Source organism: Hyla sarda, chromosome 6, assembly GCF_029499605.1.
Source record: "Hyla sarda isolate aHylSar1 chromosome 6, aHylSar1.hap1, whole genome shotgun sequence".
NCBI classification, from domain to species: domain Eukaryota; kingdom Metazoa; phylum Chordata; class Amphibia; order Anura; family Hylidae; genus Hyla; species Hyla sarda.
The window spans coordinates 245,266,733-245,371,155 of NC_079194.1; the positions used below are offsets into that span (position 1 = coordinate 245,266,733).

General features: G+C 44.3%; 2 protein-coding genes across 10 annotated transcripts; both read left to right on the plus strand.

The window, feature by feature from the left end:
- The first annotated feature begins 1,919 nt into the window (after positions 1 to 1,919).
- Positions 1,920 to 70,321, plus strand: ANO9 (anoctamin 9). 8 transcript variants are annotated; one of them, XM_056528444.1, is made up of 25 exons: positions 1,920 to 1,988; positions 22,670 to 22,729; positions 27,400 to 27,513; positions 32,479 to 32,615; positions 37,044 to 37,093; positions 37,768 to 37,826; positions 42,134 to 42,219; positions 44,666 to 44,800; positions 49,583 to 49,679; positions 50,582 to 50,642; positions 52,831 to 52,913; positions 53,794 to 53,898; positions 54,005 to 54,169; positions 55,890 to 55,926; positions 58,161 to 58,272; positions 61,641 to 61,698; positions 61,773 to 61,870; positions 62,729 to 62,883; positions 62,973 to 63,125; positions 64,265 to 64,409; positions 65,594 to 65,701; positions 67,327 to 67,417; positions 68,596 to 68,708; positions 69,954 to 70,031; positions 70,186 to 70,316. In XM_056528444.1, the coding sequence occupies exons 1-25, from the start codon at positions 1,926 to 1,928 to the stop codon at positions 70,211 to 70,213; spliced, it is 2,391 nt and encodes a 796-aa protein (XP_056384419.1). In that variant the 5' UTR covers positions 1,920 to 1,925; the 3' UTR covers positions 70,214 to 70,316. The 8 variants fall into 8 exon arrangements, with proteins under 8 accessions (XP_056384419.1, XP_056384421.1, XP_056384422.1 ...); XM_056528447.1 differs by lacking the exon at positions 1,920 to 1,988 and adding an exon at positions 5,178 to 5,295; XM_056528448.1 differs by lacking the exon at positions 1,920 to 1,988 and adding an exon at positions 5,196 to 5,299.
- A 14,164-nt stretch (positions 70,322 to 84,485) lies between these two features.
- TSSC4 (tumor suppressing subtransferable candidate 4) lies at positions 84,486 to 92,173 on the plus strand. 2 transcript variants are annotated; one of them, XM_056526877.1, is made up of 3 exons: positions 84,486 to 84,637; positions 88,065 to 88,137; positions 89,794 to 92,173. In XM_056526877.1, exon 3 carries the CDS (start codon positions 89,869 to 89,871, stop codon positions 90,772 to 90,774), a length of 906 nt encoding a protein of 301 aa, XP_056382852.1. In that variant the 5' UTR covers positions 84,486 to 84,637; positions 88,065 to 88,137; positions 89,794 to 89,868; the 3' UTR covers positions 90,775 to 92,173. The 2 variants fall into 2 exon arrangements, with proteins under 2 accessions (XP_056382852.1, XP_056382851.1); XM_056526876.1 differs by having other exon boundaries at positions 84,497 to 84,660.
- The last annotated feature ends 12,250 nt before the right edge of the window (positions 92,174 to 104,423 follow it).

The following is a 104,423-nucleotide window of genomic DNA, read 5'->3' on the forward strand; positions in this document are numbered from 1 at the left end:
TAGTGGTGTATTAGTTTTAGTGGTGTATTTGTTTTAGTGGTGTATTTGTTTTAGTGGTGTATTTGTTTTAGTGGTGTATTAGTTTTAGTGGTGTATTAGTTTTAGTGGTGTATTAGTTTTAGTGGTGTATTTGTTTTAGTGGTGTATTTGTTTTAGTGGTGTATTAGTTTTAGTGGTGTATTAGTTTTAGTGGTGTATTAGTTTTAGTGGTGTATTTGTTTTAGTGGTGTATTAGTTTTAGTGGTGTATTAGTTTTAGTGGTGTATTAGTTTTAATGGTGTATTTGTTTTAGTGGTGTATTAGTTTTAGTGGTGTATTTGTTTTAGTGGTGTATTAGTTTTAGTGGTGTATAAGTTTTTAGTGGTGTATAAGTTTTAGTGGTGTATTTGTTTTAGTGGTGTATTAGTTTTAGTGGTGTATTAGTTTTAGTGGTGTATTTGTTTTAGTGGTGTGCTCCAAAGATGAATGATTGTTGGTGAATGCCTGGTAAGTGCAACTGTGACCCAAGTCGCTGCGTTGATGGGTGTAACAAGGTCTACTGTTTCCTGTATTACATCTCATTACAAGCACTGGCAAAACATTTGCTGACAGATGTAGCTGTGGTCAAAAGCCAAAGCCTGACACAAGAAACAGAAAGGAACTTTCATCTAATTGCAGCCAAAAAACCCAAAATGATGGACCCTCAATAATGGACATGCACAGCTGAATGCACTTTTAGGGGCGCTCTGTAGTAATTTTAGGGGCCATAGTTTTGGTGGAGGCGGTAGAGTACTATTCGACAAAGTGCTCTTCTAATATTGAGTTCCATTGAACTCAATAAATAAAAGGCTAGAAATTCTAATTCAACATAAATGTTTCACAGCAATATAAGTTTTTTGGCTCAAAAAACTTCTTGTTTTAAAACGTTTTTCTGCACTCTTTTGAATTGTTTTCATCCAAGTAACGGCTTGTTTGTGAAGTGTATATTGGCATTTGTTGAAGCAAAAAGAATTGCTGAAAAACATGCAAAAAAAAAACTGCACAAAATATCGAGCATATTACAGAAATAAAGTTAGTCTGTATTTTCACTATCAAACAGGCACAAAGCCTTAAAGGGGTACTCCGCCCCTAGATATCTTATCCCCTATCCAAAGGATAGGGGATGAGATGTCTGATCGCGGGGGTCCCGCCACTGGGGACCCCCCTCCCCGTGATCTTGGCTGTGGCACCCCGAACATCTGGTGCACAGAGCGAACTTCGATCCATGCCGGATGACTGGTGATGCTCGTGAAGTCACGGTCACGCCAAGTTCGTGACGTCACGGCCTTGCCCCATCAATGCAAGTCTATAGACTTCCCATAGACTTGCATTGGGGTGCTGCAGCCGAGATCGCGGGGGAGGGGATAGGGGATAAGAGGTGCACAATGGCATTTGTTGCCGCTCCCAGAAGAAAGCCGCAGGGGAGATCTGTTGATGGCACTGTCTAAATATACACAGTCGGAAAGTCTATACATGGTAACTGCCCCGGTATGGACAGGTACATCATCAGGGCTTTGATTGGTTGCTATAGGCAATGTGAGAAATTTAAGCTGACCTCTGGTTGCTATGAGCAACAAAGAGATTCTTCCTATGAGACAAATTTTATAAATCTTTCCCATAAAGAGGGGCATTTCCCTTTTATGCTAAATATCTGTCAAGAGGCTGTACTACTGCTCTGGGGTAGATTAGGAGGAGGAAAGGGAGGAGGTCCCTGCATTTTTGCTTGGGGAAGCTCCAGTGATGGTGTCCATAGATGGACAATGATGTCATTATCCATTCAACAGATATGGCTGCCATTCTTTAGCATCTGTCGCTCACAGCCTAATATAGGATCTGTAAATGGATGCACCTCAATAGGTGTTTTATCTCACAGAGAACAAAAGGACACTCTTGGAATCTATCTTACCATGGACTCCTATGAAAACATGAGTGTGTCAGGAGCTTTAACAATGTACAAACTAAACATAGAGGTAAGGATGCAGGAGTATGGTGGTTAGCATTAACCCCGGAGGGGATAAATGGTTGACCATGGTGGAGTGGGGGTGTTCCCAGGACTACAGGCCGTTTCACACGTCGGGATCTTGACCTGATGATGCGCTAAACAGGTGAAACTGACATAGTCCAGTATCCCCACCCTCACTTTGCACCTGTATGTCTCTCCCACGCCTAAAACCCATATCAATAAAGCATGGATATTATAGCAACGAAGGGTGAGTGCATTTATTAATTTTTTTAAATGTATTTATTTATTTGTTCTGGTAAATTTCATCTGATGGTTTGTTTGATTGATTTGGTTGAAATCGCTCTATTTCATCAACTTCAGTCTAATGTGTACGGGTGCCTAGAGGACAGACCATGCATACCCAGCTTACAGAGTCAATCCTGCCTACAATATTTAAAAGATCCTTGTGGTGTATCTTGTATGAATCACAAATCCATCAACCCGTACCACCTCACATACACAGTTGCAAGTAGCAATGGATACGTTCACATCTGACGGCCTTAGTAAAGGAGAGGCTTCTGGGTAGTTGGGCTATCTCTTTGAGTGATATATAAAAGTCTTCAGGACAATAGCTGTAAATAAAGCCTTGCCCATATCTAGGGCACATCTAGTATATGTCATCACATCTGTTGTTACTTTATCTAAGTAATGAACTGGTGCCAAGAGAAACTCCATAATCAGAAGCAAATATAGACGTATATATGAAGACTATTAGAGTCTTACTAAAGATACATACAGACACTATGCACTGCTGTACCGATTCTGTGCCAGTGCTTTTGGGCCCATAGGTGGGTGTGCATGGGATAGAGCTACTGCCGATTTTTTTTTTTTCCATGTGGAATTGCGCACTATAGTGGTTTTGGCTATCATGAGACCTAAATAAATCTCCTGCACATGGTGCAAATTTTTTCTGTGCAAAACTTGACTTGTGGTGGAGATTTTTAAATTCACAGCATGGCAATTTCTAGTGCAGATTGTTTATGGATTCATAGCAAATTTTTCCAATTGACTTCAAGAGGAAAAGATTTAGTTTGTTTTCCGGATGGGAAAGAGGAATACAGAAGAAGTTATGTGGAAGAGATCTGAAGGGATCTGTGGAAATTTTCAGTGAGTAAACAGACATGTAGTATGGGTTTGTAAACTCACAGGATATCCATTGTTGTGGAATTGGCGCACATTTGTTAAAGATTTAGCCTGTTTAATTCAATAGGAAAGTCAAAATCTGCAACAAAACCCAATTGTTGTGAATTTTGATGCAGATTACCCACAGATAACCAAAACATCAAAGGAGTACTGGCGTGTAGGAAAATGTATCCCCCAATCCACAGGATAGGGGATAAGTGTGCGATTGTGGGGATCCTGCTGCTGGAACCCTTTGCAATCTCCTTCATGGTGCTCTGGCTCTCCTTGCGCATGGAACGGGGGTCGGCACGCACCCTCCATTTATCTCTATAGGGAAGCTAGAGTGCTGTATCGTGTATCTTCAGCTCTCCCATAGAGATGGATGGAGGGTGCACGCCGACCCATGCTCTGTGCGCAAGGAGAGCTGGAGTCAGCCCCCCGCCCAGCCCCAGCCCCCGATAACACACTTATTCCCTATCCTTTGGAGAGGGGTACATTTTCCTGCATTACCCCTTTAAGTTAAAAAAAAAAACTATACTCTTCTCCCCTGTCGCTCCCACATGTGACCACTGCAGCCAATCTGGGAGAAGGGGAGCAGAGTTTTTCCTCAGAAAAAAAAGCAGCAACAAAATCTAAATAATTCTAAAACTAAAATCTAAATAATGTGAATTTTGTGTTGTAGCTTTCCCCACAAATTCTTGTGGAATGTGTACATACAATACCGCTACATGTGGACGTACCTTAACCTGTGAGAAAATCCACAAGCTTCCATATTGCTGTGGATTACATGCAGATCAACTTTTGCTGAATTTTTAATTATTTTTTTTTTTCCTTCTCACTAAAGATGTAGGAAATCCACAGCAACAAATATGTACCAAAATCCAAAAGATTTGATGCGAACTTTAAGCACAGATTTTTGGGTTTCTGTGGAAGTTTTCCACCAAAATTCCAAATCATGTCCATTTACCATTTAAATTGTAATAGGAATGTGTTGACAGCAATGCCATTCCCCATTTTACTATATGTTAGTAACCAGATCTCTCTAAACATGAATTTGGAGGGAACCTATTTAGTCATAAATTTTTTGGGGGTATTAAGAGGCAATCAGTGGCGATCAGGGGTCAAATTCTGGGAGAAAAGTGTGCAAACTCACCTAAGATTATTGCTAACTGGAATGATGTTCCTGCTGTGGGGAAAGTGCAGGAATGCCATTCCCATGTGTTCCTGCAGGACTCGGGCCTTGTTTAAATCCAATGATTGGAGGATCTGTGGAGATAAAAAGACAAGACTGACGGACGGTGCCTCGTGTATTACGCTGGGGTCAGAGAGTGGTGAGTAGGGGGCCACCCTGCAGAGCTTATAGATGGCTGCTCACCTTGTGACAGTAGTAAATACACATGTAACCCACAATGAAGTTGGAATACTGATGATACGCGCCGCTGCTGAGCCAAAGGGTTGCAGTAGAAGACAAGATCGTCCTGGAGTGGAGTCGTAGAAGCAAGGCAGGAAAAACCCCTTGAAGTCGGCGCTGCTGACTCTTGTAGGAAGGATAAGACAAAGCCAGAGGTAGTGGAAAAGTCCTCAACAGGACATTTTATTTAAAGAAAATGAAAAATGGACAGGATTACGCGTTTTGGGAGGATCCCTCCCTTCCTCCGATCAGGGTGAGATGGAAACAGAATAGACAGGTTTATATAGCCCCAAAATGGGCACCAAAAACAAAGGGGAGGAGTATACAGTGAACAGTTAAAATCAAGGTACAGTGTACAAAACAGTAATGTGACATAATACACACTGTAGGCATATATAAATGCACATATTTATTAGGACTTATCACAGAAACAATGCAAGGTTCATAAGTAGGTGCGGTTTGCAACTGCTGCAGAACTGCAGTGGGCCGAAAGTGACCCACCACGGTGTGTGAACTCATGTAAACAGGAGTTCCGTGTGTGGAGCGCAACCTACTGTGTGTATGCGCCGCGACGGGCTGGTTACTAGGCTTGTTGGCCATGTGTTCGGCGCTCAGCCAATCAGACGGCAAACAAGCGCAGTGCTCGTTTGTTAGTGCGAGCTGTTGTGACAGCTATTAGATCGCAATGATGGCGAAACTGGGGCGCAGTAGAAAAGGGGTACATCAGCGAAAGTAGCGATCAGTAGGTCCATAATGGGTATATAAGATGTATAAGGTGTATAGGTGATATGGCCGGGGAGAATGTCCGGGAAATGGATATTTATAGAAACGGCTTGAATGTGAGTTATAGATGACATGGGGGCAGTATATAGGGTCCCAAGCTGGACACATGCTGTATGACATAAATACATATAGCATGGCATATGGGATTTGATATATGACATAGTGGGTGACAGTATAAGATATATGACATATTTCATCTGATATGGCATAGTGGGTGTCAGTAGAAACAGCCCAATAGTATGTGGCTGTTTGTATGGCAATGATGGAGATACTGGGTGTGCGTAAAATATAGGTTATAGCAAAAAATGAGTGGCCCAAAAGACTATGTATCACATTATGTGGAAAAACCTATAGGACGTGTAGTCATATAGGGGAGCGTTGGATATCAGCTAACGTACAGGGACTGCTATATGTATAGTATAAAACAGTGGGTATAAAATTTAACGTAATAAAGAGTGATACATGAATAATAAATAATAAGTGATAATATAAAATACATAACCGTGTAAATGATATATGAGGTAGGGTATAAATAAAATGTAAAATTAAAATACCTTGAGGTGAGGCAAAATATAGAGATACACAGGGAACAGACCAAGACAGTCGGTACATAGGGGTTATTCCTGGAGTAAAAATGTAGAACCGTCATATAGGGGAACCCAGGGTCGGGTTGAGGGTATAATGTGTGGACACTTATATTAAAGGTCATAAAAGGGCGTGAGTAAAAGACGTATAAAATATATGCATAAAAGTAATGTGTAAAAATATATATAAAATATATAAAGAATGTATAAATATAACTAATACAATAATATAATTACAAGAAATAGAAATGCATACAACATGATAGGTTGCCAATGGAGAGACATGTGGGCTGTGTGAATTTTCTTTGGATATTATTTCTATAGGGTTAATGGAAATTACATGAAAGTTTCGGTTATGTGTCTGGGGACGCTGTGTAGGAGGAAACCATTGGTGGTATTATTTCTATGTTTTGTGATCCTCTCTCGTAGGCCCCTAATGGTCCCACCCGCATATTGTACACCGCATTGACATTCAAGTAAATAGATAACGTACTGGGAGGAACAGTTTCACAGCGTTTTGATGGATGAGGTTTCTCCTGTGGTTTTGGATGTGAATGTTCTGGCCCAGTGTTTTAGATTGGCACAACACTTACAGCGAACATGCCCACATCTATACGAACCAGTAGTAGAGAGGAAACTCACGGGTTGTGAGTTTTTAGTCTGCTGGGGGCTACGATATTGCGCAGTGTCTTGCCTCTCCTGTATGTAACGCCAGGTTTTTGAGGGAGTGTATCTGGTAAAAAGGGGTCGCTCATTAGAATCGGCCAGTGTTTATGTAGGACCTCTTTAATGAGTTTGTGCTCCCTGGTAAAGGTTGTAATGAAGTTAATGGACCAATCTTGTTTAATTTCCGTAGTATCTTGTACTTTGGTCAAACACTCATGTTGCGATAAATTACTTGCCCTTTTAAAAGAAGAGTCCACAATGGCCTTAGGATATTTTTTCACCTTAAACCTTCTTTTTAAAATGTTACTTTGTTCTATAAAATCACTAGTATTAGAACAATTGCGCCTAATACGTTTGAATTGTCCACAGGGGACATTTAAAAGCCATTTTTTGTAATGTGAGCTGGTAAAATCAAGGTAGCTATTACTAGCTATTAGAATCAAGTAGCTATTACTGTCAACTTTTAAAAAAAGGTTTTTGTGTTAAGGCATCTTTGGCCATTGTGGAAAACAACATCTAAAAATTCAGCATTGTCATTAAAAACACTGTGCGTAAAATGAAGCCCCCAGGTGTTGTTGTTAAGGGGTCAAGTTCTGGGAGAAAGGTGTGCAAACTCCCCTAAGATTATTGCTGACTGGAATGATGTTCCTGCTGTGGGGAAAGTGCAGGAATGCCATTCCCATGTGTTCCTGCAGGACTCGGGTCTTGTTGAAATCCAATGATTGGAGGAGAGTCTAAAGACCTCAATACACACCTTAGAGGGTCATCCAGTCCCACGGAAATCTGGTAATGGTTATAGAGGCCTCCTGACTCTTCTGACAGCAGACGACGGGGGAGCTAGTTCTAACGCACACGACAAAGCTTTTGGTCCACGCCTTTCTACAATGTGTAGTTATTATTGAGTTTTTTACATTCAGCCCCAATTTTTGGATGAGCAATGGAACAGGGAGCCCCGAGAGCTTGCAATCTATCAATTAATTGAGGAGTTCTACTGTATTTATATCTGTAATAGGAATAGGTTTTAATGAATTTCTACAGAAAAATGTGTGTGTGTTGGGGATGAGGGGGTTGAGAATGGGCCGATAGATGTTACAAATTCCAAACTTCATTATAGAAGAACAGGTAGCTGAGAACAAATACCTAACCCCAGCAGGGAAGTCAGCCTCTAGGGTGACAGTCAGGTGATAGAGGGCTACCAATCACCGCACACAGCACGCGCACCATTAACCCTTGCCTTGCTGGGCACAAGGCCTCTTTTACCCTACTGCTCCCAATACAGCGTACAGCCCTCATCTTCCCTCTATAAAGTGTGGTGGTGTAGTGGCTGCAAAGAATCCTGGTGTGTGATTGAGGTGGGATACACGGCCCTTGCCCAGCGCACAGACATGAGCCTCTCACCTTTATCCCTCCCTCAGGCCACCTATTCTCTGGGGTAGTCACCTCACCAGAGCACACAAACCTGCAGCACCAGAACCTTAACCCTGACCCCCTCATTCTCTTTAGGATGAGTGTGTGTGTGGGAGGGGAAGGGGGACATCACCTCTGTTCCAAATCCCACACCAGTGGCTGGAGATTCCAATTTTGCCTAACACACACACCCTACCGCCAGTGCCCCTAGGCAGCTGCTTTATGGTAGCGCTGCCCTGTGGTTACTAGATATAGGTTGATAGAACAGTGATCCAGGGATTTATTCTGATTGTCATACTAGGGTCGGTAAAAAAAGTTGCCTTCCTCTGGATCAACAAAGTATAGGAACACTAGGGATATAGGTTGACTGTCACGATGCCGGCTGGCAGGTAGTGGATCCTCTGTGCCAGAGAGGGATTGGCGTGGACCGTGCTAGTGGATCGGTTCTAAGTCACTACTGGTTTTCACCAGAGCCCGCCGCAAAGCGGGATGGTCTTGCTGCGGCGGTAGTGACCAGGTCGTATCCACTAGCAACGGCTCAACCTCTCTGACTGCTGAAGATAGGCGCGGTACAAGGGAGTAGACAGAAGCAAGGTCGGACGTAGCAGAAGGTCGGGGCAGGCAGCAAGGATCGTAGTCGGGGGCAACGGCAGGAGGTCTGGAACACAGGCTAGGAACACACAAGGAAACGCTTTCACTGGCACAATGGCAACAAGATCCGGCGAGGGAGTGAAGGGGAAGTGAGGTATAAATAGGGAGTGCACAGGTGAACACACTAATTGGAACCACTGCGCCAATCAGCGGCGCAGTGGCCCTTTAAATCGCAGAGACCCGGCGCGCGCGCGCCCTAGGGAGCGCCGGGACAGGACAGACGGAGAGCGAGTCAGGTACGGGAGCCGGGATGCGCATCGCGAGCGGGTGCTACCCGCATCGCGAATCGCATCCCGGCTGGAGACGGTATCGCAGCGCACCGGGTCAGTGGAGCTGCCCGGAGCGCTGCGGTAGCGAGAGAGAAGCGAGCGCTCCGGGGAGGAGCGGGGACCCGGAGCGCTCGGCGTAACAGTACCCCCCCCCCTTGGGTCTCCCCCTCTTCTTAGAGCCTGAGAACCTGAGGAGCAGACTTTTGTCTAGGATATTGTCCTCAGGTTCCCAGGATCTCTCTTCAGGTCCACAGCCCTCCCAATCCACCAAAAAGAACCTTTTTCCTCTGACCGTCTTGGAGGCCAGTATCTCTTTCACTGAGAAGACGTCAGAAGAACCGGAGACAGGAGTGGGAGAAACTAATTTGGGAGAGAAACGGTTGATGATGAGTGGTTTAAGAAGAGAGACATGAAAGGCATTAGGAATACGGAGAGAAGGAGGAAGAAGAAGTTTGTAAGAGACAGAATTAATTTGGCACAAGACTTTGAAAGGACCAAGATAGCGTGGACCCAGTTTGTAACTGGGGACACGAAAGCGGACATATTTAGCGGAGAGCCATACCTTGTCTCCGGGAGCAAAAATGGGGGGAGCTCTTCTTTTCTTATCGGCAAACTTTTTCATGCGAGATGAAGCCTGTAAAAGAGAATCTTGGGTCTCTTTCCATATGGTGGAAAGATCACGAGTCACTTCATCTACAGCGGGCAAACCAGAGGGCAAGGGAGTAGGGAGGGGGGGAAGAAGGTGACGGCCGTACACCACGAAAAATGGGGATTTGGAGGAAGATTCAGAGACTCTAAAGTTATACGAGAATTCGGCCCATGGTAGAAGATCTGCCCAATCATCCTGGCGGGAGGAAACAAAATGTCGTAAATAATCACCCAAGACCTGGTTAATTCTTTCTACTTGTCCATTGGATTGAGGATGATATGCAGAAGAAAAGTTTAATTTAATCTTGAGTTGTTTACAGAGAGCCCTCCAGAATTTTGACACGAATTGGACGCCTCTATCCGAGACTATCTGTGTGGGCAACCCGTGAAGACGAAAAATGTGTACAAAAAATTGTTTAGCCAACTGAGGCGCTGAAGGAAGACCAGGAAGAGGGATGAAATGTGCCATCTTGGAGAATCGATCAACGACCACCCAAACAACAGTGTTGCCACGGGATGGGGGTAGGTCTGTAATAAAATCCATACCAATCAGAGACCAAGGCTGTTCGGGGACAGGCAGAGGATGAAGAAAACCAGCGGGCTTCTGGCGAGGAGTCTTATCCCGGGCACAGACAGTGCAGGCTCGCACAAAGTCCACGACATTCGTCTCCAGAGTCGGCCACCAATAGAAGCGAGAGATGAGTTGCACAGATTTCTTGATGCCTGCATGACCTGCGAGATGGGAGGAGTGACCCCATTTGAGGATTCCGAGGCGTTGGCGTGGAGAGACGAAGGTCTTTCCTGGAGGAGTTTGCCTGATGGAGGCTGGAGAAGTGGAAATCAGGCAGTCAGGAGGAATGATGTGTTGCGGAGAGAGTTCAACTTCCGAGGCATCCGAGGAACGAGAGAGAGCATCGGCCCTAATGTTCTTATCGGCAAGCCGAAAGTGAATTTCAAAATTAAATCGGGCAAAGAACAGAGACCACCTGGCCTGGCGAGGATTCAGCCGTTGGGCAGACTGGAGATAGGAGAGGTTCTTGTGATCGGTGTAAATAATAACTGGAAATCTTGATCCCTCCAGCAGATGCCTCCATTCCTCAAGTGCTAATTTAATGGCTAGAAACTCTCGATCCCCGATGGAGTAGTTCCTCTCCGCCGGAGAGAAGGTCCTAGAAAAAAACCCACAAGTAACAGCATGCCCGGAAGAATTTTTTTGTAGAAGGACCGCTCCAGCTCCTACAGAGGAGGCATCAACCTCCAATAGGAAGGGTTTAGATGGGTCAGGTCTGGAGAGCACGGGAGCCGAAGAAAAGGCAGACTTGAGCCGTTTAAAGGCGTCTTCCGCTTGAGGAGGCCAAGACTTGGGATTGGCATTTTTTTTGGTTAAAGCCACGATAGGGGCCACAACGGTAGAAAAATGTGGAATAAATTGCCTGTAATAATTGGCGAACCCCAAAAAACGTTGGATAGCACGGAGTCCGGAGGGGCGTGGCCAATCTAAGACGGCAGAGAGTTTGTCTGGATCCATTTGTAGTCCCTGGCCAGAGACCAAGTATCCTAGGAAAGGAAGAGATTGGCATTCAAACAGACATTTCTCTATCTTGGCATAAAGTTGATTGTCACGAAGTCTCTGAAGAACCATACGGACATGCTGGCGGTGTTCTTCTAGATTGGCAGAAAAAATCAGGATATCGTCCAGATATACAACAACACAGGGGTATAAGAGATCACGAAAAATTTCATTAACAAAGTCTTGGAAGACGGCAGGGGCGTTGCACAGGCCAAAGGGCATGACCAGATACTCAAAGTGTCCATCTCTAGTGTTAAATGCCGTTTTCCATTCATCCCCCTCTCTGATGCGGATGAGATTATAAGCACCTCTTAAGTCCAGTTTGGTAAAGATGTGGGCACCTTGGAGGCGATCAAAGAGTTCAGAGATGAGGGGTAGGGGGTAGCGGTTCTTTACCGTGATTTTATTAAGACCGCGGTAGTCAATGCAAGGACGTAGAGAGCCATCTTTTTTGGACACAAAGAAAAATCCGGCTCCCGCAGGAGAGGAGGATTTACGGATAAAGCCTTTTTTTTTTATTTTCCTGGATGTACTCCGACATAGCAAGAGTCTCTGGGGCGGACAGAGGATAGATTCTGCCCCGGGGTGGAGTAGTGCCCGGGAGGAGGTCAATAGGACAATCATAAGGCCTGTGAGGAGGTAGAGTCTCAGCTTGTTTTTTGCAAAAAACATCCGCAAAGTCCATATAGGCCTTAGGGAGACCGGTTACAGGGGGAACCACAGAGTCACGGCAAGGGGTACTGGGAACCGGTTTTAGGCAGTCCTTGAAACAAGAGGGCCCCCAACTCTTGATCTCCCCAGTGGACCAATCCAGGGTTGGGGAATGGAGTTGAAGCCAGGGTAGTCCAAGGAGGATTTCGGAAGTGCAATTGGGGAGGACCAAAAATTCAATCTTCTCGTGATGAGGTCCGATGCACATTAGAAGGGGCTCCGTGCGGAAACGTATGGTACAGTCCAATCTTTCATTGTTTACACAATTGATGTAGAGGAGTCTGGCGAGACTGGTCACTGGGATGTTGAACCTGTTGACGAGAGAGGCCAAAATAAAATTCCCTGCAGATCCGGAATCCAAGAAGGCCATAGTAGAGAAGGAGAAGGCAGAGGCAGATATCCGCACAGGCACAGTAAGACGTGGAGAAGCAGAGTAGACATCAAGGACTGTCTCACCTTTGTGCGAAGTCAGCGTACGTCTTTCCAGGCGGGGAGGACGGATAGGACAATCCTTCAGGAAGTGTTCGGTACTGGCACAGTACAGGCAGAGATTCTCCATGCGGCGTCGTGTCCTCTCTTGAGGTGTCAGGCGAGACCGGTCGACCTGCATAGCCTCCACGGCGGGAGGCACAGGAACGGATTGCAGGGGACCAGAGGAGAGAGGAGCCGGGGAGAAAAAACGCCTTGTGCGAACAAAGTCCATATCCTGGCGGAGCTCCTGACGCCTTTCGGAAAAACGCATGTCAATGCGAGTGGCAAGATGGATGAGTTCACGTAGGTTAGCAGGGATTTCTCGTGCGGCCAGAACATCTTTAATGTTGCTGGATAGGCCTTTTTTAAAGGTCGCGCAGAGGGCCTCATTATTCCAGGATAATTCTGAAGCAAGAGTACGGAATTGTACGGCGTACTCGCCAACGGAAGAATTACCCTGGACCAGGTTCAACAGGGCAGTCTCAGCAGAAGAGGCTCGGGCAGGTTCCTCAAAGACACTTCGAATTTCCGAGAAGAAGGAGTGTATAGAGGCAGTGACGGGGTCATTGCGGTCCCAGAGCGGTGTGGCCCATGACAGAGCTTTTCCAGACAGAAGGCTGACTACGAAAGCCACCTTAGACCTTTCAGTGGGAAACTGGTCCGACATCATCTCCAAGTGCAGGGAACATTGGGAAAGAAAGCCACGGCAGAATTTAGAGTCCCCATCAAATTTATCCGGCAAGGATAGTCGTAGACCAGAAGCGGCCACTCGCTGCGGAGGAGGTGCAGGAGCTGGCGGAGGAGATGATTGCTGAAGCTGTGGTAGTAGCTGCTGTAGCATCACGGTCAGTTGAGACAGCTGTTGGCCTTGTTGCGCTATCTGTTGTGACTGCTGGGCGACCACCGTGGTGAGGTCGGCGACAACTGGCAGAGGAACTTCAGCGGGATCCATGGCCGGATCTACTGTCACGATGCCGGCTGGCAGGTAGTGGATCCTCTGTGCCAGAGAGGGATTGGCGTGGACCGTGCTAGTGGATCGGTTCTAAGTCACTACTGGTTTTCACCAGAGCCCGCCGCAAAGCGGGATGGTCTTGCTGCGGCGGTAGTGACCAGGTCGTATCCACTAGCAACGGCTCAACCTCTCTGACTGCTGAAGATAGGCGCGGTACAAGGGAGTAGACAGAAGCAAGGTCGGACGTAGCAGAAGGTCGGGGCAGGCAGCAAGGATCGTAGTCGGGGGCAACGGCAGGAGGTCTGGAACACAGGCTAGGAACACACAAGGAAACGCTTTCACTGGCACAATGGCAACAAGATCCGGCGAGGGAGTGAAGGGGAAGTGAGGTATAAATAGGGAGTGCACAGGTGAACACACTAATTGGAACCACTGCGCCAATCAGCGGCGCAGTGGCCCTTTAAATCGCAGAGACCCGGCACGCGCGCGCCCTAGGGAGCGGGGCCGCGCGCGCCGGGACAGGACAGACGGAGAGCGAGTCAGGTACGGGAGCCGGGATGCGCATCGCGAGCGGGCGCTACCCGCATCGCGAATCGCATCCCGGCTGGAGACGGTATCGCAGCGCACCGGGTCAGTGGAGCTGCCCGGAGCGCTGCGGTAGCGAGAGAGAAGCGAGCGCTCCGGGGAGGAGCGGGGACCCGGAGCGCTCGGCGTAACATTGACCTTGATGGACTCTTGTCTTATTTCAACCTTTTGAACTATGTTACTATCTTTCTAAAAAGGAAAAATAAATAAAAATAAAAATAAAATCCTGAGAACAATTGCGAATTCATAGGATAGCGCTTGCCTGATGACATGATGTATTGTATCATTGCACAGAATATCACACCTTCCTATATGTCCTTTCTTCCACTACTTGCAGGCTTGCTGTCTTCTTATACCATGTTGGCTTAATATTATCCAGGGCACATTTCCTGTGTATTATAACTGCAGTTAATTATTCTTAATTAAAGACGATCATAATGACTTATGTCACATAAAAGACCTTAAATTAAAAATGTGCTTAGAAAACAGGACTTGTGAAGTGGTTTCTTCCAGTCACAGCTCCACAACATTAACCAATGATGACCACATCTGTATGTCGGGTATATTTGGGCTCATGCATATGTCTGTACAATGAATCTGTATACTATAAATTGTATACACATCTGTGTGCCTCCAAATTTACATGTGGATTCCATGAGAAAAAAACAACTGCCTAGGTCTTATTATGAAGATTGTTTCTCTAAAAGGAGGTGATAAATGTTGTTAAACTGGCCATATGCATAAAATAGTTGTTCAAGGAGAAATTGGGGGCAACTGCTTATCTACCAGAGAACAAAAGGATTGGGTAGGTAAAACTCAGTATGCCTGACCATTCTCTGCCTGACCTCCATACACATTAGATTGTAAGCCAGTCCTACTGAAATTGGTGAATTTGGCCAACACATGTTAGAGGCCACTCCCTGAGGAAGTATTATGAAACATGTTGGACAATAAAACAGAGGAGTTCATGGGGCCGGGGGGGGGGGGGTGGGGTGGTTCTGTCTGAATCCAGTACTTTGGTATTCTCTACATAATAAACATTATATATATATATATATATATATATATATATATATATATATATATATTTATTTGAAGAAAAGTCGTTGGCACTCCAGTGTGGTGAAAAAAGGTGAACTATTCACTCCCAAGTGAAGCTATGTTCCGTCAACCTCATGCTGCCATTTTCAAGCAAAGAATAATTCCCAACAGTGGATATTTAAGGTCACGCAGGTCCGCCCCTTCAATTAACATATCAAATGAAAACGTTTGCAAAGTATGAAGATAGTGTACAAAATAGTGATCAAGGAATAGTGATCGGTACAGTAATGCATATTCAATCGAGTCAGGCATTTCTGATCATGTTCAGTATATACACATACAATTGTGCAATACAGTGATACAGTGATACAGTGTACAGGTGTATCGTATATTGCGTCCAGATAGTGGGCGGGGAGACGTGTCCCTCACCAGGCAGTCGGCATTATAGATCACAACGAGGGACCGCTGGACACTGGATGCCGGAAGTTACGTCCTAAGCGCGGTCACGTGTATGCTCATATGATCGGTAACTAGGAGACCAGGAACGCTGTTACTCGCACATGCTCAGAAGTCCGACTGAGGCCCAGAAAGTCATTTTGGAACAGGTAATCCATTCTAGGGTCAGTGCAGCAATCCCCCAGCAGGTTTAAAGCACAATGCTGACCTGGGGCGCCATGTAAACACTCCGCACCCAGGCCACATATATTAGGACAATCCTTCCCGACCAATTTAATGGCCAAGTCCGGACACAATTTAATGGCTACAGTGCATACCCGCTTCTGGAGAAGTACTTCACATTAATACTGAGAGCCATGTAGTCAGGAGTGTAACAGGAACAATTCTTGCGTTCTGGTCAACAGATGATGTACAAATTATGTGCAATAATAAAGATTTTGCATGGTGAAAAATCCATCCGAATCTGCCTGCTTGTGAGTGCGTCATTCCATCCACATGCCCACTGCTGCAGAAAAAAGAACAGAAAGAAAATATAATTAAAACCAGTTCATACAGAACGGAATGTAGCAGTTAGGTCATGTTCATTCTAATGTGCATTACAGATTTCATGTGTGACAGTAAAGTCTACATTTAACCCTACAGGTTTCAATGAATTGAGTGCATGTATCCACCAGAGTTCTTTGCGCCTGTGGGGACATGTTCTAATAAGTTCAATTTAAGGTCTTTCTCTGAATGTCCATGGTCCCAAAAATGCTTGGGAACAGGTAAATCCAGTTTTTTCTTACGGATGGTGAACCGGTGTTGTGTGATTCTAACCTTTGCCTCCAGTGTCATCTCACCCACATATAGTAGATGGCAAGGGCAATGGAGGACATAAATAACAGAATCTGTTGTACAGGTAAGATATTGTTTGATTTCATATATCTCACCTGTACCAGGGTGTATAGAAGTGTTGCCTTTTTGCATGTATGCACAATTTACACAGGACCTGCTGGGAAAGGACCCCTTGCTAGATGTGGACAGATATTTTTGAGTGGATTTCGTAAGCTTTTACAAGTTAGTAGGACGCCTGTAGGCCATAATGGGAGGATTTTTCCATTCAGGTATATTGATACACCCATCTCTTTGGCTATGCCAATATTTCCTGATTGTATCAGATACCTTCTTAGAGGCACCAGAAAATGTGGACACAAAAGCCATCCTATCTTGGGATTTCCTAGGTGTATGAGTATCGAGCAGGGTATTCTATCCATACCCATGACTTTACATTTACTGTCAACCACCAGTTTATGTGGATAACCCCTATCAAGAACATTTTTTGTCATAGAGTCCAGAGCAGGCTTGGCACCAATCGTCTGGCTCATGGGCAACGAGCGTACTTGGCTGTGGGGATGATAGCTATCAAAGCGTAGAAAAGAATTAGTCAGTGGGGTTGACAAAAATGTCTGAATCTAAACGATTGCCCTTGTTACTGATTTTGGTATCCAAAGTTCTGGATAAAGTAGATGCAAATTGTAGCCCAGATGGTAAACTGCTGAGAAAAGACAGAAAAGAGGATAATTCTGTCTCTGTCCCAGTCCATAACATGAAGATATCATCTATGTATCATATGAGCATACACGTGACCGTGCTTAGGACTAGAGATGAGCGAACTTACAGTAAATCTGATTCGTCACCAACTTCTCGGCTCGGCAGTTGATGACTTATCCTGCATAAATTAGTTCAGCTTTCAGGTGCTCCCGTGGGCTGGAAAAGGTGGATACAGTCCTAGGAGACTCTTTCCTAGGACTGTATCCACCTTTTCCAGCCCACCGGAGCACCGGAAAGCTGAACTAATTTACGCAGGATAAGTCATCAACTGCCGAGCCGAGAAGTTCATGACGAATCGAATTTACTGTAAGTTCGCTCATCTCTACTTAGGACGTAACTTCCAGCATACAATCCCTAACTCAGATGTTGACAGCGTCCAGCAGTCCCTCGTCATGATCTATAATGCCGACTGGTGAGTGACACCGTCTCCCCGCCCACTATCTGGATACAATATACGATACACCTGTACACTGTATCACTGTATAGCACAATTGTATGTGTATGTATATACTGAGCACGATCGGAATGTACACGATCTGTATACTTTGCAAACGTTGTTTTCATTTGATATGTTAATTAAAGGGGCGGTCCTGCGTGACCTTAAATATCCACTGTTGTGAATTATTCTTTGCTTGAAAATGGTATCGTGAGGTTGCCGAAATGTATCTTCACTCGGGAGTGAATAAAAGATTACGGTACCTTATTTCACCACATTGGAGTGCCACCGACTTTTCTTCAAATATATTCCTTGGATCCCTGACCAGGATCAACGGCAGCAGGCACCCACTCACTTTATTTGGGACTGCTACCATCTCTACTACTAAAATATATATATATATATATATATATATATATATATATATATATATATATATATTATATTGCTCAAAAACATAAAGGGAACACTTAAACAACACAATGTAACTCCAAGTCAATCACACTTCTGTGAAATCACACTGTCCACTCAGGAAGCAACACTGATTGACAATCAATTTCACATGCTGTTGTGCAAATGGAACAGACAACAGGTGGAAATTATAGGCAATTAGCAATACACCCCCAATAAAGGAGTGGTTCTGCATGTGGTGACTACAGACCACTTCTCAGTTCCTATGCTTCCTGGCTGATGTTTTGGTCACTTTTGCTGCTGGTGGTGCTTTCACTCTAGTGGTAGTATGAGACGGAGTCTACAACCCACACAGGTAGTGCAGCTCATCCAGGATGGTACATCAATGCGAGTTGTGGCAAGAAGGTTTGCTGTGTATGTCAGCGTAGTCTCCAGAGCATGGAGGCACTACCAGGAGACAGGCCAGTACATCAGGAGACGTGGAGGAGGCCGTAGGAGGGCAACAACCCAGCAGCAGGCCCGCTACCTCCGCCTTTGTGCAAGGAGGAACAGGAGCACTGCCAGAGTCCTGCAAAATGACCTCCAGAAGGCCACAAATGTGCATGTGTCCACGGTCAGAATGGTCAGAAACGGACTCCATGAGTCCACAGGTGGGGGTTGTGCTTACAGCCCAACACTGTGCAGGACGTTTGGCATTTGCCAGAGAACACCAAGATTGGCAAATTCACAGATGCTCTTCACAGATGACAGATGTGACAGAGTCTGGAGACGCCATGGACAACATTCTGCTGCCTGCAACATCCTCCAGCATGACCAGTTTGGGGGTGGGTCAGTAATGATGTGGGGTGGCATTTCTTTGGGGGTCCGCACAGCCCTCCATGTGCTTGCCAGAGGTAGCCTGACTGCCATTAGGTACCGAGAGGAGATCCTCAGACCCCTTGTGAGACCATATGCTGGTGCCGTTGGCCCTGGGTTCCTCCTAATGTAAGACAATGCTAGACCTCATGTGGCTGGAGTGTGTCAGCAGTTCCTGCAAGAGGAAGGCATTGATGCTATGGACTGGCCTGCCCGTTCCCCAGAACTGAATCCGATTGAGCACATCTGTGACATCATGTCTCGCTCAATCCACCAACGCCACTTTGCACCACAGACTGTCCAGGAGTTGGTGGATGCTTTAGTCCAGGTCTGGGAGGACATCCCTCAGGAGACCGCCACCTCATCAGGAGCATGCCCAGGCATTGTAGGGAGGTCATAGAGGCACATGGAGGCCACACACACTACTGAGCCTCATTGTGACTTGTTTTAAGGGCATTACATCAAAGTTGGATCAGCCTGTAGTGCGGTTTTCCACTTTGATTTTGAGTGTGACTCCATACCCAGACCTCCATGGGTTGATAAAATTGATTTCCATTGATAATTTTGTGTGATTTTGTTGTCAGCGCATTCAAGTATGTAAAGACGAAATTATTTCATACGATCAGTTCATTCATTCGGATCTAGGATGTGTTATCTTAGTGTTCCCTTTATTTTTTTGAGCACTGTATATATCAGCAAGTGCAAAAGCAGCACAACCCAAAGCTATGCAGGAAGCCAAGGGTGCAATCAGATAAAAAGCCAGTCCCAGCTGCAGACTGTAAAGTGAAATCCAAATACAAGAACCAGCAGCACTCCGTTCAGTAGTGATAGCAAACTGTGCTTTTTCTTGACCCAAGATGCAAATGCAAAATCATAGGATGTTGCAGAATCTTGTAATACTTTTTTTTTTAAATTGGACTAACAGTATTTTGTAGAGAAGCTTTCGGGATTCCTCCCTTTATCGCATTTCTGAGCACACAAGAAGAAAACACACAGGTTCCATCTCACTAAATATGTAGGGGTTAAAACAACAGATGTGGATAATTCACACTAAGTTGGGCCATAAGTTGTATAGCTATAGACGATAGACTACATAGATGAGGATGAGAAGGGACATGTCAAAGTTTTCTTTTTTTTTAAAAGACAGGTACACTTTAAGTGTCATCAGAAAATGACCTATTGTTTAAATCAAGGTTTTATATGGTGGAACATACTGCCAGCCTAATGTGGGGGGAACTATACTGCCAGCCTAATGTGGGGGGAACTATACTGCCAGCCTAATGTGGGGGAACTATGCTGCCTACCTAGTGTGGGGAACTATGCTGCCTACCTAGTGTGGGGGAACTAAGCTGCGTACTTAAAGGGGTACTCCACTGCCCCAGTGTTTGGAACATTTTGTTCCGAACTCTTGGTGCGGGCTGCAGGGGTTGTGACATTACAGCCATGCCCCTTGTGATGTCACAACACGCCCCCTCAATGCAAGTCTATGGGAGGGGGCGTGTCACGATACTCTGATAGTGCCCCTCCAGAGACTAGACTCTGGATTCACCCGTGGCTGGAAGTTGTAGTTTTGCAACAGCTGGAGGCACACTGGTTGGGAAATACTGGTCTATCTTCTGAAATAATCCTGAAATCTTGTAGTTTAAATTTTTGACCACTAGGCCTAAATTTAAGCTGAGACTTCCTGTTCTATGATAAGGAGGAGACACCAGCAGATAAAGAGGACAGTAGACCTCTGCACAGGTCACAGAGCATGCCTACAATTCTGCACCATACAAAGAATAGGGTCTGGAGATAATCATCCTGCCTCTCTCCTGTGCCACATAGCTTTCCGTAAAGCATATCACTGAGGCTAGATTTCCACTTGTGTGTGTGTTTTTTTTTTTTTTCAAAATACACCCAAAAAAGCCACGAATGGCAGCATTTTTTTTTTTTGCAATGGCCAGATCTTAGCTGAAAGTCAATAGGGATATCTGAATCTTTGGTGTTTTTCTGTGTTTTTGGGCTCAGTGGAAGTATTCCAAAATTGCAGCATGTTGAGACTATAGCGTTTTGTTGGTTAAATTCTTGGGAGAAAAAATAATGCAATGGAGTTTTATTCTTGGGTTAGCATTGGCGATTTTTCTGGCATTTTTTCCCCCGTTTCCTAAATAGAAATCCTTGAGTCGCATAATGAACCACAATAGACTTCAAGGTGACTCAAGAAAGGATATTTGCATATAGTGTGCACTGCAATAAAGCTATATTTTTTTTTCCGGGTGTTTAATAGAGCAGGTATATCAAAAAAATCTGTATACACCCCATACAGCATCATGCCAGTAGTTTAAAGGGGTACTCCGGTGATTTTTTATTATTATTTTTTAATCAACTGGTGCCAAAACATTAAACAGATTTGTAAATTACTTCTATTTAAAAATCGTAACCCTTCCAGTACTTATCAGCTGCTGTATACTACAGAGGAAGTTCATTTCTTTTTGAGTTTATTTTCAGTCTGACCACACTGCTCTCTGCTGACACCTCTGTCCATGTCAGGAACTGTCCAGAGCAGGAGAGGTTTGCTATGGGGATTTTCTCCTGCTCTGGACAGTTCCTGAGACAGACAGAGGTGTCAGCAGGGAGCACTGTGGTCAGACAGAAAAGAAACTCAAAAATAAAAGAACTTCCTCTGTAGTATACAGCAGCTGATAAGTACTAGCAGTCATTTACAAATTTAACATTTTGGCACTAATTGATAAAAAAAAAAGGTTTTTCACTGGAGTACCCCTTTAAACATAAAGAAATGCTGGTGACAGGTTTCCTTTAAACTAGATTATTAAAATGATATCAAAAACCTGTGCTGAGGAAAAGTTGCTGAGTTTCCCATAGCAACCAATCCGATCGCTTCTTTCAGTTTTCAAAGGCCTCTTAAACAAAAGAAGTGATCTGATTGGTTGCTATGGGCAACTGGTCAACGTTTCCTCTGCACAGGTTTTAATAAATCTCTCCCTATGTAACTACTGTATACTGAATGTAAGATTTTACTGAAATATATTACATTCATACAGGATTGTATCAAGAACTAATGCTTCTATAGAAAAATATTCAATGTTTGTGTTTAAATAAGAAAATACAGTGGTCCCTCAAGTTACAATATTCATTGGTTCTGAGACGACCATTGTATGTTGAAACCATCGTATGTTGAGACCAGAACTCTATGGAAACCTGGTAATTGGTTCTAAAGGCACCAAAATGACATCCAAAAATAGGAAAAAGTGAGGATTAAAGATAAATAAGTAGATAACTAATATAGATAAAGCAAATCCTTACATATAAAAGTAAGAAAGATCTGCTGGGAGCTGTAAATCAGTGTCTATGTCAGTGTTTCCCAAGCGGGGAGCCTCCAGCTGTTGCAAAACTACAACTCCCAGCATGCCCGGACAGCCAAAGGCTGTCCGGGCATGCTGGGAGTTGTAGTTTTGCAACAGCTGGGGGCTCCCTGTTTGGGAAAAACTGGTCTATGTAGAGGACAGGAGCTTCTTCCAGGTCCTGTACAGAACACGCAATGTCCTAAAAAAGTAACATGGAGCCGCCCTCACCTGGTGTCCAAAGGAGCAGCTAACCCTGGTACAGGTAAAGTGTACAGAACATGTAATCCCTCCCTGTACTGTAGGGGGCGCTACCAGACACCAGTCAGTGCATACACTTCAGTAATACAGGTAAAGAGTAGTACAGAACATGTAATCCCTCCCTGTACTGTAGGGGGCGCTACCAGACACCAGTCAGTGCATACACTTCAGTAATACAGGGGTTTTACCTGTAAATTGCCCATTCTGATTGGTCAGTACCTCCAGCCATTGACGCGTTTCACAGATCTGGACTGTCTGTACATTGTATGTTGAGTCTGGTTTCAAGTTACAATGGTCCAGAAAAGACCATTGTATGTTGAAACTATTGTATGTTGAGGCCATTGTAAGTTGAGGGATCACTGTAGTTTTTACTATTTAGTGTACAAATTGTATTCCTATACTAAATGTAACGATTGTTTCCCCAGGAACCCGTGAGAACGCCGTGGCAGGAGCATTTGCTACATTTGGATCCAATGATCTTCGCAGTGAGTATAATGAGTTTAATATTTTGTTTCCATTTCCTTTTTGGACAATTCATGTTTTTTTTAATTCAGACTATACTTTGTATCATCTAAAAAAAATGATTGGAATTGAAAAAAATAGAAGTAGGTACACAATATGAGTTCTCCCCTATATAACACTGGATGTGTATGTGGCGTACACCTATCCGTGCAGATCTCCTCCTGGTATAGTGTGATGTCCTAGTACAGGACATGGTCCTGTACTACACTTAGGCCATGTCAGGTTGGGTCCCTTAGTGACCTGGGGGCTCTCCTGCAGTGTCTCCCCTGCTGTTACAATATTGTAATAGAATTGTAGTCAGTGTATTAATGTATAGTTAGTATAAAGGACCTGTGAGATGTCATCTAAAGGACCGGTGAGATGTCACATGTCATGTTTATGTTATCACATGTTACCCAGAGGACACCACCTTAACACATGACCTGCAGCTTGACCAATGGGCTTTGGCTCAGCCCCCTCTATATAAGGGGGTGGCCATTACAATTCTCTCTCTTCCATCACTTTACTGAGCCCAGCAAACACCAGAGATCTCAGGTCTAGTGTCCAGTACCTGGAAGGCCTCATATCTACAGTCATTCCAGTAAGTGAAGTCTATGTCTGCTGTCACTATCTACAGTCATTCCAGTAAGTGAAGTCTATGTCTGCTGTCACTATCTACAGTCATTCCAGTAAGTGAAGTCTATGTCTGCTGTCACTATCTACAGTCATTCCAGTAAGTGAAGTCTATGTCTGCTGTCACTATCTACAGTCATTCTAGTAAGTGAAGTCTATGTCTGCTGTCACTATCTACAGTCATTCCAGTAAGTCAAGTCTATGTCTGCTGTCACTATCTACAGTCATTCCAGTAAGTCAAGTCTATGTCTGCTGTCACTATCTACAGTCCAGTCTAGCCTCAAGTCAATTATCTAAAGTCTATTACAGGTAATAGAAAGCTGCGAGGTCCTTCTGTGTTCCTGGCCACCTCTCTGGGATTCTGGCCTAGCTGTGAAGATAGGTGTTATTATCTGACCTCTGTTAAACCATAACTTGGTTGTGGACTCTCATTTTCACTGCCTAGCTATTGGAAGAGTGGAGATACCGTTTGGGTGGTTCCAGTACCCAAAAACCACTCTGGCGTCACGAACCTTAGGGGTTCATAACACCTTGCCCCTGGGGTTAATACCATCTTGCCCCATCCACCTACACCACTACATCCCGTTGTCCCGCTATCACCGTGGGTCACCACAATAGGACACCTACCTACGTGGCAGCTGGCAGAAGTATATCTTATACTCAGACCTCCACACACTTCTGGGCTACTTCCCAGCAGGTGGCATTTGGTAACATTTTAAAAGTAGGCCTCCACTCAATAAAAGGCAAAGTAGTTTTGACGAAATCTCCAACCCCTGCCCCCTCAGCACAGCTAGGTCTCTAACAGGAGGATACAACATGGCACCAAGGAGCCAAGTTAATAAGACACATACAGTAAATAATGTAAACAATATTGGGGAGATTTATCAAAACCTGTGCAGAGGAAGAGTGGTGCAGTTGCCCATAGCAACCAATCAGATTGCTTCTTTCATTTTCCACAGGCCTCTAAAGAGGAAAATGAAAGAAGCAATCTGATTGGTTGCTATGGGCAACTGCACCACTCTTCCTCTACACAGGTTTTGATAAATCTCCCCTATATGATTTAGATGGCTCTTTTCAGCTAGGTGAAACTATTCTAATCCATATCAATGAAGAATTACTACAGACTGTTCTGCTAAGTGTGTTCTCGGGTCCTACTGTATAGCCGTGGAGACCCTAAACCTTCAGTGCCTTTTATTTATATTTCAGTGCAGTTAAATATTATTTAGTGGTTCTAGTGGTGAACCCATGATGAGCAGTGCCGGGTTTCCTCCAGACATGATTCTTAGAATTGAGGCCAGAAAGTCCATTCTTGGTTTCCTCGGACCAGAGAATCTTGTTTCTCACAGTCTGAGTCCTTTAGGTGCTTTTTTGCAAACCCCAGGAGGCTTTTATTTGGCTTCTACTGAGGAGAAGCTTCTTTCTGGCCACTCTGCCATAAGTTTCTTCCATTTGCACACAAGATCTGTTGAGCTCAGCCAGAGTGAGTATTGGATTCTTGGTCAGCTCTTTTACCAAGGCCCTTTTCCCCCGAAATTTGGTGTAGTAGCCAGCTCTAGGAAGAGTTCTGGTTGTCCCAAACTTATTCCATTGAAGAATTATGGAGGCCACTGTGAACATTTAACACAGCAGAAATGTTTTTAACCCATCTCCAGATCTCTAGCACCACACAATCCAATGTCTGAGCTCTACAGGCAGTTCTTTCCACCTCATGGCTTCAGCGCATTTAGGAGCTTTAGGGTATGTTCACAGGGGCAGATTACCTGCGGGTGTCCTGCTGCAGGGTTGAGCTGCAGTGAATTTTCCATGGTCAGCATGGCTTTGTCAAAAGGGGACGTGACATTGGTAAAAGGGGTGTGGCCTAAATGCAACACTACGCACCAAAAAATGTGCAAATTATTAGTTGGGTATAAACTTAGTCTAGACAGTCTAAGAATGCGACAAAGTTATCAACCAGCACGATACTCCTTGATAAATTTGGGGAATTCTTAAAACATTACAGTCTGTCAATCAGACATGTCAAAGGTTGTTGGTTGCACGGGGTCCCACTTCTGAAACCCGCTGCCATTATGAGTTAATAGCCAGGGAAGACGGTTGCATTGCGCTCTGCTCCCTGGCCGGTCGGGAGATCTCTGTATAGAAATCTATGCAAAGGAAATGTACGGATATCTTGGCCGGCTGGGGAGCGGAGTGCAGTGTCACCTGGCTAATAACTCAAGATCGCAGCAGGTCTCAGGAGTGAGACCCGATGCACCCAACAGCTTTTGATGTGTCTGAACATGTCTAAAGTTGTTTTCAATGACCGTACCACTGTCAGCTGAACTTAAAGTTAAAAATAAATACTGTGCCACACCTGACTATACGTTGGTCTGGTCCTGTTGCTCAGATCCATTAAAGGGGTACTCCGCCCTAGACATCTTATCCCCTATCTAAAGGATAGGGGATAAGATATCTGATCGTGGGGGTCCTGCCTCTGAGGACCCCCATGATCTCCTCTGCTGCACCCTGTGTTTGTTTAGAGCGTTGGGTGCAGCAACGGGGGCTCCTGATGTCACGGCCATGCCCCCTCAATGCAAGTCTATGGGAGGGGGCGTGACGACAGTCACGCCCCCTCCCATAGACTTGCATTGAGGGGGCATGGCCGTGACATCATTAGTAGGGCGTGACCGTCACGAGTCTCCACCCCGCATCGTAAGTCAGATACCTGGGGTGCCGCACCCGCGATTGTGGAGATCCCAAACGGCAGGACCCCCGCGATCAGACATCTTATCCCCTATCCTTTGGATAGGCAGCGGTCAAGTCCTGGAAAAAAAAGCGTGGGAACTCTTACACATATGGGTTGGTCCTGCAGGACTCCTGCTAATGGGAAAAGTGTTCCTGCTGTGGAAAAAGTGCAGGAACTTGGTTCCCATGCGTTCCTGCAGGACTTGAGCCCTGTGGATAAGGGATAAGATGTCTAGGGGCGGAGTACCCCTTTAAGTAGAATAAAGATGAGCAGCAAAAGCCGACACAAACTGCGGTCAGGAGTAGCAATTTTCTGGATGAAGGTGCCCACGTTTTCTCATTCCAAGCAGCCCCTCTAAATCTAAAGGAAGTCATGTTTTAAAGGGGTACTCCGCCCCTAGACATCTTATCCCCTATCCAAAGGATAGTGGATAAGAGGTCAGATCGCCGGGGTCCCGCTGCTGGGGACCCCTGGGATCTACCATGCAGCACCCACCTGTAGCGGCTTCCGGAACCGCTGGATGTCCTCAGGCTGAGTCCATCTCGACCACGGGGACGCAAGACCGTGACGTCACGACTCCGCCCCTGTGTGATGTCACACCCCGCCCCAGCTGTCACGCCCCCTCCCATAGACTTGCATTGAGGGGCGGGGTGTGATGTCACACGGGGGTGGAGTCGTTACGTCACGGTCTTGCGTCCCCGTGGTCGAGATGGACTCAGCCTGAGGACCTCCAGCGGTTCCGGAAGCCGCTACAGGTGGGTACTGCATGGTAGATCCCAGGGGTCCCCAGCAGCAGGACCCCGGCGATCTGACATCTTATCCCCTATCCTTTGGATAGGGGATAAGATGTCTAGGGGTGGAGTACCCCTTTAAATCAATGCCACACAGGGATGAGGTCATCCACGGTGATCAGTATGGGCAATGCCACTATTTTCCCATTACACTCTTTTCTTACAACTGACCCTCCTGACATAAGAATGGAGCTGTCTGCTAGAAAAATAGTTTGGCTTCCATCTAGGTTATGGTCATGTATAACCGATAACATGCTGCACTAATGTACGCATTGACTTCAATTGGCCAGGTCTGATAGTATGTATCCGTACAAAAGGCATATGAATCGTCATCAGGAGTCATTATTAGGTCCTTTCTAGAAGAATTGTGTTGATTTATGTCATTTTAGAGAAAATACAAAACAAAAATATTTGACGCCAATGTATGTACAAGGCAACTCCTCTCATATCCGGCGTGTACACAGTAGGAAGTAGATAGAGAAGTTAATCTGGTTCTGATTCTTGTTAGGAGGTGAAATGGGACTTTGTGCTGGTGTGTGAGAGCAAATCTCTTGACAGCGAGGCTGAGGAGAAGAGGCGGCAGTACATGTCTGAACTGGAACTGAAGCGCTTCAAGATAAAGGTAAAGCATTTCTCAAGATTCCTAACAGCAACACAAACTGATCTGTCAACATATAGCCGGACAATGGCGGAGCAAGTTTATTTCGTGTTTATATATATATATATATAGGGATTCTGCAACCTACAGTTGTGAACCTACAACTCCCATCATGCCCTGCCAACTGTTGGCTGTCAGGTTTTTTTTTGCCAGTGTCCTGCTCCCGTACCCTGCAGTGATCGTCTACCTGGACTGTCCGTATTATTTCTGCTTTATAACTTGTAACTGCTGTATGTTAATGTTAAAGAAAACACACACTGACAACCATTAACCTTTTGCTGGACAACTGGGGGGTCGGCCACAGCGTTTATTTTGGTAAAACCTCTCAAATAGCCATTTGAGTCCAAAAGTTCTGAGTCTAAAATTCGGAGGTAAGCGATATGCCGGCCACCCTCTTCGACGGGCAAATCACTCTCCCCTCCATAAATCCTAATTTCCATTTCTCCGCCACGCTGTGACTTATCCTAAAAGAAAAGAACGTCAGTACCAAAGCACCCAAGTACACAGATACTCCAACTTTACCACAACCACCAAGACACCACCACACCCCAGTGGCATTGCCACCAAACAACCGAACCAAACAATGCCCAAATGTCACGGGTTTTACTTTTATTCTCCTATATCCAAAAAACCTGGCTCCGCCCGACTACCATATCTCCTTCCCATACAGCTGGGCATATACTTTATTAATTAACCCCTAACAGCCCGTGTCGCCGCATCCTAAGCGGCGCGGCGACATTCAAAACTGCAGTGTGAACTGTCGTCTATGGAAGCACCCGTGCTCAAAGTGTTAAACTGCAGCTCAGCGAATCGCTGGCCGCAACAATGTCCCGCCTCGCCCAATGATTCTGCCTAAGTTTCATTTTTTATATCCCATACAATGGCCATTATTAGAAAGAACCCTCCAGCCAGAGTTCTTCTTTGAGGGTAGGTTCACACATAGAGGATCTGTTGCATATTTTGCCGTTACCCATTGAAGTCAATGGGTAGCAAAATGAGTAGAATAAAATATGCAGCAGATCCTGTAGGTGTTAATATATACCCTAAAGTGAAGTTCTTGGAGTATATAATCAACAAAACCTGCTTTCTAGGTGCAAAGTAGAAACAGAACTATTGCTACTGTACATGGAGACCATCAACAAACAGGCTTTGTCTTGCAAACTGATCTTATCATGGCTTGTGAAAAGATCCAAGGCAGCCCAAGCCTATGGCCATACACATTATTGACTGTGTAGCCTTGGGTGAGACTGGTCGACTACTTAACTGTATGGGGTCTCCCATGTCATCCTAGTGGGCAGGAGCCAGAGAAGAGACAGATCAGGCAGCTGGATTTCCACCCCCATATTCTTTTGTTCATGGGGGAGATAAGCTACTGACAATGGTCTATAGCAGCCACTTACTCCCCTCCCCCTATTCACAATGCATGCACGCTTATCTGAGACAACTGTGCATGTATATGGAGGGAGGATGGGGTAGCAGGAGAGATGGCTGGAAACTTATTTGGCCAACAGCTGTCTGAAGTGTAGGGCCAATTAAGTTAGCTATTATACCCAGAGGAAGTAAAAAGCAAGTGCTCATGGAATCAGTTAAAGGGGTACTCCGGTGAAAAACATATATATTTTTTTTTAAATAAACTGGGGCAGAAAGTTAATCAGTATTAACTTAATTTGTAAATTAAAAAATCTTAATCCTTACAGTACTTATCAGCTGCTGTATGCTCCACAGAAAGTTCTTTTCTTTTGAATTTCCTTCTAGTCTGACCACACTGCTCTCTGATGACACCTCTGTCCATGTCAGGAACTGTCCTGAGGTTTGCTATGGGAATTTGCTCCTGCTCTGGACAGTTCCTGGCACGGACAGAGGTGTCAGCAGAGAGCACTGTAGTCAGATATAAAGGAAATTCAAAAAGAACAGAACTTCATCTGTAGTATACAGCGGCTGATAAATCCTGGAAGGATTAGGATTTTTTAAATGGAAGTAATTTACAAATCTGTTTAACTTTCTAGCACCAGTTGATTTAAAAAAAAAAAAAAAGAAGAAAATAAACATTTTTTGCACTGAGGTACTGTTAAATATAAAGGGAACGCAAAATTATAACCCGGTCTGACCATGGAAAAAGTGAGCTCATCGTTTGTATAAAAAAACACATACATTTATTGTCATCTTCTTGACATCATAGCAGACAGTACATAAAACAAGAAATCTTCATGTACAGGTAGTCCTTAGCATGAGTAAATATATATATATATATATATATATATATATATATATATATACATATATATGTAGGAGGGTTATGTAGGCATGTCCATAAATCTTCTCTCACCAGCTGGGATATCTCCCTAAGTACTTCATCCAGCATGGTGGATCCATCTTGAAATGTCCTTATAAGATGGCCGCCTCTGTTAGCTTCCTCTAGCTGCCATCCTCTTGTGCTGGAGGGCTGTACAGGACTTCCTGGAGACCTTCGTCCGTTCCTCCCTCTATTCGTGTCAATCCGGACTGTCTCTGGAGCAACGTATGCTCAAATGATGGGTGTGTCCATCACGACTGAAGGTGTGTCCTTTATAAATGTGGGCGTGTTTATCCTAATTGATCATGTGTCTACTATCCATAAATATACAAATATGGTTTATTAAAAGTATATATCTCCTCCTAATGGGTTGGCTGACTATATATTTCAGGTAGAAGACAGACATGGTCGCACATCTACAATCTTGCACAATGATCTAATTGCTTCTCAGCATAATTTCAAAAACGAACAGGTTGTTAGTATATACGTTTTGATCAAAAAGTACAAAGCCCACTCGCCACTTGGCGAGTGGGCTTTGTACTTTTTGATCAAAACGTATATACTAACAACCTGTTCGTTTTTGAAATTATGCTGAGAAGCAATTAGATCATTGTGCAAGATTGTAGATGTGCGACCATGTCTGTCTTCTACCTGAATTGACTATATATTTCCCTTGTGGGTGTCATGGCTATATTGTTATCTGATTGGATACTACCAATCATCCACATCTGAAGTCTCAACATGACTATTCTCCTGCTACATATATACTGAAATAGTATATAGTGTGTCATCTTGTCTATCTATAGATATGATATCCTTTGACAACTGGTGAGCACGTGGTATGTACTTAAAGCGGTTAGCCAGAAAAAAAACTGTTATATATATCAACTGGCTCCAGAAAGTTAAACAGATTTGTAAATTACTTCTATTAAAAAATCTAAATCCTTTCAGTACTTATGAGCTGCTGAAGTTGAGTTGTTCTTTTCGGTCAAAATGCTCTCTGATGACACCTGTCTCAGGAACTGTCCAGAGTAGAAACAAATCCTCATAGCAAACCTCTTCTACTCTGTGCAGTTCCCGAGACAAGCAGAGATGTCAGCAGAGAGCACTGTTGCCAGACAGAAAAGAACAACTCAACTTCAGCAGCTGATAATTATTGGAAGGATTAAGATTTTTTAATAGAAGTAATTTACAAATCTGTTTAACTTTCTGGAGCCAGTTGATATAATATATATAAAAAAAATTATTTCCTGGAAAACCCCTCTAATAACCTTGGTTATTATATGATATTGAAAAATGACAAACTTTTACCTTTTAAGGGTTTTTTCGAGGATTAAAAAAATAGCTATTTTGTTCCAAAAACAGCACCACACCTGTCCTCAGCAGCTCAGTTCAATTGAAGTAAATAGAGCCAACTTTTAATACCAAACAAAACCTGAGGACCAGTGTGGCGCTGTTCTTGGAACCAATCAGCTCAGTGTTTCTATTCTTGGATTTTGTGTAACAGGCTAGCCAAATCCTTCAGTTGGGAAATCACTATATGGGATCTCTTACCTGCTTAAAGGACAACTGCAGTGCAATATACACTTATCCACTATCTACAAGATAGGGGATAAGTGTTTGATTGCGGGGGGGGGGGTCCGACCGATGGGACCCCCCTCGATCTCACTAACGGGGCGCCGCCATTAGCGCTCATGGTGATGTAGCGTCGACGCCCCGTCTCCTCCCCGTCCCCATACAGTTCTATGGGGGAGACGGGGAGGCACGAACGCTGCCTCCGCGCCTCTCCAATAGAGATGTATGGAGGAGGCGTGCCGGCTGCAACGTCATGCTGCGGCTGGCACGCCCCCTGCACGGGAGAGCCGCAGCCCCGTACAGGAGATCACAGGGGGTCCAAACACTTATCCCCTATCCTGTGGATAGAAGATAAGTGTTAATCACGCTGCAGATGTCCTTTAAAGGACAACTGCAGTGGAATTACACTTATCCCCTATCCACAGGATAGGGGATAAGTGTTTGATCGCGGGGGGTCCGACCGCTGGGACCACCCTCGATCTCCCTAACGAGGCGCCGGCATTAGCGCCCATGGTGACATAGCGTTGACCTAGAGGTCGACGGTGACGCCCCGTCTCCTCCCCGTCTCCTCCCCGTCCCCATACAGTTCTATGGGGGATGCGGGGAGGCACGAATGCTGCCTCCCCACCTCTCCCATAGAGATGTATGGAGGAGGCATGCTGGCTGCAACATCATGCTGCGGCTGGCACGCCCCCTGCATGGGACAGCCGCGGCCCCGTACAGGAGATCACAGGGGGTCCCAGCGGTCGGACCCCCCGTGATCAAACACTTGTCCCTTATCTTGAAGAGAGGGGATAAGTGTTTGTACCGCTACAGATGTCCTTTAAGAGTAATTTTATCCAAAAGCAATAATAGGGTATATGGATAGGGTTACATGTCCCCCCCCCATGCAGAGAAAGCATGTAACCTAGCTGCTGCAGAGCCACATCCCATCCACAGCAATATACATGTCTTACATAACAGGAATTATAGATCAGTCATCAGCAGCAGGCTCCATCATTATTATACTACAATAACTTTCTAAAGTATTGATATGACCTTTTTTTTTTTTTTTTTTTAAGAAATCTAAAGACGGGAAGAAGAATTTTTATGGGGTGCGGGCACCCCCTGACATTTTCAGGAAGTACGTCAGGCTTCTTAAGAATCCAGACCAAGGCATCGGAAACCTGAGTGAAGAACATGTTTCTGAAACAAGCAGGTGATAACGAAATTCTTTCTGGTATATCATGTATTGTGCCACTTTGCTCCTTGTGGAATAAACCTAAAATATAGAAAAGTCCTCTAAATATTCCTTAAAGGGGTACTCTGGCGCTTAGACATCTTATCCCCAATCCAAAGGATAGGGGATAAGATGCCTGATCGAGGGGGTCACGCCGCTGGGGACCCCCGTGATCTTGCACGCCGCACCCCGTTTAAAATCAGTCCCCGGAGCGATTTCGCTCCGGGGACTGATTTTAAACGGGGTGCGGCTTGAAAGATCACGGGGGTCGCGATCAGGCATCTTATCCCCTATCCAAAGGATAGGGGATAAGATGTCTAAGTGCCAGAGTACCCCTTTAACGTTACTTGTGTTTTTTGTGTACTTTTTGTAACGCCTCTAAAAGTTTATCCAATTACATGACAAGGAGAGTCAGACGGAAATTTCTGGCAAAATGTTGAAAACTCATTTTAGTACCATAATGTGGTAAATATGTCTGTAGTATTACAAAGAATATCTCTACCCTTGTTCATTCTGCTTTTGCTAAAGTGACAACAGGAAGTGCAGCCATATTGGTTGTTACTTTTAGCTACTGAAGAAAAGATTGTAACACTATGGGGGAGATTAATCAGAGTTGCTGAGTTGCCCATAGCAACCAATCAGATCGCTTCTTTCATTTTTGAAAAGGCCTGTGAAAAATGAAAGAAGGGATCTGATTGGTTGCTATGGGCAACTCAGCAACTTTTCCTCTGTACAGGTTTTGATAAATCTCCCCCTATGACTTTGAAGACAAAATAAGGGTCTATTCACACGGCAGAGTTTCCGATTGCGGAATTCCGCCTCAAATTAAAGTTCATATAGTTCTATGGGATTCTGCAATCCCATTCACACTTCTTGCGGAATTCCGCAAGCGGAAATTCAGAAGTGAGAATGGGAGTGCGGAATCCCATAGAAGTCTAGGGGATTTAAAGGGGTACTCCGCTGGAAAACTTATTTTTTTTAATCAACTGCTGCCAGAAAGTTAAACAGATTTGTAAATTATTTCTTTTAAAAAATTCTAATCCTTCCAATACTTATCAGCTGCTGTATGCTCGACAGGAAGTTCTTTTCTTTTTGAATTTCCTTTCTGTCTGACCACAGTGCTCTCTGCTGACACCTCTGTCCATTTAAAGAACTGTCCAGAGTAGGAGCACATCCCCATAGCGAACCTATTGTGCTCCGGACAGTTCCTGACATGGACAGAGGTGTCAGCAGAGAGCACTGTGATCAGACAGAAAGGAAATTCAAAAAAGAAAAAATATTCTTGTGGATCATACAGAAGCTGATAAGTACTGGAAGGATTAAGATTTTTTTTAATAGAAGTCATTTACAAATCTGTTTAACTTTCTGCCACCAGTTGATTAAAGAAAAAAAATAGTTTTCCAGTTTCCCTTTAACCCCTTAACGACGCAGGACGTATATTTACGTCCTGCGCCGGCTCCCGCGATATGAAGCGGGATCGCATCATATCGCGTGGGTCCCGGCGCTAATCAACGGCCGGGACCCGCGGCTAATATCACACATCGCCGATCGCGGCGATGTGCGGTATTAACCCTTTAGAAGCGGCGGTCAAAGCTGACCGCCGCTTCTAAAGTGAAACTGAAAGTATCCCGGCTGCTCAGTCGGGCTGTTCGGGACCGCCGCGGTGAAATCGCGGCGTCCCGAACAGCTGATCGGACACCGGGAGGGCTCTTACCTGCCTCCTCGGTGTCCGATCGACGAATGACTGCTCCGTGCCTGAGATCCAGGCAGGAGCAGTCAAGCGCCGATAATGCTGATCACAGGCGTGTTAATACACGCCTGTGATCAGGATGAGAGATCAGTGTGTGCAGTGTTATAGGTCCCTATGGGACCTATAACACTGCAAAAAAAAAGTTAAAAAAAAGTGTTAATAAAGGTCATTTAACCCCTTCCCTAATAAAAGTTTGAATCACCCCCCTTTTCCCATAAAAAAAATAAAACAGTGTAAAAAAAAAAATAAATAAACATATGTGGTATCGCCGCGTGCGTAAATGTCCGAACTATAAAAATATATCATTAATTAAGCCGTACGGTCAATGGCGTACGCGCAAAAAAATTCCAAAGTCCAAAAAAGCGTATTTTGGTAACTTTTTATAACATTAAAAAATGAATAAAAAGTGATCAAAAAGTCAGATCAAAACAAAAATCATACCAATAAAAACTTCAGATCACGGCGCAAAAAATGAGTCCTCATACCGCCCCGTGGAAAAATAAAAAAGTTATAGGGGTCAGAAGATGACATTTTTAAACGTATAAATTTTCCTGCATGTAGTTATGATTTTTTCCAGAAGTGCGACAAAATCAAACCTATATAAGTATGGTATCATTTTAACCGTATGGACCTACAGAATAATGATAAGGTGTAATTTTTACCGAAATATGCACTGCGTAGAAACGGAAGCCCCCAAAAGTTACAAAATGGCGTTTTTTTTTCGATTTTGTCGCACAATGATTTTTTTTTCCGTTTCGCCGTGCATTTTTGGGTAAAATGGCTAATGTCACTGCAAAGTAGAATTGGCGACGCAAAAAATAAGCCATAATATGGATTTTTAGGTGGAAAATTGAAAGGGTTATGATTTTTTAAAGGTAAGGAGGAAAAAACGAAAGTGCAAAAACGGAAAAACCCTGAGTCCTTAAGGGGTTAATAATTTGAGGCGGAATAGACCATAACTGTTATTGGCTTCTAAGGAGTTGCTTAAAGGGGTTTTCCATCTCATGAAGTTATCTTCTATCCACAGAATAGAGGATAACAAGCCGATTGATGGGGGTCTAACCCCTCGGACCCCCCACAGATTCTGAGAACGGCAACATAATTGCCCCTGGAATAAATGGTGCTGGTGACCTCTCCATTCATTCTCTATGGGGCTGCCGATATATTTGAGATCAGTGCTTAGAATGTGTTCTCCACATAGCAGAGCGCACACATGACTGAAGGCTCTGCGGAGGATGGGGAGCACTAGAAGGCTCCATTGCGCAGCAAATTTGCTATGGGGGGGGTGAACATAACTTCTACTTGATAGAATTATGTAAGTGATTTCTCATTCTACTCCTGTTCACGCACACTATGAGCCAGTGTGTTGGGTTTAGTGTGGGTGAACAGCCTGTGAGCTTCCCTTTTTTTTTTTTTTTTTTTTTTTTTATGTTGTAGTACATATGTACTACAACATATCTCTAATATATTTTCATTATTTTTTTTTTTATTAATATGTTTTAATTTACGTTTGAAAATCGGCCACTAGGGGTCTCCCTCCTAGTGGCCGGCTGCAGGCTGGCGTGACGTCACGCCTGAATTTGGACCGATGCCGGCCGGGCAATCTGTCCTAATTCATTCAGCCTGCGCTCGCTCCCTGCCGGGAGTGAGCACTGAGAGCACATAGGCTCCCTGGCCTCACACAGCGGCCCGCCTCCCGCCATTTACACACCGCTTCTGCTGCCTCGGGACTCTGCAGGACTCTAGGGTATGTCTTGGGGAGAGCGGGGTTTGGGGTTTTTAACATGGGGGTTGGGGGTCAGCAGGGTTCGGGGTTTTCAACAGGGGGAGGGAACAGGGTAGCCCCTAACTTATTGTTTTCAACACAGGGTGCCTCCAGCTGTTTCACCACTACAACTCTCAGCATGCCCTGACAGCCAATAGATGTCAGGACAAGCTGGGAGTTGTAGTGGTGAAACATCTGGAGGCACCCTGTATAGGTAAACTAAGGGCGGAAGTGTTGGCCCCAGCAGGCATCAGTGATGTTGCGCTTTCTGGGTAAGTCTGCTTGGTAGTGAGCACACTACTAGGCAGACAAAATATTTTTTTAATATAGTAAAAAAAAATGTAAAGGCAGGGAGGGGGTTAGGGATAGATGGGCAATAGGCAGGGACAAAAAAAAAGAAAAAAAAAAAAAAAAAAAGGATGGTGGGAGCTACCCTTTAAAAGGAACACCCAATATGGCTACATTTCCTTGCAATTTTTATTAGTTTTTGGTGTGGCCCAATGATTTTCTGTCAATTATGTTTAAAATGTTTACATATTAAGTGAAGCAAACTGTGGTAAACCTCTTGGAAATACTTCCAGAGAGCCCCTATAACTCTCATAGAACCCATTGACTTGCCACAATGTCTTAGCAGATGTATGATGTCTGAAGAAGAGACTGCAGCGGCAGCGCTATCACTTTGTAGTTTTCTATAAGGTAATTCTACTCGGATTTCTCAGAACAGCTATAAAACTGTCAGCAAACAAAGTTTCAGCCATTACAACTAAAATAACCTTTTTACAGGTCTAACTGGCCAACCCTTTATTGACGGGACTCATTGCATAACCAAATATTTCTATTAATAGTTAATTCCTCACACCACTTGTGTTGATATCCTTTATGTCATTTCTAGGATTCGCATTGTCCATTTTATTCTGCATAAAACCAGCCTCCGATCAGGAGGTAAGTGAAAATGACAATCCTTTTCCTTTTTCCTTTATTTTTCTTCTTTATAAGAGGGTAAAGATCTGCTGTGGTACTAAGCCAAGTGTCTGCTGTGGTACCTACTAGAGATGAGCGAACTTACAGTAAATTCGATTCGTCACGAACTTCTCAGCTCGGTGGTTGATTACTTTTCCTGCATAAATTAGTTCAGCTTTCCGGTGCTCCGGTGGGCTGGAAAAGGTGGATACAGTCCTAGGAAAGAGTCTCCTAGGACTGTATCCACCTTTTCCAGCCCACAGGAGCACCTGAAAGCTGAACTAATTTATGCAGGAAAGTCAGCAACTGCCGAGCCGAGAAGTTCGTGACGAATCAAATTTACTGTAAGTTCGCTCATCTCTAGTACCTACCAAAATCTGCAGTCTATCTCATAGCATGTAATCCTGTTTTGCACGTGAAATTCACATTTTAGGGGAGTATGACTGCAGATTCTGTGCATAAAATACGCAAATTCTATGCAAAACTGTGTGGGCGAGAAGTCACAGAATGTGCAGGTTAACATATGTTTGATGCATCATACTTTAGCATAGTTTGGGGAAGATTTACATTATACAGTATACAAGTCCATTTTGTTCTTCATTCTGCATCCTCCTTTATATATCTGATCTCTCATCAGGATGACTTTCTGTTTTTAGAGACCTTGGACGATCTAATAAAACTTGGAGTTTTTGAAACCGCTTTCCCCTTACACACTGTGAGTTTACAAGGACATCTTTCAATATTTAATATTTGTTCACAATGATCTTTTATTTTATTTTATTTCGTTTTCTGCGAAATTACAGAATGTTGACTAAAATGGAAAACGATAACTTGGTAAGAGGGAGGGCTTGACTTTGTGGAAGCCTGGCCGCAGATAAAGGTCTATAGAGAGCAAGTCAAACTAAACTTTCTCAACGGTAAAGTCATTTTACTGTAGAAAGAAGTAATGTGGAAATGATGCCAATCCCATACCCTCCGCCGTATGAGAATTGATAGAGGTATAAACTCTATCCACCTGAATGAAACAAAAGGCCTCTACCACCAAACACATCCCAAGGCAGCACAGCACCAGTGTGAATAGGGGACAAAAACACACCTACAATGTGCTCCCATTCTAGGACTGGGAGACTGCCAGAAAAAATAGGGCCCTTTGCAGTTTCCTGCCAATTTAAATAGGCCTGGGCTGAGGGGGAGGAGCAGAGTGCTGACCAAGTAAAAACAAAAAGAGGCTAAATAAATCACAATGTGGACTTAATAGAGACAAAAACAACAGACATGGTCGCATATCTACAACATGCACAGTGATCCTAGGATTTTCAGCAAAATTGCTGCCGCAGAGGCATTCGGGCTGCTCTGCCAGTGGGTATTCTAGGGATCTTAGGGACCCACTACTTACAGATGGCCATGATGTGACTAGCGGGCTTGAATTTCATGAGCATCAACTACACTAACCACCTGTTAGTTTAATACATTTTGCTGAGAAGCCTTAGATCAATGTGCAAGATGTAGATGTGCGACCATGTCTGTTTCTTTTCTCCATTGAGTTCACATTATGTAGTACACAATAGGCCATTTCAGAGCAACCACAGACAGCAGAAGGCCTGTGTACAGGAAAACTATATGGAGTCCGTTTTCTCCAACAATCTATCACAAAACATCCCTGTAAGGGTGCATTCACATCCCGATTTTAGCATCCTACTTCTTCTAACGATTTTTAACTTTGAAATGGTACAAATCTGCATGCAAAGTCATATCCATTGACTTCCATTCATTAATGATACATCAGTTTTGATCCGCATCCGATTTTCCACGATTTAAGATCGGAGGTAAAATCGTGGTTGAATACGATTTTTCGTCCAGATTCAAAATCGGATTGAAATCGTGTCCGATTTTTTTATTATTGATGTCTATGTAAATCGCATGGAATCGTGTGACAATTCTATCAGATTAATCGCACACAATTTTTTTTGTACGCATGTGCAGTAGACTTCAAGACACATACACTTCAAATATATATAACTTTATTGCCATTGGCATACATATTAATTTTAAAAACAGGATCAGATTTTTATTGAAAATCGGATGGAATTTTCATCTGTATGATTTTTGGATACGATTTTAAAATCGGATAGCAAAGAAATCTTTACATACGACTGTATACGATTGTTTGCAATCCGATTTCGTCCGATTTTACGGTCCGATTATCGGATGGTTAAATCGTGATGTGAACCTAGCCTTACAATGCACCAGTTATTATGAGTTACAAAATCTATGAGCTTTTACTTTACAGGTGACCTAATAGACAGAAGAAACACACTATCTGCTTTTAAGCCCCCATACACATTATATTGCATGGAGACCTCCTGATTTTCTCCCAACAGATGATATCAGGGGAGAGAAGGATCAGGCTTGTTGGATTTCAACTTCCCAATCCTTTTATGCTCCAAGATATAAGAGTCTGCCAGAGAAGTCTAGCAAAGGCTTACCCCTCCGAACTCCATTTAGGACTCATGAAGGCTTAACTGAGCCATGTGATCATGTGTATGGAGGGATCTGGGGAGACAGCTGTCAGCCGAATGTTCATTCGAGCGACAACTATATCATGTGCATGGTGCCCCAATTGCCTACTTGGGCCACTGTGCATGTGCACAACTTGCACTGTCTACTACAGTGCACCCCGACAATATCTAATGTCCAGTGGCACCAATGTAACTTATAATGAATGGACCATGGGAACCTTTTATTTTCTTGAAATTGGCAATAAAGAAAATTATACAAAAAGGTCCCAGGATGGTTGTAAAGAATTTTTTTTGTGGCCTTCAGTTTTTAAAAGCATTGAGACCATTTTAGAAAACTTTTTTTTGAAGAGTCTTGAGCTCTTGCGGATTCCTATGGAAGTTTCTTTCTGTAACATAAAAAAATCAAATAATCCCAGAATTGTATGATTCAAGCAGGTCCCAGTAATGCTGGTTGTTCTGGCCCAGATCTATGGATCCAGATCTTGATGATTATTTAGTTTCTTGAGACCATATCCATAGTTTCTATGCTGAATGACAGGAGCACAAGACAATGGAATGTCAAATCGTCTTAAGGCTGCTTTGAGGTTATTTTACAGGGCCGCAAGCTGTTATTACCCCTACTTTGTGCTAATAGATAGGATTATAAGAAGATTGTAGCAGGTCTATTAAAGGATCACTCTCCTCAAAAGTACATGTTGGAGTGTAGAAGCAGGTGCTAGTAACCATCACAGATTTTGATTCAATTAGACAATATTAGACATATGTAATGACCGATGTGGAAGATCCTTTACAATGAGAATACTACCTGGATAGTATTGCCATGCTGAGGACTCCCACCTTGGCCATGGTTTTCAATGGGACTTTGCTGCACCATGCACATGCAGTGGAAACATCTGCAAAGGAAATTCAAATTCCGACAGAAAGAATGAACGGACTCACTTGGAAATGTATTGCCGTCTATGTGGACAGCGCATTGTGGTCCTAGAGCAAACTGATTCGGCTGAGTTCCTTGCCATTTTCTTTACTAGTCCTCAGTAACTGGACATATTTCTGTTTACATCCAGAGCACAGCTCATTACAAGAAAAAGCTCTGATGCCATGTACAAGCCTTAGTTGGCTTCCATTCTTGTGCTCAGTTGCTTTAATTGTCCCAACTAGTTTTTTTGCTTTTCCAGCCACCTCCAGCCTATTTGTGTCCGCTTGAAGTGGTCAGAATAGCCAGAAGCAGCCAAAGCAGGAAAGTTACACAATTGGCAGAACTCCCATTGACTTTACCGGGATTTGCACAAATGGCATAGCTGCACTGTTTGCATAACTTCGGGAGTCACACAAACAACCATTAAAGTCAATGGGAGTTTCGCAAATTGCGGGTTGCGCACCTTCAACAATCTCTACTTGTTAGAAAAGAGTCAATAAGCAGATCGCAAAGTGTCCTCCTGCTGGGACCCCCAGCCTTTGGTTGTTATCTTTTAGGAAACCTGGCAGTATCACAGGTGAAATGAATGGCAAACACAGTGCCTGCTCATGTCAATAGGATGGCTGTGTAATCCTGGACATAATAGGTCCCCCCAGATAGAAAAACCCCACTCTTTGTAACTGCTTTATACTTTAGCCAAATAGATGTGGATCCCGAACCAGAGGCCCCACTCTAATAACTTAAAGGGGTACTCCAGTGGAAAACACATTTTTTTTAATCAACTGGTGCCAGAAAGTTAAACTGATTTGTAAATCATTAAAATGTTTAATCCTTCCAGTACTTATCATCTGATGTATGTTCCAGAGGAAGTTCTTTTCTTTTTGAATTTCTTTTCTGTCCGACCACAGTGTTCTCTGCTGACACCTCTGTCCATGTCAGGAACTGTCCAGAGCAGGATAGGTTTGCTATGGGGATTTTCTCCTTCTCTGGACAGTTCCTGACATGGACAGAGATGTTGGCAGAGAGCACTGTGGTCAGACAGAAAAGAAATTCAAAAAGAAAAGAAAATTTCCTGTGGGGCATACAGCAGCTGAAGTACTTGAAGGATTAAGATTTTTAAATAGAAGTCATTTACTAATCTCTGCAGTGTGCACCCGTGTATTGGGTTTAGGTGCTGGCAATTTGGGGGGAATAGTTCCCTCTGTAGCCGTGCATCCCCTCCCCTATTTCACAGGAGGTGGTTTGGAGTTATAGTGGATCCAACATGTCACCCAGTCAGAGGCTGTATGCCCAGCAGAGGTGAGTTAGTGTTAGGATCCCATCCAATAAGAGGCCACCTCCACGTGGTGGATGGGGGGACACGTTTTGATCAAAAAGTGCGCTAAGAGCCTCCATTTTGTTGACCTAGTGTTTTGCTGCCATTTTCTTTTTTCTTTTTTTTCTTTTCTTACATGTAATTTACAAATCTGTTTAACTTTCTGGCAAAAAAATAGTTTTCCACTAGAGTGCCCCTTTAACTAACAAGGATATAAATGAGTTTTCTGAACTGGACATCCCTTTAACCAATAATTTCTCTCTGCTTTACAGCTGCATGAAACAACTGGTAAAAATCTAAAAGAAAAGTGGGCAAGATGGAGGGATGTCATCTACAAGCAGCCAGTGCCACAGATCAGGTGACTGGAGGAGGTTCTCATGTTATGTCAATAAAGTTACCCCAGTGACAGATCTGATGTCATGTGCTCTGGACAAGTAGGGAGACACCTAGTGGCAGCTTTTTTAAACACAAATAAAACATTCTTTTTTTTTTTTTAAACAAAGTACATTAGAAAGATTTTTTTATTTACCATAAGGAGTGCAATAGCAAAAATTTGTTTTAATGAGAGTGCCCATTTAATACTGTAGATACTACATATGACACCACTGTAAAACATAAGCAATAAGAATACACGTGTTTGTAGTAAATCAAAACATGGCAGGCGCCATGACATTATATGAAATACATGTAGTGCAGTGGTCTCACACTGTGGCCCTCGAGATGTTGGAAAACTTCAATTCCCAGCATGCCCGGACAGCCGTTGGCTGTCCGGGCATGCTGGGAGTTGAAGTTTCGCCACATCTAGAGGGCCACAGTTTGAGACCGGTTTGAGATGCAGACTGTCTCTTACTTTATGTATACATATGGTGTCAGGAACTTTAAACTGACTGGGTTTAGTAAATTGCACTTTGGGTAAAAGTTAAAGGGGTTATCCAGGAAAAAAAAAAATTTTACATATCAACTGGCTTCAGAGAGTTAAACAGATTTGTGAATTACTTCTATTAAAAAATCTTAATCCTTTCAGTACTTATGATCTGCTGAAGTTGAGTTGTTCTTTTCTTTCTAAGTGTCTCGGGAACTGTCCAGAGTAGAAGCAAATCCCCATAGCAAACCTCTTTTACTCTGTGCAATTCCCGAGACAAGCAGAGATGTCAGCAGAGAGCACTGTTTCCAGACAGATAAGAACAACTCAACTTCAGCAGCTGATAATTATTGGAAGGAGTAAGATTTTGTAATTTACAAATCTGTTTAACTTTCTGGAGCCAGTTGATATATGAAAAAAAAAGTATTTTTCCTGGAATACCCCATTAATGGTAATGTCGCCATACGATCATGCAACAAAGACATCTGCGGACTGTTGCACATCAGTAATGGTTTGCAATGTCAATGGCAACTTTCAGTGAAGATTTAGTTACAAATATTGTGTTACTCTATGTATTCCTATGGAACAACATGGACGTCATATAACAGCTCCTGCCGAATACCAGTGCAGAAGTTATGGTCTAGATCCAAGACCGCATGTCCCACAGAGTATGGTGCCATTTACACTTTGTGTACTGCTGTATATTGCATCCACATTGCAGCATACTATGGAACTCTTACCCAAAGTCTTTTAGGTAAGAATAACACGTCATGCAGTCGCATTCCATGACATTTTATCTAACTGATTCTAAAGGGAGTAGGGGACACACATTTCAATGAGTGACCTATTATGGTTCTGAAAAACCCAAAGATTATATGGAGATTTAATAGTCATGTTCCCAGGGCTTTGCCTAAAAGTAAAGTATGCTGACTCTGTACACGTACGTACATCAAATGTAAAACAAAAATAGAGAAACAGAAACATAGCTGCACATCCATTTGTATTTTGATCTACTTGCTTCTCAGCATAATTTCAAAAACTAACAGGTTGTTGGTATACATTTTGATCAAAAACTACAGGCCCACTCGCCACATCAAGGCTGCCTAGCCGGAGTGGGTCCCTAACCTAACACTGGCATAGCACCAGGCGGCGACCACTGCCTCCGAGACACCATGCCCACAGGGGGAATGACCCAGTGGCCAGGCAGCCCCACTACTGCCCGACCAAGCCCCCAGCTCCGAGCCACCCCACCCCAAAGACAAAGCATCACAGCAACAATGGCTGCCACCGTACACCACACCAGTGCAAACACCTACCATGTGTTCCCTGCCAGAGGGCTGGGAGAATGTAAGGAGGAAACCCTTATGCAGTCTCCTGCTAATTAAAAACACCAGGGCCAAATGGGTGGAGCAGAGTGCTGGCCATGAAAGAGGGGAGAGACTACAAATGTAAAACAAAAATAGAGAAACAGAAACATAGCCGCACATCCACAATTTGTATTTTGATCTACTTGCTTCACACTAGTGTGGTGCTCTGTGGCAGCCATTGTTGGTGTGGTGCTTTGTCTGTGGGATGGTGTGGATGCTTGGTCAGGCAGGAGTGGGGCTGCCTGGCCACGGGGTCATTCCCCCTGTGGGCTTCGTGTCAAGGGGGCAGGGTCCCCTCCAGGCACTATGCCAGTGTTAGTTTAGGCACCCACTCTGACTAGGTGGCCTTGATGTGGCGAGTGGGCTTGTACTTTTTGATCAAAATGTATACTAACAACCTGTTAGTTCTTGAAATTATGCTGAGAAGCAATTAGATCAAAATACACATGGTGGATGTGACGCTATATTTCTCTATTTTTGATGTACATGTATCATATACAATCTTTCTTGGTATTGCAATGCCTTGTTTGTTTCTTGTACCACAGTTTTTTACTGTGAGAATTGTTCTTTTTCAGAGAGTATTTTGGAGAGAAGGTGGCTCTATATTTTGCGTGGCTTGGGTGGTACACCCTTATGCTGTGTCCTGCAGCTTTAGTTGGAATAGTAGTCTTCTTTTATGGGTTTGTGCATTTCAGTTCCAGCAAAATAAGGTAAGACTTTTAAGTTTTAGTTTGTGAAGTCTAAGATAATCCTGGATACAGGGGAAGAGGTTGTAGGCACATTGTTAGTTTCCTCCTTTTTGAATGTAGCTGGTTTTTCATTGAAACTCTAATGTAATATGAGGTGCTGGACCATTTTATAGAAGATCTATCACCTTTTTGTTAATTTAGCTACTGAAAATACAAGAAAATAATCAGAGTTTCAGTCTTTAGGAACTGTGGAAATTGACATATTGCATTGCCCAACCAGGTTTTCTAAGGGGGTTATCCCGAAAATGTTACTTATCATCTGTCTACAGTGATATAAGGCTGATCGGTCGGAGTCGAACTGCGGCTTCCCCCCCATTGATGATGAGAACAAGGGTCCCAAGGCCCCATAGTGAATACAGTAGCAGCAGCATGTTTACTTGGCAGCCACTACGTTTATTTTGGGAAGTTCCATAGCGAATGAACAGAGGCCAAGCATGCACACTGCTTCTCTATTCATTAAAGAGTACATGTCATGATCCTGTTAAATTTTATAACCCTCCCAGTTCACTGTCCCCATCATAATAAACCACCCCCTGCCTTTTTTTTTTAATCATTTTTTAGTTTTCTACCTTGATATTGCTCTGTATTTACAGCTCAGTCTCAGTCAAATTCACAGACTGGGGAGGGGCGTTCCCCAACAGGAGTGACATAATCTGAAGCCATACAGGGGAGAACTTCCTCCCTCACTCTGCTATACACTGCCCATAGCAGTTCAGTGGGGGGAAATGTGCTCTGGACAAGTAGGGAGACACCTAGAAAACTTCATTAAAACACAAATAAAACATAGAAAACTTCCTTTTTTTTAAACAATGTATATTAGAAAGATTTTTATTTACCATAAGGAGTGCTATAGCAAAAAATAGTTTTAACGAGAGTGCCCATTAAAGGTACAGGAAGCCTGTTATCATGATCAGTGGGGGTACCAACAGTCAGACTCTCCCCGGTCAGCTATTTATCACCTAGTCCGTGAACAGTCAATAAGTTCAAATCTTTGGATAACCCCTTTAATGCTGTATTAGTAAACTGATTCAATGGTTATCTCCATTTTATACAGTGATAATATATCATAAGTCTTTAGCAACAGAGAACGGTCAGCGACATTCACTGGCTCCATATTTAAAATCCAGACTTTATTAGAACAGTTTTATTAAAATATTTCTCAGCATCTGTCACTTTCTCACATAGGCATAGGTGACATAGGCAGCAGTGTGTAACAGCAGTTTTCATATCAACTGGTTCCAGAAAGTTAAACAGATTTGTAAATGACTTCTAAATCCCCATAGCAAACCTCTCCTGCTCTGGACAGTTCCTGAGACAGACAGAGGTGTCAGCAGAGAGCACTGTGGTCAGACAGAAAAGAATGACTCAACTTCAGCAACTGATAAGTATTGGAAGGATTAAATTTTTTTTATAGAAGTAATTTACAAATCTGTTTAACTTTCTGGAGCCAGTTGATATAAAAAAATAAAAATGTTTTTGTCTACTCTGCTCCCATGTGCAGATCTCCTATGTTCCATCAGTTGAGGTGTAATGATGCCTGTCCTTACTAACCAAATATGTTCCCGGTACAGACTAAACCTGCTCGTAATAGTTTCACCAATGTAAAAATGTCTTCATGAGCAGCAGGCACTACATAATAAAATCTGAACGGTAGCTGATGATTTGTCCGACACATACTGCCGTGCCCCAACAGTGAAATTCCACAAAAGAAACAATTCTCACATCAGAAATTGCGTCTAGGGGCATCCTTAGGCTATGTTCCTATGGGTGAAGGTCCGAATGGAAAATTTCTGTTCGGACATTCACCCGACAACGGTGAATCGGTAGAACATACTGGTGCAAGGGCCACTTGGAAATTTGCCATCTCATAGACTTAGTCCGCAGCAAGAATATAAATGTCTATTGTTTCTACGGACACTGGAATTTTAATTTCCCGTGAGAAAATTCTGTGCAGCAGAATCCTATTGAAATCAATAGATGTTGCAAAATCTTCATGTAGAATTCCAATGCAAAATTCTGCACGGAAATTCCATCATGTGAACATAGCCCCACACAGCCAATTCTTGTTATTCCAGTCCTTTGAAGGTAAGGTAAGAAGAACTAATACTGTAATGTTACTAATAGCTTTCTTAATGCAGCAGCATCTTCTATAATATGATCTTTTGGTTGCCATTATGACATTCTGTGATTCCTTTTTACGTAGGAGCTACTTTAAGGAGTATGTTTATTATGTACCGGTAACATGTTAGGTCAGTAAGGACAGGCAATGGATCACCTCATCTGAGTGACCATATGAGATCGTCCCATGGGAGCAGAGTAGATTACCTCAGGTTTTTAGTATTGAATGTATAGGTAATTCTTACCAGGGTTTAGACAAACATAAAACCTTATTGAGAAGAGAAGCTATTTGGCGTTCCAAATTTAATAGCATGGGAGGTTTAGATATAAATGACCATAATGAATTTAGTGGGTTTCAGTGATTAAGCATTTAGATGTTCCATGCTGCTGCACACGTCACAGGCGGGAGTTACTTACCTGTTGTCCACTGGTGGGAGTGGGAGGCATGATACATTGCTTGATATTGTGAAAAGACCATTGCCAGTCAACCTTTAGGCTAGGTTTCCACACAGTTTTTTTTTTTTTTTTTGACATTTTTGGAAAACTATCAGAAAGGAAAGAAATTCCGCTTACCCCTCCACGTTGTAGCTCCAATGTTCAAGTCGGCCAGGTGCAAGGGCGTAGCTGCCGTAGACACGATGATATCAATGAAAGAGATCCCTTTACCAAGGAGGAAACCAGCGCTGCAGTCCGTACTTGAATGATTAAAAAACTTCAGACTTTATTACATCCATATTAAAAGGGAAGGAGAGGTTAAAATGTGCAAACACTGACGCGTTTCGGGAGACCCTTTGTCAAACTGCCACTGCAGTTTTTGAGCCAAAGTCAGGAGTGGATCCAGTAGAAAGGAGAAGTATAAGTCCACCCTTTATAGTTCCCATTCCTTTTTAATACATTTCCGACTTTGCCTCAAAAATTGTAGGGCAGTTTTCCAAAAACTGCCAGAAAAAAAACCTGTGTGGAAACCTAGCCTTATGGAACATTCAACTTGCTGTTTTTAACAACATTCTAATAAAGTTTGGATTTTTACTATGAAGCCTTTAAGTACAACTGACCTTTCTCTGCTATATTTTAGACTTTTTGTCGTACAACACCAGGGCTCCATTGTATTTGCTTGGATGCTCTCTCTCTCCCTCTGCCAAGAATCAGTCCCCATTTTTATCTGATAGTAGTGCCTGCATTTTCTATGCTTGCAGTGTGTATATAAGAAGTCTAATTGTCATTCTATAAATATCACTTTATGATCAGTTGGAGTCCTTGCTCTGGAAAGGGAACATTGCTGCCCAGGGTTGTCCAGTTGATCATCCCCAGTCCCAATCTGAGAGTGAACAGGCTGATTTTGTTGGGAAGGCCGCGCCCTATCAGACATTTCCACTGCATTCCCACTGGTGGGGAAATCCAGTATTGAATGGCAGCCATCTAGATGAATAGCTGTCCTTGTAATAAATGGATGGCTCGAGTCTGCCAGAATGGAGGCCACTAACTACTACAGAGCAGTCTCTAGCTCTAGCTCACAGGGGTGGGGTCCTGAACAGGGGGCGTATGGACAAGGGTTGTCTTCATTACATGACCCTTTTCATTTTCCATTACAACCAAAGAAAAATAACTCTCTTAGGCTGGGTTCACACCACGTTTTTGAAACACAATTCCCATTTACGTTTTCAATTTGAAAACTGTACAGAACCGTATTGAAAACCGTATGCCAAAAGATGCATCAGGTTGTGTCCGTTTTGCGTCTTATACTATTTTGTTAGTTTTTTTTTCTCGGACCCAAAACCATAGCCTACGGGTGCATGCACACCACGTTTTTGCTATACAGTTCCCGTATACGGTTTCGAGGTAAAAAAAACATACGGAACTGTATAGAAAACCGTATGCATTGACTTAACATTGTAAACCGTATGTCAAACGCATCATCCGGTTTAGTCCGTTTTGCGTCTTATACGGTTTTGTCCGTTTTTTTACCCGTACCTAAAACCGTAGCCTACCACGTTTTTTGGTCCAGGTGAAAAACCATATTAAACCGTATACGTTTTTTTTTAACATGGGAGTCAATGGGAACCATACAGAACCATATGTGGGTACGGTTCCATCCGGTTTGCACCGTACGGTTTTTACTTTGCACAGTTTTTTTTTTCTTGGAATTTCAATCAAACAAGTGAAACTTTATTTAAAATGGAGTGAAAAGTTAAAAACGTATATATTTTTTTTCTTAAAAAGCGGATGCAACCGGACATCATTTTTCAAACCGTATACGTTTTTTAACCATATACGGGTTGAAGTTTGTACACACATTTTGATATAATTTAGTCTGTTTTTGTGGAATCCGTTTTTCATCAAAAGCCTGATACGGGAACTGCATTGCAAAAATGTGGTGTGCATGCACCCTACCACGGTTTTTGGTCCGGGTGAAAAACCGTATTGAAATGTATACATTTTTTTTTTTTTTTAACATGGTAGTCAATGGGAACCGAACAGAACCGTATGTGTGTACGGTTCCATCTGGTTTTCACCATACAGTTTCTCAAATCTATTGGAAAGTTAAATAGTTATTCATACTGTATAAAAATAGTCATTCATACTGTATAATAATGTTGCCTTACTCTACTATGTAATTGTCTTTAGCCAGGAGATTTGCACAGCAAACACAACAGTGATGTGTCCTCTCTGTGATCAGAAGTGTCCATATTGGCCACTGTCCGACACGTGTACATATGCAAAGGTAAGATCTGAAACTTGAGCAACTGGTCGTCTAGCAAAATCTTTGATACCCTGCCTGACTGACCACCACTAGATAAAGACATGGTTTGGGCTTGACAGGCTCTTGTTGTTCTGGGAAACTCCCTCTGGGCACTTGAGCCCAGTTTCAGGTTGAAATGAAGCATTGGTCACGTGTGTCTGTACTGCCGTTCTGTTCATTGTCTATGAGAGCTGCTAGAGATGACCAATTACAACACTGCTATCTCCGGAAGCTTCCATAGACAATAAAGGAAGAGGAATAGAGTAGTGGTCACATGTGAACACTGCAAAAGAGAGACTTGGGGCTTTGTTCTTAAAGTATTTAAAGTACTCCACCCCTAGAAATCTTATCCCCTATCCAAAGGTTAGGGAATAAGATGTCTTATCACTGTGTCCCACAGCTGGGACCCCCGTGATCTCTGTGCAGCACCCAGCATTTGTTTAGAACGCTGGGTGCAGGCGGCGGGTGGTTGTGACATCATGACCACGACCCTCCATGCAAGTCTATGGGAGAGAGAGTGGCATTCGCCACACCTCCTCCCATAGACTTGCATTGAGGGGGCGTGGTGTCACAACAGGCATGGTCATGACATCACGACCCCCTCACTCGCTCCAGCTTACTACCCCTTTAAGATCGTGGCTATCAAACACCTATACCCTAAGCTGTGGAAAGTAGATAAGTGCTATGCACTGGAGTACCCCTTTGTGTGCACATTTAAAAAAACATTTAATTAAAAATGTTTAAATATTTTTGTGATCTCTCATGGCAGCCAAGTATGTAAATCCCCAAAATTGGATACAAGAGAGAGAGAGAGAAATTTTTATTATTTCTAAATAATAAATGATAAAAAGATGATTTAATCCCTTTTTTTCTCTCCTGTTTAGGTTACACATTTATTTGACAATGAAGGCACCGTGTTCTTTGCTATGTTTATGGCAGTGTGGGGTAGGTATATTCTCCATAGATTGTCTGCAATGATGTTCAGTAGACCAGATATTGAGATATATTTAACCAATAGGACTGTAGGCGAAATTTATTATAATATTGCGTCTATAACATATACTGAGCTGAATCCATTAGAATGGAAGCATTTTTTCTAAGGGTATGTTCACACTGCATAATTTCTGGGGAATTCCGTGCAATGAACTTTAACATCAGTGTGAATGGGTCTTCCACGAGACCAGTTCACTTTAAGGGGGTTGTGCGCTGCCCTGCAGTTCGGAGCTCCGCTCACAGCGTCCGGAAAGTCATTACATCACGAGGGGGCAAGCAAGACGTCACGAAGAGGCCGGCCGTGACGTCACGTCCGGCGGCCGCGAACACGGAAGCCCGCACACAGCGTTCGGAGTAATGAACTTCCGGATGCTGTGAACGGAGCTCCGAACTGCAGGGCAGTGCACAACTCCTTTAAGCAATTTCAGCAGCAGACAATTCTGCCACGGAAATCCTTCTGCACAAAGAAGGAACATGTTCATTCTTTGTGCGGAAGTCCGCGAGCTGTGCATAGACATCAATGGTGACGGCGCATGGCTGCGCGGTCCTACCTGCAAAACCGAATCTCCACTCCGCTTCAATTGCCCAGTTTGAACGCACCCTAAGTGTACGTTTACACTGAGAACTTCTGCCCAGACAAATTCTGCGCAGAGCTTCTCAGTGCAGCAAGCACCAACGGCGCTAGCTCCGCGCGTACCTGCTCCATAACCGTTGACGACAAAACAGTCAGCATCAAATTATCAGGCTTGCAGGGAGTTGTCGTTTTTGTTGTAGTTTAGTTGTAGCTAAAATTTCTTCTGCAGAATTTCCAACAAAAGAATGAACATGTTCATTACCACTGTGGAATCCCATTGACAGCAATGAAAATCCAATGGTATTTTGTATGTTGTAAGTTGACAGGACGGTAGTTGAGCGTGGAAAACAATAGTGTATGTCCTCTGCTTAAAGGGGTATTCCATTTTTTTTTATTTGACTATGCTACAGAGGATGTTAGAAGTTAGTGCAGTTCTTATTATTGTGTCTATACCTGTGTTTGATGGATGGTCTTGCAATTCTTAATTTATCTTTGCCCCAATGTTTATTTTTATCAGCATATAAAATGAGTGTCGTCTCAGGTTTTTCCAGGTTGCAGTGTGGCCCAAGACATTACATTACTAGTCAGGTGTTGAATGGTAGCGTGTGCTTCAATGGGTGGAGCGAGTGCTGGGGGGGGGGGGCATTCTCCACAGGGCTTCAGGAAATGGTAGCTCAGGTGTGCTGTAAAAGGTAGGGTGGCTTATGTGTGGGAATGAGAAAAGTGACCTCATACTTACAAACAAGGGATCCTGGGACTCGTAGTTGAAGAGAGGGAACTCCAACAGGAAATAGCCCCTTCACAAAAAGAAAGCAGCAGTGTCTGGCAGGTAAATACTAAAGTCACCTTATGATGGATAACCCCTTTAACTCCTGTAAAATACTGGACACCCAGTGGACCCCATTCAAGTCAGTGGGATCTTTCAGGACCTGGCAGTGTCAGTTGTGCATAGACCTGTTTAGGGTCCGTTTGGCACAAAAAAAAGAACCAAATGGACCCTAAACGGATCAGAGTTTAAAGGGGATATCCAGTGGTGAAAAACGTATCCCCTATCCTAAGGATAGGGGATAGGTTTCAGATCGCGGGGGGTCCGACCACTGGGGCCCAACAGCCTGCAGGAAGGGGGCGTGTTGACCACCGCACAAAGCAGCGGCTGACACCCCCCCTCAATACAACTCTATGGCAGAGTCGGAGCACTGCCTTTGGCAATCTCCGGCTCTGCCTTTGGCAATCTCCGGCTCTGCCATAGCGATGTATTGAGGGGGTGTGTCGGCCTCCGCTTCGTGCGGTGGTCAACACGCGCTATCTGGCCAGCGAGCCGTGGGCCCCGTACAGAGAGATCGCGGGGGGCCCCAGTGATCTGAAACTTATCTCCTATCCTTAGGAGAGGGGATATGTTTTTCACCACTGGACAACCCCTTTAACCGCAGTAAGAATTTAGCCAAACTTGTTTTTCAGATATGTAGATAAATAATTAATGGATATACTATAACATTTACACATTCTCCTGTTCATCTGAAGAGAAAACATGTTAAGATTTATTATCCTATGTCCATTTTCCTTCAGCTACTATATTCTTGGAGCTGTGGAAGCGGCAGAGAGCAAGAGATGCATCATGGTGGAACCTGTACAGCTGGGATGAGGATGAGGTGGGATTCCATTTTCTTAAAGGGACAAGCGCAAATGATATACACAGTATCTCCTGTAACTTTGCAAACCCTATTAGGCAGTAATCTGGATGGCCACATGTAATACTATTCTTCTTCTCTGGCCAATGACAACCTTCCCCAATAAAAGTGGCTGGTTTTCGCGACCTTCACGTTAAAGTGGAGATATGTAATGAAAATGACGGATCACGGTATAAAAGTGCAGGTTACAAGCAAAAGTCACATTTTCACTCAAACACTTGAAGATGTGAGATAAATTAGGGGTCACAGGGGTGAGGATTCTTCTGGACCTTTTATCTCTAGGGCAAATCAAATACACTATAGCCAGCCTTGAATGTAAAGGACAACACATCATAGGAAATGTTCACTAGGAAATAGAGATCAGATTGATCAAATATTTACTGTGCCTTTTGCTTGAAATGTCATCTATGGGTAATCTTCAGTGGGATCTCCTTATAAGTAAGCCTTTCGTATATTTTGAGAAAAAGGCAATGAATTAAAGGGGTAGGTAGGTGGGGAGCCAATTTACACCTCTGCGGTCCTCTTTATGTGCCTAAACCAGTATTTCCCAACCAGGGTGCCTCCAGCTGTTGCAAAACTACAACTCCCAGCATGCCTGGACAGCCTTCGGCTGTCCAGGCATGCTGGGAGTTGTAGTTTTGCAACAGCTGGAGGCACCCTGGTTGGGAAACACTGGCCGAAACGATTAGTAGAATAATATATTTGGTTGCCAGCAATTGCTTTATGGCAACGTTGTCACTGATAAACCTGTAATGCCCCTAATGTACCTGTAGTTTGTATGTTTTGGCTCTGGAATATTCTCTACATACTGTATATAGTGAGCACTGCTTGTTTTGTGCAGGAGGAGTTGGCTTTGGAGCTGATCAATAATCCAGAATGCAACATTCAGAAGCATCAACATTCCTATCTGCGTTCTACCTTAGTTCTATTGGGAGTGGCTGCTATGGTATGGAACTCGCATTACTACATCTAAAATACGTGCAAACGCAATATAGTTATTGTTCTTACCCATGGTTTTAACCCATGATTTCTTCACCACTTTTCTCCTTCAGATCGCCATACTGATTGGCATAGCACAAGCCCTAGTGGTATACAGAGTTGTAGTGACCGTGTTCTTCATGCGCTCATCTTGGCATTTACTAAGTGAACATGCCAATACTGCTGCCGTCATGTCTGGAGCTGTACTTCACTACCTCACCATTGTCATCATGACTAAGGTACTTCCTTCAGGGGGTATCAGTCCTGCAAGGTTTGGGACAGTGTGCATCGATGACCTCTCCCATAGGAAAGTCACCTGCAAAAGGAATTTACAGCAATGTATGGGTCTCTGTGTGTCTGATGGATTAGCCACCAAAAAGTTGCTTTTGACCCCATTATTTGCACACTGTGGGGGAGATTTATCAAAACCTGTGCAGAGGAAAAGTTAACCAGTTGCCCATAGCAACCAATCAGATCGCTTCTTTCATTTTTCATATTTTTAAAAATAAAAGAAGCGATCTGATTGGTTGCTGTGGACAACTGGTTAACTTTTCCTCTGCACAGATTTTGATAAATCTCCCCCGATTTGTTCCTGGCTGTGGCAGAGAGAAAGAATTAAAGGGGTATTCTGGTGGAAAAAAAAAATAATTCAGATCAACTGAATGGATCTGGATAGGTTGGAGGTTTGGGCTGGGAAGTGGCAGATGAGGTTCAACACTGATAAATGTAAGGCAATGCACATTGGGAGGAAAAATCCGGGCTGGGATTATGTATTAAATTGGAGAACACTTGGGACGACTGACATGGAAAAAGACTTAGGGGTCTTGGTTAATAGTAAATTTAGCTGTAGGGATCAGTGTCGGGCAGCTGCTGCCAAGGCAAATAAAATCATGGGGTGCATCATTAGGGGCATAGATGCCCACGACAAGGAAATAATTCTACCGCTGTACAAATCACTAGTCAGACCACACATAGAATACTGTGTACAGTACTGGGCACCAGTGTACAAGAAAGATATAGTGGAGCTGGAGAGGGTTCAAAGACGGGCAACCAGAGTAATTCGGGGAATGGAAGGACTACAGTATCCAGAAAGATTATCAGAATTAGGGTTATTTAGTTTAGAAAAAAGAAGGCTTAGGGGAGACCTAATAACTATGTATAAATATATTAGGGGGCAGTACAGAGATCTCTCCCATGATCTATTTATACCCAGGACTGTATCTATAACAAGGGGGCATCCTCTATGTCTAGAGGAAAGATGGTTTCTACACCAGCACAGACAGGGGTTCTTTACTGTAAGAGCAGTGAGACTGTGGAACTCTTTGCCAGAGGAGGTGGTCATGGTGAACTCAGTAAGAGAGTTCAAAAGGGGTCTGGATGCATTTTTGGAGAGTAATAACATTGCTGGTTATGTATACTAGATTTATAGGGACAGAACGTTGATCCAGGGATTTATTCTGATGCCATATTTGGAGTCGGGAAGAAATCTTTACCTCTAGTATGAGGGTTTTTTGCCTTCTTCTGGATCAACTTAGTAGGGACTCATTAGGGTTATAGGTTGAAGTTGAGTTGTTCTTTTCCGTCTGACCACAGTGCTCTCTGCTGACACCTCTATGTCAGGAACTGTCCAGAGTAGGAGTAAATCCCCATAGCAAACCTCTCATGCTCTGGACAGTTCTTGAAACAATTAGGGCTTATGTGTGTAAATAGAAATACATGCACAGGTAAATCTATCACAATGATGGATTTCTTTATTAAAAGCAGTTATCTTATACATACATGAGATGACTGGGCAGCTCATACTGAGGGAGTGGGCCAATAGGATCTCGGCGATCTGTGTCCTGGGATGTCAGGTCATTCACATTTCTGAAGACATTAGATTTTACTGTAGAGATTTTACATAAAGTTTTAGCATTTTTAGCAATTCCTATCTATGATCCATGTTTTTTTTTGTTTCAGGTGAATCGTGTCGTCTCCACCTATTTATGTAATTTGGGTAAGTTAATAAAATGTAATACCTCTTATATATACAGAGACAAAGGAGGAAAATGTAAGGGTCCAAGGGGGGGGGGGGGGTAGATTTATCAAAACCTGTCCAGAGGAAAAGTTGCTGAGTTGCCCATAGCAACCAATCAGATCTCTTCTTTCATTTTTAAAAATGCCTCTAAAAAGTTAAAGGAGGGATCTTATTGGTTGTTATGGGCAACTCAGCAACTTTTCCTCTGGACGGGTTTTGATGAATCTTCCCCAGTGTGTGAACTATACATATGTGACTTCTAGGCACGATCTATGCATCATGCCATCATTTATTCCTTACTGCTTCTCTTGGGATCTGAGAGAAAAACCTCCGTGTGCCTCCATGTAAAATCATACAGTACAGGCCTTTAGATTTCTATAGGCACAGTATTAAAGGGGTATTCCAGGAATAGTTTTTTATTTGACTATGCTATATGGGTTGTAATGTTAGTGTAGTTCATATGATAGTGTCTGTACCTGTGTTTAATGGTGGTCTCACCATAATATTTATTTTTAACAGCATACAAAATTACTCAAGTCTCAGGTTTTCCCAGGTTGCAGTGCAGCCAAGACATGACATCACTAGTCAATTCTGCAACTAATCGTAGGCAACCTGGTTAGAAAACACTGGTGTTTTGAATGGAATTCAGCTAATTTGTGTATCAATGGGTGGGGTGGCTGATGTGTGGGAGGGAGGAAAGTGACCTCACACTTACAAACAAGGAACAATGGGATTTGTAGTTTGAGAGAATGAACTCCAACAGGATATACCCAGTTCAAAAAAGGATAAAAAAGATAGCCACACCATTATAGTAATCTCACAACATAGTCATTAAGCTCCATGACGAGCACAGATCCTTCCTAAGCAGGTCTATTACTGTTTGGCAGGTCCATACTTAAAATCACCCTTTCAAGGGGTATTCCAGAGTTTAAAACCGTATCCCCTATACACAAGAAAGGGGGATAAGTGTTCACCAGGATCTTTAGTACAGGGCCCCGAATCTCCCCACTGAATGGAGCATGGGGTCGGCTCGCACTCCATACATTCTTTATGATAAAGCTGCCAATATTATATAATAAGACCAACTGTGGGAGGCAACAGGATAACAAGGAATACATTGTTACTGACTAGGAGAACTAAATTCAAACCAGGCAAAGAAAGTAGTCCAGCACTTGTCAGAAGTTGTGGACAAAAAACTTTTTCTTTCTTTCAAAAAATCCATTAAAATAAACATGCACCAATAACAGATGTACTGCTTGACACGTTTCGCAGTAGCCCTCTTTATCAGAAGCATAAAATTGCTTCGTATCTACTAAACTCAAACAGCTGTCACAGGCATATAAAATAATATTTATTACTTGGGAATTATTTGGGAACAGATAGGACAACATGATTTGAGGAAGCACCATTCTCCTTATTAGGGCCATCTATGCTGGAGATACCAGAGCTATGTACTGGGGGTATCTCAGGCGCACCCCATTCTCCATACAGCATTGAGATTGAGTCCCCCATTCTGAAGATCGCTTAAGGTCCCAGAGGTCCCCCCCCGCAATCAGTCACTTATCCCCTATACTGTAAATAGGGGTACTCCCAGTGAAACAATTTTTAATCAACTGGTGCCAGAAAGTTGCAGATTTGTAAGTTACTTCTATTTAAAAATCGTAATCCTTCCAGAACTCAGTTGCTGTATACTACAGAGGAAGTTCTTTTCTTTATCATTTCTCTATTATGTCTCTGCTGACACCTCTGTTCATGTCAGGAACTGTCCAGAGCATGATAGGTTTGCTATGGGGATTTATACTTATTTATACTTATACTCTGAACAGTGTTCTCTGATGACACCTGTCTCGGGAACTGCCCAGTTTAGAAGCAAATCCCCATAGCAAACCTCTTCTACTCTGTGCAGTTCCCGAGACAAGCAGAGATGTCAGCAGAGAGCACTGTTATCAGATAGAAAACAACTCAACTTAAGCAGCTGATAATTATTGAAAGGATTAAGATTTTTTTTTAATAGAAGTAATTTACAAATCTGTTTAACTTTCTGGAGCCAGTTGATATATGAAAAAAAAAGTTTTTTCCTGGAACACCCCTTTAAGCAGTTTCAGGACTCCAGGACCGTATTACATGTAGAATAGATAGTTTATGAAGTAAATCTCAGTATCTGTCCAGGATCAGATTTGTAGGATAACGTTCTTTACTTTTTCCCAACTCAGAGAAACCTCGGACTTTCACAGAGCGAGAAAACAGCTTCACAACTAAAGTGTTTACATTTCAATTTGTCACCCACTTCTCATCCCTCTTCTATGTGGCCTTCTTCCTAGGAAGGTAATGACTATTATGACTGCCATTTAATGTATTCTGTTTCCGTGCCATGTGTTATATTATGTTTGACAAAGAATATTTGTCTACCGGATATGTACAGTGGTCCTTCAGGTTACAATATTAATTGGTTCCAGGACGATCATTGTATGTTGAAACCATTGTATGTTGAGACCAGAACTCTATGGAAACCTGGTAATTGGTTCTAAAGCCCCAAAATGTCATCCAAAAATAGGGAAAAGTGAGAATTAAAGAAAAATAAGTAGATAACCAATACAGATAAAGCAAATCCTTACATATAAATGTAATAAAGATCTGCTGGGAGCTGTAATCACGGTCTATGTCAGTATTTTCCAAGCAGGGAGCCCCCAGCTGTTTGCAAAACTACAACTCCCAGCATGCCCGGACAGCCTTTGGCTGTCCGGGCATGCTGGGAGTTGTAGTTTTGCAAACAGCTGGGGGCACCCTGCTTGGGAAACACGTGTCTATGTAGAGGACAGGAGCTTCTTTAGGGTCCTGTACAGTACATGCAATGTCCTAAAAAAGTAACATGGAGCCGCCCTCACCTGGTGTCCAAAGGAGCAGGTAACCCTGGTACAGGTAAAGTGTACAGAACATGTAATCCCTCCCTGTACTGTAGGGGGCACCACCAGACATCAGTCAGTGCATACGCTTCAGTAATACAGGGGTTTTACCAGTAAATTGTCCATTCTGAATGGTCAGTTCTTCCGGCCATTGACACGTTTCACAGATCTGGACTGTCTGTACATTGTATGTTGAGTCTGGTTTCAACTTACAATGGTCCAGAACAGACCATTGTATGTTGAAACTATTGTATGTTGAGGCCATTGTAAGTTGAGGGATCACTGTAATCTATAAAAAATTATAGGTATGTTAAAATGTGCAGAATTTGTGTGATGTAAAGTGGTTTTATGTACAACAGCATATATACCATGAGAGTACAGGTTCTCCTAGTTGTGAGACAGTGACTGGAATGGTTTTCATGGATCTCTATATTTCCCCAAGGTACCTGTCATATGATGACAAGCGCAGCTCTTATCCTGGTTGAGATATGGGGAATCCAAGAAATAGAGAAATGGGTATTCCATCTTTATACATCCTATCCCCTATCCAAAGGATAGGGGATAAGATGTATGATTGCAGGGGTCCTGCCGCTGGGGAACCCTTTGATCCCGTTGCAGCCTCATCACGCCCCCTCCAATAGACATGAATGGAAAGGGCATGGTGTGACATCACTAGGGGGCGTGGCCGTGATGTCACGTCCCCGTCTCGGAGGCAGCACCTGGCACAGAATGCCAGGGGCTGCAACAAGATTGTTGGGGTTCCCCATGGCGGGACCCCTGCAATCATACATCTTATCCCTTATCCTTTGGCTAGATGATAAGATGTATAAAGACAGAATACCCCTTTAAAGGGTACCTCTCATCAAATAAACTTTTGATATATTTTAGATTAATGAATGTTGAATAACTTTCCAATAGCATGTTAATGAAAAATATGCTTCTTTCTATTGTATTTTTCCCGATCAGTCCTGTCAGCAAGCATTTCTGACTCATGCTGGAGTCCTAAACACTCAGAGCTGCCAGCCTGCTTTGTTCACAGCCAAACAGACTATGAACAAAGCAGGCTGGCAGCTCTGAGTGTTTAGGACTCCAGCATGAGTCTGAAATGCTTGCTGCCAGGACTGGTAGGGAGACCCCTAGTGGTCATTTCTTCAAAGTGGAAAATTAAATAGAAAGAAGCATATTTTTTAATAACATGCAATTGTAAAGTTATTCTGCATACATTAATCTATAATATATCAAAAGTTTTTTTGATGAGAGGTACCCTTTAAAATCCCTGACGAGGCTTAGCTTGTTGGTAATTTACCAAGTCCTGTTATTGACCCTGAATTTTTATGGGATGAAATGCAGGCTTGTTAGTGGGGCCTTATATCGCCTTCCTGGCCCAGTTCAGATGTTTAGTTTGGCCCAAGTCAGCACAAGTGCTGAGGCCGAATAATAATGGGCTTACATAAGGTATAACCAAGTCTGCACTGAGGCTGTGAGGAACTTGAGTTGAAATCATAAATCTGCTAGCCTCTCCTGGGACAATTACCATTTGTGTGAAGTAATATATTTAAAGTCTGTTTTGTTGGGTGGCTGGTAGTAAGGCACCTGTATAGTGAGGGCAAGTTAATGTGCAGCTAGTACTTAGTAATGATGAGCGGCATAGGCCATATTTGAATTTGCGATATTTCGCAAATATATGGACGGATATTTGTAATGAAATTCGCATAGTGCGCATGCGCGATTATATCATTCACCTAAAAGAAGGGAGGGATCAGTGTTCTCTGACGGGAATATATTCACATATATTCACACAAAAAAAAAGAATATTCGTCATTACGAATATATAACTATATTCTAAATATTTGCAAAATCACGAACTGACAATATTCGCGGTAAAAATTAGCATTTCTAATATTCACGCTCAACACTAGTGCTTAGACAAGCAGGTTTTATTTAGTTTTTGTGCCAGTGTGCCCATCTCTACCGAGCAAAACTCCCACACTGTCCAAAATGTCTCTATGATATCATGACATGTGCAAGTGATTGCTAATCTGTGTAATAAAACTGATTAACCCCTAGAGGATGCAAGGTGCAAATGTACGCCCTGACTGTCTAAAACTTAGCACACCGGGGCATACATTTACGCCCTGCGGCATGTACAATCTATGCAGCGAGTGCAGGAGCTGCGTTCATTTCACTTTAAAGGAGAACTGTCAGCTTTCTCCCCCCGCACTAACCAGCTACCGTAATCTTCTATTTTCGGTATATGCTAATGAGTTGCTAACTGGCACCGGCCGGGCTAACTGGCACTCTGACGTCAGTGCCGCCTGCCGCAGCGGCACCCAGCTCATCAATATTCCTTCCCTCTCTCTTCATTACAGAGCGGGGAGAAGAGGGAGAGGCGGAGGGAGGGGAGGAATATTGAGGAGCTGGGCGGTGCTGCGGCAGGCGGCACTGACATCAGAGTGCCAGTTAGCAACTCATTAGCATATACCGAAAATCTAAGATTACGGCCGAACGGCACGGCGGATCTGGGCACAGTAAGCATGAAACTGATCAGCGTCCCCCGCACTACCAGTCAGTACCACTGGTTAGTGCGGGGGAGAAAGCTGACAGTTTTCCTTTAACTGAACGGCTCTAAAATCAGTTGGCCATGTGCTACAGTTCATTCCTGGGGGTCTCAGTGGACCCTTTTATAAAGAAAGAAATTGTCTAAAGCATGCTACCATTGTAAATCCTTATATGTCTTTTGATTTTTCAAAGTAAATATGGAAATGCAGCTAAAGCTTTTCTCTTTAACAGGATTAATGGATACCCCGGAAACTATATGCGCATTGCTGGAGAGTGGCGGCTGGAAGAAGTGAGTGTGCTTAGATTTAAGATTTGGTAGGTATGAAAATGTGGGTAGCTTCTAACAACCGTTTCTCATGACAGTGTCATCCAAGTGGGTGCATCACCGACCTGTTTATACAAATGTGCATCATCATGGTCCTGAAACAGACGCTCAGTAACTGCATGGAATTTCTGTCTCCGTGAGTATAAACCATCGCATGTGAAAACCTAGGCAAAAATCTTGGTCTCTGACTACAAACCTTCCTTCATTTGTGGGGTCCATAAGGTTCTTCTGGCCTGCTGTGCTCCCAATTCCTGCAGAAAGTAGTTTCATAATCTGTTCTATCTTTTTATGAATGAATAGTTCCCTTCTGGATCCAGTAGAACATAACAGATGAAGTAGTCCTCTGTCGGCACTGGCAGCATGGGGCCTTAGTGGTTAGCACTGTTGCCAAGTAACTGTGAGGAACTTGGTCCCTTTCATACTCCAAAACTATCCTAATAGGTTAAAGGAGTTATCCACCATTAAGTCATTTTAGTACTTACCTGCCAGACAGTAGTGGACATGCTTAGGAAGGATCTGTGCTTGTCTTGGGGCTAAATGGCTGTGTTGTGAGTCAAACTGCTTGGACTTTGCTGCTTTCTTTTTGTGAAATGGCTATTTCCTGTTGGAGTTCCCTCCCTCCAATACAAATCCCAGGATCCCTTGTTTGTAAGTGTGAAGTCACTTTTCTCCCTCCCACACATCAGCCAACCCACCCATTGAAGCACACCTGGGACAATTCCCTGCAGCTCTGTGGGGAATGATCAGCCTTTGGCTGTCCTGGAATGCTGGGAGCTGGAGTTTGGCAACATCTGGAGTCACACTGGTTGGGAAACACTGCATTAGAGGATTAAAGCTTTATGCTGTGGAGGCAAGAAGAACCTTAGAACCCCAGGAAAGTACAGTTTTGGAAAATTTGAGTTTAACCCCACTTTATAGTATAACTTTTAATTTGTGTAAAGGTGCTTTCATTTGCCGACACTTGATGGAATAAAGAAAAACCTTCTCTTTGTAGATTCCTTAAATATAAGTTTCGTAAACTGAAGGATAAGAGGAGTAGAGTGCACAGCGAGCACGGGTCAGAGGACATTACAACGGAGGCATGGAGAGCCAACTACAGGCTTGGTGAAGTCCACATCTTCAGTTTGTTTGATGAGTTTCTAGAAATGGGTGAGTCCTAATACAATATTACAAGCTATTAACCCTATATTAAGCATTTTGTAATGTCTTCTTGTGATATCTTATGTCGCTCTCAATAGTCATCCAGTACAGCTTCACAACAATTTTTGTGGCTGCCTTCCCTCTTGCCCCACTGCTTGCCTTTATCAACAACATGCTTGAAATCCGTCTTGATGCCATCAAAATGACTCGCTTACAGCGCCGCCTAGTGCCAAGAAAAGCAAATGACATAGGTGAGTTCTTAAAGGGTCTGTCTCACGACTGCTCTTTATTTTACAAGAGGCCATATCATCATATGCTAAAAAATTTCAGTACTTTACAGTCTGGGTTTTTATTTAAAAAATTCTTATTGTGACCAGTTTGCTCCTCCATACCTCCCTTATGTGGATCCTTTGTTCTTCCTTGTTAATGGGAGGCACCCATCCTGTCCGCATGTGAACAAAGCGGTGTTTTGCTCAAAAACAGTTGTTCGTGTAGCTGATACATAATAATAATTCTTTATTATATAGCGCACACAGATTCCACAGTGTTTACATTCGAATTGGTCCCTGTGCCCATTGGGGGCTCACAATCTAAATTTGACCACTAGTACATTAAAGGGGTACTCCCCTGAAAACCCCCCTTTTTTTTTTTAATCAACTGGTGCCATAAAGTTAAACATATTTGTAAATTACTTCTATTAAAAAATGTTAATCCTTCCAGTACTTATCAGCTTCTATTTGCTCCACAGGAAGTTATTTTATTTTTGAATTTCCTTTCTGTCTGACCACAGTGCTCTCTGCTGACACCTCTGTCCATTTTAGGAACTGTCTGGAGCAGTAGAGGTTTGCTATGGGGATTTGCTCCTACTCTGGACAGTTCCTAAAATGAACAGAGATGTCAATAGAGAGCACTGTGGTCAGATAGAAAGGAAAATCAAAAAGAAAAGAACAGTTGATTTAAAAAAATATATATATAATGTTTTCCAGGGGAGAACCCCTTTAAAGTGTGGGAGGAAACCAGAGCATCCGGAGGAAACCCACGCAAACACGGGGAGAACATACACACTCATTGTAAATGTAGTTCTTGGTGGGATTTTAATCTAGGACCCCAGAACTGCAAGGCAACTGAGCCACCGTGCTGCATATGATTCATACACATGTATGTAAATGTTCTGGAGGTTCTCAGAATAGCTGTTGGCCTGTATAGCGGAGTATATGTGTATTATCAGGAATCTCCCTTGAGAGCAAAAGAATTGGGCATCAAAGTTCAAGATCAGCATGTCCTGCCTAAGTAGTCAGATTTGGTCAACTTTGGCCTTATGTGTTAGGGCACCTTTATTGTCCTTTTTATCTACTATGTACTATGACATGGTTGTTTGCTTCTTTTTCAGGTATCTGGTTGCAAGTTCTAGAAGCAGTCGGAGTTCTAGCAGTCATCACTAATGGTTTAGTCATTTCAATTACATCTGACTTCATCCCCAGGCTCATATACAAATATGCATATGGACCTTGTGCTCAGGGACAAGAAGACATAGAGTAAGATATCATAACAAGATGATTTCTCTAAATGGATTATGACAGAGAGGCCATCAATCCTGAGGATAGGCCATCTGATCGGTGTGGTGCTTACCCCCAGCATACCCACTGATCTGCTGTTTGAGTGAGCTGCAGCTCCAGATAGAAGCAGCGTACATCAGAGAGAAACCTTGCCTCTGTACACTGCAAATTGGTGGCGCCCATTTACTTCAATTCAGCACCAGCACTGCGCTGTGTACAGAGGCAAAGCTTCTGGTTGATGCACATTACATATATCCAGGTGCCGATTCCCACCCTAACAGCTGATTAGCAGGGGTGTCAGGTGTTGGCCCCCGTCCTATCAGATATTGATGGCCTGTCCTAAAGATGCACCATCAATATTTGAAATTGTAGAGTCCCTTTAAGGGATGTGTACAATTCTGCAATCAATATGAAATGTATGTTGACAATAGAGAAGAATATGGGTGCAGGATCAGACTACACACAGTTTGTAGTCTGTAACCACGGAAACAACCCAAAGATGTTTTTTGTTTTGTTTTGTTTTCACAAATCAGTTAAATGCATTAAAGGGGTATTCCGGCTTTATACATCTTATCCCCTATCCAAAGGACAGGGGTTAAGATACATGATTGCAGGGGTCCCGATGCAGATGAAACAGGGACGTGACATCACGGCCACACCCCCTAGTGATGTCACGGCACGCCCCTTTCATTCATGTCTATGGGAGGGGGCATGACGGCTGTCACGCCCCCTCCCATAGACATGAATGGAGGGGGCATGGCCGTGACGTCACGTCTCCGTCTCAGAGGCAGCGCCCGGAATACCCCTCAGAGACAAGCCGGAATACTTTTATCTTTGTTCACTTATACTATTTTAATATTATAGAATAACCCAGTCCATGCTGGTCACCCATCCATGATCAACATTGCATCCATAATTTCCACTTACATATTAAGCCTCCCCTGAACCAAGACAACTAACTAACTAGCAAGAGGTGTTGCATTTGTTGCATTTGATCCATCATGAGATGTTGTAGAATGCACAAGTGTGCCCAGTATTAATAGCCTGTCAGATAAATGTAGGCAGCATGTGTCCTACGTCATCATAAGATTTACATACAGTTACATTACTTTCAGAAAAGCATCCCCAGAATATGAGATTAATGTTCCTCTCCTCCTTTTCAGCTGTCTCACCGGATACATTAACCAGAGCCTATCAATATTCCGTACACAGGACTTTGACAGCCGAACACAAGTATCACTCACCCTGTTCCCAAACACCACAGAGTGCAGGTATTTTCCATTACTATAATATATACAAGTCTTATGCGCCAACACTGAAGGAATAAGACAAATCTCCTTGACTTAAATACAAACTCTGTAGCAAGACCCTTCTATAACCTCTTGCCATTTATAGCACTAAAGTCTTCTTGTGGCAAAGAGGTTGGTGAGACCTTCAGGGGTTTTTGGACTGTCCGGACATCGATGAAGAAGAGGATTAACGTCCCTCTGCTTCCCCTACCTCCCCATATGTTTGCCCAGTAGTTTGACCCTGTGATTCGCCCTACCCCAATCTATCCCACGCTCCTCCCTGATCACAGACTGTAATATGTGTTGTTTTTCGACTTTGTTTCTCCAATATCAAGTGATGGAACGGAATGTTAGCGTAGCATGTGGTACTGTGTATAGCTTAGGGAACCTGTACTGCATATTGTACTGTCATGCTTTGTGTGATTGTAATTTATAGTATGACTTGTAATGACGACTGAATGACGAAAAAAGCTCTTTCAATACCTTCAGGGGTTTTGGTTAAGTAAATACCCTATAAGGGAATGTACCCACTGTACAGTGATGTATCACCCACTGTGAAATGCTTTGGCATTTCAGAGAAATCACAGTTATGAAGCTGGAATGGAGCTCCGAATCATCAGGGTGGTCCCCAGTGCTTCTCCCCACCAGTGTTAAAGGGTTATTCCAGAGAACTAAACTTATCAGACCCTTAACCCCAATCATTGGAGGTCCCGCTGCAGCCAGTTTTGGCTAATTGGGCCGTCACTTGTGCTTTTCAAAGAAGATGGGAGCCATAGCACACCGAGGACTGGTAAGTAGACGGGGCCCCGTACAGGAGATCACAGGGGTCAGACCCCCCACGACCAGACACTTAGCCCCTATCCTGTGAAAAGGGGATAGTGTCTGATAAGTTCAGTTCCCCGAACTACCCCTTTTTTTTTTTTTTTTACATATTTTATTAATTTTCACAATGTAAACAATCAAATCCGATTCACAATGCAGTTGGGTCATAAGGAAGGTAAAAACAAAAGCCGACACGTAGGAACAATATCCAAAGTACCCGAACTACCCCTTTAACTGACAGATCACTTCCTATTTGGGTGTAGGAAAGAATTGATCATCCATTGGAATCCAGTAGTAATAGTTCATTTAGTCAATGGGACTTTGAATTTCGTGCTAAATTCCATGACAAATTCCATGGAAAATACCTGCCAATTTCACATCCTTTCTGCTCTATTTTAACGGGGAGCAGAAAAGAGGATTTCAGCAAGGAAACTGACTTAGTGTGAACATACCCTAAAGAGTTCTTGTCTTTTTTGCAGGTCCTTTTATTTGCTTCTTGGACAACCTAATAAGTTCACTATATGAAAACTAGATTATTATTTTTTATTTTTATTTTTAAACAATGATTTCTCTGAAATGCCCAAACGTTCAGAGTAAGTCAGATTGTGCCAGGATCGCCCACCCTGCCTGTCTTTCATGCTGTCCACCATTCGAGCAGCATGAACTACTGACAGGTTTACTTTAAGGAGTATTGTAATATTGGAGTAATATTTCTAATGACTCTTGCACTTTCCCAGAACCTGGTTATTGTCGTCATATATAGCCATTTTGCTCTTTTCTTTCAGGTATCGTGATTACCGTAATGCTGACTACTCTTTCTCTGTACAGTTCTGGCATATCTTTGCTGCTCGGCTTGCATTTGTCATTATATTTGAGGTGAGCAATATAAATAGTATATAATTTGTATGCATCTAGATTAATGTTATTTCCAGTCTACAGAAGAACAACTTGCAGATGTCATTTTAGAAAAAAAGGGTTATCCAGTGGAGAAGAAAAAAATCTTCCAAAAACAGCACCACACCTGTCCTCAGGTTGCTTGTGGTACTACAACTTGGCTCCATTCAGTTCAATAGATCTGAGCTGCAATACCACACACAACCGACTGCAATCTCCAGAACAGGTCCTTTCCCTTATGACTGAGCATTCCGGTCCGCACCTTCACAAGACAAATTGGCCTCAGCAGTGATGGCACACTCAGCCAATCACAGGCGAAATACTGTTGCGGCTGGTGATTGGCCGAGCAGGCGTCTCTTCTGTTCACCATGAGCACATCTTGGGAGATGGCGTGACTGGTGAGTTCAGCAGTCAGAGACCGGGCCTAGTTCAGAATGGTGGGGGTTCCAGTGGTCTGACACCCCCCTGACCATGATCAAGCACTTATCCCCTATCCTGTGGATAAGGTTAAAGTTATAAAAAACATAAGCACAAAACTGGAGAAATATCTTTATACATTGATTTTTGACCACATATTCGAGATGACTTTACCTAAGAAGTCTTATAACCCTATTTATTATAATATGCATATTGTATTATCATGCCTTGTTAACAAGATTTACATTTTCTGGGAGTCAAGTCCTGTTTTAAAGTGTATGTAAACTCTGTGACAATTAATGACATGTCATAGAGTTGTGATCAGTGGGGGACCAATTGCTGAGACCCCCACCGATTGCTAGAACGAGCGGACAAAAGCGGGTGCCCAGAGTACGGACTGAGTAAAAGTGTCATTGATTTTCAGCAGTGTTATCCGCAGCATAGGGGATAAGTTTTAGATTGCAGGGGGTCCGAGCGCTGTGGCCCCCCGCGATTGTCTATACGGAGCCCTGGCTCTCCCACAGAATGGCGTGCATGACCCACGCCCGAAATGAGGGCCACCCCATCGATCCAGGGGGTTGTGACGTGCTGCTCCCAGGGGGCCCCTGCGGATAATGTTTTCACTATGAGACTTCTCCTTTCATGTTTAACTACATGAAAATCCATTGAAAATATTTTTCATCTTTGGCGTTTGTACTTATTTTCTTTTTCTTACATTGTTTTCTTTCACTTTACTCTTTCAGCACGTGGCTGTATGCATAAAGTTTATTGCAGCTTGGTTTGTACCAGACGTACCTCAGTCAGTAAAGAACAATAACCTAGACAAGAAACTTTCAGATCTTCGAGATGAGCTTGGGTAACTTTTCTGACAGTTCTCCTATTCTACAATAATATACATTACAAATGGGTGTCATTTCCCACAATGCCTGATTTAAAAGGGCTCCTACTTATTGTGACATAGAAACATTTACCAGCAGGGCTTTATTGTAATTGGTGGGACACAATGCTTTTAGTAGACCACCACAGAGCGGGCTTGACCTCTCTCATTCTCAGTTTACATTATTGGTGAAATTATGCATTTTAGTTAAATTTACCTGCTAGTATGTAATTCACCTATTGAATAACAGAGACCATTGAACAAAAAGTATTTATTTTTTAACAGTGGCAAGATAAAATTCTAAGCAATCCTTTCACCTAGACTGGAGACTCCCAGTGTTCTTGAGGTTTCACCAGATTGAGGTTGCGTCAACGTGACGGTCGGATCTTGTCTGTCTTGCTGTGGGTACCACACTGTCATTTCTCATGGTGGCTGTACTCAGACCTACTTACTTGGTGCAGCAGGCCCCGCAGGCACTATACACAGTTACTTTGCACTACGGCCTTTTTAGGACATCTCGTGCTCCAACTCTGCTTTGCAGGGCATCACTGAACACTGGCCATAATCTCATTGTCAGTCTCTGTGTTGGCCTGAACTGACACTTGCCATCCACTCTTACTGCAAGCTGGTAGCCAAGTGCTTACTGGAGTCCAACATAATTGGTAGGGTCTGGCAGTGCTGCCGTGTACAGGAAGCCACTAGCCATTAGTTACACCAAGCTCTAGAGTACCGAATACAACATGGCACATACATAGGGAGGGAGGCATAACAAATAGAGCAACAGATTTTTAAAGGGAAATACTATTTTATTAGGCTGGGGAAGATGTGGTTATTCTCCTTGCATGCAGCCTGTCCACTCCATCCCTACCCAACATTTTAGAAGAAACCACTATTAGAGATGAGCGAAGTTACAGTGATTCGATTCGTCGAACCTCGCAGCTCAGCGTTTGCTGACTTTAGCCTGCATGAATGAGTTCAGCTTTCATGTGCTCTGGTGGGCTGGAAAAGATGGATACAGTCCTAGAAGACTCTCTCCTAAGACTGTGTATCCACCTTTTCCAGCCCACCGGAGCACCTGAAAGCTGAACTAATTTATGCAGGCTAAAGTCAGTAAATGCCGAGCCGTGCAGTTCGTGATAAATCGAATCACTGTAATTTTGCTCATCTCTAGCCACTATATTGCCCTTCCAAGGGGCACTAACTCTCCCCTACTCCATCCCACAGAGAGATGCCAGAGGAGACTGATGAGTTATCCCATGACAGCTCTCCCTACCCTTACAGAAACCTACTAGTGGAGCTCAGGTAATTTCCATGACAGAACTGCCCCCCACTAACCCAGAGATATAAATGACCCCATAATAACATTTTGCGTATTCACATTACTAATCATAAGAGTATTGTTCATAAGAGTTATGAGCATATTGGGATTTTTAGCTATTTTCTTTTTCTTTTCCAGTATGATAGAGCGTTCAACAGAAGTTTAATACCAATGACAGTGCCTGGATAATGGAGATCCCAAATGACCAAGAGATGTCGGATGTGGTGCGATTCAGAGGAAAAACCTAATGTATTCCTTTTACTTACCTGTAAATATTTTTTTAATAAAATAATTTTTTACAAAAAAAAAATATTGAAGTCTATTATTTCTAAAGAAACAAACTAGTACTCCAGTCTTAGCTCTTTAGGATGGTTTCACACACTGCATTTTTTTTCTTTTAATACCACTGCAGTTTTTGGGAAAGTTTTCAAAGTCAGAAGTGGATTCAGCAGGATCGAGATCCATGTAAACCCATTTCTGGGTTTATTTAAATAAAAACTGCATATAATATGGAATTGTGGGATTTGTAGTCCAAAAAAGAGAAGTCAAACAGGAAATAGCAGTTCACAAACAGCTAGCCACAGTGTTGTGGTAATCTCATGACATAGCCATTTAGCCCCAAGACAAGCGCAGATCCTTTCTAAACATGTCCATTACTGTCTGGCAGGCATGTACTAAAATCCCCTTATGGTGGATAACCCCTTTAAAAACTATATGCAAGGAAATCTTGGTAACTTCCAGGGTAGCAGCCAGACCAGTTCTTACAGAAATTAGCACCTAAGAGGGTCCACCTTCACTTACAGGTAAGGCAAAGTTAATTGAATAGTTGAAAAATTGTTGAAAGTAGATTAAAGGGGTACTCCATTACTAGACATCTTATCCCCTATTCTATGGATAGGGAATAAGATGTTTAATCACGGGGATCCCGACCCTGAGACCCTCCGATCTCCGTGCAGACACCCAGCGTTTTGAACATTATGTTCAGAAGGCTGGGTTTGGGAGGCTGTGGTCTTGACATCACGCCCCCTCCATTCATGTCTAGGGTAGGCTGTGGACATGATGTCACGACCCCTAATATAGACATGAATGGAGGGAAGTGGCATGATATCACGAGGGGGACAATCTATAGACCAAATCATAAGTGTTTCATATTCTGAACTCATTTTTTTTGGCTGAAGATGGTCATAATGGACTGGGACCCCCTTCCATATTTTGCTATAAAAGTTTATGGCTAATTTCTATAAATTCCAATAACCAGTATGAACAGACCGAATTGTTTCTGACTGGTTTAGCTCATAGCAACCAATCACAGCTAAACTTTCCTTTTAGCAGAGCTCTTAAATGGGGTACTCTGGGAGCTAAAACCATAGCCATTGCTTTCCCTCTCACAACCTATTTATTTGTCTAAATATCATTCATTAGCTATATAGAGCAGTTTCCCTCTTTCAGCTGTCACTTACATGCAGGGAGTGAGAGAAAGATGTCATTACCAGATCCACTTTGTCTTTGTGCAAAGCCCTCACTGAGACTAGTCCCCACCCTCCTGGAAGACAAACTGTCAGGATTCGGCAGGCTGGAGGTGGATCCTCTGTGTCAGAGAGGGATTGGCGTGGACCGTGCCGGCGGACCGGTTCTAAGTTGCTACTGGTATTCACCAGAGCCCGCCGCAAAGCGGGATGGTCTTGCAGCGGCGGTAGCAACCAGGTCGTATCCACCGGCAACGGCTCAACCTCTCTGACTGCTGAGATAGGCGCGGTACAAGGGATTAGGCAAGAGCAAGGTAAGACGTAGCAGAAGGTTAGGGCAGGCAGCAAGGATCGTAGTCAGGGGCAACGGCAAGAGGTCTGGAACACTGGCTTGGGATACACAAGGAACGCTTTCACTGGCACAATGGCAACAAGATCCGGCAAGGAAGTGAAGGGGAAGTGAGGTAATATAGGGAAGTGCACAGGTGAACACACTAATTAAAACCAGGCACCAATCAGTGGCGCACTGGCCCTTTAAATCGCAGAGAGCTGGGGCGCGCGCGCCCTAGGGAGCAGGGCCGCACGCGCCGGGACAGCACAGACGGGGAACGAGTCTGGTAAGCGGGCCGGGATGCGCACTGCGAGCGGGCGCGTCCCGCATCGCGAATCGCATCCCGGCTAGGGACATTATCGCAGCGCTCCCGGTCAGCGGGTCTGACCGGGGCGCTGTGAACAGGAGAACGCTGCGAGCACTCCGGGGAGGAGCGGGGAGCCGGAGCGCTCGGCGTAACAGTACCCCCCCCCCCCCCCCCTCCCCTTGGGTCTCCCCCTCTTTTTTGAACCTGAAAATTTGTGAATAAGGTCCTTATCGACAATGTTATCCTCGGGTTCCCATGACCTCTCCTCAGGACCGCAATTCTCCCAATCTACAAGAATTTTTTTTTTACCTCTGACCGTCTTAGACGCGAGAATTTCTTTAACCGAGAAGACATCTGAGGACCCGGAGACAGGAGTAGGAGCAACGACCTTGGGAGAGAAGCGGTTAAGGATAAGCGGTTTAAGGAGAGAGACATGAAAAGCATTGGGAATACGGAGAGAAGGGGGAAGAAGGAGTTTGTAGGAGACAGGATTGATTTGGAACTTGATTTTAAAGGGTCCAAGATAACGTGGTCCCAGTTTATAACTGGGGACATGGAAGCGGATATACTTAGCGGAGAGCCACACTTTGTCTCCAGGAACAAAGACAGGACGAGTTCTTCTTTTTTTGTCGGCATGCTTCTTCATCCGGGATGAGGCCTGTATGAGGGATTTTTGAGTCTCTTTCCAGATGATGAGGTTACCCGGGACTTCTCCACCAACAGCGGGCAAACCAGAAGGCGTGGGAGTGGGGAGGGGGGGGGGGGGGGAAGAGGGTGACGGCCGTACACCACGAAGAACGTGGATTTAGCGGAGGACTCAGAGACTTTGAAATTGTACGAGAATTCGGCCCAGGGTAGAAGATCGGCCCAATCATTCTGGCGGGAGGAAACAAAATGTCGCAAATAGTCACCAAGAACCTGGTTAACTCTCTCCACTTGCCCATTGGATTGGGGATGATAGGAAGACGAGAAATGTAATTTGATTTTAAGCTGATTACAGAGAGCCCTCCAGAATTTTGACACAAATTGAACGCCTCTATCCGAGACTATATGCGTGGGAAGCCCGTGAAGGCGAAAAATTTGCACAAAAAATTGTTTCACAAACAGAAGGAAGACCTGGAAGTGGAATCAAATGTGCCATCTTGGAGAAACGATCAACGACCACCCAAATGACTGTGTTGCCATGGGATAAAGTCAGGTCTGTTATAAAGTCCATAGCAATCTGAGACCATGGTAGCTCAGGAACAGGCAGAGGATGAAGGAGGCCGGCAGGCTTCTGACGAGGGGTTTTGTCCCGGGCACAGACTGTACAAGCCCGAACAAAATCAGCAACATCTGCTTCCAGGGTAGGCCACCAATAAAAACGAGAGATGAGCTGGATGGATTTTTTGACGCCAGCATGGCCGGCGAGGTGTGAGGAGTGTCCCCACCTGAGGATCCTGAGGCGCTGGCATGGAGGGACGAAGGTCTTTCCAGGAGGAGTTTGTCTGATGGAAGCTGGGGAAGCGGAGATCAGACACTCAGGAGGAATAATGTGTTGCAGGGAGGCTTCCATTTCAGAGGATTCCGAGGAACGAGAGAGGGCGTCAGCCCTGATGTTCTTGTCAGCAGGGCGAAAATGAATCTCAAAGTTAAAACGGGCAAAAAACAACGACCACCTAGCCTGGCATGGGTTCAGCCGTTGGGCAGACTGAAGATAAGAGAGATTCTTGTGATCAGTGTATATAATAATTGGGTATTTGGACCCCTCCAGCAGGTGCCTCCATTCCTCGAGGGCAAGTTTTATGGCCAGCAGTTCTCGATCACCAATGGAGTAATTTTTCTCCGCCGGAGAGAAGGTCCTAGAAAAGAAACCACAAGTAACGTTATGTCCAGAAGAGTTTTTTTGTAGGAGTACAGCTCCAGCTCCCACCAAGGAGGCGTCTACCTCCAGTGAGAAGGGTTTAGATGGATCAGGTCTGGAGAGTACGGGAGCAGAAGAAAAGGCAGTTTTGAGACGGTTGAACACCTCGTCCGCTTGAGGAGGCCAGGACTTAGGGTTGGCGTTTTTCTTGGTTAGGGCCACAATTGGGGCCACAGTGGTGGAAAAATGTGGAATAAATTGTCTGTAGTAATTGGCAAACCCCAAGAAACGTTGGATAGCTCGGAGTCTGGAGGGGCGTGGCCAATCTAACATGGCTGACAGTTTGTCCGGGTCCATTTGAAGTCCCTGGCCAGAGACTAAATATCCTAGGAAGGGAAGAGATTGGCATTCAAAGAGACATTTCTCCATCTTGGCATATAATTGATTGTCCCGGAGTCTCTGAAGAACCAGGCGGACATGACGGCGGTGTTCTTCGAGGTTAGAAGAGAAAATCAAAATGTCGTCCAAGTAGACCACAACACAGGTATATAATAAATCACAAAAAATGTAATTTACAAAGTCCTGGAAGACAGCAGGGGCGTTGCAAAGCCCAAAGGGCATAACCAGATATTCAAATTGTCCGTCTCTGGTGTTAAATGCGGTCTTCCACTCGTCCCCTTCCCTGATGCAAATGAGATTATATGCACCTCTTAAATCCAATTTGGTGAAGATGTTGGCGCCACGTAGGTGGTCAAAGAGTTCCGAGATAAGAGGCAGGGGATAGCGTTTTTTTATAGTGATTTTATTAAGACCGCAGTAATCAATGCATGGTCGTAAGGAACCGTCTTTTTTGGAGACAAAGAAGAACCCTGCTCCGGCAGGGGAGGAAGACTTGCGGATCAATCCCCTTTTTAAATTTTCTTGGATGTACTCCGTCATGGCTTGTGTTTCAGGAGCTGACAGGTGATAGATTCTGCCCCGGGGTGGAGTAGTACCAGGAAGGAGATCAATAGGACAGTCATAAGGCCTGTGAGGAGGCAAAGTCTCTGCTTGTTTTTTGCAAAAAACATCGTCATAGTCCAGATAGGCCTTGGGGAGACCTGATATCGGAGGAGCCATAGGGTTTTGACTGGCAGGACTGGGAGCAGACGTAAGGCATTTTTTGTAGCAAGAAGTACCCCATTTCTTGATTTCCCCGGTGGTCCAGTCAAGGGTAGGGGAATGGCGTTGAAGCCAAGGCAGTCCGAGAAGAATTTCAGAAGTGCAGTTAGAAAGGACCAGAAATTCAATCTTTTCGTGATGGGGTCCAATGCACATTAACAGGGGTTCTGTGCGGTAACGCACAGTACAGTCCAATCTTTCATCATTAACTGAGGCGATGTAGAGGGGTCTGGCGAGACTGGTCACTGGGATGCTGAACCTGTTAACGAAAGAGGCCAAAATAAAATTTCCTGCAAATCCAGAATCCAAGAAGGCCACAGCTGAGAAGGAGGAGTTAGAAGAAGAAATCCGCACAGGCACAGTAAGACGTGGAGAAGCAGAGTTCACACCTAGAGCTGTCTCACCTTTGTGCGGAATCGGAGTGCGTCTTTCCTGACGTGGAGGACGGATAGGACAATCCTTCAAGAAGTGTTCGGTACTGGCACAGTACAGGCATAGGTTCTCATTGCGGCAGCGTGTCCTCTCTTGTGGTGTCAGGCGGGACCGGTCTACTTGCATAGCCTCCACGGCGGAAGGCACAGGAACAGATTGGAGCGGACCAGAGATGAGAGGAGACGGGGAGAGAAACTGCCTAGTGCGAACAAAGTCCATATCCTGGCGGAGCTCCTGGCGTCTTTTGGAAAAACGCATGTCAATGCGGGTGGCCAAATGAATAAGTTCATGCAGGTTGGCAGGGATTTCTCGTGCGGCCAGCACATCTTTGATGTTACTGGATAGGCCTTTTTTGAAGGTCGCGCAGAGGGCCTCGTTATTCCAAGATAATTCTGAGGCGAGAGTACGAAATTGGATGGCGTACTCGCCTACTGAAGAATTACCCTGGACCAGGTTCAGCAGGGCAGTCTCGGCAGAAGAAGCTCGGGCTGGTTCCTCGAAGACACTTCGAATCTCCGCGAAGAAAGAGTGTACGGAGGCAGTGACAGGATCATTGCGGTCCCAGAGCGGTGTGGCCCATGACAGGGCCTTCCCAGACAGGAGACTAACCACGAAAGCCCCCTTTGACCGTTCAGTTGGAAATTGGTCCGACATCATCTCCAAATACAGGGAACATTGCGAGAGAAAACCACGGCAAAGTCTAGAGTCCCCATCATACTTGTCCGGCAACGATAAACGGAGGCTGGATGCGGCCACTCACTGCGGAGGAGGTGCAGGAGCTGGCGGAGGAGATGGTTGCTGAAGCTGTGGTAGAAGCTGCTGTAGCATAACAGTCAGTTGAGACAGCTGATGGCCTCTGTTGCGACTGCTGGGCGACCACCGTGGTAAGGTCAGCGACAACTGCCAGCGGGACCTCAGCGGGATCCATGGCCGGATCTACTGTCAGGATTCGGCAGGCTGGAGGTGCATCCTCTGTGTCAGAGAGGGATTGGCGTGGACCTTGCCGGCGGACCGGTTCTTAGTTGCTACTGGTATTCACCAGAGCCCGCCGCAAAGCGGGATGGTCTTGCAGCGGCGGTAGCAACCAGGTCGTATCCACCGGCAATGGCTCAACCTCTCTGACTGCTGAGATAGGCGCGGTACAAGGGATTAGGCAAGAGCAATGTCGGACGTAGCAGAAGGTCAGGGCAGGCAGCAAGGATCGTAGTCAGGGGCAACAGCAAGAGGTCTGGAACACTGGCTTGGGATACACAAGGAACGCTTTCACTGGCACAATGGCAACAAGATCCGGCAAGGAAGTGAAGGGGAAGTGAGGTAATATAGGGAAGTGCACAGGTGAACACACTAATTAAAACCAGTCGCCAATCAGTGGCGCACTGGCCCTTTAACCCCTTCAGGACGGAGCCCATTTTGGCCTTAAGGACCGGAGCGTTTTTTGCACATCTGACCACTGTCACTTTAAACATTAATAACTTTGGGATGCTTTTAGTTATCATTCTGATTCCGAGATTGTTTTTTCGTGACATATTCTACTTTAACATAGTGGTAAATTTTTGTTGATACTTGCATCCTTTCTTGGTGAAAAATCCGTAAATTTGATGAAAAATTTGAAAATTTTGCATTTTTCTAACTTTGAAGCTCTCTGCTTGTAAGGAAAATGGATATTACGAATACATTTTTTTTTGGTTCACATATACAATATGTCTACTTTATGTTTGCATCATAAAATTGATGAGTTTTTACTTTTGGAAGACACCAGAGGGCTTCAACGGTCAGCAGCAATTTTCCGATTTTTCACAAAATTTTCAAACTCAGTATTTTTCAGGGACCAGTTCAGGTTTGAAGTGGATTTGAAGGGTCTTCATATTAGAAATACCCCATAAATGACACCATTATAAAAACTACACCCCCCAAAGTATTCAAAATGACATTCAGTAAGTGTTTTAACCCTTTAGGTGTTTCACACGAATAGCAGCAAAATGAAGGAGAAAATCACAATCTTCATTCTTTACACTTACATGTTCTTGAAGACCCAATTTTTGAATTTTTACAAGGGGTTAAAGGACAAAATTTTTACTTTTATTTGTAGCCCAATTTCTCTCGAGTAAGCACATACCTCATATGTCTATGTAAAGTGTTCGGCGGGCGCAGTAGAGGGCTCAGAAGAAAAAGAGCGATAAGGGGATTTTGGAGAATACGTTTTTCTGAAATGGTTTTTGGGGGGCATGTCACCTTTAGGAAGCCCTTATGGTGCCAGAACAGCAAAAAAAAAAACACATGGCATACCATTTTGGAAACTAGACCCCTCGGGGAATGTAACATGGGATAAAGTGAACCTTAATACCCCACAGGTGTTTCACGACTTTTGCAAATGTAAAAAAAAAAAAAAAAATAATTTTTAAAAAGGGTAATAGCAGAAAATACCCCTAAAATTTGAAGCCCAATTTCTCCTGATTCAGAAAATACCCCATATGGGGGTGAAAAGTGCTCTGCTGGCGCACTACAGGTCTCGGAAGAGAAGGAGTCACATTTGGCTTTTTGAAAGAAAATTTTGCTCTGGGGGCATGCCGCATTTAGGAAGCCCCTATGGTGCCAGGACAGCAAAAAAAAAACACATGGCATACCATTTTGGAAACTAGACCCCTCGGGGAACGTAACAAGGGGTTAAGTGAACCTTTATACCCCACAGGTGTTTCACGACTTTTGCATATGTAAAAAAAAAAATTTTTTTTTTACCTAAAATGCTTGTTTTCCCAAAAATTTTACATTTTTAAAAAGCGTAAAAGCAGAAAATACCCCCCAAAATTTGTAACACAATTTCTCCCGAGTACGGTGATACCCCATATGTGACCCTAAACTTTTGCCTTGAAATACGACAGGGCTCCAAAGTGAGAGCGCCATGCGCATTTGAGGCCTAAATTAGGGACTTGCATTGGGGTGGACATAGGGGAATTCTACGCCAGTGATTCCCAAACAGGGTGCCTCCAGCTGTTGCAAAACTCCCAGCATGTCTGGACAGTCAACGGCTGTCCAACAATACTGGGAGTTGTTTTGCAACAGCTCGAGGCTCCGTTCTGGAAACCGTGGCGTACCAGACGTTTTTCATTTTTATTGGGGAGGGGGGCTGTATAGGGGTATGTGTATACGTATTGTTTTTTACTTTTTATTTTATTTTGTGTTAGTGTAGTGTAGTGTATTTAGGGTACAGTCGCACGGGCGGGGGTTCACAGTAGTTTCTCGCTGGCAGTTTGAGCTGCAGCAGAAAGTTTGCGGCAGCTCAAACTTGCAGCCAGATACTTACTGTAATCCTCCGCCCATGTGAGTGTACCCTGTACGTTCACATTGGGGGGGGAGGACATCCAGCTGTTGCATAACTACAACTCCCAGCATGCCCGTTGGCTGTCGGTGACTGCTGAGAGTTGTAGTTTTGCAACAACTGTAGGCACACTGGTTATGTATCACTGAGTTTGTGACCTAACTCAGTGTTTCACAACCAGTGTGCCTCCAGCTGTTGCAAAACTACAACTCCCAGCATGTACGGTGCATGGTGTACGGTGACTGCTGAGAGTTGTAGTTTGCAACAGCTGGAGGCACACCGGTCGTGAAACATTGAGTTAGGTAAAAAAAAAATCTGAGTTTCACAACCAGTGTGCCTTCAGCTGTTGCAAAACTACAACTCTCAGCAGTCACCGACAGCCAACGGGCATGCTGGGAATTGTAGTTATGCAACCAGCAGATGCACCACTACAACTCCCAGCATGCACTTTAGCTGTTTGTGCAAGCTGGGAGTTGTAGTTATACAACAGCTGAAGGTACACTTTTCCATAGAAAAAATGTGCCTCCAGCTGTTGCAAAACCATAAGTCCCAGCATGCCCATAAGGGAATGCTGGGAGTTGTGGTGGTCTGCCTCCTGCTGTTGCATAACTACAGCTCCCAGAATGCCCTTTTTGCATGCTGGGAGCTGTTGCTAAGCAACAGCAGGAGGCTGTCACTCACCTCCAACCATCCACGCCGAACAGTCAGTCCCTCGTCGTCACCGCCGCCGCCGCTGCTCCTGGGGCCCCGATCCCAACATTGACGCCGGGGATCGGGGTCCCCAGCACCCGGGGTGCACGTCCCGCACCCGCTCACGTCCTCCGGAAGAGGGGCGGAGCGGGTGCGGGAGTGACACCCGCAGCAGGCGCCCTGATTGGTCGGCCGGTAATCCGGCCAACGAATCAGGGCGATCGTGAGGTGGCACCAGTGCCACCTCACCCCTGCAGGCTCTGGCTGTTCGGGGCCGTCTCAGTAATTCCGGGTCACCGGGTCACTGGAGACCCGATTGACCCGGAATCGCCGCAGATCGCTGGACTGAATTGTCCAGCGATCTGCGGCGATCGCCGACATGGGGGGGAATAATGACCCCCCTGGGCGGCTCCGGTCCCCAACTGGCTAGCGGTGGGGGCCGGAATTCCCACGGGCATATGGATACGCCCTCGGTCCTTAAGGACTCGGGATGCAGGGCATATCCATACGCCCTATGTCCTGAAGAGGTTAAATCGCAGGAAGCCGGCGCGCGCGCGCCCTAGGGAGCGGGGCAGCGCACGCCGGGACAGCACAGACGGGGAACGAGTCTGGTAAGCGGGCCGGGATGCGCACCGCGAGTGGGCGCATCCCGCATCGCAAATCGCATCCCGGCTAGGGACATTATCGCAGCGCTCCCGGTCAGTGGGTCTGACCGGGGCGCTGCGAACAGGAGAATGCTGCGAGCGCTCCGGGGAGGAGCGGGGACCCGGAGCGCCCGGCGTAACACAAACACCATGTGATTTCTGTCTTGTCTGGCTTCACAGCCACACATCCCTCTCCCTGTGTTATGATCTTGCCTGGAGAGAAAAACCCATAATACTGCTCTTTTCCTGCTGTAGATCTAATCACTGACTGCTGCCATTCAGAGCATAGCATGATTTATTGTTGGAGGGAAAGACAGTTTGAAAGAAAAGACTTGCACAGTGTGTACCTGACATCTGCTGCTGATTGTGTTTACAACAAAACTTAGCCTGCAGGCAGATAGTAAAAACAATTGGCTGTGAGCCATTACGCAGGCCTGCCCGGAGTTGTAGTCTGGGCTGCAAGCAAGAAAAAATAATATTCAGGAGACAACAGGGTCCATAGGAGCTGGCAAAAATCCCATGGAGATAACTACAGGGGACAGAGAACCGGTATTGTGGTGTTTGGGGGCATTTTTATTTTTCTCGACTTCCGCGGAGCACCCCTCCAAATATGAAAGCGGAGCTGTAACTGGTAATTGTACAGTTTTAGGCAGATTAATCAGTCTGGGCCTGTGTATGAGAAAAGTCACACCTTCAAGATTATAAAAAGGTTTATGAGACAAGGTGGTTTCCCTTCTGTAATAATATTCCAAAATTATTCGATTGAAAAAAAATTGACTGGTTTTGGCCTGGGTGCTGAGAACCCAGCTGAGCACAAGAACAAGCAGGGAGAAGCGCTCAGCTAAGAGCTTCTCTCCCCTCCTGTCTTGTCACTGTAGGAGACTGATTCTATAGAGAGACTATGGAGCCCTGCAGGCATGACAGAGACAGGGGGAAGTGCTTCTTCTGGTTGTTCTAGTCATCAGTGGGGACCTTAGTACCCAGTATTTTGAGTGATCAAAAGTTTATCTTAATGTGGTGCCTTGGTGGGGTATGTAGGGTAGTTGGGCTGTTGCTGTCCTAGATTATAAAGGGCGCTGTTAACCCTTGTCACTCGTGACGCCAGGGTGGGGGTAAAATACTGTAATTGTGCTGGGCCTATCGCCACCCTTCCCAAGAGCGATAGGTGAATGAGTAATAAATGGATTGTCCACAACCACTGTCAATTGAAACTTGCAGGAACTTTTACTGAAGATTTTCTGAAGCAGACAATAGCAATAACAGTCCATGAACAAAGTCTATTTCTATTTGAGCAGCGATTGACAGTTGGTTGAGATCAGATAAGCTCAGTTTAGCTTTGGAAAGATTCCGTTGCATAGATCCGCTGGATTTAGGGGTGCGTTTAGGTCCAGTGATCTTGCGGAGAGTAGCGGGGAACTATATATCTATCACCGCTGTGATGTAGACCGAGGCCGCAAGGCTTTGACCTAGTAAACGTACTTGAAAGTTGCGGAGGTCCTACCTCGTTCAGTGACAGCAACCCAAGAGAGCGATTAATGGCCGCAGCTCCCTTATATGGGCAGGGGCTGAGCCGTTTTGGATTGGTCCAAAACAACTGTCACTCACCGTTACACGGCATTATGGGATAACACGTGACTCAAGAACCACCTAAGGTCCTTCAACATACCATAGAGTTCTGAACCATGTCACATGACCGCAGGTCTTGCGACACTAAAACAAGTAAGTAAGACCATATACATATTTACAATGATAATATTCATAAATATTAAGTTACTAAGGGGTGACTAGGGGCTTATTAGGGAAGCGAACCCCGATAGTCCTAGGGACTCTGACTTTGGGGACTAATAACCAAGGCACAGTATGAAATATGGTCCCGGGACACCACATTAAAATAAAAGTAACACTTGCTGGTGTCAAAAAAATATAAAAAATATAAGTCATAATGTCCAGTCAAACTGCATCCCTGTGTAGGGATCTCTCCTTGGGGTGAGTGGTCATGAACACAATCCACATTCATATTGAATATTTGGATCCAACATGGTTTTACAGTCACCAAAAGTCGACTCAAAACAGCAGGACAGCATCAGGGCATGTTCACACTGAGGACAAGAACATAGAAAATGTACTCCCTGAAAAAGGATTTTTGCTCCTTGCTAAAATTAATCAGAAGTTACGTTGAATTAGTGCTTGAGGGTAACCCCCCCCCCCCTTCAGGGAATCCTGTGAGTCTGAATTAGCTCTTTGTCCTCTGCTCCATTGCTGAGAACTTGCACATGCCCAAAATACCTAGGGGGAGGTTTATCACAACTTGTCTAGAGGCAAAGTTGACCAGTTGCCCATAACAATCATTTCAGATGCCCTTTTAAAAATTAAAGAAGGGATCTGATTGATTGCTATGGGCAACTGGGCAACTTTTCCTCCACACAGGTTGTGATAAATCTCCCCCTGTGTGTTCCTGGCTGTGGCGGAGAGGAAGAATTAAGCCACCGCACATACTGCTGAAACCACCGCACCTGCGCAACTTTGTGCTGTTTGGTATGATGGAGCCTGTACACCTTGAAGTAACTCTGTGTTTCCTCTGTACTTGCCATAAATAATGGTAAACCACAGAAATTCACAATAAGGGTACGTTCACACGGGCGGATTTATTTGCGGGTTTCCCGCTGCGTATTTGAAAGTGGGCAGGCTCTTCTCAACAGATTTTCCATGGCGGAATTTACGCTGCAGAAAATCTGCCACAGACCCTACTGACTTCAATGAGGCTTGCGTCGGTTTTTCCGCAGCACAAACTCTGCAGCGGAAAATCTGCTGCGGACAGCCGAGAAGAGCCTGCCCCCTTTCAAATACGCAGCGGAAAACCCGCAAATAAATCCGCAAGCGGAAATTCAGAAGTGTGAATGGGAGTGCGGAATCCCATAGAAGTCTATGGGCTTTAATTTGAGGCAGAATTCTGCAGGTGGAAATTCTGCTGCCGTGTGAATAGACCCTAAGGCTAGGTTCACACTACGGAATCTCAGGGCAGAAAATTTCCGGCCGGAGATTCCGAGTGCGGCCAGCACCGACTGTATCAGTCGGCACCAGGACTGTGCAGACACTGCAGTCTCCAATAGACTGCAATGTGTTCCGCGACTATTTCTGCCTGAAGAATGAGCAACGCCAACGTGTGACCCTACCTTTCAGCTGCTGTTCCGTACAACTTTTGTGTGGCTTTTTTGACTGGAAAAAACACCCCAAAACGCCCCCTCGTTTTGCATTCCCAAAATGCAGTTTTTGTGGCCTTTTTTTTTTTTTTACAAAAAACATGTTTTAGTATATGCATCACATGGTCTATGACTAACGACATTTTGTCCAAAACGCGTTAGTCATGTTTTTTTTTTTGTCTGCACTACATAAGGAATCTACAATTTGATGGATTTTATCTGGCATCCTCGGGCTTTCCGTGCGGGGTTATTCAACAAGCTGTTGCAGGCGGGTCGAGCTGAGGAAATCTTTATTTTTGTTATACGTGTCACATTCATGTTCACACGGCGGAATGTCCATGCAGAATTCCGCCGGAATATTCCGCACAGACATTCTGATTTCCACCAATTTCAATGGAATTCCGCTTTACTGTTCACATACTGGACATCTGCCGCCAAAATCCCGATTCCAGCGTCCACAGAATGAAAAGTCTTGTCAATGAGACGATGTATTTCCAAGCGGTCATAGCGCCCGCCGTGTTTACTGGGCGGACATTCCATGTGAACCCAGCCGAAGGATTTCTATTGAAGGATGCGCCAAAAAAAAAAAATGCCAATATAAAAACCACATTGCGTTACTGTGGGAGGAAAAACACCAAGATTTATCTGTAATTTTGGAAAACTAGCCATGGGCCTAAAGACACAACATAAAGGTGAAAAAAATAATCGCCGTATGGGCCGTTTCCTAAAAACAATTCTGAAGGTAGCGTATACGTTTTGGTGTTTTTTTATTTTTTATTTTATTTTGTGTATCTCGTAGTGTTAAACAGCTTTTTGCATATTATTGGAGATAAATTAAATGTACTGAAAAAGGAACAAAACGCAGTGTGAACACAGCCTTTAATCAGATGTACAGGAGGCAATTGCCCAACCTAAAGATCACAATCTTCTTTTTACAGTCAGTGAAAACTGAAGGGAGTGACCGAAGAAGAAATGCCGCAGGTACATTCCCTTTCTTCCGGCAGGTGGCGCTCGTTAATAGACAGGCCGGAAGTGACGTGTAACCGGGGGGTCACCGCACGGCGCGGCGGATAATGTAGTTTTCCTGTAGGTGGCCTGAAACCCGGGAATTAGTGACCTCTGACCCCGCGGCATGGAGGCTGAGCAGAGAGAAGCCATAATCGCAGAGCTAAGAGCGATCCAGAGCAGCACGGACAGTCTGTAAGGTTACATCCTCCCCCTGAGTACGTGCGCGATGCACCATTTCATTTCAGGGGAACTACCAGACCCAGCATGCACCTCGCGGCTTTGCTAACAGAGCATGTAATAGTTCTCCCGAGTGTTTACAGGACGGAGTACGCAGGATGGTGTCACCCAACCAGGGTGCCTACAGATGTTGCAAAACTACAGCTCCCAGCAAGCCCGGACAGCCAAAGGCTGTCCGGGCATGCTGGGAGTTGTAGTTTTGCAACAGCTGGAGGCACACTGGTTGGGAAACATTATCCTAATCTGATGTAAGACATGGAGGAGACTACTAATCCCAGCATGCCTTGGGGGGTGTTAATGGTTTGTTGCAGCATAGTGAGGCTGTTGGGGCATGCTGGGAATTGTAGTTTTGCAACAGCTGGAGGTACTCTGATTGGGACATTAACCTAATATAATCTGATGTAAGACATGGAGGAGACTACAAATCCCAGCATGCCTTGGGGGGGATTAATGGTTTGTAGCAGCAAAGTGAGGCTGTCCGGGAATGCTGGGAATTGTAGTTTTGCAACAGTACCCATTGTTTTCCATGTATATCAGTTATAAGTCAACAGGCATTACATAACATTCCCCCACCATACACATGCTTGCTCAGATAGGTTAAGCGTGCAGCCATATTGAAAAACCGGGGGGGGGGGGGGGGGCAGGCTAGATTCACATCCCCATCATAGGCTTGTTCAGTCACAGGTTCCATTCAGGAGTGAACAGACCCAAATAGTCTTCTGCACGACAGACATGTAGGATCCTGAGAGACCCCTATTGACTTGTATGGGGTACCTCAGGGTACCTCGGACCCCTATTGACTTGTATGGGGTACCTCAGACCCCTATTGACTTGTATGGGGTACCTCAGACCCCTATTGACTTGTATGGGGTACCTCAGGGTACCTCAGACCCCTATTGACTTGTATGGGGTACCTCAGGGTACCTCAGACCCCTATTGACTTGTATGGGGTACCTCAGGGTACCTCAGACCCCTATTGACTTGTTTGGGGTACCTCAGGGTACCTCAGACCCCTATTGACTTGTATGGGGTACCTCAGACCTCACTTTGGTATCTGCCATTGTGCAGGATCCTAATGGGACAAAAATATACTGCATGTAGTGGTTTTTGTTGTGTTTTTGTGGGTGTGTTTGGGGCGGGGGAATTTTGTCCCATTATCTTGAATTTATCCTTTGAGGCACATGTAAGGCGATGCAGTCCTGGCCATAGTTTACCTTCCCTGAGAGCAAAAGGATCAGACATGTTAAAGGACATCTGCAGCGTGATTAACACTTATCCCCTATCCACAGGATAGAGGATAAGTGTTTGATCGCCGGGGGTCCGACCGCTGGGACCCCCTGTGATCTCCTGTACGGGGCCGCGGCTGTCCTGTGCAGGGGGCGTGCCAGCCGTTCGTGCCTCCCCGTCTCCCCCATAGAACTGTATGGGGACGGGGAGGAGACGCTAGGTCGACGCTACGTCACCATGAGCGCTAATGGCAGCGCCCCGTTAGGGAGATCGAGGGGGGTCCCAGCGGTTGGACCCCCTGCAATCAAACGCTTATCCCCTATCCTGTGGATAGGGGATAAGTGTCATACCGCTGCAGTTGTCCTTTAAAGGAACCCCCTCCAGGTACTGGGGTACTGGCTGGTAGTGCGGGGGACGCTGGTCAATATGATGCCTACCATGCCCGGATCCGCCCCGACGTTCGCCCGTTATATTCATTATTCCAGATATGCACATCATCTACCTGGCACGGGCGGGGTTACTGCCTTCATCTGGCACTGTGACGTCACCGCCGCTCAGCCCGCAGCACCACCCGGCTAATGCATATTCATGCCCTCCCTCTCCTCCCCGCTCTGCAGAATCACATTGAAATTTCCGCTGCAGAAATATTGCGCAAATCCTGATTCCAGCCTCTGCAGAAAGAATGAGCATGTCGCTTAATTCTGCGGAATCTGCTTGAAAAGTCATTGCCGCCTACATCTCTGACTCCACTGCTCTGAGGCCGCTTCCGGGTGTACACAAGAAACCGGCACCTGCATAGTGGAGTCACATACAGAGCGGGGAGGAGAGGGAGATACGGAGGGAGGCCATGAATATGCATAAGCCAGGCGGTGACATCACAGTGCCAGATGAAGGCAGTAACCCCGCCCGTGCTAGTTAGATGATTTGCATATCTGGAATAATGAAGATAATGGGCAAACGGCGGCGGATCCTGGCATGGTTGGCATCATATTGATCAGCGTCCGCAGCACTACCAACCAGTTCGTCTGGTTAGTGTGTGTGTGTTTGTGTGTGTGTGGGGGGGGGGGGGGGGGGTTGGGGATGGGTTTGGGTTTGGTGACAGTTTTCCTTTAAAGGGGTTGTCCACGTTTAGAAAAATGTTGCCTTTTTTTTAAACAGCGCTACTTCTGTCCTCAGGTCCTGCGTAGTACTGCAGTTCTGTTTCATTCACTTCAATGGAGCCGAGCTGCAATACCAGACACAACCTAAGGACAAGAGTGGTGCTGTTTTTGCAAGAAACAAGTAGCATTTTTATAATCCTGGACAACTCCTTTAAAATCCAGCTGCCTGATTCTTCTTTCACGTGAGGCCATGTTCACACGGCAGAATTCCGCCAAATTCCGTTGCGGCAGAATTCCGGCAAATTCCGTTGCGGCGGAATCCCATTGTTTGTTGTGTGCACATGCCGGAATTCCTGCGGCAGACATTACCACAGCGGAAATTCCAATTCCAGTTTTTGCTGAAAGAATGAACCTGTTCGTTCTTTCAGCAGAATCTGCTCCAAAATGCATTGCGGTCTGTGGAGACAGCGTTTTCTGAGCGGTCCTAGTGCCGGAAAAACATGCAAGTTTGCGGAATATCTGCCCTTGTTTTCCATGCAGACTTTTAGCACATTTTCTGCCATGTGAACAAAGCCAAACTGTGTAGTGTGGGTTTCCAGCGCTCAGGGCAAAGCAAGTATTACACCCATAACCCGACACAGCGAATGGGAAGTAAACAGCCATATATACAGTGTACTGGAGGACGAAGATGGGTGTTACTGCTCCTGTATATACATTCTGTGACATGAACATATAGACAGGATGTAGTCTACAAGTGACTGTTAGTTTGAAGTAAACCATCTCTTACCGTCCTCGTTCCTGCTCCCCTGCCGGTATAACGGACCTCTGTTCTAGCACTTATGGGTTAAATGACATGATGTTGCGCTCCTGTTCTGCCTCATCCGCTGATAGAGTGCACGTGTGACATCACTCCCGCAAACCCGGAAGTGCTGGACAGCGGCGCGGGAACGGGCAAGGTGTGCGAATGGGCATTTACAAGACATTAATCCCACCCTGCGCACATATAAATGTAGAAATGATATATTGATATATTGTTCGGTTTCCCATTGTTGTAGAGTCAGGTCTCTCAGACAACTGGTGGAGTTCACAGATCCCGAAAAAGGAGAGCTGTCCCAAGCCCAAGACCAGGTATGTCTGTTGTATGTGACTTGACAGAGTATCACAATGCATGCAGTATTGTTTTTTTTCCTGTCAAATCTGACAGAATTTGCGTTAAAGGCTTCAAGTAGATTTCAATGCATATGTAAAATGAGCCTTGGGCCATGTTCACACGGCGGAATTTCCTAACAGAATCCGGTGGGAAAGAATTCAGCAGAGTTCGACTGTTTTCAATGTGATTCTGCGGACCGTGCAAACTGTGCAGCAGAATCACATTGAAATTTCCGCTGCAGAAATATTGCGCAAATCCTGATTCCAGCCTCTGCAGAAAGAATGAGCATGTCGCTTCTTTCTGCAGAATCTGCTCAAAAATGCATTGTCGTCTCCATTACTGAGCGGTCCTAACACCGCCATGTTCTGCTGTCACCCACTGGTTGTGGAATGTCTGCCCCAAAATTTTCCAGGTGGACCTTCCCCAACAATTCTGCCGTATGAACATACCCTTAGTCTGCTGAATTACAAAAAACGCTGTGCTCTGGGGTTGCTCAATTTCGGAAACCCATTTTCATATATCCTGTTAGGGAATTTGGGGTTTAAAGGGGTACTCCGGCACTTAGACATCTTATCCCCTTTTCAAAGGATAGGGGATAAGATGCCTGATCGCTGGGGACCCCCGTGATCTTGCACGCAGCACCCCCTTAAAATCAGTCCCCGGAGCACGTGCGCTCCGGGTCTAATTACTGGCGATCTTGGGGGCCGGAGCATTGTGACGTCACGGTCCGGCCCTTAATGCAAGCCTATGGGAGGGGGCGTGACAGCTGTAATCAGACCCAGAGCGAACACGCTCTGGGGACTGATTTTAACGGGGTGCCGCGTGCAAGATCCCGGGGATAGGGGATAAGATGTCTAAGCACCGCGTAATGCTATTCCTCTTCATTTCTCTTTTGGTGGCACTGTACATGCTTCCTTATTACAGTCAATTACTTGAGGTCCCAATAGCAGGAAACCTTGTGATTAAAGGGGTACTCTGGCCCTAAGACATCGTATCCCTGATCGCGGGGGTCCCGCTGCTGGGCACCCCCGCAATCTTGCATTCGGCACCCACCTCTTTGAGCTGCACGCTGCTGACCACGGGGCCAGAGTATCGTGACGTGATGACTCCCACCTCTTTGAGCTAAACGCCGCGCTGCCAGCTCATAAACTGCCGGGTGCCAAACACGGGGCTGGAGTATCGTGATGTCACGACGTCACCCCCGTGTGTGTCACGACTCCGCCCCCGTTGGACATCACCCGGGGTTGACATCACACGGGGGCGGAGTCGTGACATCACGATACTCCAGCCCTGTGTTTGGCACCCAGCAGTTTATGAGCTGGCAGCGCGGCGTTTAGCTCAAAGAGGTGGGTGCCGAATGCAAGATTGCGGGGGTCCCCAGCTGTGGGACCCCCATAGTCAGACATCTTATCCCCTATCCTTTGGATAGGGGATAAGATGTCTTAGGGCCGGAGTACCCCTTTAAATCACTTACAAGGAACACTTTTAACTAGTCTGATTTGATCAAAGTGGGAAACCCCTTTAATGTGAGCACATCCCCCCCCCCACCCTTTTAGTATTCTGTAGTTTGCATTAATTTAATAAATTATTTATCCTTTCTTAAATGTCTAATTCAATGATATGTCTGCTTCCAGGCATCTGATTCTTTGACTGTCTGGAAGAAACTATTTTCTGCGGCCGGACCACCCTTGCCACCCAGCACTTGAATAATGTCTGAATCAGGAGGAAAAGACAGTCCCTCCAAAGCATTTAGTGCTTTTGCCCATGAATCCCGCAATGATCCAGACACCCTCTCACTCAGTGACTCAGACCCTGCTTTGTCAGATGAAGCAGAGGTGACATCACTAAGTCCTGGAGAAGAGGAAGAGGACGATGAAGAAGAACCCGGACAGGAAGGAGAGCAAAAATCTTCAGCGCTTCCATTTACCCTAAAGGGAACCAATGCAAGCTTCTCCCAGCGTAGCTTTGGCATCTTTGGAGGTCTTCTAGACTTACAGAAGAATTCACCTCTGACCCAGCAAAATAGAAAACCTGAGGTGGTAGATACCTTAGTGGGTGACCTCAAAAGGGAGGAATCGGATGTCACAGCTGAGCTAGTCAGTACTGGCATTGAAGCAGCAGCAATCAAACCAACCAACAAGGGTTCCACCAGTGCAAAACCATTGGGTTCCAGTGGACGTCTACCAGATTATTTAGCACATCCAGAGCGCTGGACTAAATACAGCTTGGAGAACGTCCCCGATACCAGTGATCGCACAAACCGCAATACAGCTCTTAGCTTCCTGAATGAGCTAAGGCATCAAAAGGAAGCCAAAGAGGTCCCTAGAGAAACAAGCAAACGCTCATTCAACCAAGACTCCTCCTGCTCCAACCAAGAGGGAAGAATTCTGTTTTCCAAGCCCACCAAAAAGGTTCAGCAGAGCAGTGATAAAGGTGGGCCGCAGCCAGGCCCTCTTGATATATCCGAGAGATTGTCTGAAGAAGGAACAGACGAGACTGAGGTTCCAGGGGAGCAGACAGAGGCTGAGAACTTAGGGTTCCATGAAGTTAAAAAACGGGCTAGAAAAAACATCAGGCCTAAGAAAGTCCATGAAGATGAAGGGGACGCTTCATAGGTTAAAAATAATCATGGGCTGGACTGGGGGTTTTAAGAGAAAACGTCTCCATCAGGTTAATTTTTACATAATTCAACTAAATGTGGTAATGTAAATGGTCGGTGTATGTTCTAGTCCCAACCTGGCACCATCTGCTCATGGAAGCAAACTCCAGCAAAAGATACACAGTAAACCGGACTTCAATATGGCTTCTCCCATGATCTCCACTTTGACGTATCTCCAGAACCTCCTGAGACATCTACATACTTCTGAAGAAAGCCAGCAGCTATTATAGTCTTCCCTAGTAAATTGGGGATAGTTTTTAGATTCCGTGGATGTTTTTCACATAGATTTATTGCAGTGTTTTCCTACCTTGTGTAATGACTTCTGTGTTTGTTCTCGTCCGTGATAGAAGAATGCATTTATAAGGATTGCTTCATGCATATTCAATTACTTGGTGTTTTAGCTAAAGAATTTACTAGTCCTCAAGAACTCTTTAAATTCCTCATAAAGTATCTCCTTAAAAAGTACCTGATAGGGTCCCCTGATATGGTGCTGAGTTTTACCACCTAGAAAAGAAAGCAGTGGTGGTTTCTCCCTTTGCCACATGAGGCAGTCACTCGTTCTTGTTGGCTAATAATGAATTTTTCTGAGAGGGGAGACCTTCACTGGCTGTAGCCTCCAAGTGGCCCCTCTTTCTAAGGGCCCCATAGAAGCCACATGATCTGCCTATATGGTATGTACACCCCCTGACAAAGCTGTTACATATCCCTCCCACTGGGACAGGTAGCTTTGTAAGCAGCTTTAGTGATCTAGCTCTTACATAATGTTTACTTGAATTTCTCTGTAGGACAAGACCTCTACATGGGTCAAGTAGAGAATTAGTATGAACAGTACCCAGCACCTGCCTGTCTGGGTAAGCTTAAAGGGGTACTCTGGCCCTAATACATCTTTTCCCCTATCCAAATACATCTTGTCCCCTAGCCGTCACACCCCCTCCCATAGGCTTGCATTGAGGGGGCGGAGTCGTGACATCACGATACTTCGGCCCCGTGGTCGTCACGCTTCACACAGAATGGGTGCAAAATGACAGATTGCGGGGGTCCCCAGTGGCAGGACCCCCACGATCATACATCTTATCCCCTATGCTTTGGATAGGAGATGAGATGTATTAGGGCCGGAGTACCCCTTTGATATCCGCACATAAAATTTAGAAATAACCCATTAGACAGGTTCCCCCGAAATAGTGTACCTGGTCATATGGCTCTGTGTGTAACAATAGGATTGATGTGTTTGCAAAAGAAAATATATCTATATATGTATATGTGTAGAGTTGCAACTTGAGGTTCTTCCTTTTGGTAACTTTTGGTGTATGTTTTACTAAAACTAAGATTAAAGGGCAACAATGGCAACATCTTAATGCAGTATTGAATACCAAAGTAGTTTTCAGTCTTCACATTGATTTAGAAATGAAGAAAAAAAAACATCTAAACATTCCCATTTTGACACTCTTGACTCGTGTAGTTTTGTTAGGATCAGTCATTCATGTAGTCATTCACTCAGTTGGGAATCACTTCCTTCTGACCAAGAAGTTTTCTTAATCTCCACAGTAAGAAGCATTTTATAGCCGGTGAGTAATGACAATATAGCAGCCCTAACTCTTAGGCCCAGAGGAACTCCAACTCCAGGGCGCAACCATACTGTCATCTTAAATTGTATTAGGCATCGTTCACATAAAGTTTCTGGGCTAAAGTAATCAAAATGCGAAAGGGATGACTAAGTACGGGTTGAAGAGTACCTCTCATGATCTTGTTAAATGTTTTAATCCTCCCAGTTCACTGCCCCCATCATGATAAACCACCACCAGCCTTTATTTTTATTATTTTTTAGTTTTCTACCTTGATATTGCTCTGTATTTTCTGCTCAGTCAGATTCACAGTCTGGGAAGGGGCGTTCCCCAGCAGGCGTGACATCATCTGAAGCCATACAGGGGAGAACTTCCTCCCTTGCTCTGCTACCCATAGCAGTACAATGTGTGAGATGAGCTATGATTGGATAAGGCTGCACACACCCCCCTCAGCATTTCCTGATATTGGACTTCTGCCAGGCCAACAGGAGTCCAAAGTCTGTGCAAGAGATGGGGGGGAAATGTGCTAGGGAGACACCTGGCTTTTTAAAACACAGAAAACGTCATTTTTTTTTAACAAAGTACACTAGAAAGATTTTTATTTACCATAAGGAGTGTAATAGCAAACATTTGATTTCAAATGAGAGTGCCCATTTAAAGTATTGCCCATATACTTTAATGGGCGAAGTATTTGGACTACGGTCGGTCCATTTCCTACACTTTCTTTACAGGACACTTTACAGTATAGTCAACCATGTTTTTGAGTCTCGCACAGAAAGTGCATGTGCTTGTTTTTCCTGAGATACAGCCCAATGGGGGCCCCATGATATAAGTAGGGCCATATGGTGGTTTTACTTTCTTTCTAGGTTTTACAATTTTGTGTATCTGGACTTTGACTTTTCACGCCTATTTAGGAACATTATTTCAAAATGGCAGATGAATGCTAAGCTGAGTGTTATTAGGAGGCCAAGTGGTTGTGAATCATGTTCGGGGGGGTAGGGGTTCTGATATGAAGCTCCTCGTCACAACATCTGAATCTTTAAAGGGAACCAATCATCAGATTTTACCTTATATAACCCTTGGCAAAGCATTATATAGGGTAAAATCTTTATCCTCACCATCCCCGGGGGATGCTCCTGCCCCAGGGATGGTGCAGATATGAATTTATAAAGTAGTCACTGCGGTGGGCGTAAGTAGTCCCCTGGGCGGGGTGCTCCTCTCACCTAGTCCCGTTACTTTGGCCGGCAGCGATGCCCCCTCTGCTTGATGGGCTGCGCCATTTTTCTGCTCACTGGACAGACAGAGCGATGACGCGGCCCGTCAATCAAGTGGAGGGAGCGTTGCTGCCGGCCGAAGTAATGGGACTAGGTGAGAAGAGCACCCCGCCCAGGGGACTACTTACGGCCGAGGCGGTGACTAGTTTATAACTTCATATCTTCACCATCCCTGGGACAGGAGCGTCCCCCGGCAATGGTGAGGATAAAGATTTTACCTTTTATATAATGATTTGCCGAGTGATTATATATATATATATATATATATATTAAAATCTGAGGAATGGTTCGCTTTAATTTACACATGATTTTGCAGTAAGATTCCTGCCCATTTGACTTTTCAGTGAAAAAGTACATATATTTAACCAAATAGTAAATCCCCCTACATCGTATGGAGTTGGGGGGGGGGTGCAGCTAAAAAGTAAAAACAATGGAGCACCAGAGGTTATACTGGTTTTTCTCAACCACGTTGCCAGCTGTTGAAAAACTACAACTTCCAGCAAGCCCGGACAGCCAAAGGCTGTCCAGGCTTGCTGGGAGTTGCAGTTTTCTGACAGCTCAAGGCACCCTGGGTATTAGACACTGTATTATACAATGATAGTCTTTATTGAAAAACTGCATAAAAAATACATACGTTTGGGCCTCATGTAACAGACAAAAGGAAAAAATAAACACTGACAAGTACTGGAAGATTTCATATCCTCTTGGGTAGGGGCGTAGGCCCAGTTATGCCCTACAGGGGTAGAATGTCATATCTTTCCCTACCTCTTGGAGTACCTGCCCCGTAAAGGGCAACCCAGACTTCAGGATTGATTCTGTTACATCCCTATGATAAGGAGATAGAGTAGGCAATCTCCTAAAAACAGAAAGATGTTAACAGATCATAGTATCATCGTTTATAATGTTGAAAAAAAGACCACAGTTCGTTAAGTTCAACCTATAACCCTAATGAGTCCCTACTGAGTTGATCCAAAGGAAGGCAAAAAAAAAAAAACTCAGATCATACTAGAGGTAAAAATTCCTTCCCGACTCCAAATATGGCATCAGAATTAGAGAGGAGCGAACTTACAGTAAATTCGATTTGTCACGAACTTCTCGGCTCGGCAGTTGATACTTTTCCTGCATAAATTAGTTCAGCTTTCCGGTGCTCCGGTGGGCTGGAAAAGGTGGATACAGTCCTAGGAAAGAGTCTCCTAGGACTGTATCCACCTTTTCCAGCCCACGGGAGCACCTGAAAGCTGAACTAATTTATGCAGGAAAAGGCACCAACTGCTGAGCCGAGAAGTTCGTGACGAATCAAATTTACTGTAAGTTCGCTCATTTCTAATAATCCCTGGATCAACCTTCTGTCCCTATAAATGTAAAATCAATAAAGTGTAATGTTATTATTCTCCAAAAATGCATCCAGATCCCTTTTAAACTCTCTCAAACTCTTTTACCGAGTTCACCATGACCACCTCCTCCAGGAGAGAATTCCACAGTCTCACTGCTCTTACAGTAAAGAACCCCCATCTGTGCTAGTGTAGAAACCTTCTTTCCTCTAAACGTAGAGGATGCCCCCTTGTTATAGATACCGTCCTGGGTAAATACATCATGGGAGAGATCTCTGTACTGCCCCCTGATATACACTGCTCAAAAAAAAAAAAAATAAAGGGAACACTTAAACAACACAATGTAACTCCAAGTCAATGACACTTTTGTGAAATCACACTGTCCACTCAGGAAGAAACACTGATTGACAATCAATTTCACATGATGTTGTACAAATGGAACAGACAACAGGTGGAAATTATAGGCAATTAGCAAGACATCCCTAATAAAGGAGTGGTTCTGCAGGTGGTGACCACAGACCACTTCTCAGTTCCTAGGCCTACTGGCTGATGTTTTGGTCACTTTTGAATGCTGGCGGTGCTTTCACTCTAGTGGTAGCATGAGACTGAGTCTACAACCCACACAAGTGGCTGAGGTAGTGCAGCTCATCCAGGATGGCACATCAATGCAAGCTGTTTGCTGTGTCTGTAAGCGTAGTATCCAAAACATGGAGGCGCTACCAAGAGACAGGCCAGTACATCAGGAGACGCGGAGGAGACCTTAGGAGGGCAACAACCCAGCAGCAGGACCGCTACTTCCGCCTTTGTGCAAGGAGGAGCATTGCCAGAGCCCTGCACAATGACCTCCAGCCGGCCACAAATGTGCATGCGTCCACTCAAACGGTCAGAAACAGATTCCATGAGGGTGGTATGAGGGCCCAACGTTCACCCTGGTGGGGGTTGTGCTCACAGCCCAACACCATGCAGGATGTTTGGCATTTGCCAGAGTACACCAAGATTGGCAAATTTGCCACTGGCGCCCTGTGCTCTTCACAAATGAAAGCAGGTTCACACTGAGCACGTGACAGTCTGTAGATGCCGTGGAGAACGTTCTGCTGCTTGCAGTACCCTCTGGCATGACCAGTTTGGCGGTGGGTCAGTAATAGTGTGGGGTGGCATTTCTTTGGGGGGGACGCACAGCCCTCCATGTGCTTGCCAGAGGTAGCCTGACTTCCATTAGGTACCGAGATGAGATCCCCTTGTTAGACAATATGCTGGTGCAGTTGGCCCTGGGTTCCTCCTAATGCAAGACAATGCTACACCTCATGTGGCAAGAGGAAGGCATTGATGCTATGGACTGGCCCACCCGTTCCCCAGACCTGAATCCGATTGAGCACATCTGGGACATCATGTCTCGCTCCATCCACTAACGCCACGTTACACCACAGACTGTCCAGGAGTTTGCGGATGCTTTAGTCCAGGTCTGGAAGGACATCCCTCAGGAGGAGACCCAAAGGGACAGTTTCTCAGGATACGGAGGAACTGTTCCTCTCTGTAAGGTTTCAAGAAGAAAGCAGTCGATCTGAGAAAAAGTTACAATCTTGGTGGTTGGATATATATATAAAATCATAATTTCAGGTTCCAGAAGAAAAAACAACGAATAAAGCCTGAATCGTGGTCACATTTGGCACAGTAGCCTATAAGGTAAGGGAAATTGTCAGCACATTTTGGCCCATACTTACACCAGATCCTGTTGTCACAGACCTGGTAGAGAAGTGTTACCAAAGTACGGTCCTCAAGGACCCCCAAGAGGTTATGTTTTCAGGATTTCCTTAGTCTTTTACAGGTGATATAATTGTTGTGATCCCTGATGCACTGACCATACTGTATGTACCGTATTTTTCGCCCTATAGGACGCACCGGCATATAAGACGCACCCAATTTTAAAGGTGCTAAATCTAGAAAAAAAAGATTCTGCACCCAACAGTGATCTTCAACCTGCGGACCTCCAGATGTTGCAAAACTACAACTCCCAGCATGCCTGGAAAGCCGTTTGCTGTCCGGGCATGCTGGGAGTTGTAGTTTTGCAACATCTGGAGGTCCGCAGGTTGAAGACCACTGGTATAGGAGGTAATACTCACGTGTCCCCGCCGCTCCGGACCCGTCACCGCTGCCCTGGATGTCGCTCCATCGCTGTCACTGCGTCCCCGGGGTGTCCCCGACGATCCGGACATCTTCTTCCCCGGGATCCATGCTCTCTGTCGCTGTCATCACATCGCCGCCATCCCGTCGCTACGCATGCCGCTCCTATTGGATGACGGGACGGCGTGCGTGACGTCGAAGGAGAGCGCCGGCCATGCAGGGGATCCCGGCACAGAGCAGACACCAAGGAGGCAGGGGAGGTCCCTCCCGGTGTCCTGTAAGCTGTTCGGGATGCCGCGATTTCACCGCGGCGTTCCCGAACAGCCCGACTGAGCAGCCTGGTTAGTGTCACTTTCGCTTCAGATGCGGCGGTCAGCTTTGATTGCCGCGTCTTAAGGGTTAATACAGGGCATCACCGCGATCGGTGATGTCCTGTATTAGCCGCGGGTCCCGGACGTTGATGGCCGCAGGGACCGACCCGATAGGTGTGTATTCGCTGTATAAGACGCACCACCTTTTCCCCCCAGTTTTGGGGAAGAAAAAGTGCGTCTCATACGGCGAAAAATATGGTATATCACCTCTGGGTTCACCACTGGACTACTCCTTTAAACCGCAGCTCAGAGGGGAAATTTGGACAGACGTCTCCTACAGAAGGAGGCCCAGTGTATGTATCGGTATAATTCTTTACATCCCTGAGGACTAAAAGGTTGCTTATCTCTTTCTTCTTTTATATAGCCAGTGTAACTATTTCCTGACTGTGCACTGATATCCAGTTTGTATCTCTTCCCAGTATTCCGCACAATACATACATAGCATTTATGTGAAGTGATGAATAATGTCTTAGAGCAGAAGGGTATAGACTTTGAATTGATGTAGGATTGTAAATGCCAGCGGGTGAGTGAATAATATACCTTTTCCCACTGAATGATACATTACACAAAACGACCAGTTAGCGCTGACTACTGATATTCTTGCTTTGTAGATCAAAAAAATGTATTACTCGCTGTAGCTGTCATCTTGTAGACATACAAGAGCAAAATCTATGTTCTAGGAATTTTGCCACCTTCAGGCATTGCTAGGATATTTGAGAAGTTTCTCACTGAATCACTGGTCGACAAAACCCGAAATACCCATGGAGGAGGAAAGAGCAGGTGTGCAGACTATGACACCCTAGGTGTTTTTTTTTTTTTGTCGTGTCTGGTACTTTTAATCATTCTTTACATGTAAGTTTTCAGGGGTTTTTATTTCTTTATTTTACATATGTGTGTATATATATATATATATATATATATATATATATATATATATATATATATATAAAGTCACTCATCCTCAAGCCAAGCCAGAACACCCTGCTCTGTACTGACGAGGGGCAAGCACCCCAAAACAGCTGTCTGCAGATGGGTTTTCTCCCCTTCTGGGGAGAATTCTGACTTGGCATTAATCCCAATTAGCTTCTGAGACTTTGTAACCAAAGCCAGAGCTGATCAGAGGGCACGCTACCTTATATGGTGGTGTGATGAGAAACTTATTTGCATACTTCTTACCCAGAAAGCCCGCGAAGTGCTAAAGGCCTTTTTGAATCTCCGTTTTACAGCAGAAGTGGAGTCTCTCCCTGAGGTAAAATACTCGTCCCTTTTAGCTATAGCGGCAGTCCAATAACAGTGCCACTGTTTTGGGATTTTTTTTTACTACCAGGGGTCCTGACCACACACAGCAGGCACTTAGGCATTTTTTGTGCAGGTGTTCTGGATGAGACTGTGTGTGTGTGTATATATATACCCGCTTTCTTCGTTTGTTTTGAACTTTTTGTGTCAAATAAACCAACTATCCTACCACCCAAAAGAACAGTGGCATCATGTGAAAAAGAAAACACATACTGGACGGTAGGTTTTTGTGTGCTTTCCTATATGGTTGAAAATGTTAATGCTTACTGACCTGATGGAGGATAAAGAGCACTCTTTTGGCCTTTCATACGGTTATGGAGACCTTTGGAAATGTTTAACTTATACACCAGGAGCTTTTATTGGTGTATATGGTACAAATATCGTGAAAAAAATAGTCCAACTTCTCTGAATAACTCAAACAATATCAGTCCTGCCTGAATTTATGTAAACAATTCATACTGGTTTATATGACAGACTAAAAATGTATTATTTTTGAAGGGAACCTGTCATCACTTTCATGCTGCCTGAACCACAAGCCATTTGGGTGATCCCTGTGGAGAATCTCCCTGCCCCATCAGTCTTGTATCATAGATTTATCCTTGTTTGGGTATAGGGGAGATCTATCATGACTTGTCCGGGTATAGGGGAGATCTATCATGACTTGTCCGGGTATAGGGGAGATCTATCTTGACTTGTCCGGGTATAGGGGAGATCTATCTTGACTTGTCCGGGTATAGGGGAGATCTATCATGACTTGTTTGGGTATAGGGGAGATCTATCATGACTTGTCCGGGTATAGGGGAGATCTATCATGACTTGTCCGGGTATAGGGGAGATTTATCGTGACTTGTCCGGGTATAGGGGAGATCTATCATAACTTGTTCGGGTATAGGGGAGATCTATCATGACTTGTCCGGGTATAGGGGAGATCTATCATGACTTGTTTGGGTATAGGGGAGATCTATCATGACTTGTCCGGGTATAGGGGAGATCTATCATGACTTGTCCGGGTATAGGGGAGATTTATCGTGACTTGTCCGGGTATAGGGGAGATCTATCAAAGCTTGTTCGGGTATAGGGAAGATCTATCATGACTTGTCCGGGTATAGGGGAGATCTATCATGACTTGTCCGGGTATAGGGGAGATCTATCATGACTTGTTTGGGTATAGGGGAGATCTATCATGACTTGTCCGGGTATAGGGCAGTTCTATCATGACTTGTTTGCGTATAGGGGAGATCTATCATGACTTGTTTGCGTATAGGGGAGATCTATCATGACTTGTTCGGGTATAGGGCAGTTCTATCATGACTTGTTTGCGTATAGGGGAGATCTATCATGACTTGTTTGCGTATAGGGGAGATCTATCATGACTTGTTTGGATATAGGGGTCATGACTATTGGGGTAAGAAGAAGCCATTGGATGACTCTTCATCCAATGGTCAGACTTAAATGTCATAAAGATGGTGGTCTTCGAGTTAAGACTCTCCTTCCTCCCACCAATGATTCCACATATATAGAGTTACATTGCCTCCGTTTTTTGATCATGGGTCCCATTAAATTATATCAATAAACCATTGTAGTGTGTAGTATAAAGAATATATATATATATATATATATATATATATATATATATATATATATATGAATTTATATAGATAGTATAATTCATATAATTAAATATATATAGATTCAAAGTAAGACTGGGATCCAATATGAAACATCTTCTCTACAAAGTTAAAGTCACTTTAGGTTTTCACCTGAGTGTGAATTGGCCGGCAGTCCTGAGTAATGAAAATATTTACAAATGTCTTGTAGGGTATGTTCACACCTTCAGGATTTTAAGGACATTGTCGGCTTTGCGTTTAATAATTGCATTTGAAAAGAGAAGAATTCTTTCCCTTAGGCTAGGGTTCCACTTTTTTTTTTCTCTATACACTTTAAAAAATGCCAGCAAAAACGCCAGAAAAACTGCCACAAGTTTTTCCTATGTTTTGGCCGTTTTTCTGGCGTTTTTGCCTTTGAGTGGAAATTGCATTTTTGGCCCCTTTTGGCATATTTTTTCTAAATTTGTTGGTTACCAAAAAAAAAAAAAGATGCAGTAGGGATGGGAAAAATTTATATAACAAAATTTTTATTTTTAATAGGGAAATTTTATTTATTTTTTAATAAAGTGTGTGTGTTTCACTTTTTTTGCTAGTACTACTACTCCCAGCATGGAACAGACTGTTCCATGATGGGAGTAGTAGTACCTGTACTAATAGAAAGATCGCCCCGAGTGTCACTCCTGACACCCGATGCAATCATCCTATCTATTGAAGAGATGCGGAGCGGCTGTATACAGCGGTCACATCTCTGCTCTGTACTCTGGCCAGTGATATGAATAGAAATTCACTCATTCATATTTTCCGCCCAGAGTGGGGATTGGCCGGATGGTTGCAGCCAATCACCGCTCTCAGAGGGAAGTATGAATGATTGATGTTCTATTCACATCACTGGCCGGAGTATACAACAGAGATGCAAGCGCTGTATAGAGCCGCTCCGCATCTCTGCAATAGATAGGACAATCTCATCAGGTGTCAAGAGTCATACCCGCTGTGATCTGCCCTTAACTGCAGGTACTAATATTCCCAACATGGAGCACACTCTGCTCCATGCTGGGAGTTGTAGTACCTGCATTAATAGACAGATCGCAACGAGTGTCACTTCTGACACCCGATGCGATTGTCCTGTATAAAGTATAGATGCGGGCGGCCACTCTTCTATGGTCCCCTGCACTGACATATATATACACCTACATATTTCCCGCAGAGAGTTGTGATTGGCTGGAACCATCTGGCCAATCACAGCTCACATCTGGCCAATACAGCAGTGCAGGGGACTAGAGATGAGCGAACTTACAGTAAATTTGATTCGTCACGAACTTCTCGGCTTGGCAGTTGATGACTTATCCTGCATAAATGAGTTCAGCTTTCAGGTGCTCTGATGGGCTGGAAAAGGTGGATACAGTCCTAGGAAAGAGTCTCCTAGGACTGTAGCCACCATTTCCAGCCCACCAGAGCACCTGAAAGCTGAGCTAATTTATGCAGGAAAAGTCATCAACTGCCGAGCCGAGAAGTTCGTGATGAATCGAATTTACTGTAAGTTCGCTCATCTCTACAGGGGACCATAGAAGAGCTGCCAGCCGCATCTATACATTATACACGAGGATCGCAATGGAACCCGGGGCGATCTTTCAATTAGTACAGGTACTACTACTCCCATCATGAAACAGTGTGTTCCATGCTGGGAGTAGTAGTACTACCTAAAAAAATTTATAAAAAGAAAAAAAGTTAAAAACACACACACACTACATTTTTATTATTGCCGGCTACATTTTTATTGCCCTGCCCGCCCACATAAATTGATCTGCACACATTAATTTAGTTAAATACAATTTTTTCCATCACTACTGTATCTTTTTTATTTATTTTTTATGGTACCATACAAAATTTTATTAGAAAAGGTATCTCAATCACTTTTTTGGATCGCTAAAGTAAAAAAAAAAGTATAAAAAACGCTGGCAAAAACATCAAAGTTAAAACCCACATGGCGTTTTTCTTGGCGTTTTTTCACTGCCATAGACTTTTATGGGAGGAAAACGCCAAGATTTTCCTTAAAAAAATGCCAAAGTCTCAACAAGAGGTCGTTTTTGAAAAACTACTAAGGAGCTAAAAAATTGCTGAAAAACGCCAAAAGGATTACAAAAACGCCAAACTGAAAAATACCAAGTGGATCTGGCATTTTGCAGTTCCCTATGGACTTGAAGCTAACATCTGGCCACAGCGTTTTTTCACAAAAATGCGGCAGAATGGGCATTTTTATTAGCGTTTTTGTGGAAACCTAGCCTCAGGCCAGTTTCACATGGGCTTTTTATGGATGCATTTTTTGGTAATATGTAGAGATGAGCAAACTTACAGTAAGTTCGATTCGTCAGGAACTTCTCGGCTCGGCAGTTGATGACTTATCCTGCATAAATTAGTTCAGCTTTCCGGTGCTCCCGTGGGCTGGAAAAGGTGGATACAGTCCTAGGAGACTCTTTCCTAGGACTGTATCCACCTTTTCCAGCCCACCGGAGCACCTGAAGGCTGAACTAATTTACGCAGGAAAAGCCATAAACTGCCGAGCCGAGAAGTTTGTGACGAATCAAACTTACTGTAAGTTCGCTCATCTCTAATAATATGGCCACAATCCCCTGCCTTACCACAGCTTTGATGACCCCAACTAACGGGTGTCAATTTGTGTCATGAAACCGACAACCATAATATGAGCGTGACCTTATACGTTCGCGCACTGAGAATTCAGAGGTACTCGTCCAGTATCTAGATCAAACAATATATCACTGACCGAAAAGACTAACTAAAAATACCTTTTATTAGAATTTCACATTTTTCTATAATTTTTTTACATTTTTGATGGCATAATTATTACTGTATTCTTAGCAAATCCATTCATGATCAGTTGTTTGAGTGATTTTAGGGAACAATAGACAAGGGGCCCTTGAAGATAGAGAGGACGTTTCTGGCATTTAGACATATACTATAGGTATTCTGCTGGAGAGACACAGATTATATTCCTTCTATTAGAACTACAATTATGTGTCGTTCACTAGAGGAGATTCTATCTACATGGTCTTGCATTTGGATCTATGACATGTGATACTTAGAGGGGCACTCCACCCCTAAGGATAGGGGATAAGATGTCTGATCGCAGGGTCCAGCTGCTGGGACCCCCCCCCCCCCCATGATCTCCAGCGCAGCACCCTAGCACGAAGCGAACTCCGCTGAATGACGGGTGACCACATCTGTCACGCCCCCTCCATAGACATGAATGGAGGGGGCGTGGCGTGACATCACGAACACGGAAGCTCTAAGCTTCTGTGTTCAGAACACCGCAGTGGCGGCCCGGAGATCGAGGGGTCCCAGCGACCGGACCCCCCCACAATCAGGCAATCAGATATCTTATCCCCTATCCTTTGGAGAGGTGATAAAATGTCTAGGGGCAGAGTACCCCTTTAAGTGATACTCACCTACAATTGATCAAGTCAAGATTTTGTATATTTTGAATGCATTCGTTATCAGTAAACCGAATGTAAGGAATGAATTAGATTTTTTTCATTGGGTTTACCTGAGGAAAACTTGCCTTCCTACACAGAGAAAACTGCAAAAAAAAAGGTGAAAACAACAAGAATCGTAAGGTAACACCTGCTACTTATTACAAAAGAGGATCAGCAAGGGAAACTAATGTGCATTTCGTTTAGTAACAAATGCAAAATGTAACGAATTTTACAGATATAACGAAAGATCCGAATTAACAAATGCATTCGATGTTATTGACGAATGCATCCGAAAACGCAAAAAACTTTCGCGGATACATCCGAAAAACGAATATGACGAATGCACAGCATTCCGAATAGTCACAGAACCGTAAATTTTTCTAAAACGAAAACGAACAAAATGAAAAAAAACGAAATTTTTGGTTCTGCACATGTCTAGCACTAACTATTGTAATATGGTAACATACAAAAGCACCATACACTGGTACAAATACTTGATAGTATAGAGCCAGTAGACCTTTTTTATTTCTATCACTAGTCTTAAAGTGCTCTGGG

Bases quoted from the DNA above. Each gene is read 5' to 3' on its own strand.
- ANO9 (XM_056528444.1), top strand. From the start codon at position 1,926: ATGGACTCCTATGAAAACATGAGTGTGTCAGGAGCTTTAACAATGTAC. The intron at 61,871-62,728 runs GTGAGTATAAAC...TTCTCTTTGTAG, and splicing joins TGCATGGAATTTCTGTCTCC to ATTCCTTAAATATAAGTTTC. The intron at 65,702-67,326 runs GTATTTTCCATT...CTTTTCTTTCAG, and splicing joins CCAAACACCACAGAGTGCAG to GTATCGTGATTACCGTAATG.
- TSSC4 (XM_056526877.1), top strand. From the start codon at position 89,869: ATGTCTGAATCAGGAGGAAAAGACAGTCCCTCCAAAGCATTTAGTGCT.